Here is a 144,179-nt window from a genome sequence, read left to right as displayed (position 1 = left end):
TGACACCAAGAAAACACTGCTGCAAATTCGAATTCCACCAGCTCAAAACTCAACCGCCTCTGATCTAAAATTCGTGAGAACAAAGTATTTCTCACAAAGTATGGGATAGATTTACAGGATCATATCTTACAGGTAGGATGACAGGATGATAGGTATAGGGAGCTTAGGCATAGGTCAACAAGGTATAGGTGACCAGGATGTGGACTATCATCTCACGACAGATGGTTTGGTGAGATTCAGGGAAAAGATTTATGTGCCAGATGACAGTGTGCTCAAGAAGCTCATCTTGAGGGAGTTACATGTCGAGCCATATTCAGGTCACCCAGGATATCAGAAGACATTGAAAATAGTGAAAAAGTTATACTATTGGACTAATTTGAAGAAGGAAGTGGTAGATTTTGTGGCTAGATGTTTGGACTGTTAGCAATTGAAAGTTGAGTGTAAGCATCCAGGTGGGTTGCTTCAACCTATTCAGATTCCAAAATGGAAATGGGAGGTCATTTCCATGGATTTCATTACAGGTCTTCCGAGGACATCAAGGCAACATGATTCTATCATGGTTATGGTCGATAGGTTGAGCAAGGTAGCTCACTTCATTCCAGTGAAGACTACTTATTCAACTAGTGAGGTGGCACATGTCTTCATCAGGGAGATAGTGAGGTTGCATGGTGTTTTGAAGAAGATTGTGTCAGACATGGATGCTAAGTTCACTTCCAAGTTTTGGAAGGAGTTGTTTGCAGGTTTGGGGATGGATTTGGCCTTCAATATAGCTTATCATCCACATAGAAATGGATATATAGAGAGGGTCAACATGATTCTGGAGGATATGTTGAGGTTGTATGTCATGCACAAGCAGAGGAGATGGAAGGAGTACCTTCCATTGGTCGAGTTTTCTTGCAACAATGGTTATTGGGAGTCTCTGAGGATGAGTCCATTTGAGGCACTATATGGGCAGAGTTGTAATATGCCCATTAACTAGAGTGATCCAGTGAACAAGGTACTTATTGGACCAGATATGTTGGCAGAAATGGAACAAGAAATGTAGGTTGTAAAGAAGAATATAAAGGAAGCATAGGACATAAAAAATAGGTATGCATACTAACACAAGGAATTTAAGGAGTTTTAGGTTAGGAAGCATGTGTATTTGCTCATCAATCCCTAGAAGAGATCCTTGAGGATTGGATCATGTGCCAAATTGGCACCACGGTATTGCAAGCCTTTCGATATCCTTGAGAGGATTGGACCAGTTTCCTACAGAATTGCACTGCCTCGGGCAATGAAATTATAGTATGTTTTCCATGTTTCATTGCTTAAAAGGCTTGTAAAGGATGTTGATCATGTTATTGATTGGTCTGTATTGTAGGTGGAACCAGAAGGAGAATTCTAATTGGAACCTTAGTGCATATTGCAACAGAAACAACTCATGCTCTGGAACAAAGCAATCAAGCAGGTTAAAGTGCAGTGGAAGCAATTTGGGCCCAATGAAGCTACATGGGAGATGGCTAATCAAATGAGGGCTATGTATCCTTCATTGTTCGTTGGCGGAGGAAAATGAGTTTTTGGTATTTGTACATATTTATGGATGGTTTTTATTATAAATACCGCAATGAGTTGTATTATAAATCTCCAATAAACGATATGGTTGTTATGTTGTCATGTTTGTCATGATGGTTTTGATTTTGAGAAGGTTGTTCATTGCAAATATTGCAACGAGCTGGGTTATAAAGCTCCATGGGCGGTATGTTTTGGTTTTCAGTGGTTTTGCTAATTGTAGGTGTCATAGAACACCGAGGATGGTGTTACCCTAAGGGGGAGGGGTCTGTAACAACCTCAGGTTAAAAGTTCATGTCATCAAGTTGATAAAGGAAAAATAAGACCAAGGTCATGAGACACTTATTCCAAGATAAATCTTGGGTGAAATATCCTAGTGAGCATCACTTGTTGTGTATTATGACTAAGGGGAAATTGACAAAGGCAATGGAAAAGGCTTTGAAAAGGCAAAAAGGAATTATTGGCATCTTATTTATGAGAATAATGGAAAATAGGAGAAAAGGGAGGTGAAAGGTCATAGGTTGCATGTGAGGAGGAAATTGAAGAAAAATTAAGGAAAAATGAAGAAATTAGAGGCATCAATAATAAAAAGACATCAGAGCATCAGTTTGGGGCCTTTTGTTAGTTGGAATTAGTCTCAGAGAGGAGAAGAGAACGAAGAGGAGAAGGAAAGAAAACAAGCAAAGGAAGGACAAGGAAAGTAAAGGAAGGACAAGGAAAGCAAGGGAAGTAAGGATCAAGCAAGGAAGGGTTGGATCAAGCAACTTCAGCATGAATACTTGTAGGTAACATGTTGCATGTATAATTTCCTAGCTGGTTTTGGCATGCATGGTATATGCATGTGTGCATTTGGATTCTTTGTTGTCATTGAAATGGGTTTCGATAGTGGTTTTAGCCTTGCCTTTCCATTTTTAGATAGTCATGGTGTGATGGGATTATTTCTTGGTTGAGCTTTGGATTGTCAGAAGGTTTTGGATTCAAGTGAGGTGGTTTGAGGAAAATTCCCAAGGGCATAGAAATCCCTTGACTGGTAATGTTTGGATACACAGTAAAGCCTAAGGGTGGAGACAAGAAAATTAATCAAGGTATTAGTGAAGAAATTCAGAGGCATCCAAGCTCAGTTTGGTTTTGTGATCTCAATATTGGTTTAGGTGAGATCACAATATGGTGATGGTGGAGGTGGTTTAACCTCTGGATTTACTTGGTTGTTTATGGATTGGTTTATCCCATTAGATCCCACATTCATGCTTCGAATATGGCATGGGGGTGATTGGCTTAAAGAAAGATTTGGTTCAACCTAATCTATGGTCAGGTGGTACGTGGAAGTCCCTGACTTGGTTGGCTTTTGCATATGGATAATAAGATCTAAGTTTCTCTTGTATTGGATGAGAAATTATACTTTTTATTATGTGGCTTTAATGGTTGTTCTATCATTGTTATCTATCTGATTATATGTTGGTTATAAGCATGGTTATATGACAGATCTAAGTATGGCTCTTATCACATTTTAATTAATGAATTTCTAGTTAATGAATGCATGACCTAATTGGTGTTATGACAACTATTTTGAGAAGGCATTGGTCCTTCTTGTTAAACCTCATATAAGTTTCAGATCCCTATGTTCAAATATGCATTCATGACTTGTAGATTGCATGTTTACCATGTGTTTGATGGAATGCCTATCCTTGTTGGGAGGGATTAGGTCAAGTCGTGGTTTAGGTTTTTGGTTTATAGACTTTGATTCTATGTTATTTATCATTTCTGGAAGTTTCACTGAATTATGGGCAGAGACATGAGTCCTAGCCCTGAAAAAGTGGCCCAAAATTCAGGGTCGCTAGCATAGAACTAACTGGAAAAGTTCATAGTCGCTGGGATGTAGGCTTATGGGAGTGACTGGAGGCTTACAATCACTTGGAGGCCTTTTCAAGGGAGTGACTGAGGCTCTTGGTTAGTTAAAAAAGAGAGTTAGCTCAGGGGTTGGACACTTGAAGGGGTTGGGTTGCTCTTGGAGGTCTCGTAACACATGAGGGAAGTCAGTAAGGTCTTAAGTTGTTGACTCCATTTCCTTAAGGTCATATAGGAGGTTGAGTCTTATCATAGTGGCCATCATCTCATGTTTACCCTGCTCAAACTGGTGAAAGTGGGTAAATGTGGGAGCAGACAGTTACATGAAACCCAACAAAGCCCATGCCAATAACAACAAATGAACGAAATGCACACATGCATATACCTTGCATGCCAAAACCAACTAGTAAATCATACATGCAACCTATTACTTGCAAGTATTCCCACTGAAGCTACTTGATCCAATCTTTCCTTGCTTTCCCTTGCTTTCTTGTCCTTCATTTGCTTGCTTGCTTTCCTTCTCTTCTTGGTGCTCTTCTCATCTCTCATACTAATTCCAGAACAAAACTGACAAACGGACCCAAACTGATGCTATGACGTTTTTATTATTATTAATGCCTCTAATTTTTCATTTTCCTCAATTTTCCTTCAATTTCATCCTCACATGCAACCTGTGACCTTTCGCCTCCCTTTTCTCCTATTTTCCTTTATTTTCATAAATAAAATACCAATAATGCCTTTTTTCCTTTTCAAAGCCTTTTCCATTGTCTTTGCTAGTTCCCCCTAGCTATAATACACAAGAAGTTATGCCCACTAGGATGTTTTGCCCAACATTCAACTTGGAATAAGTGTCCCATGACCTTGGTCTTATTTTGCCTTTATTAAATTTATTACATGAAATTTTAACCCAGGGATTTCACATCTTGATAATGAACCTTAGTAGGTGGTGCGAAATGTTGATGAATTTTTTTCTCAGATGTGATGGATCTAGAAACCTCAGTACAACAACACATGGATCGCAGAAGTCTAAAAACCGAAATTACAAACAACTTAGTGAAAGTGAAAAATATTTGACCAAGAAGTAATTATACTATCTATGCCATAGGTAGGTATGATGATTTTAGAAAGAAATTTAGTAAAAAATAATTATTTTGGAAGAAATAAAATGTGTTAAGTTTTAATTAGTATCTCTCTGTTCTTTACATTGATAATATCATTCTTATGACAAGGAGTTCCTATCATCTTGAGAAGCAATTAATTTTTTTTAGTAATCTCTATTCTAATATGGGTATGATTGATTTTTAATATTAACAAAAGGAAGATTATGATAATTAAATCCAAAACAATCATTTATGATGTTTTTATGGACATTATTCGAAGGAAATGAGTCTATACAAGTATGCTTAAATTGATATTTATAGCAAACTAATATAGATTCATCTAAAGCCTAGATCTAGCATGCACCAAGAGGGATCAAATCTCTTCGGGTGCAAACCTCTTTTAAAGTGCAGAATTTGAAAAAAAATTGCATCCCTCTCATCCCTCGATAAGTCCCAATGAATCTCTCTCCCTCTCTATACACATACATATAATGTGTAATTTTTCATTGTTTAAATTGTATTTTTGAATACTATATAGAGCACATAGCTTAAACTTGTAAGTCCAAAAAATCTTTGTTGGATTTGAGGGAAAATCCACAAAAAAATATATACCTACAAAAAAACAAAATGTAAAATAATAAGACTACTTTAATTGTTTTGACCATAAAACTTATTTTTTTCAATTGCTTTATATAATATATATGTAATTTTTTTAACAATATATAATATAAATATAATTGAAATTAAAATATTGTACATAACATTTGAATTGAGACATTTTATCTATGCACTATATTGTCAACATTAAAATTGTTTTTTTTGTTATTAATATATTTTTAAATATACATCAATATTACTTAATTCTGCATATTAAAATATTTTATTAATGACTCAAATTGATTTTTTATTATTATTATGAATATTTTTAAATGTCACATATTAATTTTATATTAAGAATTGAATGAATTACACATCTCCCTCTTATTATTATGAGGAGGAAGTACTTATATATATATATATATATATATATTAATTTCAATTATTTTCTTTTGCTTTGCATATTGAATATTTTATTATATACAACATCAACATATTTTCTTTTAACTTTTCTTTCTATATATAGATATATGTCAAGTTGATATTTGCATAAATTAGTTAACATATATCTTTAAATGGTTTATTTAAATTCTATATTGAAATATTTTTGAAAAGTATAAATTTTAAACATCTTACTCACTTTTTTTTTTACATTTAATTACTTTACCTCTTTTCAACAATTGTATGAAATTATATTATGTCATGTAGACATCGAAATGAATTTTTCTTTAATCACATTGGGTTGTAATATCAACAACAAATTGAGTGACCATAGTGAGGTTGAGATAATTGATGTTTTGTTTTTTATTATAGCTTACATTTCTTTTCTATTTAGAGAACATTTTTATTTTTATATTAAGAAGGCCATGTGTCAACTCCAAGTTGAGCATGGATACATCTCCTTCATATTGGGTTGTAGAATGCACCTCTCTGTGTAACATGCTTAATTGGAGCCTGTTTGACATAGAATTGATAGTGATAGGGTGCACTATTAAGGCACTCTTTCTGAGAAGGCCATCAATTGGAAATTTTGTGGGTGGGTGCAACTCCCAAACTAGCCCACCTACAAATATTTGAAAAAAAAAAAGAAAAAGAAAAAACTGAACAAGAATTATAGCATTAAGAAAAATAAATAAAGGGTGGAAAGTTTATTATTGACTTAAAAGGAGTTGTAAATCAATGTACCTTTGGTTATGGAATAAGAAGACGATCCCTTTTGTGACCCTCATCACTCATGTTATTTTAGATGGATAAAATGTTTGACGTTAATAATCTCAAAAGCAAAGGCAATATGCATTATCTTATCCTCCTCATAAAAGTGAATATTTCCCCAACAAGAGTAAGGTTATAACTAGGTACTTAAAATACAAGAACAATACAAACAACATGGAATACAAGAGACGTTTTAAGATTACTTTAGTGAAAACCACATATGACTCGGGGGGGGGGGGTGGCATAAAGATTTGAAGTCTTGGCTCCTTCATGTAGAAATAATGGAAGAAATCACTTTGCCTAATATTTATAATACTAAAAATATTATTACATTTAAATTTAAGGAAAAAATGTGATATAATGAAATAAAAATAACCCACATAAAATCCACAATGAAATAAGGCATTAAATGATTCCTTAATTGTCACAACTCAATTTTTTTCTCCTTAAAATATCTTGTATATATCCACATTAAATCAAAACTTCAAATTAATTATTAATATCAATCTTGCTTGATTTTAGGCTTTTGTGATGCATACTGATTTTGATAAATTCTTTCGGATTAATCACATCATGAGTTTTTTGGTCGATGTTTCGAACCATCTAATGTGGTTCATCAACAGGACAATACCTTTGTTGATCCAGGTGGATATTGGTGGCCACCTGCCAAGTCCACATGGACCCCCACCATTGTCCTTCTCAGCATTTTCAGTTTCCTTAATTGTAGCACAACTTACTATTTTTAGCAGTTTTTCGGGTCCTGAACTTCCGGAGCCGTTTTGAGGCCCTAAACGACGTTTTTTTGGGGAATCCAGGGGCAACATCGGTCCAACAATGATAGTGCTCAGATAGATCTTTCTAATGAGCTATTTTACGCGTCAAACGGAGATCATATGCCAAAGTTACGACCCCGGGAAGTTGATGTACCAATTTACCCCAAAATGGGGCCCACAGTTTGGCGTTTCATCTCCTAGGGTTAGGTTTTGGAATGTTAAGGGTTTTCCATTGTTTCTCAACAATAAATAGGCCTTCGAGCCTCATTGTAACACAGTTCAGAGGCATGTAGCCATCACATCTCTTCTCAGAGATAAGCTACCATCACCCTAGCTGGTTTATTTCCATTTCTGATTGTAAGCATATTTCAGTATTTTCCATTAATGAAATGAAGTATTATTTCCGCTGCATCTTTGTGTATATGGTTATCTCTGTAATTTGTTGCGTTCCTGTTTAAATCCGGATCAGTGGTATCAGAGCGGTCTGCTTTTTCTCTGTTTTTCTTTGCATGTCCCCAACAAGGTCGGGATATAAGGAGTTAGGGCTTGAACTGGTTGAACCTTTGCAAGACCAGCCTCGCAAATCCCGACGGCCTCCCATGGCGGACGAGAAGAAAGACAAGGGGGCAGGAGATCCCATCAAAATCTTGCTCGAAGAAGCCCTCGAGCGACAACGGAACGCGATGATGGACATCTTTGCCTAGATCCTTCAGCGGCTACCCAGAAGCGACGCATCGGCTTCCAGCAGCTACTCTGGAAACGCCACACCCTTTAAGGTACAAGTTAGTTTTGAAATCCCCATATTCGAGGGTCAGATAGACGCAGATGCCGTAGATAAATGGTTAAATCTGCTAGAGGGTTATTTTTCTGTTCATGAATTTTCGAGTCGGGAAAAGATTGTTTTTGCTCTTCTCAAAGCAGCCCCCCACGTCAAGGACTGGTGGGAAACCTTCTGCGAGCAGAAGGATGAAAGTACTGGCTCACTATTTTCAGCCGCACCCACCTCGGATTCGTTCCGGGATGCCATCAAGGAGCAGTACTACCCTGTCGGAAGCTATGAGGATGAATACATAAAGTGGACCACGCTACGGCAGGGAAGGGACCAAGACGTGTCGGAGTTCACCAATCTTTTCCATACTCTTCGCACAAAGTTGGGTATCAAGGATTCAGAGCAACATTTGATACTCAAATACCGTGGCTGCCTGCACAAGTACATCCAGGAAGAAATACAATTCCTAAACATCCCCTCGCTCGGCGCAGCATACCGATATGCCGTCAAGGTCGAGCATAAGTTTAAACAAAAGAAGCGAGACTTTGGATCTGTGAATCCAAAGCAGGGGAAAGGTGCCCCTAAACCACAGAACAAAGGACAAAGCCAAGGCGGGACAACCCAAGACAACCAGTCGAAGCTACAAGCAAAGAACAGCGCCGCGAAGCTGAGAAAGGACACTGGAAAATGGTGCAAGTTCCATAAGAGCTCCACTCACAACACAAGTGAGTGTCGGGCCAAGCAGTCACTGGTGGCTGAGCTAAAGGTTTCAGAATCAGATGCATGTTCTGACTCTGAGTCAGAACCCGATAAGGGGTATGAAAAAGGGAAGCAGATCATTGATGCGGATCCCAGCACCACTGTTGCTACCACAAAGATCCAGAAAAATGAACCCGAAGATCCAGAGGAGGAGGAGCGTCTCTTCCACTCCCAGATGTGGGTAAAGGGCTCCCCGATACAGTTCATTGTTGATAGCGGGAGTCAAAAGAACCTCAATTCGGCAGAGGTCATGAAGCGGTTGGGCTTATCAACCACAACACATCCACAACCATACACCATTGGGTGGCTTCACCAAGGACGAGATCTTCGCGTGAGCCAACAGTGTCGCCTTCCATACAACATCAAGCCCTTCACGGATGAGGTATTGTGTGACATTGCTCCCCTTGAAGTTTGTGATGTATTACTAGGACAACCATACTTGTGGAAGCGACATGCTGTGTATGAATCAAGGCCCCGTGCTGTTATTATTACATTGGGAAATAAGTTGTTCAGGATACCAGAGGTAGCACCACCTGCCGCCATCTCTTTGATTACTGCAAAACAATGCAGTAAGATCATTTCCAAAACCAGGAAATTTGTTTTCCTGATGATACGCCCTCAAGGAAAGAAGAAGACAGTGGCCGCGGCCTCCAAACGGGGTCCCTCTGCACGACAACTACAGATGGACAAGATTGTGGAGGAGTACGAGGACATCTTCACCTCCCCGGCAGGGGTTCCTCTGCACTGTCAAGTCAAGCACTCCATCGATCTGACCCCAGGTGCGCCGCTACCCAATGGACCAATTTATCGGCGCTCCGTTCTGGAGAATAATGAAATCAAGAGGCAGATTCAGGAGCTCCTGCAGAAAGGTCACATCCGTCCGAGTTCATCGCCCTGTGGGAGCCCGATCGTGTTGGTACAGAAGAAGGATGGGACATGGAGACTCTGTATTGACTATCGGGCACTGAACAAGATCACTGTCCGTAATAGGTACCCGATCCCGCGGATTGATGACCTCCTAGACCAACTAAAGGGGGTGAAATATTTCAGCAAGATCGATCTGAAGTCAGGATATCACCAAGTACCAATCGAACCCTCCGATGTGTGGAAGACTGCCTTCAAATCCAAGGAGGGCCTCTTCGAATGGTTGGTCATGCCTTTCGGATTGACGAATGCTCCTGCAACCTTTATGAGGCTAATGGATGACATCTTGCGGCCATTCACCAACTCCTTTGTAGTAGTATACTTGGATGACATTCTGATCTTCAGCCAGAGTTGGGGAGAGCACCTCCACCACATCCGACAGGTTCTCCAAACACTGCGGCAACACATGCTATGTGCCAATTTGGAGAAATGCACTTTTGGCATGACCCAGGTTCAGTATCTGGGATACATCATTGATGAACAGGGGGTGCATGTCGATCCAGCCAAGGTCCAAGTCATTCGGGATTGGCCCTCTCCAACCACTCTAACAGAGCTCCGCAGCTTTCTAGGTCTGGCCAACTTCTACCGCAGGTTTGTGTTGGGGTTTTTTCATATTTCTTGGCCCTTGAGTCAAGTCACCAAGGGAGGGGCGAAAGCAAAATTCTTCTGGTCTGAATCTCAACAGAAGGCATTCAGGGAGTTGAAGGATCGCCTCTGCACGACACCAGTGCTCGCGTTACCAGATTTACAACAACCATTTGAGGTCGAGACAGATGCCTCTGACTATGCTATTGGGGCAGTCCTTACTCAACATGGACATCCAGTGGCATATCACAGTGAAACACTTTCAGACACAGTCCGGAAGTACCCCACTTATGACAAAGAGATGTATTCCATTGTACAGGCCTGCCGACAATGGAAGCATTACATTTTGGGGAAGGAAACGGTCATCCACACAGACCACCGACCCCTGCAGTTCATACAGACCCAAGGGAAATTGCAGAATGATCGCCATCAGAAGTGGTCTACATACCTGCAACAGTTTCACTTGAATATCAAGTATAAAAAGGGCAGCACCGATAATGTTGCAGATTGCCTCAGTCGACCACCGATCATGGCGCTAACCACCGTGCTCAACTCTTGTGGGCACGAGACTTCTGATTGGCCACTTCTCTACAAAAGCGACCCAGAATTCGGCCACACATACCAGACACTCTTGGAGGGTCAGCATGTTGCAGATTTTCACCTCCAGGATGCCCTATTATGCCACCTCGGTCACCTTTGTGTTCCTTCAAGCGAGCGTTCCAAGATGATTTGGGAAGCACACTACAGTCAGGCTGCTGGGCATTTCGGGGTCGAGAAAACAGTGGCAGTACTACAAAATTATTTCTATTGGCCGAATCTTCAACAAAATGTTGGGAAGTACATCCGATCATGTACTGCCTGTGCCATTGCCAAACCGACCATTAAGAAGCACGACCTCTATACCCCGTTGCCTACCCCTAGCCGACCTTGGGAATCCATCTCCATGGATTACATGTCAGGCCTTCCTTCCACTAGGCATGGAAATGACTGTGTTTTTGTGGTCGTCGACAGGTTCTCGAAGATGGCCATTATGGTGGACTGCAAGAAGAATATCACAGCAGAAGCCACTGCTAAACTCTTCTTTGAACGAGTGTGGGTGCACTTTGGGATCCCACAGTCTATCATCTCAGATCGGGACAGTCGGTTTCTCAACACATTTTGGTCCAGTCTCTGGTCAATGCTGGACACCAAACTCACGAAGTCCACAACCTTCCATCCTCAAACTGATGGCCAGACAGAGGTTGTCAATAGGATGATTGTGCACATTCTGCGCATGTATAACTCAAAGCATCCACGCACATGGGACGAGAGCCTCCCCTATGTTCAGCACAGCTACAACCGAGCTCTTCACAGCTCCACTGGCCATAGCCCTTTCCAGGTGGGTTTGGGATTCCAACCACTATGCCCCATTAATGTGGCCATGCCACTTGCAGCTACTCACATGAATTCAGCTCATGTCCAGTACGAAACAGATAAGGCCACCAACTTCATTGAGCGCATCCAACATATTCGCTAGCAGGTCCATGACATTCTTGAGAAATCAAATGCCAAGTACAAGCAGTGACATGGTCAACATCGGGTGCCACACAAGTTTCAGGTGGGCGACAAAGTCTGGTTGCATTTGCAAAAGGAACGCCTTACTGGAGCCTATCGGAAATTGGGACCACTCCGCTATGGTCCTTACACCATTACTAAGGCTATGGGAGACAATGCATTTGAGCTCAGCATTCCCCCATTCCTTGGCCTGCACCCAGTGTTCAATGTGGACCGCCTTCGGCCATATTTTCCACCATTGCTAGACACATCCGATATTGCAGAACAACTCAAACCCACAGAATTAAATCCAGATTGCATGGAACAAGCTGCAACTGATCGGATCATGGACACACAGATCAAGAACACTCACCAACAGAATATCCAACTGTATCGAGTTGTCAAAGCAGGCCAACTCCTTCAGCAGGGCAAGTGGCTCACCAGGGAACAAGTTTAGCAGAAGTTTCCTCATCTCATGGAGGAGCTCAACGCAATGGGGACCATTGCTTCCTAAGGGGGGAGGAATGATCCAGGTGGATATTGGTGGCCACCTGCCAAGTCCACCTGGACCCCCACCATTTTCCTTCTCAGCATTTTCAGTTTCCTTAATTGTAGCACAACTTACTATTTTTAGCAGTTTTTCGGGTCCTGAACTTCCGGAGCCATTTTGAGGCCCTAAACGACATTTTTTGGGGAATCCGGGGGCAACATGGGTCCATGGAATGGACCGATGTTGCCCGTTCCAAAAATGATAGTGCTTGGATAGATCTTTCTAATGAGCTATTGTACGCGTCAAACGGAGATCATATGCCAAAGTTACGACCCCGGGAAGTTGATGTACCAATTTACCCCAAAACGGGGCCCACAGTTTGGCGTTTCATCTCCTAGGGTTAGGTTTTGGAATGTTAAGGGTTTTCCATTGTTTCTCAAAAATAAATAGGCCTTCGAGCCTCATTGTAACACAGTTCAGAGGCATGTAGCCATCACATCTCTTCTCAGAGATAAGCTACCATCGCCCTAGCTGGTTTATTTCCATTTCTGATTGTAAGCATATTTCAGTATTTTCCATTAATGAAATGAAGTATTATTTCCGCTGCATCTTTGTGTATATGGTTATCTCTGTAATTTGTTGCGTTCCTGTTTAAATCCGGATCATTTTTCCAGATGATGAACCACATTAGATGATTCGAAACTGGACCAAACTCATGATGTGATTAATCCAAAAGAATTTATCAAAATTAATATCAATCTTTTTAATCTTTTAATTAATTAAAATTACGGATCAGCATCGAAAGCCTGGTGAGGGGAATTCGGAGCTCTGGAGGTGATTCTCAAAAAACTCCTCCCGCGCTTGCCTGGTTCTGCTACCCAGGCCCTGCCTGGCAGGGCTGCCGCCAGCCCGTTGCCCTTCTCTCTCCCGCGCGCTCTGCTTTCACCCTCGGGCCTCCTGCCCGGCCCTGCGCTGGGGCCCATACCTCTGCTCTCGTCCCTTTTGCGCTGGCTTCTCAGTCTTGAATGGCTGGGAACGCCCCCCCCCCCCCCCCCCCCCTCCAGATCCAGAGAACCACGAAGAACTGTTCGCTTCGTTGATCCCTGACAATGCTTCTACAAGAACTCGTCCCTCAGTATCTAAGTTTGTCAAGAAACTGGATGAAATCCCCGAGGTTTCTCTCCCTCCATCCTTGCCAAGGAAATCAGCAATCGCCCTCGCTGAAAGAGGTCTCGTAGGACAGTTCACTGGTCTTTGGCCTTCTCCAAGATCAGTTCAAAAATGGGTGGAGCGCAACTGGAACGCAATGACCCAAGGGAAAATAGCCATCAGATTTTGTGGAAGGGGCTATTACACATTTATCTTTGAAACAAAAGAGGACAGGAATCTCATATTCAGAAACGGCCCTTACTTTATGGATTCAAGAGGTCTCTATCTGAACAGATGGACACCAGACTTCGATCCGGAAATGGACATCCCAAATGCAGTTCCGGTCTGGGTCTGCCTCCCACATCTGCCGCTCCATTGTTGGGGGGATGAATCCGTAAAAGCAATAGGGAACGCAGTCGGCAAATACATCGACAGATCTGAGCCAAGGGAGAACATGCATGCATGCGCTAGGATTTGCGTAGAAGTAGATCTCGGGAAAGGCTTGCCGGAAGCCATCAAGATCAAGGTCGATCAATGGACGCACATCCAACAACTGGACTACGAGCAACTACCCTTCAAATGCAAGGTATGTCACAAATATGGACATTTCGAAAATAGATGTAGCAAGTCAAAACTAAATGAACCCATTGAAAATGAAGAATCTCTGGACGGCCACTGGGAACAAGTAAAAAAGAAAAAACCTTCCTCCTCTCAAGGGCCTAGTTCTAAGCCCGCCCCGGAAACCCTCCCCCCTCCTCCTCCTCCTCCCACTAGCTCAGCTCCCTCCTTTCCCTCCACCTCCAACCCCTTTGAATCTCTGGAAGTTGAAGACCCCTCTTCCCCTCCCCCTTCCCCCCGCGACAACTCATTAGCTGTCATCTCCTCGCCCTCGATCCCTCTGCCCTCTCCCCCACCAACAATAGAGAGAATACTCACTAGAAATAAACTGAAAGAAACCAGTCTTCCCTCAGATCCCCCAAGAAAGGCAGGTAGAAAGTCAAATAAAGAACTCAGAGATGAGGTAGCAGCGAAAGAGATGGCTATTGGAGCACAACAACCAATGGATACCTATCTAGATAGGCAAAAAGGAAGCGGGGAAAAAACAAAGGAGAGGAGCGGGACTCATACAAAATCTGGTAAATGATGAATCTGGTCTCTTAGAACTGTAGGGGGATGGGCTCCTCCTCAAAAATAAATGCAGTCCGTGACTTAATAAATCAGGAGCAGCCAGACTTCGTCCTTATCCAGGAGACCAAAATCTCAGACCAAGATTTTCAAAATCAAGTCAAAAGATTCAAAAATTTCGAAGGTTACTCAATACGTTCAGAAGGTGCCTCAGGAAGCATAGGAACACTCTGGAACAAGAATAAATGGGATCACATCAACCTCCAATCTTGCAATTGGTGGATAAGAACAGAACTAAAAAACAAAGTCTCTCAAGAAGTTTTCAACATATACAACATCTACGCTCCAAACCATTATCGGGATAAAGCAACCTGCTGGGAATCATTATCCTTAGACTTACAGTCCTCTCATGACAGTAGCATAATTTTGGGAGGAGACCTGAATCTAATAATAAATGTGGATGAAAAGCTTGGAGGAAACTTCCATGCGGATCCTTCAAGAGAGGCGCTGGAGGCTATAATCCAGACCTATAATCTCATTGACATACACCCCTTCAACGGGAAATATACATGGAGTAACAAAAGAACAGGCTGTCACAATATCAAAGAGAGCTTAGATAGATTTCTCGTGCAGGAAAGAATCACAACAAGCTTTTCTTCTATTAAGAGCAAAATCATTCAAGCTACGGCCTCTGATCACAAACCTGTGGTGATGAATTTGGAAAAAGGGAGAAACTTGGGGCCTCTCCCCTTCAAGTACAATAAAATCTGGGACTTTAAAGAAGATTTTCGTTCCCTCATACAAAAACAATGGGCCAAGGAAGTATTGGGATCACCTCATTACGTCTGGGAAACCAAATTAAAATCCCTAAGAGTAGTCATTAAATAGTGGGCTAAGGAAAACGCAGCAACGGAGAAGAGGAAAAAAGCGGATCTTTATACACAGATGGAGTAGTGGAATAAAGAAAAGGAGAACAACCAATTCACAAATGAAGATATAATCCACGAAAATGAAATGTACAGGGAGCTATATAGACAAAATAGAGCTGAGGAAGAGGAACAAAAGCAGAAATCGAGGTGCCTGTGGTTGAGGGCTGGAGACAAAAATACCTCTTTCTTCCATAACAACATAAAGCTCAGGCGCGCCGGAAATCAGATAGACAAAATAGAGGCAGAAGGGAAAGAGTTCAGTGACCAAGAAGAAATTAAAGAGGCAGCTTTTAATCATTTTAAATCTCTTCTTACAGCAGTCCCTCAGCAGTCGGACAACTCTGACTTTCTCAGCGCTGTAGAGAGTAAAATCTCAGACTCTCAAAATAGAGATCTGGATCAGGATGTCACAGAAGAGGAAATCAGATCGGCAACTTTCAGTATGCAACAGGATAAGGCCCCGGGCCCTGATGGATTCACGGTGGCCTTTTACCGAAATCATTGGGACACAATCAAAAAAGACTTTGTGCGGATGGTTAAAAATGTCTTTAAAAATCACAAGATGGGAGAAAACACCAAATCCTCACACCTTGCTCTCATCCCTAAGGACGTGAACCCTCGTTCCTTTGACCGCTTCCGGCCAATCTCCCTTTGTAACGTCTCTTACAAGATCGTCACCAAAATTCTTGCCAATAGGCTCAAAAAGCTCCTTCCTCATTTAATCTCAGAGAATCAAGGGGGATTTGTTCCCCACAGGCAAATCACAGATAATGTCATACTTATTCAAGAGGCAATCCACAGCAGCATCAGCAGGAAGGAACGAGGCATGATAATCAAACTCGACATGGCAAATGCATTTGATAGAGTCGACCACCACTTCCTAACAACAGTTCTCAAGAAATTCGGGATCTCAAAAATTTTTACAAGCATCATCTCTGGATGCATCTCCAATCCTTGGACTGCTCCTCTGATTAATGGCCGCCCAAGCAGGTACTTTAGAAGCTCCAGGGGATTGAGGCAAGGCTGCCCTCTCTCTCCCTTCTTATACATCATTATGGCGGAAACTTTGAGCATTCACTTAGAAAATCTCCGCAAGCAAAAAGAGATCACTGGAATTGGTATAGAAAGAGGGACTAAAGAAATCAACCATTCGCTCTTTGCGGATGATACCCTTCTCATTGGGGGAGCCTCAAGTCTAATGGAAAAAAGATTCAAGAAAGTCTTGGACGCCTTCCTAGCAGCCTCAGGAGGGATGCTGAATAATAAAAAATGCAAGATTTATACCTGGAATGTCTCTGACCAAATCAGGCAAAGAATCTCCTTGATACTAGACATCCCAGTGCAAAGGAATTGGAGTTACTTCTCTTATCTAGGTCTGCCTTTAGCCAAAGAAACAGTCAAGGCTGAGATTTGGGCCAAGCATATAGAAAAGATGAGAGGTCTCCTTCAAAGTTGGGGAGTTTCTTGGCTAAATCTGGCTGGTAGAATGACCCTTATAAAGGCTATCCTCTCTGCTCTCCCCATCTACCAGTATGCGGTCACTTTGGCTCCCGCTAGTATACATAAGCACATGGAACTATTAATGAGAAGCTTCCTCTGGCAGGGGGGAAAGCAAGAGTCTAAAAAATTTAGCCTTGTCAAATGGGACCAAGTCATTCTTCCCTATGATAAGGGTGGACTAGCCATTAAAATCCCGAGCCTCTCCAACCGTGCTATGGGCTTTAAACTGATTTGGAGAATCCTCACCGGCAAAGGCTCTTGGTGGGTGGAGGTTTTGAAAAGGAAATACCTTAATGGACCAAATTCTAATCTCCTTTCTGAAACAATAGCTGAAAGATCTTGCACCCCTGTTTGGAAGCTCATTAAAAAAGTCCTCCCACAATTCAGAGAGAACATTTCTAAAGTGCCTGGAAACGACAAGGAGATCAATATTTGGACTGATAGAATCATGGGCGCCAAACCAAGAAACCTCCTCCAAAATCTCAGGCCTCTGCAAATTTGGATGGAAGCTAAAAATTTAACCTCCTTGTACGATATTTCAATATGGGACCAAAACATCTGGCAGAGCTGGAAGGACCTTCAAATTCCCAATGAACTCAGAGATCTATGGCTCAATCTTAAGGTCTCTCTCACAGGCGCCGCTCCCACCAACATAGGGGCTGAAGACAGGTACATCTGGGAGCCAAGTGGAGGAAAATTCACTGTCAAAGAGGGTTACAAATTTCTCCAGGCATCCACTTCAACAGCCAAATGGAACCTCTACACAACTGTATGGAAATCAGAGTGCATACCAAAGGTCAAACACTTCAATTGGACCCTCCTCAAAGGAAAGGTGCTCACAGCTGAAAACCTAAGGAAAAGAGGGATTTTGGGGCCCTCAATATGTTGCTTCTGTCGCGCTGAGGAGGAGAGTAGTCATCATCTTTTCTTCCACTGCCCCCTCGCCCAAAGCTGCTGGACTCAGATTGTCAGACCAATGGAAATTGAAGAGACTTTTGATCAGCTATCCTCTCTCCAAAAAAACTGGGTAAAATGTTACCCTTTTCCTAAGAAAGGTAAAAACAATATCATCCGTTTGTGGAAATGCATCCCAACTACTCTTAGTTGGCAAATCTGGCTAGCTAGGAATAACTGTATTTTCAATAACAAGAAGCCCAATCCTGCCCATATTCTGGCAAAAACTACAACGCTCATATCTGAAACAATAAGTGCAAACTTGGTCGCCCCTCCAGATCAATCAAGCTGGCACAAAGAAGAGATGGAATGGTACAACAAATTCTGCATCACCTACAACAACAACCAACTAGCTCATACCAAAACATGCATGAGAAGAATCCACTGGAAGCTCAGAGGCACAAAGGAAGAAGTAAGTCAATGGATTCTAGACCAGAATCGCCCCACTTTGCATTTCGACGGTGCCTCCAAAAATAACCCAGGGGAAGCTGGAGCAGGGGGCATTATAAAGGATAGTCAAGGCAAAATTCTTGTAAGCTATGAATGGGGATTGGGCCAAATGTCCAATAATTTGGCAGAAGCTTACAACCTTTACTTAGGCACCATCATCCTGAACAGGCTGAGAATTAGGAATCCAATCATACTGGGAGACTCGGCCATCGTTATTGCAGCTATGGTGTCGGGGACAGAATTTAAAAAAGAGGCCCTTAATAATGTAAAGCTCAGGATTGCGGATAACATCAGAGAAATGGGGGACACAACCTTCAAACATGTCCTAAGAGACAACAACACAGAAGCGGATCACTATGCCACTAAGGCATCCAACAGACAGATCGGTCAAGTTAGGGAAAATGACTCCATATATGAAAAACCAATCCCGTAGTTGGCTTAGCTGCCTTTCAAACACTCTGACCAGTCATATCAGTATATTCCCGACCTCTTGTCTCATCATTCTCCACATCTCCTCTTGTGCTCTCTGGCCAAACTCAGTCAAGTCGCACGCAGTCTGTCATGTCTTGAACTCCGATCCTCCCTTCTTCATGTTTACCAATCAATCACTCTGGACCGATCACAGGATCTCGATCTCCCAGTTTTCACGTGACTCTCTCACGCAGAATTTAGGTAGGAGTCTTTTCAAAATCTCCATAGACTGCTACAAAGATTTTAAGTCTGATCCCAAGCCTGGCCAGATCACCGAGCTTACGTCGTCCTCTCTGCTAGCTCAACCTACCACTCCGCTTTATATACCCATGAACCCCTCTCTCTACAAGCACATCAGAAACTCGTTCTTACACTCGCAGGAGAGTAAAGGTTCTATATTTGGTAATCAGTTCAAGAAGTTCTGCAGCAAGCGAGGCCGCCAACAGTTCAACACAGTCGTGAGATCGCCTTCTAAAGCTTCCAGGGGTTTCTTTAGCAATCTCCAAGCTTGGACATTCGTTATCTGCTCGGTTGTTCTTCATCTGCGCGATTGTTTGGTAAATCTCAGAGCCCGGTCTTCCCTTTTATGCGTGGTTTCTTCCCTGGTCTGTTCCCTCTTCTTGGCATTCCCCTCTTTTTCTTCTGGTCTCCCTCTCCTTCTTTTCTATCCCAGTTCCTTATCCCTGTCCCTGCACTGCATCCCCTTCCCCAATAGCTCCCCTGATATGGCTGAGATTCCGGAAAACAGAGAGCAAGCTGAGAATCCGGAACACAGAGAGCAACCCGAGAATCCTCTGGACAGAGTGATTGCAAACAGCAGCTGCACGTTATGTAAAGCCCATTGCTTTATGATAGCAAGGTTCGTCAAACATTTCAATGAGCTCAAAGAGGACTTTCAGGCAGATAGCAGATCAAAGAGAAAGAAGTTGGAAAAACAAAAAGCAGAGATAGAAAGCCTGAAGGAAAAATGTAACCACATGGAGGAAGCAATCGCCCATATCAAATCCATCACTCAGAGTATGCAAGCTGAGACCTCAACCAGAGCTAGTGTTAAGAAAGAACCCCAGATTGATGACTCTGTCAATCAGCTTTAGCAATTTGCCTAATGACTAGTAAATTTTGTCTTCTCGCAGGTCTGTTTGTAAGACTATACAACCGTTTTCTTTTTTAATCTGTTCTACTCAAATTTTCCTATAAGAAGTCAGGGTCTGCGTACCCCTTTTGGACTTCTCCCTATCTATTTCTCCTTACTTATGTAACAGGACTTGGCTCCCAACAGTTTTTATAATATATAAGTACCCGATCATGTTAAAAAAAAAATTTAATTAAAATTACGATAATTTAAAAATATGTTTGTTGAAACTTTTATAAAACAAAAATAAATTTTTATAATGAAAGATATTTCTTACCCACTATCTTTTTCCACCGTCACATTTATGTATAAAACATAATCATATTTAAAAAAATTAAATTAAATTATATAACTTTAATAAATTTAACAAATTATATCACCATTATTAAAAAATAAAATAAAATAAATTAGATAATCAAAATACACAATTTTGAATAAATTTAACGAATTGTATCATCATCACGAACGATCTTCAAACTCTAACAAAAAAATATATTTAAAATTGATTTAAAAAAAATAGGTATGGAACACCCTTTTTCGAAACATCCAAATTCACCTATCTATAAACTAAGGAAAAAACCCATTTGAAAGATCAATTAATTTGAAATCTGAAGCGACTAAAGTTAATTAAGTTTGAAGTCTTTGATTATTTTTCTAATAATTTTAAGAGCAAATGGATTTTTGTTAATCTACTTGTCATATAGCTAAGGGGATGTAATATAAATGGATTGATGTGGGCCCATTTGAAAGATTAATTATTCTGATATCTAAATGGATTAAAGTTAATTAAGTTAAAAACTTTTAGTTATTTTTTAAATCACTTTAAATGTAAATGTATTATTGCTCCCGATTACGGACCACCAGCAGGGTTATGCCAGGTGGCGTGGTTTTCCTATTTAATAGTGATGAGTCAAACCCAGCATTCGCGGATAGCAGCCAGAGATGGCTGTCCTCACTGTTGGTTTGACACCTGAGTTGATAGGTTTTACCACCTTCGAAAAAAAAATATAGCTAAGGGGATGTCAATTAATGGTAAGTATAGTATGTTATTTTGATGGTTAAAATTCTTAGTTTTGGTGTTTTCTTTTTTACAAAATTAATTAATTTATTATTATTAATCATTATATATATATTTAATAAAGTTAAAATACAAAAATTTGTTATTTTAATGTAAAATAAGCAATTTCTACACGTTAAAAACAAATCTGGTAAATGTTCACAATTAATACATTCCAAAACTCCTTACATGTGTATAATTCTAGAAAAATACTTATTATTCTAATTGTTTTAACAAACATGAAGATTAATGAAAGCATGATGATCATTGACTTCTTCCAAACTAATTTTAGAAGGAAAGGAGTTATGATTTCAAAGATACATGTATTCCATCATTTGGTGAGCTATATCTTCCTCATTAAAATTTGTTTGGACTTAAATTGTCAACATCTTATGGTCGGAAGTAACATAGTGAGATTCTTTACTAAGATTGATGACTATATTTCTCAACATATTGCATTATGTCTCCAAGACATTGATTTGTTGCTTTAGTTGGATCAAAATGTTCATAATTATTACATTTTGAGAGGTGCACTACAATTCATTTTCATGAAATATGGTAGTCATAGAGAAGAGAGAGGTTTTTGTTGCATTAGATGGATTATCCATGTCTACGAAGGACCCGTCAAAACTCTTGAGCATCCCTACATTCCACGAGAGTAACATATAACACACCTAGTCCCCTCTAAGCCTCTATGAGGGTATGGGGTGTACATGCCCAACCCCCAAGGTTACTTTATGGAGGTTTGTATCCAAATTTTCTCTTCGTTTAACCATCTCAAGCCTCTCTTTAAAGGCCATAATTTCTTCTACTCATTAAAATCTTTCCAATGATATTTATTTCCTAAAAATCTAGTCTTTGGCAACAAAGTTATGGCCCTAAGAATATTTTCCCCTTAGTGTCATGTTTGCATCTTCACCATCCACATGTCATTGCCAGATTGGACCCCATACACAAGTCAAACACTTGTAGCCTACCTGTTGGTGTGGAGGCTTATTATCTTCCTAATCCATAGGTCTTATTTTAGTTGTGTTTGAATCCTAGTTCTTGACAGGGGGGCTTACCCCCCCATTAGTTTTGCAGGGGGGTCCACGAGGGGCGATAATAGCCTTTGAGCCCCCCTGGTAGGAGTTCGGGGAAGCGCCCCCAAAAGGAAATTTGTGATAAAATTGCCTTGTAAATTATTGTAATTTCATAGTCAATTTGATCGTTCATTAGGCGAAATATTTGATGGTATAAGTTGTGTTAATTTATGGTTTTTTGTTTTTGTTTTTATTTTTGTTCTTTTGTTTTTGTTTGTTTGTTTTGTTTTGTTTATTTGTTTGTTTGTTTTTGTTTTGTTTTTTTGTTTGCTTGTTTTTTTTTTTCGTAGAAGGAAACCCTCAATTTTGATGAGGGAATTGTATTGTGACTATGTATTATTTTGTGTGAGAGAAAGAGAGGAGATTTTGTGTGAGAGAAGAGGAAATGAAAATGGATGTGTTGTAGATTGTATCCCTTCAGATTGTTTGATAAATAAAAGGAAGGATTGGTTGTTTCTTCATCGACATAGCCCAAATTGGGTGAACCACGTATATCTGTGTTTCTCTTGTTTTATGCTTGTTTGTTTCTCATAATATTTTTGTTTCATTTCTCTATTATTTAATTCTTAACACTACCAAGTCATATTCAGATCGAGGATTCTTATTCACCCACACGAGCTGCTCTTCCAATTTCCTGGATTTTCGGGAACATTGGCGCTTAGTCAACTTGGTCAAACATTCGAATATTTGGATTAAGATGTTTCTAAAATTCCTTACTAAACGAATTTCCATATTTTTGAATTCTTTCTACATTCAATGAGTAAACCTTCCAAATATCTAACTATGGAATCATCTGTTATCCAAAAGAATTGAAAATGGGCATTTTAACAAAATTTTGTATTTCTAAATCTCCAAACTCCACATCACTTGAGATGAAATATGCCACATCAACTGCCACATCAACTCCTTGACACTATGTGCCATGTTAACATGCCATGTCAATATGTCACAAGATCAAAACATGTCCTTCATGCCATATCAACGATGACACATAATCTTGCCATGCCACATCATGCCGTATGCTACTTGTAAGGCTTGGGGTTGTTGTACGTGGTTCTATGTGCTCCCCTCATTTTTTATCATACTGACATCTAAATCTAGGTAGAGTTCCTTTGGTCTATGGTTCCTCCCATTTGGATCCCTCGACATCTAGATTTTTCCTTTCCATGGAATTTAAATAAATATTGAATTCCCAAATATCTCGATATTTAGATATTTGGAACATCCCAAAACTCTCGCTACTTGACTTTAACAAAAGTTTCAGAATTTGTTAGTGCACTAATGAAGAACAACAAAATTTTTGCTTATAAAGATTTTTGGATAACAGAAACATCTACTTCCACAAAACCACGACCCCTTTAGCTCCTTTCCTATTAGCCCTTAGACACAACCCCCTTCCTAGCGCACAAGACTAGGGACTAGTGCGAAAATTAATCTCGAAATTTCAAAAGTTACATGCTTCTAATAGGTATTTTTGAGCCTGCTTCTAAGGACTTAAAATCGAATTCAACAAGACCTACAGTTTCCCAAATTCATTCTTAGGGTACTAAGGTCCATTCAACATGTAAGGTTTGGAAAAATCCTCGAATTTGTTGGTCACATCTAGGTTTGTTTTTAAGAAATCTAAAGGGAATCCTAAGGTTATATTCCCAAAAATTTAACAAACTAGGTGAACACACACTCTCTCTTCTACTTATTTCTAATAACTCGAGGTTTTCAATTCCTTTCATAATATTTCTAACTATTTGCATGAGATGTTATATGAATACTCCTTCCTTTGAGTCTTCAATGTAATAATTAAGGCTTTCTTCTAGCATGAAGACTGAAATTTACACAAGATTTTAATTTGACAATTATTTTCTTAGTTGTCTTATACAATCTGTTCTTTTTCCCCTGGAAAAATCGTAATATTTCATTATGATTGAAAAATTATATGTTGTAGATGCCTCTCGGCATATGCTGTAAACAGATTTTAAAAAGGTGCACAAAAAGATGCATAGATCCTTCAACACCATGCAGGGTGTATGGATTTCAAGAAATAAACATAAATAGCAAAAATATTAATGCATAGGTGGGGAAAAGTCAGACTTTTCGCCCTTTTTTCTTCTCGACCTTTCTCCAAACCCCCTGTGACTCTGTGGGAGTTATAAGTGCTAATGCATTTTCAGCCACAGGTTGTGGATTATCCTTATCAGAGTCTGACGTGTCTGATATGTGTTGTCGTTTATTTCTGCCCATATCCATTTCTGATTTTCTTGCTAGTGCTGTGTCTATATGTTCCTGTTGATTTGTGTCTTCTGCATCTGGTTCTTTATTCATCTGATTGGTCTCATTTGGGTTTGCATAATCCATCTCTTCTTCCTCCTCATCATCCGGGGGAGGTGGAGGAAATTGCCATCCCTTTGCTTGTTTTTCCATTTTCTTCTTTCTGCGATTGTCTTTTTTGACTGCTGGGCACGTGCTTTGTAGGTGTCCTGTTTGTCGGAAAATTCGGCATCTGAAAGCAGTGTTTTCATAATCTAGAACCTGTGTCCAGCTCCTCTGTCCATGCTTCAGCTGAATTTGGTCTGGCAGGCCTTTGCTGAGGTCTACTTCCACACATATTCGTGCAAAAGTATATATTCTTTCCTCCACTCGTTGGGTGTCCATTTTAATGTAATGCCCAATAGTATTTCCAATTCCAGCTAGTACTTGATGATTCTAGAGATGTATTGGGAGGTTGTGTAGCCGCACCCAAACTGGCATCTTGGAGACAACCATTGTGTTTGCATCAAAATCTGGGAACCATGGTGTGATGAAGAGTCCAGTGGATCCCCAGAACCAAGGTCCATCCTGCATTACTATGTCTTTGTCTATTGCTGACAGAAATTTCACTATGAAAAAACCCTTGGAGCAGAGATGTATTTCGTAGTGTGTGGTCCAGTTCGTGAAGATCCAAAGAAATAGATCAGCTGGTTTGGGCCAAAAGCAGTTAAATCTACATATTATTGCTTGTCTTTCATATATAGTGCAGTGCTCATCTATTTTTGGTGTATCTATGTTGTATTCTGGGGTGTGGTCCAACTGTTCCACTATGTATGGCCTTGTGTCCATACCTGTTTGGTTCGGTGCTGCTCCTTCTGTGTTTTTCCCTTGTAGGATGTTTTTGAAGGAAATGCTGCCTGGTTTTTTCCTGATTGAACCAGTACCACTTCCTCCCGCCCTATCTGGATTTCTGTTACTGTTGGTTGCACCCCCTCTTAACCTCAGATTGAGGATAATTGTTGACAGCGGTGCAATTTTGTATTCCCAAAGGTATTTTGTGTCTTGTAACACTCTGCCCCCTTGTATCAGGTTTTGTGTTTTGATGGGGTAACCCAACTGTTGCATTATAATTTTCTGCATTTGCTCGACAATGTCTATCTCTTTGACCCAAATTATTTTCGATTTTCCTTCCGGGTTTTTTACAAATACTTGGAAACTGTGATCTCTTACCAGGGTTCCAGATCTTGTTTTTGGCAGATCTATCCCTGTGACTCTACTCTGTACCTTTTGCTCACTTTGAAACAGCTTGTTCGGTGAGCGAGCTTCCAGATCTGACCATAAATAGGGTCGTTCTGCAATAAGAAGGTCTGGATCTACGAGCCCAAGACTCGATCTGTGCTCATTGCCGCGGATCTGTGGATATGTTTCCCAATCAGGGCTCAATGGCGGTTGTTTGAACCGGTGGATGTCAAGATCGGCAACATAATAATACAGATCTGCGTTCTGATATGCAAAAAACTAGAATATTTCTTCATACCTTTGGTAGGGTTGGTGATTTTTTGTCCTGAGAGCTCCGTTGTTGCTAGAGACAGTGCCTTCACAAAGCGTGATCTCGGAGGCATTTACTGCCATAGAGCAGGCTGTCAAGTGCCCGATGCATAAGCCGCGTATCCAACCCGTTTATGCCTATCATGGGTTTACCAGCTGTCTTCTTCGCCTTAGGAAGCACCGTATTCAACAGATTTGGCCAATAACGCAGCTCCGTTCTTCTTATAAACCCGACTGCTACAGATAACATACAAGCCCTGCTCTCGGCGCATCGAAGATAACCAATGCAGGTTGTGCGTGTTTCGGCTTCTTGCTTGTGGAGTCTCCAGTGGTTTGGTTGACGCAGGTCAGACTAAGAGCCATTATGACCGCATATATCGAAACCCTCGCTCCTTCCTTCTCTCCACACACAATTATTATATGCGATACCTATACAATCTGTTCTTATTTACATATTAAAGTTCATTCCCATAGGATGGTACAAACCCAACCTTTTGGCATAAGACCCATTGATATCCCCCAACTTTTTGTCATGAATTTTTATTACATAGGTGTTGGGTATGCATTATATTCTTTGCATGACTAACTCCATGCATTGTATGTTATGTTGGGTGCAGTGGAGTTGAATTCCCCTTGTGCCAAGGTTTGGGGGCATCGCCCATGAATTTTTTTGTTAGTTTTTTGTATCTATTTTTGGTAGTTTTGAGCACATGGTGTTCATGTTTAGTAACCATGTGGCCCATGGTTTTGTAGTTTCGATTAAGGAACTACATTTGTATTCTAATCTAGGATAAAAGGATTTGCAGTTTATGGTTACTTTGGGGTATATATATATATATATGTATATATATATATATATATATATATAATGTAAAAAAGAATATACTAAAAAACCTTTATGGCTTTCCCAATTTAGGTTTCCAAAGTAAACATATATTTGTTAATGTGTGTATTTTCCATTGCATTTTTTCCCATTTTATTAAGAATATGTTTGCAACAATTAACTATATATGGTTAAAACGTAGAACAAGGCAATACACATTTATAATATAACAAGTAAGCATTACTTAAAGAACTATTTATGAATCACAAACTCATTTTTGTGAAGATTATAACTAATAATAAAGCATTATTGTAAAAGGTTTAAATCATTAATAAATTCACACTCAACAACCCATTATGAACATCACACACACACACACATGTATATAGTTCATTCAAAAAATAGAAATACATTGTTTGAATTATTTTCAAGCTTTGCATGAAAATAAAGAAGGGAGAGCCACTGCCCCCCCAACCATAGGTTCAATTGCACTATGATTTTCTTATGACTGATCATCCCTGAGCTAGATTCATTGTCACAAGAGGTCATCTCACTCAATACTCAAAAGGTTAATAATAGGGAAGAGATATGATGATCGATATCTTTCATACATAGAAATCGAGATATTGTCTATCAACCCATTGATTTAGGGCCTATTACAAGTCACAAAATTGCCAAAATGGGCTTGCATAGCACTAAAGGGGTCCCTTGTTGCCAACCAGTCCCTCAACACCTCCCTTTTCTCAGTGATTCTCATGCTTACTCAAAAAATAATTTAGAAATATCATGGTCCTCTTCTTCAATGTAGGTTGAAGACTTCAACTCTGATTTCTCAAAAACATTTTTCAGTTACTTCTTTTTTTCCTCTCACTCTCCCTCTCTTCTCTTCTCCTTTTTTCTTCCATGGGTTTTCTCCCTCTAAACAATAAATGATAATCATCTTCATGAGATTTTATGGTCCATAAGTTGGAATTCATGGTCAATTGAGAATTTTCCTAAAGGGTACTTCGCCCATACCTCTGGACAATCTTATAACTCTTCCATCTCTTCTTGTAAATGCTAAAAATTGGTAGTTCAACTACCAATCCCTTTTTCTCTAGTTTCTAGGAAAAAACAGAGGTTAGGCATTTAATTCAAGGACATTGTATTCCTGCTAATGATAAAATCCCAATTTCCTCACAACTTCCTCTCATAAATTCCTCTCACAACTTCCCCTCGTGACATCAAACCTATGTAGGATTTCTGCCTTCCTTTAGTTGTTGGAAAATATATTAATGTAAAAATATTACATGAGTTAGGAGTTTTTCAAATATCCATGCTAGACATGCCAACAATGCAAGTCATATTTACGATTTCAAATTGGGTTTTAAAGTGGGGTGTTACAATTTGCTCCCCCTCAAAGGAACACCATCCCTAACATTTTAACACATGTAGTAGAAACTATACACAAAAAATTTAAAAAGGGTATGCCACTTTAACTCCTAAGTAGCCTTGTCTACTCCAAAGTTCTCCAAACACACCTTGATCTACAAGATGGCTCATTCGAGACTCGATCTCCTTGTTGACAATGCATTACGGTTATGGTTGAAACTCCCCTTTAGGTTCCACTTGGATCATGACCCAATAAATAACATGATCAACATCATTTACATACTTTTAAGCATAGATACATGAAACACATCATGGGTGTTCACAGTATGGGTAAAGCAAGTCAATATGTCATTGGCCCCACTATTTCTAGAATTTGAAAAGGTCCTAACATGATGCCAACCTAATACATGTTCCCATTTTTAAGGGCTTATCTTGGGTCTAATCCCAATATATGTGTGTGTGCGCGTGTGTGCACATACATGCATACATACATATATGTGTTTGTGTGTGTGTGTACATACATGCAAACATACATGTGTGTGTGTGCACATACATGCATACATACATGTGTGTGCGCGTGTGTGCACATACATGTGTGTGTGTGTGTGTGTATGTTATGTTACTTGGAATTCCTTGTGAGTTCTATTTCTATCTGTATAACTATTTTTCCAGTCTTATGCCACTTTTATATTTTTCTTAATCCTCGTCACTTCCTACTCCATTTCTTTTAGTATTTCTGGTCCAAGGATGATTCAATCCATTGGGTTATCCCGACTTATTGGAATATTACAATTTTTGCCATACAATGATTTGAATGGACTCATCTTCATTGAATTTTGAAAGCTATTTTTATAAGAAAATTCTACCAGTGGTAGGTAATCTTCCCACTTCTTGGGATAATGCTTAACATACATTCTCAACATATATTCCAGAATTATGTTCACCCTCTCTATTTGTCCATCAACCTGAGGATGGTAGTTTGTACTGAATGCTAATTGTGTTATAGAACCTATAAATAAGAGTTCCAAAACCTTGAAGTGAACTTGGCATCTTGATCAAATATAATTACTCTAGGCATTGCATACAATATGAAAATTTCTTTCTTAAAGACATTTTTAATACTTATAACTTTATGGGTGGACTTAATAGGAATAAAGTGAGCCGTCTTTCTCAAAATATCCACCACTACCATAACTATGTCATTTTCCCTAGCGATCCCTGACATATCGGTGATGAAGTCCAGAAAGATGAATTATCACTGCTATCCTATAATTGGTATCATCTATAGCAATCTTGTTGGGTGCTTATGTTCCACTTTCACTCTAACATTTCAAACACATTGCAATGTATTCAATGATATTTCTCTTCATTCCAAGCCAAAAATATAATTTCTTGGTGGTTTTTATCCTCTTTTGGTAGCATGGGTGGCTTAATAAAGCATCTTATGTAGCTCATCCATTATGACCTTCCACAAATCTGTTGAATTAGACATATACAATCTACCTTTGCATAACAATAATCTATCCTTTGTTAGTTGATATCCTTCACACTTTAGTCCTTTAGAATATTTCCCTAAAAATTCTTTAATATTTTTTAAATATTCAACATCCCATCAGGCATCTTTCATCATGTTTTTCATTTCAATTTTCATATGCTAGATGCTACCATATGAATAGTTTGCATCTTCCTGCTGAGTGCATCCACCACTGAGTTCTCCTTACATTTGATATGTAAGATCCCAAAATCAAATTCATTGATAAGTTTCATCTAACTTGATTATCTTCCATTCAACTAGGGATGGTCAAATAATTACTTTAGTCCACTATGATAAATCATAAGTACTAACTTCCTCTCAAGCAAATAGTGCCTCCACATATTTAGAGCATTCACAATTGTTGCAAGCTCTAAATCATGAGTTACATAATGTTTTTCATGGCCATTCAATTTTATGGACTCATAACTAATTACATATCCTTCTTGTATGGGGACTCCACCAAGTCCTTCCTGACAAACATTTGTACACACCAAAAAGTCCTTATTTGGACCTACAATATTTAATATAGGGTCATTGGTCAAAAGATGTATTAATTATTGGAAACTTGCTTCACTTTCAGCTGACCACACAAACTTGACTCCCTTTCTTTCTAGAGGGGTGATTGGGTGGCCAATCTTTGAAAACCATTTGATAAATCTTCTATTATATCATGCTAATGCAATAAAGGATCTCACTTCTATCACATTCTAGGGCATAGGCCAATCTGTGATTTCATTTATCTTTTTGATGTCTACTACAATTCCTTCTTCCAAAATGACATGACCCAAATAATGCACTTGTCCTTGGAATAATTCATTTACTCATGTTAGCATATAGATAGTGCTTTCTTAGCACTTGAAATACTATATTGAGCTACTCTTCATGCTCCTGTTTGGTCTTTGAATATGCTAATATGTCATCAATGAAGGCCAATACAAAATTTTCCAAATATTTACTAAAAATATTGTTCATTGAGCACATAAATGTAGTTAGTACATTGGTAAGCCCATATGGCACCACCACAAACTAGTAGTGCTTATATTTGGTCTTGGATGTAGTCTTATAGATGTCCTCATCTTGTATCTAGACTTGGTGATACCTAAACCTCAAATCAATTTTGAAAAAGATCATAATGCCTCTCAATTGATTGAAAAAATCATCAATCCTTGGTAGTGGATACTTGTTTTTAATAGTCATATTGTTCAATTGTCTATAATCAATATACATTATGATATTTCCATCATTCTTCTAGCGCCAAAACTCTCCACAGGGACATACTTGTCTTAATGTACCCATTGTATAACATTTCATTTAATTACATCTTCAACTCCATTAGCATCAAGTGTTCTCATCTTGTAAAGTGCTCTAGACACTAGCACAAATCCTAGCATGAATTCTATCCAAAAATCTATATCTCTCTTGAGAGGTAGTCCTAGTATGTCCTCTAGAAACAAATATTAGTACTACTTTAGTATCAAGTGTTCTTCAACTTTTAGGTCGTTATCTTCATCCAAATTTGTCATGTCTACAACATATAATTGACATTTGTTTTTGCAACGTTTCTTTAATTGTAGGGTTGAGACTTGCCTCACAAACACAAGATTTTGTACAACCTGAAGGATCCTATGTTGTCCTTCATCATTTGTGCTTTATAAGGTTTAATTGCAATATTCTAACTTGGATATCCATGCTTCTATCCAATCCATGCTAATCAACATGTTATATAACCATAAAGGTAGGATGTTCAAAGTGGCTTGAGTACATAATCCACTCATTTCAAATTGGCATGATATAACATCTTAGATTACCTTTCCTTTCGTGTATACATATAACTAAATGAGACACAATCTTGTGTGCTTCTACTTATATTAACCACATGCTTCAACCATACCAAGAGTAATGTTGGAAATTTTACCTTCCATTTCCACCATAGAGGCTTGGTGGTATACTTGGAAATTTTCTCTACATATATATGTGGTACACTTCTAGCCACATCATTGATAGTAGTGGCCTCTTGAACATTGTAAACTCTTTTATGATCATGTTTCATGTGTGGAAAATATCTTAGCATGTTATATTCTTTACATCCCCAATGCTTTAGTGTCCCATTATTTTGTTCCTCTACCTTTTCTTGGTTGGTTTAGTTGTTTTACTCATACTTTGATTGAGGTAGTTTTGTTGATGCACACTTTTATTTGGTGCATTATACTTAACACCTCACCATTAGTGCCTATTCTGGGATGGCTTGAATCCCTTCCTTTATTTGGTTTGTCCTTCTTCTTCCAAGTCTTACGAGACTCCATTCTATTCCTTAACTACTTACAGTAACACTTAGCCTTCCAAATGGTATCCTCCAATGTCTTTGGTTCATTAAACTTGATTCTATCTTGGTATGATAATGGTAGTTTTTTGAGAAAGCAATGTATTTCACTTTCTCATCCTTAATGTAAGGAACATACCTTAGCAACTCCATAAATATAATTGCATATTCTTCCATGGTGAGTTGTCCCAACTTAACTTCATGGAATTCTTTGATTTTTCCTTCATAGTATTTTTTTGATAGTACCTGTTCTTGAAGTATTTCTCTAAGTGACTCCAAATCATCTTCCTTTCATTAATTACTTTAACAACTTTAAGGTATTATGACCAAATGGATTCCCTTCCATTTTAATTAAATATGGCTACTCTGGCTTGCATATATGTCCTATCCTAATCATGCACACCAAAATACCTTTTCAGGGCTAATAGCTACACATTATCTTCTTCACCCTTTGTGATTTCTCCATCAAAAGTGGGTGGCCCAACCTTCTTGAACTCCTCTAATAAATAACTCTTTGAATGCAGCCTCTTCTTCTTTTTGTAAGAATATGATTTGGATTAATTACCACACAACCTTTCAAAATCATCCATTTATGCACACAATGATACTATTGATGCATTATCATTAGATTTATCTCTCTTGGCATCCCTATGCCGCTTCGTTGATGAACTATTTCTTGTATTAAGAACCACTAGCCCGTGCCTTTGAAGCTTTGATGGATTCAATACCCTCTTAGAAAGAAGTTTGTTCATATAACTTAGCTCGTGCTGCAACTACTTATGTATATCACATGAGTTTTGTAAGAACAATATATTTATTTCAATTTGCCTTTCCTAGGCTCTAATAAAGCTCAAAAATTTAGCCTTTAGGCTTCTAATGGATTATGCTATATTTGAGGTACTTTTCCCAACCTCCCTCTCATTTGACTCCTCATCTCTATTGTATATGGTTCCTTCCATTTTGTTGTATCTTTACTACTTCTTATATTTTTAAGTGTTGAAAACAACATACCATTGTTAGTTCATTAAAAGAAAATATTTTACTTTCTACATAACTAATTGCCTTGGAAAAATGCCCAATGGCTTGAGATTGAAGCTATGCTTCAATTGTAAATCATGTTTAAATTTTTGTTTGTACCCTAATTAGTAAATAAAATTTTAAAACAAATTAAAAAATATTGAACATTTCATTCTTGATCCGGATTGGATCATTATATTGCTTGTTATCCATTTCAACGATTTCAGAGTAGAAAAAGTGTAGGAATCAACTCTCAGGACCATTCTTTCCAGCGAGACCCAGTTTGGAAAATTAGGGTCTGAAATCTTCCAAGAGCATTTTGGGGCATCAAATGACATTTTTGGGGGGGTAAAACATAGAAATTTTAGTGAGACACATTTTTTTTATTTCTTTCTATTCTACACATAGATACCTTTCCAACTACGCAGGAATTTTGTCAATCAGAGTCCATGTGCGAAAGTTATGCCACTCAGAAGTTGACCTTCCTGTTTTTACCACCATAATTCTAGAGGATTCCATGTCAACAACCATTATTTATGGAAAGGAGCTAGCCACATGATTATGATGAAGAAGAATCTATAAGATTCTATATTGTAACTCTGGTTAAAAGTTGAGGTAGTCAAACCTAACCACTAGTAGGATATCAAGTTGTGTTATAACCGAGCCACTAGGAAGAAAATAGGTTCCATTCTTTCCAGTGCATTTGTTCCATAGTTGAAAAAAACTAGCCAAGAGGGATCAGAGGTGGAGAACACAGAGAGGATTTTTGCGCTATAGTAGCCCACAAGCCATAGGTCATACTTATTTGTACTCACAACCATATTTCCATTCAGAGAAAGAGAGTAGAGTGACCTCACCTTCCAATTGGGTTTTTCTCCCGAAAGGGTTTCCTAGGTCATATCATATGTCAAATGCATTTTTGAGTTTTTATTTTGTTGTTCTATATTTTATGCATAATTTCTTATTCACATGCATGCACTATTAACAATAATCTACAGATCTAGAAATATAAAAAGAAATAAAACTGTAAGAGTGTAGAATTTTAGATTTTTAAATATAATTTTATCAGATTTGTTGTGATGAACTATCCAATGGAATATCCACGATAGTTTGCATGTCATATTGGTATTAGAGTAGGTTTATTTGGGTATATTGTGGAGATTTTCAAGTGATCTAGATTGGTTGGGCCAAAAGTCGTAAAACCCTAATAATGGCCAACAAATTTGTGAATAACTCTTGTGATCCTGTAAAGGAGAGGTTTTTGTAGTTGGAACAAGTATCAAATATAAATCATAATGTAAATCTCCTCATGGTGGCCTTGAGAAATAAGCTTGGGATATGCATAGATGATGGGGGTTATAATGCAGAGGAAAAATCAGAGGGGAGATCGGGGGAACATGAATAAAAGGAGAACCAATCGAAGAAAGGACTTGAAAAAGATCAACCTAGTTCGAGTGTCGCGAATCATTCATAGTCCCTGTTAAAAATGGAAGCGAAGGTAAATATCAAGTCATACCATGATGAGATAGAAACTCTAAAGATAAGTCACTGGTTACAATAATTAGAAGTGTATTTCAGTGTCCATCAAATCGAGGAAGAATAAAATATTTTGTTTATGTGACTGAAATTAGAGGGGCATGCCTTGAATTGTTGGGAAAGCCACATAAAGACCTTTAGGTTGGAGGGAGAACCTCCAGTGACTAAAGGGGAGGGCTTCAAAACCCTCATGAAGTCATAATTTTACCATATTGGGTGTGAAGAGGAAAACTGGATCTGGTGGCACTACTTCAGGCAAAAGCAAGGGAAAAGTGTGTAGGGGTACACCACAAAGTTAAAAAAGATGGCAATAATGTTGGGTATCTCCCCAAAGAACCCAAATGTACTCAAATATTTGGGCGTCTACACCGCCATCTATGGGGGCAAGTGATGTTGTTCAAGCCCATATTGGTAGACGAGACTTGTGTATAGGCATAATACCTGAAAACATTGGCCCAAAGAAAGGACAATCAAGTGGATGAAAGCAAAAGGAGAAACAAAGTGATTTTAAGGAGGGGAAGAAGAAGAAGAAAGGAGGAAAATATAAAAAGATGACAACCACGACATATCGGTGCAAATATCCCAACATCCACTTCAACCATTGCAACATTAATGACCATACATAGGAGAAGTGCTGGAAATTTCATCCAGAGCTTTACCCGAAGAACAAAAGGAAAGACACTAAGAAGAATTTCATGGCCACTAAGTTGAACAAACAAGCTGAATGTATCTTCGAGGTGGATGAGAAGATCGTTTGTACATTATTACAAAAGGAGGTGAATTTGAGTATCCTTCAGCAACATGAAGAGAAATAAATGACTAAACTCTTTCATAAATATACATGTCAAGAAGGCAAAGATTGATTCTTTGTTTGACTCAGGATTGCACATTAATCTCATTGTAGCAGAGCTAGTAAAGAAATTTTGATTGGAAGTGCATGCTCATCCAAGACCCACCCAAGCCACACCTAAGCCCATATCCACTAGGATGGGTAAATAAGGATGTAGATCTAAACGTCACAAAATAGTGCAAAATCAGATTTGCCAATGTGCTGATTTTATTGATGAAGTAGAACTAGATGTGGTTCCACTTGATGTATGTGGAGTTGTGTTTGGGAGTCCCTAAATGTACATGTAAGATCTAATATTCATGTAGAGAGCCAACCAATATTGGCTTGTCAAGGATGGAAAATCATTCACTATTAACATGTTCAAAGGCAAGTAAAAAATTTCACTGGCCAGTGCCAACCAAACCAAGAAATTGACTAGTTCCAACGAGAAGTATGTTTTATTGTTTTTAATAGAAATTTAGTCTATAGAAGAGTTAGTAAGAGGCAAGGCATTCTTAGAGGAGTGTACAAAGAAATGGAAACAACAACTAGAAGAGTTTCTATAGAAACATAGGGATGTGTTTTGACAGCCTAAAGGGTTACCACCTAAGAGGGAAGTCGAGCGTGATATTCATCTATTGCTAGAATCCCCATTGCCAAACATTTGGTTGTACACGAAATATGTTATAGAAGTAAGTGAGGTGAAGACATAATTGCAGTATCTATTGGAATAAAGTGCCATTTGGCCGAGTACATCACCATGTGGGTCACCCATCATAATTATGCCTAAGAAGGATGGGACTCGGTGGATGCGTATAGATTATAGGGCATTGAACAATATCATGCTTAAGAAAAGGTACCCCTTCCTAGGATAGATGATCTACTGGATTAATTACAACAAGCAAAATACTTCTCCAAGCTGGACTTAAAGTATGGATATCACCAGGTTTGAGTTAAAGAAGAAGATATCTGGAAGACCACCTTCAAAACTAAGCAAGTCTTATATGAGTGCTAGTCATGTCATTTGGCCTATGTAATTCACCAACTATGTTTATGAGATTAATGAATTATGTAATAAAAATTTTAATAGATTCATTTATTATTGTATATTTGGATGATATACTGTTATACAATACTACCTGGGAGGATCACATATGACATTTGACACAGGTGTTGGAGACATTAAAGAAGCACCAACTGCTAGCAAAACTCAAGAAGTATCAGTTTTCACAACATTATTTGGTGTATTTCAGGTATGTGATAAGTGGAGGAGAGGTGAAGATAGATATTTCCAAGATGGAGGCCATCATGAAATGGTTGGTGCATACTAATGTTTTTGATATCAGGAGTTTCATTAGGGAAACACAGTATCTGGGGAAATTCATAGCCTCATTTTCAATAGTAGCAATGCCACTCCATGCCATAACAATAAGTGGCAAGAGTTTCCAATGGGTAAAGGGTCAACATGGGGCCTTTGAGGAGCTAAAGAAGAAGATCATTCAAGCACCTGTTATGGCATTAGAAAACTTGTAGCAACCCTTTGAAGTGGAGATAAATGCAAGTGGGTTTCTATGGGAGCGATATTGATGTAGAGAGGAAGGCCTATATGCTACCATTTTGAAGTATTTCATGGGGCAGTTCTGAACTACCCTACTTATGACAAGGAGATCTATGCCTTGGTGCAAGATGTGAAGAAGTGGACTATCTGATGGGGAAGGAAACAATAATCTGTGTAGATCACCAACTGTTATAGTACCTATAGGCCTAGAGTAAGCTATATCATACTAGGCATTACAAGTGGATGGGGTTTCTACAACAATTTCATTTGGTGATCAAATACAAGAAGGAAAACACAAACAAGTTGGCTGACATGCTCTTAAGGCCACCCACATAAAATATTACAACTTTGGGAACTCATGCACATGGATCCATTCACCCATGATGCATACAGAGAGGCACATGCACATGGTGATGACTTCAATGAGGTGTTTCAACAGTTGCAAAGTCATGTGCTTGATGGTGACAACACTGTTGACTACCATCTCTAGGATGGGTTACTCTATAGGCTCGATAAACTATGTGTTCCTAAATGTGAGAGATTTCAATTGATTAGAGAGGCTCACACCTCCAAGGTTGCAAGGCACTTTGGTGTAGGGAAGATCATGGCCAACTTGTAGAGGTGTGTGAACTGGCCCAAGGTGTAGGAAAAGGTAGCTATGTTCATAAGATGATGCATGTTGCGTTGTATCAACAAGCATAGCAACAAGAAACGAGGTTTATATCATCCTTAACTGTACCCAATCATACTTGGGAAAGCATTTCCATGGATTTTATGGGAGGTTTACCAACAACAAAGAACTGAAATGACTACATGTTTGTGGTCATTGACGAGTTCAATAAGATGCGTGCTCTGATGCCTTGTAAAAATACCATTAGTAGGCAAGAAACATCAAACTTGTTCCTTGGACAAGTCTAGGTGTACTTTTGGATACCAAGGAGCATCATTTCATACATGGAAACAATATTTCTTAGTGCATTATGGACTACATTGTGGGAGAATATGGACATAAACTTTAAGAGACATACAACATTCCATCCACAGACATAACTAGTCAACAAGACTTTGGTGCATCTTTTGAGGGGATACAACTAGAAGCATCCGAATACTTGGGATGAAAACATGGAATATATACAACATTCTTACAATAGAGTAGTACACACTTCTACAGGAAAGTCCCCATTTGAAACTGATTTTGGATATTTTCCACCTTCACCTTTGGACATTGCATATGGGCAACAAGGAGGAGTGAAGGAAGATCTTATAGGAGAAGACTTGAGGGCTGAAAATTTGATAGAGAATATTAGGTAGATCCTTATATAGGTACAATATACATTATAGAAGTCACAAGAGAAATACAAGGGCAACCATGATCAACATATAATAGAGAAATCGTTCAAGGTGGGAGACAAAATATGACTATAATTAAACAAGGAGAGGTAATAGGGGCATCGGAAGAAAATCAAGGCTCTACAGTATGGTCCTTTTGAGATACTAGAAAAGGTGGGTAAAAATGCCTATCGACTTAGTTTATCACCATATATGTGCATTTACTCAGCTGTGAATGTAGAGAATCTGAAACTCTATGAGCCTTCAATTCTAGATCAGGAAGAGGAACAAATCCTACCTTCTGTGGAGGATTTGACACAAGATGCTTAGTAAGAGTTGACAAAAGATACAATTTTATAAAAGAGATCTAGAACTACATGAAAAGGGCATCATGACCTTTGGAAGATTGGGTTGAAAGGACAACTTCCAGGAAAAGCTAAATGGTACAACCGAGAGAAGGTGGAGGAAATTTTTCCTCACCTCATTTAGTAAAAGCTTTTGGGGACAAAACTCCTCCCAAAATGGGGAGTAGTGATCTAGATTGGATAATTATATTTTTTCCATCTATCTCAATTATTTAATAGTGGAAAAGGTGGAGGAAACAACTATTAGGACCATTTTTACTAACGGGACCCAGTTTGGAAAATTGGGGTTTGAAACCTTCCTGGAGTATTTTGAGGCATCAAATGACATTTTTTGGGGGTAAAACTTTTCCGCTTTAACACAACACCTTTATTTTCTATTATTCACATATAAAACTTTCCAATGACATAGGAATAACATCAATTAGAGTTTGTATGCGAAGGTTACTCCACTTAGAGGTTGACCTTCTTGTTTCCACCACCATAATTTGAGAGGATGCCACATTAGCCCCCATTATTTATGGAAAAGGGGCTAGCCACATGATTATGATGAAGAATAATCTAGAAGAGTCTATATTGTAACTCTGGTTAAGAGTTGAGGTATTCAAACGTAACCACTAGTAGGCTATCAGACTGTGTTGTAACCTCACCACTAGGAGGAAAATGGGTTACCTTCCTTCGAGTACATTTGCTCCATACTTGAGAAAAAATAGCCAAGAGGGATATGAGATGGAGCACTCAGAGTAGATTTGTGCACTGTAATATCCCATGGGCCACAAGACATACTTCTTTGTACTCATGGCCATATTTCCATTTAGAGAAAGAGAGCGGAGCAACCTCACTTTCCATTTGAGTTTTTATTTTGAAATGGTTTCCCAGTTCATATTGTGTGTCAAATGTGTTTGTGAGATTTTATTTCACCGTTCTCTATTTTCTACATAGTTTTTAATTCACATTCATGCACTATTAATAGTAATCTACAAATCTAGAATTCTAAACAGAAAAGAAAAGAAAAGATTGTAATAGTCTAGAATTTTAGATTTTTGAATATAATTTTATCAGATCTGTTGTGACGAACTGTCTAGTGGAATATCCATGACAGTTTACAGATCAATTATAGAGATCATCTCTTGCACAAAGGAGAAATTCTTATGGTCAATAACCAATCTCACTCTCTCTTGAGCCCATTCATTCCAAGTGTTGAAGCTTCTCTTTGATACCACTTTGTAACACACCTAGTCTCCTCTAAGCCTCTTTGAAGGTACAAGGTATACATTCCCAACCCCCAAGGTTCCTTTATAGAGGTGGGAATCAGAGTTTTCTCTTCTTTTATCATCTAAAACCTCTTTTATAAGGCCACCATCATTTTCTACTCATCAAGAGATCTAGATACAAAGTTGTGGTCCTCAAACGATTTTCCCTTTGGTTCCATGTCAACATCCATATCGTCCACATGTCACTACAATATGGGCCACATTCGTAAATCAAATAGTTTATCATACCAGGGCACATCTGAAGTCCGAACTCTTGTTTACTAGCACTAGTGTCTTTTCCTTTTTTACTAGATTTCTAGGTTTAGACACTGGTGCTCTATCAATGTGATCAAAAGTTTAGGTATTTGGATCTATATGTTTTTAAAGTTTTAAAAACAACCATTGGGTCAACCTTTTGGATATCATGATTTGGAGTCATCCACTACCTAGAAAAATTGAAAAGGGAATTTTTAAGAAAATTCCATATTTTTAAATCTCCAAAATCCATGTCATTTTTCATTAAAAGCATCACGTCAACTCCTTGGAACCTCTATACCACATCTACATGCTATGTTGGTATGTCACAACATCCAAACATGTCCTTTTTGCCACATCAATGGTGACATGTCCTCCTGCCACATTAATCACCATGTCAACATGTTACATTATACCTTGGACTACATATATGGAATGGGGTTTTCATATGTGGTTGCACATGCTCCCCACATGTCCTATGTTGTTGGAATATGGATCCGAGAATTTGGTTGTTCACCTCATTGCAAGTTTAAGAGGATTTCTAGATTTTTTGATATCTTATGTAATTATGTTGTCAGGGTTATCATATATAGGGTTCCTTCACTTCATGATTTCTCCCATATAGATCCCATGACATTTGGATTTTAACTTTGCATGACATTTAAATAAATCCTAGATTCCTGGATATATGAATTTCTAAATATCCAAAACATCTAGAAACTCCCTTTACATGACTTTAACAAATGTTCTAGATTCTGTTGGCACCTTAGCAAAGAATGCTCAAACATGTAGTTATATGGATTTCTAGATAATAGGAACATCTACTTCCATAATATTTTTCTCCCTTTAGCTCCTTTCCTTCTATCGCTCAAGAACAACCCCATTCTTAGCCCATAGGAATAGAGACTGGGGCTCGAATCAATGCCCAAATTTCAATCCATGAATTTGAGAAGTTATAAGCTTCCAGTAGGTATTTTTGATCCTGCTTCTAAGGAATTAAACTAACTCCAATAAGGCTTGTACTTTCCCAAATTACTTCTAAGGGTACTAAGGTCCAGAACAACATGTAATGTTTCAAAAATTCTCAAATCCTTTTGTAGAGTCTCCAAGTATTCAAAATATCATCCACTTTCACCTTTATCACCACCATTTCACTCACATGTCACAACTCCATGACCATATAACCTTTCATTAGCCTCCATTTTCATAATTATATGGGTTACCTTTGTGTTTTCCAAAAGTTAATGATTTCTAGTATTTTAAGTGAATTAAATGGTTAAAACTTAGAAAAATGACATATACTTGCTAATACTTAAAAGTGACTTGAGTTTAATGACATGTGTAGGTCATTTGGAAGCTTCCAAGGCACCCTTATGTGGCCTCCAATGCCCAAATTCGAATTGTCTTCAAGATATGGAAGAAGATTTGGATAAAGGTCAAAGTTGATATGTGTCTCATCATTACCTATTTGAGTTGTAACTCTATGAGATTTTCTAGGGATCTACGGAGATAATAATGGACCTCCATTAATGAGGTAGCTTTTTATGTTTTTGTATAAATAAGAGAGTCTTCTCCTTTGAAAGGCGTGTGTAAAGTTGGGGAAATGCTCATGTTTTGAATATAGAATTTGGATTTGGCACCATGCTCATGAGAGATGTTCACTTTGATTTGGTTATGCTTGCATTTGGAGCCTCTCAACTTGCCATCTCTCTTACTTTTGGATTGGCCACCTACAATGTGTGAGATTTATTGTTTTTCATAGATTAAGATTTATTTATTTCATATCTTTTTCTGTGTGAGACGTTAAGAGTGATTGTCTTTATTTGCTTTCTACTTAGAAGTTAAGAGCATTTTTTTTTATTTGCTTTCATATCTTTTCCTGTGTGAGAGGTTAAGAGTGATTATTTTTATTTGCTTTCTACCTAGAAGTTAAGAGCTTTTGTTTTTATTTTCTTTCATATCTTTTCCCGTGTGATAGGTTAAGAATGATTGTTTCTTCTTTCATTTATGAAAGAGTGGTGTGCTTTTCAATTCCTGCAAGATTTAAAGATTAAGATTTCAATTCCACGCGCTGTACTATAATTATACTATAAGTTCTTTTGAGTTGATTGTTGAATTAGAATAGGTGAATTTGGTTTGTCGTTATTTGGCTTCGTAGTTAGGTTGATCTAAATTGAAAGTTAATTTCTAGCATATAAAGTGCACACATGCTTCGCAAGTTTTACAAAACCCCCGGGTTGACAATTAAATGATAGGTAATTAATTTGCCTCAACATTTTGGTGTCATTACCAGGGAAGTGTGCATAGGAACTAGCTTTCAGTCTAGAGTTCATATTTTTCAGTCTTTTCCTAGATGCATGATTAAAGCATGTAGATGCATAAATCATTTAGCTGCATATCATTTTTATAAAAATATAAAAAAATGATATTAACCATTTATGGACAAAGGATCTAGAATGCAGATTAAACAATCTTTGGAGCACAAGGACTACATTGAGGAATGGTAACGAAACACGATTGCGCCACAACATTCGTCCGTTCTTCAAGAGATCTTTGCGGAAAATCTAAAGGTCAAAATGACTTCTCATGTTCTCATACACAATTAGGTACATTTTGCAAATTTGGATATGAACATTTTAGAAAGTTTAATCTGTAAATGGCTCCACTGGAAACATTCATATACTTAAAAATAAAAAACAAAAAGAATTCTTTCAAGTAAGATAAAATAGGGAAATAAAATCAAGCTTGATTGCATTTTTTAAAGTTTTTAGATTTTAAAATCTTTCAGAATTTTATTTATTTTCCTGCAATTTTCATTAACATCACAAATATTTTCAATAAAAAAATTCATGTTTTGATTCTAAAAAAATTAAAATAACAAATAAAAAAACATGTTAGATTTTCAATAAAAAAAAATAACACAAAAAAATTTCTTCATGTTTTATAATAAGGGAAATGCAATTTTTAAAATAAAAACGTAAATTCTTGAGAAGAAATTGACAAATTGATAACTAGCTCTCATGCGACCTGCAAAAAAGATGAATTCAATTGCATTAGCTTAAAAAACAAAATCCGAAATTCATCATTTAAAAAAAAAGAATAAAAAGAAATAAAATTAGATCTTGCTTTAAATTGCTGCACATCTATTCCATTTTGAGGAGCTACAGAAAAGACTCGTTTCTGCAGCCGAACCTAATTTAATTCTAGCGCATCCATCACAATCCAATGCCGACTTTGTTGCCATGGGATAATCCACACAAAGATTTTCTGCTATATTCAAAATGTTCTCGTCATCCTCCGACAACTCCTCCTTGATACCAATCTGCATGTCCATCTCCATTTCTTTTTCCTTTTCCGACAAAGGTTTCTTCAATGCTGGACATCTCCTTCTCGTTCTTCGGTACCCCTTGCAACAAGAAAACAATCGTTCTAGCCGGTTTCTGCTTGAGAAAACATTTTCCCCTATCATCCATTAGAGGCAAGATGGCCTTGGCAAGGAAGTTCGAAGGAACCTATGGAAATATGTTAACGACTCAGTTCCTACAGCTCCTTTTGACGGCAAAATCAGGTGTGAATTGAGAAATACATCGAAGGAAGAAATCAAGCGCTCTAAGGTAGCTTTGGAAGAGGAGCTTCTTCACTTGCAATCAGATTCCTTCATGGCACTGTAAATCATGAGCTATATTTTCACACAATCTTACAAACTTGCCACACGGATTACAATACTCTGTTCTGTTCCCACAGATGTTCAGATGTTTATCAAGATCGATAGCTGGCAGTGAAAACTTGCACTTGTCACGTTTATGGATGACTAGTAATTCACAGTCAATGGATTCTTCACACTCTGAACAAGATACAAAAAAATATCTCTGATGGTTCCATTGGCAATTGACATGATATAATTTGGGTTTGGGGTGAGGATTGATTTAATGCGCTCCTCATCCATGCTTGACCATGGACATGGAAGACCCAACAATTACTTGAGTAGAGGAAATGCGTAACAATTTTAAAATGTTAGTTTTAAAACACGTTTTCTGGCCAAACAAAAACGAATTTCAAAAAAATAAAACATGGGTTTTTCTTAGAACAGGGTCAATTATAAAACTCAGGAACTATTTTATCAAATTCGTAACCAATTGGGAGATATTCGAGGTTCTTTGGAGCCTTATTTGGTAAATTGCGTGAGAAAAACGGTTTTTAATGAATGCACAGAGAAAGTTGCAGCCATTTGGTTTTCGCCCTGCAAACAATCTGCCAAGAATCCGGTTTCCCTGATCTAAAGGAGGTAGATCCGCCACTGGGAGAGCTGAAGCTCCACGTCTTTATGCACCATTCAAAATTTGTATACATCTGCACATAAAAGAGACATTTGTTTGATGCGACCATCCCAGAAGACATTTTGAAGACAAAGAGGTTCAGAAGGATATGAAACTGATACCATACAAGATTGTGAACAAAGATGGGAAACCTTATATTCAAGTTCAGGTACGAGATGGAGACACAAAGGTATTTATCCCTGAGGAAATCAATGCTATGATTTTGACTAAGATGAGGGAGACTAAATAAGTATTCCTTGGCAAGACTATAAAGGATGTTGTGGTGACTGTCCCTGCTTATTTTAATGATGCACAACTCCAAGAAACGAAGGACATTGGTGTTATTTCTGGCTTGAATGTAACTCGTATTATCCACAACTGCAACAATAGTGTATGGCTTGGACAAGAAGGGTGGAGAGAAAAATATTTTTGTTGAATTGAGGCTTCTGTGATCCATATCAAGTTTATGAGAGAAAATATTTCGGCGTAAATCACATGATATTTCATTTGTCAATGCGTTTCAAACCAACCAGTGTGGTTTATCGTCAGGATAAGTTGAGGAATCAGATCTAGGCTGCATGTTAAATAGTAAGAGCAGAACTTCTGTGATCCATATCAAGTTTATGAGAGAAAAATATTTTTGTTTTTTATCTTGTCAGTGACACATTTGATGTGAGCATTCTGACTATTGACAACGAATTTTTTGAGGTTTTGGCTACAAATAGTGATACCCATCTTGGAGGTGAGGACTTTGACCGAAGGATAATGGATTTTGCCATTTTTTTCATCTAGGCAATCTATTTGATAAGATTTTTTATGTTTGAGGTTTAAGTTCAGTTAGATATGGTCATTAGGTAGAGACACAATTTTTGCTTTCTTTTATAGGATTATGTACTTAAAAAAATATATTGTTTTATTTGTTAATTTTTTTGGAAGAGGTATTGATCAATTTGAAGATTGAACTGGTTATTTGTTCATAATAGAAATGCATAATTGTGTGTACTTAACTATATGTTCAAGATTTTTAAGGATCTCTCGACGGAGAGATCAACTACAAGTTATTGATGAAATTGTCTCTGACATAGAACTTGTGACCTCGACACTTAATGGACTACCTTAGTTATGGGATTGTTTTGCATCAAGCATAAGCAACAAAAAGGAGACTCCAAGTTTTGAAGAATTATGAGTAGCTTGCACTCAAGAATAATCAAGACTCATGTCTATAGAAAGAATTCAAAGATATCAATAAGAATAATATTCTCAAGCATGTACAACTCATTTCAAGAAGGTTGGAGGAACGAAAAAGGTTGGCTTTTAGAAGAGAGGGGATTCGGATAGAAGACATAAAGGAAAGAAATATATGTCAAATATTCAATATTTACATTGTCACAAATTTGGCCACTATAGAGACCAATGTCGTGATAGATAAAATGATATAAATAAAAGAGGAAGACAACATGTTTCCACTACAAACATTGATGAACATCTAAATAAATTTAAATTTTAAGACTCAATTGATAAATATTTCTTCTACTAAGCCAAAATCAGCAACATACTTTATGTAATAGGTTTGAAAAATATTTTTTGTTTCCAAGTATAGAAGAGATAGAGTAGCATTCATTGATATATTTGGATCTGGTAGAGCAATTATGGTTCGTGAAGGAAGGTTTGAGGCCCTATCTGAAATTGCAGATGTCAAAGAATGTTGAAGTTTCAAAATAAATTCTTAAAGATCTAGGGTTTAAAAGACTGAAAATATCTAGGGTTTATGGACAGGACCCTAGATTGAGCCATCACTTGTGCAATGAGCATATTGATTCTAGAGTTTAGACATTTGGATCTCTAGGGTTTGTAAACCATCACAAACTAAAAGGGCTTGAATAAGAGAAAGCCTAGAGTTATGGACAAAACCCTTGGATGGGATGTTTCCACTAAAAGAAGAAACCCTAGCTCATGTAGGAAGGAATCACATCATAAGTACAAGGTTGATATGCAAGATGAATCCAAGAAGTCTAAGATCAAGAGGTAGCTTATAACCTTCCTAAACATAAATATTTTATATCTCTTTAATCATTACCGTTGTTTCTTTCACTAGAATCTAGTCTTGCGTCTTTGTATTCCTTGCTTGTTTATAACTATTCTTTCATGACCTACTAATGAGGATTGCAAGTACATGGTGAAGGTTTCCCGGGTTTTGGTAGCGGGTGATAAGAATAAAGAAACAAAGAAAAGCTTGTGACAAGAGGACTTGTATCAAGAGATATCATACTAAGAGAAATTTGGATTCATAGGGAGCAAGTTGATCATCAAGATTGAAGTATGTCTTGATCTATGCCAAACAAAAGATAGTGGTGACTTCCAAGATGAAGAAACTTAAGAAAAGTACAAAGCGAAGGATTATCTCAGCAAGAGAGAGAAAACTATGAAGGGACATCTTATCAGGTACACTTTTGTTATTTTTCTTATGATTTATGTTGAATAACATACTAGATGGATGTGGAAATAATATTTATTGATGAAAGAATAAGTGTACATCAGGTCTACCTTAGGACCTTGAGGTACATGAGAATAAAATTTATGATTGAAAAAGACTGTGTACAAGATATTGGGCTTGGTATCTTTGATCAAAGTTGGTCCTATATTATTTGTCTCTAACATCTAGTCAGAAGGATGTGTAAAAAGGAGCAACCTTGGAAGAAATATTTGACTCTAATTAGATTGAAAGTTGGTTATTGATTTTGATATGAAAGTTTTTGTGTTTGATGCACTACCTTTTGGGACTATAATCTTGGAATGATGAACTATAAGTCCATTTATACTTCCATGGTGAACAATCCAAGAGATTCTGACCCTGAGCAGTTGATTGGCTTCCTAATAGGTTGGACATTTTCTTTGTAGTATGTTTTGAGATATCTACATGATATTATGGTTTTAGATGTATCTTAAATGGTGAAATATAGTTGCAGGATTATATTGATTCTAATTGGGAAGGGAATGCTAAAACTAAGGAAGATTTCATCTAGAATATGTTTATGTTCTATTATGATTTCTTGAATATGCAAGAAGCAAAGGCTAAGTATATTACAGCCTGGTTGGTGAGTAGTGAAGCAGTGTGGTTTCGAAAACTACTCGAGGGATCGTTTGATCATGTGCTAAACTCGACCGAGATATATTGTGAAAATCAAAGTTGTGTGAATTTTTTTGATAACCCTATGTTTCATAATAGGTTGAAGCATGTCGAGATCAACTACCACTAAATTCGTGATGTAGTACAAAAGGAACTAGTGAAGCTCTGGTATATTCCTAATGATGAGCAGATAGCTAATATTCTGTCGAAGCCTCTGTACCAAGTGAAGTTTGTGTAATTTATGGACAAGTTGGGACTTGTTGATACCTCTCTTAGTGAGAGGGAGTGATGTCCATATAGAATAGGGTAGTCATTCTTCCTAGGTCAAGTGTGTTGACCCAGATTAGGAAGAATGGCCCTCAAGGCCCTGCCACTCAAAAGAGTGGGTTCCTTTTAGTGTTTTGGCCTGGTAAATCAAAAGAGTGGGTGACTTTTAGTAATTTTGGCCCAATCAATCAAAAGAGAAGGTGTCTTTCAGTGTATTTTCCCGGTCACTCGAAAGAGTGGGTGCCTTTCAATGTTTTGGCTTAGTAACTCTATAAGAGTGGGTTCCTTTTAGCATCAGTCTCGGTTACTCGTTGATTGAACCCATATAGCATCAATGTCCTGAAGTGATTCATGTGGAATTAGAATGTAGATTTCCTTTAGGATTTGACCTTGGGGATGGAAAACACTGTGGAGTGAGGATGTGGATGTCCTCTAGGGTTTGGACAACCCTGTGAAGTTGGAACATGGATGTTTCCTAAGGTTTTACTATGGTGATGGAAAACCTATACTATTTCATATACCATGAGGTTGAGGCATTGACCTGATCATGGTGACTATTTGATATTGATGTTGCACCATAGCCTAGATGTGCTAGCTCGGATGACAGCACCTAGTGGATATTGATGACATACCATAGATTAGGTGTGCTAACTTGGATAATGGAACTGATTAGATCTTATGATTGTTATAGGTCAAGGCTGTTGACCTAGATAATTATGATTTTGATGCTATAAGTTTTGAAACCTTATTCTATGAGAAAATATTTCAATAGAGAACATATGGATAGTCATTATGAATACCTCCCTAGCTAAGATGGAGTGTTGAATTTTTGTAGATATGGTTGGCCTTCATAACGTACAATTTGTACTTGGAAAGATCAAATATAAATTATATTTGTGACAAAATAAACTTTTATTTAGCATGTTCTTCATGCTTGTGAGAAAAATAAAATGTATTTATTGATTTGTCAAAAGAATAATTCATAAGGCATGTTCTTCATGGAATTTTCAAAAGTAGGAATTTGAATTTTTAAATTTGGAATTTAGACACCACAAGATGTCAAGTCAGCCTCCCTAATAATGAAGTCGGCTCTGTCCCAAGTGACATCCATTCAGACCCCTCTAGTGCATATAAATGAAAGACATGTTCTCCCTCTGTATTGTTCAAACACACAAAAATACATCATTGTTTTCTAATTTAGAGCAAAGAAACAAGAAGATAAGGTGGTTGATATTGAGGAGAGAAGCCAACCAAGATAAGGAGTAGAAGCCTGAGATTTTCTTAAGGCATACATCTGTGGTTATTCCAAGTTTATGGTGCAAGTCTAAGATTCATCTAAGTTCAGATAATATGTGACCAGTTTGAGCCTTATTTATGGAAGAAGTATGATCTTATCTATGGTTAGTTTGAACTTTATCTGTGGAATAAATTTAAGCCTATCTATGGATAGCCCTAGCCTCTCTCTCCGTTGAACAGTCTGAGACTTACTATGATAGAGTCCAAGTCTTTGTGATATGGTTCGAGTTTCTATGGCTTGATCCAAGTTCCTATGGTGTAAGACAAAGGGTCCTCTTGGTATGACAGTGGTACGATAGTGTGATATTATCTGAGATTTTTCTAAGGAGTCTATGTTATAGACCTTATAAAAATTACTCAAGGTGGACCTCTTGTGGACAAGTGAAAGAGGTTGGACATGACATCTTGATGGTGGTATTGTGAAAGAATATTTTACTGGTTAGTGTGATCATAGGCTTTCACTTTGATGTATCTCTTGTTAAACCAAATATTTCTCTAAGAATAAGGTTGTTTGGTGTTTTCCCCTAATGGGTTTTCCCAGGGTAAAAATCTTGTGTCTCTCTTATGCATTATGATCTCTACTGCTTCATTGTTCTTATGGTTTAATTTATGAATGTGCAATGGATTAATGATACATTGAAGTGATAAATAATAATATACATCATTGGAAGTAATTATCAAGTTTATGAAATAAGTGCTAGTATATTTTGCACTCGAAAAATTAGCACATAATTACCCACCAACTATTCACATAAATGAAGAACTTTCGGCTTGTCCCATTTCATTCAACAAGGGGGGTCAATTGAAGTTTGTCAAGATAGATTGTAAGAATCATATAATCATGGATATTAGCATCCATCTTATGATTATGATATAAGTAGAATTTAGGATGCTATATTGTTAGATAAAGGTAGTTTATAACATGAATAATATCAAAACATCACTTTTCACAACACCTTCCAATGAAATGCACACATAATAAAAAAAGTTCAGTCTACAAAGATTTAGTTGAGGTTATTCACAATTCATGTCAAATCACTAAAATCTATAAATCTTCAAATCATCTTGGTAAACAAGGTGAAAATTTGGTGTACATAAAAAGCAAGAGAAATGAAGCTTATTCTTAATATTGTGATACTGTGGGCATTCCATCACAAAAAATAGTTGAAGACCGAAGTGGAAATCATTCAGGAGAAATTAATGTTTCAAGAGTCAACAAGCTTCCTATTTTACATGGGATCATTGTGATGGATTTTCAGATGCATTTATCAAGTCAATGTAGAGAATGAGTGGATACTTGATAAACAATTTTAAGCAACTTGCTAATTAATTTGTAGCGGGTGAAAAGGAAAAAGTACATATTGTAGGCCCAAAATGCTTTGACCAACTTTTAGATATTTGTGTACACGATGAGCTCTCCCTTATTTTCAAAATTTGTCAGATCTGAGATCTGAGAAAGAGGATGCAGGAACTGTCAAGCTATGTTACATGGATCAAGGGATTTCTAGTGCGTAAGAAGGGGAAACTTATTATTCCCTAAAGTTTAGGAAGGATAAATGCTTATCAACCTAGAAGAGAGCCTTTGGGGGAGACAAACATATCAGCCCAAGATACATATATTTGGAGTACCGTAGGGTGAAATATAATAATATAACTAGTAATTCTCTCTATAGATATAGCCAAGAATTTCTCAGAAATGAGAGTTAGGTATACTTTCTAAATCTTTTCGATCTCAACTTAGATGGTTGTGCGCTTCCTGGGATGAACGGGATGCTGGTATATCATAGTTTTCTTGTGAGTCAACTTGTCTCGATTAGTGTATATCCTACAAATTTTATCCAATTTAAACTAAGAAGCATGCACAATTCCTATCAACTTTAATTACAGTATGGATCCAAGAAGGAGTCGAGCAAAATCAACAGCATCAATGCCCACCAGCTCCATTAATGAAAACACAAACAAATGGAAAGAACATAAGAAATTGCTTCTATGTCTTATTCATTCAAACACCCTCCCTTTAAAACATTCAAATATCCTAGAGCCTTGTTCAAATGCTTGTTTCCCTAGGATTAGATTTTTGTGGGGCTTGCAAGGGTGTAAAAACCATGAATGACTCAAATTTCTAGCTATGGTAAAATGATGCCTTTAAGGAGAAATCCTTGAATCTAAGGGGGGGATTCTATTTGAAGTGAAACTAAACCTACTCTGTTTCCTTACTTAGCTCAAGAAGGACATTTTTAAGATCTCACTACCTAAAACATCTAAGTAAAAACATCAATGAATGGGGAACCAAATCAATCTTGATTTCCAGTTCTTGTGCATCTAAACCCGCCATTACATTCACAGTGATAGTGCATTGTAAAAATAATACACCCCCATAAGAACGTTGACCTGGTGCATGTAAATATTGGCCAATCAAGAGGTCCCTACTCAACCTGGCAAGTCCAAGCGCAAGAAGGGTCTAGGAGGCACCCAAAGAAGGCCAATACACAAGGGTAGTGGAGGTCAAGGGGTTACTGAGAATTATGGAAAAATAACATGAAATATGGTGGAGGAAAGCAAAGAACATGAACTGTGGCAAAAGAAAGGGGAATTAGTGCTTACCACCATCTCTTTATTATCGAAGATATGAACACCTTACCTTTGTGCCACCACATGTGGAACACATGTCCACTCAATACCTTTTGTGCCATCACTCATGCTCTGTTGGTATGTTAGTGCTCTCATGCTCTACTAGTTTTCGACATAATGCCTTTTCAAATGCCTTCTCGAATGCTCGTCAAAATGTCAGCAGACCTATTATATATAATATATATAATATATAATATATTAAATATTAAAAATTTAAATTTAAATAAAATTTGTCATTTTAATTTAACAATAATATATATATATATATATCTATATATATATATATATATATATATATATATATATATAGATATATATATATATATATATATATATATATATAAAATGGTGATAAGGCTATGTGTTAGTTGTATTATGGTTAGGGGTGATAATGATAAAGGATTGATAGTGATTAAGGGTTATACATATTACTAGTTAAGGTTTAAGGGATAGGGATTATATGGTTTAAGGGTTATAAGATTAGGGGATACATGATAATGGTGAGGGATATGTATGAAAGGTAAAAGGTGATATGTTTATAGAATATGTGTTAGTGATCAGGATGTAAATAGATTATCGGCTATATATATTGTTAGTTAGTAGTTATAGGGGTTATAGGATAACTTTTAGAGTGGATAGAGGTTATTACAATCAACAGATTATTATGATGAGGATTAATGGAAGATATAGGGGCTAAGATTTTAGCCTAAGTGACTAGGGTTGATATGGATCATGGCTTATAAATATTAGTATAAGGGGTTACAAAAATCTAAAATAGTTAGGGTCAAGTGTTATTGGACTAAGGTTTATGTTGTTTATGTTTAAGGGGTTAGGTAATAGGAGTATGGCTACAAGTATTAAGGATTTAGGGAAATAGTCACTATGTGTTATGATATAGGAGTTATAGGGGATATGGTGGTTTGGTTTACAAGGGTTGGGTGTTATAACGGTTAATAATAACATAAATTAGAGCTTATAGCTAGTAAGGCTTACAATGGTTAAAGGTTAAAGGATTGGGATAATGGCACCATGGATTTGCAACTATAAGGGTCAATAATTATATTTTTTAGGGGTTATAATGGTTAAAGTGTTATCCAAGGAAGTGAATTTAGGTTAAAATGAACCAAATATTATAAGAGTGATGGGTTATAAGGGTTTAAATATAAGGATTATGTTGGTTATGGCTTAGGGCATAATGGTGATAAGGCTATGTGTTAGTTGTATTATGGTTAGAGGTGATAATGATAAATGATCAATACTAAAAAAAAATATTAGAGGTTCAAATGGTTAATTTTTGGGTTTTATGATTTATGGCAATAGAAGTAAGTGTTAAGGGTTAATGTTATGGGTTACTTGTATTATTATTTATAAGGTTAATTTTTATTGGTTATATATCATGAATTCATAAGGGTTGGAAGTTGTAGGGATATAGGTTTATCAAGGGCATAAGATGTTATAAAGTTTAGAGGTTATAGTGGGTAGTGGAAAAAGACACTCAAAGCATATAGGACTTGGGAGTTAAATGAGAGGGATATTAAGAGTAATAATGGTTAATTGCTATATTGGTTAATGGATATGGGGTTAGGATTTATAAGGGTTAGTGGATAGTTGATAAATGTTAAGGATTACAAGGCTCATGGTCAATGGTTATATCTTATATAAGTTATTGGTTGAGAATTAGAGCTTGTAAGTATTTGGAATTATAATGGTTATGGGTAACATAGGTGATGAGTTATATCTTCTAGTGGTTATGGTAAAATCATCAAGGATTATGTGTTAGTGGTAGGTGGTTAAGGATTAGGGGTCAACAACATCGAGAAAATTGAACTCGTGAACTCTCAATAGAAAACTAAGGTTCTTTAACGATGGGTACTTGACCAATTCAGCTAACCCTTGAGGCTAAATACATACCATGATAAGGTACTAAATAATAATAAATAATTGCATCTCCTTCACATTTATGTTATAATTTTGTCATTTTATTATAAAATTCTTTGTGTAAGTCATATTTGAGTCTCAAACCCCTCCCATATCGTCAATGCATGCATCTATTATAACTATGTCAAATTTCAGTTCATACACGCACAAACTAAAAAAAATCAACATTGGCCACACTCAAAACCACCTCTATGCGGGTTTAATTAATTAAATCATAATTTTGACTAATTGTTAAATGTTAAGTGATTGAACACTTACCCGACCCTGAGAACATCAAAATAATTGAACCCATGACCTCTCAATAACAAATTAAGGTGCTTTAATGATTGGTACTTGACCAATTGAGCTAACCCTAGGAGCTAAATACATACCATGATAAGAACATTAAATAATAATGAATAATTTCATCTCCTTCACATTTATGTTATAATATTTTTGTTTGATTGTTGAATTCTTTGTGTGAGTCATATTTGAGTCTTGAAGCCCTCACATACCATCAATGCATGTGTTTACTGTAACAATGTCAAATTTCAGTGCATACAAGCACAAACTAAAAAAAATTCAACATTGGCCCCATTCAGAACCCCCTTTATGCAGGGTCAGTTAACTAAAGCATAATTTCCACTAATTGGTAAGTTTTAAGTGAATTGAAAATTTAGCTAACCCCGAGAGCATTGAGAGAATTGAACCTGTGACCTCTCAATAGAAAATTAAGGTGCTTTAATGATGGGTGCTCGACCAATTGAGCTAACCCTCAGGGATAAATACATACCATAATAAGGACACTAAATAATAATAAATAATTTCACCTCTTCACATTTATGTTATAATCTGATCGTTTGAATGTTGAATTATTTGTGTGTGTCATATTTGAGTCTTGAAACCCTCCCATACCACCAACGCATGCATCTACTATAACCATGTAAAATTTCAGTGTATATAAACACAAACTGAAAATTTTTCAACATTAACCCCATTCACAACCCCCTTTGTGTGGGGTCAATTAATTAAAACATAATTTCCACTAACTAGTAAATGGACAACCTTGGAAATTGTTAGACGAACCAAAGTTAAAATTGGATATGATTGTATAAACCTAAATGAGCTTCTCTTGATTTCAAGAATAATATATTCTCTATTGAACAAGGCCAACCACATGAAGGTGGAAGCTCATATGCCCCCCTCCCCCTCCCACCAACATCACTCTCAATTCCCCAATACCCAATTTATCTACTATAAAATATTTGAAAGCAACATAGTAAGAATCAAGCATAGCTACAAACTAAGAAAACAAAAATTTAAGGTAAATGAAAGAGAAAAAATCAACTGAAAACATATAAACACATACCTTATACATTTCAATGTTTTGATATCATTAATCTTATTTTTCATCTGACTCAACGTCTATATCATCCAATTTGGAATTGGTGTTGAAAGGATTGGCCATATTAACATCATCATCAATGTCTTCATTTCCAATCATATCATCATGAGGAACATTGTCTCCTACAATTGGTTCGACTTCTTCATGTTCTTCATCTAACAGTACATCATCAATATCATCTTCTTTTAGAACAATGTCTTGAACATCTCCTTGAACTTCTTCAACGTATTCATCTAACACATGAAATAGTTGCTCCTCTACATCATCTTCTTCTTCTTCAATATCATCTTCTTCTGCTACATTATACTTTACCAACCTTCCTCTTGGATCATATCTAACAACATATGACCAAACCCCTCTACCTGGAACCTCTAAGTAAATGACATGTTCACGTTGGCTTGGAAGAACATAATGATATGTTCATGTCTCAAATGACCTTTTATTAACCATGTTAAATTCGTTATCATGTTGAATAATAGTTCTATCAGGATCATGTTCATTCATTTGAAGCATGTACCATTTGACATCGAACATAACCAATTTAAAGGATTTAAAGTCACTCTCAGTATGTCATGGAAATACCCATAGTATCACTTTTCAGAGACCTAGAACACTGTAGTTATCCTACAATTAGAAGTTTTCCTCTTTTCATCAGACTTTTTGATGCGAAATTTATGGCCATTGTACCACATAGCATTGTGGTGTTTCAACTGCAATATGCCAAACACATAAAAAAGGTATTTCCAATTAATAAACATATTTAAATAACTTGGAAAGTATCTAGGAAAAAAAACACGCACACACTACATTCACATTAATAATTTATAAAATAACTTAGTAAAATATTGCAGGGTCATGAAAATGCATGCTTGTATATTTATCTTTCAAATCATTTGCTAAATCAATTTCCCTCTACATAATATTGGTATCTCCTTTACGATGAGCTTCTATAACAAATTTAGACACCCCTATCCATGATAACCTACCATCACTTTGTATATGTCTCTCAATCCATACCTTCATCTAGACAAGATTGCTTGCAATGTACATATGTAGTGCATCCCACTCTCAACTAATTGTATCATAAAATCATAATTCACCAATAAATATTAGTTACCATGGTCAATATTAATAATTGATGAAAGAATATAAATCAAATAAGTATGATACACATATAAATGAAAAGTTATATGTATTATAAATATCCACAAATATTTAATTAGCTCTCACTATGTTCATTCTACCTTTCCCCAACAGGTGCTCCCTTTCAATTTTTTTGATGGACTTCACATCCCAAATATGATACACATGCATATTTGTTGCTAATCTAGGTATATATTGACTAATATACGCCATGGATTGTTATACCATATATCCGTCCACCATAGAACCCTTAGTATGTTCTCTTTTTCTAACCAAAACCTTCAATGATTTCAAGTGCCTCTCCACCATCTGCATTGACCTTGTGTGTATAGGTCCACATAATTCAATACCATCAACTTCGTGTATGAGGTAGTGTTCTTGTGCATTGAAAAATGTCGGAGGTAGATACTTTTTCATTCCACAAATTAGTCGTGGAATTTCTCTCTTCCAATAATTTATATCTTCTTTATGGATTTCTTTCAATGACAACCATTTAAAGATGACGCAAGTAAATAACATGTTTCAACATAACATAATATATTAGATCACAAGAAAATCACATGTCATTAAGTTGAACAATAAATTTAAAAACGACTTTGCTCATAAATCTCTTCTTGCCTCATTTATTTACTCAAATCATATATAACTTGTTTGACGTTGTTGTTGAAGTCGTCTGGTAGAGATAGAAGTAGAACATATTGTACGAATAAATATAAATCATTATTTGTGTAATCTAAAGTAGAAAATAAATTATGAATATGTATACTAATATAAAAATATATATACAAAAATAATTACCTTAATGAAGGTATGTAAATCATGTTTTTTTTACCCCACCAAATTCACCTTTCTTTGTTAAGATATTATTTATGTTTGAAAAAAAAACTTGTGGGAAATTTAATTTTTTGAATGACCTCTTTTACATCATTACTTTGCTTCTTCGTTAATAACCATGGAAGGTTATTTTAGTATCCATCACCATTTGATCGGATCCCATTTTGCATTGCATGATTGTCTTCCTAAATGTCTTTACAATTTTTGAAGATTTTTTATTTATCACTCCTACCATCTATGGTTCACCATAATGTTTTTGTCACATTCTTCTCAATATGGATTGTATCAAAAAAATGAGTTATTCTTAGGTCGAACTCTAGAGGATGATGACTCCTTGCGGAAGGCGGCGGCAGGAAGGAGCAACAATGGCGGAACCCTAACCCTAGTTCCTGTACAGGCTCGATTTTTCCATGGCGTTAAACTTTTCGAGCGTTGGGTTCAGGGAACACTGACAGACTGCTACACGACAACTTCTCACAGGATTCTCGGCGCATTATTATACTCTGCGGTCCCCCCCGGGACACACTGGTTCACTGGCCCCCCTACCTTTCTACTGGACGGTTCTCTGGTCGATTCTCGCTGGAATACTCTGCACCGACAGACAGCATGGGAGACGAAGAACTCGTTGACTATGAGGCGGACCCCACGCCTCACCAAGACATCTGGGCGCATTCGAAGAGGCCCCTTATGAAACCTCGGAGTGTTGAACTGGGCTATGAGACAGGTGCCTCGTCACAACAACCACATCTGCCGCTCATAGGGAAGAAGAAAATATCAGACCACAACTTGGTCGACTCTCCGGCCCTTGATTGCCCGCCCCTATCCCCTGCGACGTTACATTTGTTGGGCACTTGCTTACAAAACTCGCCTTCATTCGATACTCCGCTTCTGATTCCCAACCGCCCTACCTTACAACAGCTCCCACCGCCTCCGCCCCCATCAAACTCACAATCACCGTCCGTTTCATTTATGCCGCAGAACCAACAGCTCCCATCCCGCTCCTCCCAATCCATTCTTCCTGGCACTAGCAGTTTTGTACCTCGCTCTCCGATACGCTCGGGATGTTTTACTACCCCACCGCTTCCGGTTCGCTCTGCTGGATCCGCTCAACACAGCTCATCAGATCCGTGCCGTAAACTACTTAAGGAGCACCCATTTGGAAAGCGCACAGAAAAATTGCAAAAAGGGAGGTGCCTTCGAGCTATAGACTCAGACTTCAACATCACCTTTGGGGCTGAAGCACCGCTGCCGGATGTGATGGAAACCACTCGAAAATTCCTGGTCGGTAGGGTTAGGGGCCGAACCTACTCTGTGGAACGACTCAAGCTCTGGGTGGAGGAGATATGGGGCACCCTACTCAAAGAACTTCCAGACATCATGGTTCTCACGAGGGGTTGGTTTGCATTACAGTTCCATAGGCCCGAGTACACCCATTGGATCCTCTCCCAATATTGGCATATTGAGCTTGCGCCAGTCCTGCTCAAGCGTTGGGATCCTCTCTTTGACCCGGAACGTGAACAACTGGGGGCTGGACCCATCTGGGTGCGCCTGCCTGGTCTGCCCTAGCATTTTTGGACCCCATATGTTTTTAAGCGAATTGGGGACACTCTAGGTACCTACCTGGAGCACGACAGATCCTATGAGGAAATGGGAACCAGGACTATGGCTCGTATACTTGTTCATTTGGACACCAGGCCGAGATTAGAGGAGAAAATCACTTTACACCACAACCATGTCTCGCGCAAACAACTGCTGGACTACGAAGGTGTACCATTCCGATGTCGAAGATGCCATAAAATTGGTCACCTCTATAAGGATTGTCCACTGAATTCGGGGGTGACCTCTGAGGATAGTAAAGGCCCTCGACAGCAGATTACAAAGGATCAAAATACTGGAGCGAATAATCCTACGGAAGGGGAGCAGACTCAACAGGAGACTCCATCCAAGAAGACGGGAGATAGCGCCAAAAAGCATACTAGAAGGAAGGCTTCATCTACACCAGGGCCGCCACGTACCCGTTCCAAGACTGCGGAGGCTGCACCTACTCATCCGGGTAATGCTTCCATTCCCAATTGTTCTCACAATTTTTCTGATGCTATGCAATCTGTTGTTTACTCTTCTTTGCATACCTCCCACACGGATCATGCCCCCCTCCCCTCCATCCTTTGTACCATTGCTCCCCCTCCCCCCACCTTCTCTACCACACCTCCCTCTCACCATTTGGAACTGGGACTCCCTGAATCCTCCTCCTCTCCGGCCGGATCCGGATCACACCCCTATCACCTTAGACCCCGGGCACGATCTAGAATACTGGGACTGGGGTCATCCCCTGGACGCCTCCACAAGCCAAAGAGAGGCAGACCATCTAAAATCAACTCAGCAAAGCAAAATGCTGTTGCGGACGTCGCCAAGGGGTTACAGTATACCATTGAACGGGCACTTAGAGCTATTGAGCCCCTGACCTGCGGTTCCCCATGATCTGGCTCTCCTACAATTGCAGGGGACTAGCCAACCCCAAAAAACGACTGGCTCTGAAAAGGCTTTTGTATGAATCAAGTTGCGATATAATATTCCTACAGGAAACCCTTTGCACATCTGAGGTGGCGGTGCGGAGTCTACAAGCTCTGCTCCCTGGCTGGATCTTACATGGTTTGGATGTGTGTGGACGTTCTGGAGGTCTGCTCATTGGTATAAATCCCAGAAAAAGCAGGCTACTCTCTGTATGGGGGGGCAGTGGCTTTCTTGGTATGGATATTTTTATGGGCGATTTGGGCATCCCTATCAAGATTATCAACATCTATGGGCCCAACCAGAATAGGCTTACATTCTGGCAAAACTTTCTAAATGGCAATCATATCACTCAAAATACAGTGTTGGGGGGTGATTTCAACTTCTCCTTGGGGGTTGGAGAATCCTGGGGACATCATGCTTAGAGCGACCCTATTGCGGATCAAATGAGTATGTTAGTTGATGCACATCATCTTGTGGATATCCCCATGAACAAGAAGCTCCCTACTTGGCACAATCAGCGAACAGGTGAGGATGCTCTGGGGTGGCGCTTAGACAGATATATGATGCATGCGGAGTTGATACAATTATTCCCCTTGTACAGACAATGGGTCAGCACTGGGGGTCTATCAGATCACCATCCGACTCTACTACAGGTCAGCGATAAAAAATTGAAGTCGCGCTCCCCATTTAAATTCTTTGCTGGATTCCTCCAAGACCCGGATTTTATCAAGATGGTCTCGGAGTTCTGGGCATCTCAACCCCCCCTGAGGGAACAGAGAAAAGCGATGGATTTCTGTGATAGACTGAAGAAGCTCAAAGAAATGACTGAGACTTGGGCCAGATCAAAGCGGAACAGAGATGAACAGAGGCTGAAGGACACTGAAGAACAGATAGCTCTATTGACTGATGAGAGGGGTGTTGGCTATCTATCCGATGACTCAAAATCATTACTGAATCAGTTACTTGGGCAAAAAACAAAGATTCTACAAGAAAAGGAGGAGCTCTGGAGACTCAAAAGCAGAGCCATTTGGCTCAAAGCTGGAGACAGTAATACTAAATATTTCCATAATCTCGCAAATGGCAGAAAGGCATCAAATACCATTTGGAAGCTGCCAAGTGAACCAGATGGTTGGGCTACCACACATCAGCAACTTGCTAATTTGGGGGTAACACATTTTAAGCATCTATTCACTGCGCCGAATGTTATCAATCTACCTGACATCATCAATCTTGCAGGACATTTTCCTCGGTTTGTTGGACAGGAGGACATTGAAGATCTCAATCAGCCGGTCACTATACAAGAGCTGGAAAGCACTCTCAAATGGTTTAAAAAAGATAAAAGTCCGGGGCCAGATGGTTGGCCAGTGGAGTTCTACCTTGCCTTCTATGATCTGCTGGGTGGGGACTTATTGGAAGTCATTGAGGAGAGCCGGATCACTGGGCACATACATCCACCCATGAATCAGACCTTCATTGCCTTGATACCCAAATCTGATGACCCCACATCCTTCAATGATTTTCGTCCAATCTCTCTTTGTAATTGCCTCTACAAAATTATTGCCAAAATCATTGCCAATCGCATTAAACCTATTCTGTCCACACATATATCTGCAGAACAGTTTGCATTCCTCCAAAATCGTCACATCCAAGAGGCCATTGGCACAGCCCAGGAAGCCTTACACTCCATAAAGTTGAAGAATCTCAAAGGAATATCTCTAAAGATCGACCTTGCAAAGGCCTTTGACAAGGTTAACTGGCTCTACCTAAAGATGATTCTCACCCATTTGGGCTTCCCCCACATGCTCATAAACTGGATTATGGGATGTATAACTACTGTCTCCTTTGCTATCCTTATTAATGGTTCAGCCTCTGCTCGCTTTCACATCCACAGAGGTATCAGGCAAGGCTGCCCTCTTTCCCCACTACTCTTCCTTATTGTCATGGAGGGGCTTAGTAGGCTCATTGCTGCAGCAAAAAGGAATGGAGACTTCAGTGGACTCAAAATTACTGAACAGTACTCTCTTACTCATCTACTGTTTGTTGACGACATCTTAATCTTCCTAAATGGAAGTGTCCGGGACACCATTGCACTAAATGATATACTTCAACTCTTCTGTAAAGCCACGGGCATGGAGATCAACAGGGAGAAATCTACCAGATCCATGATGGGATGCACATATCAGGAATCTCAGCTGGCGAACCAGTACTTCCCCTTCTTGGAAAATAATATGCTGGATGGCATCAAATACCTTGGTTTCAGACTAAGGCCGGATGGGTATAAATCTGAACACTGGTCATGGCTTATAAACAAAATTGAAAAAAGGATCAACTGCTGGCATCATCGTCTACTGTCAAAAGCTGGTAGACTACTGCTGATCAAATTTGTTCTTGAGGCTACCCCAGTCTACTGGATGTCCCTCACATGGATACCAAAAAGCATCCTACAAAAAATCCAACAAATCTGCAACAGGTTCCTGTGGAATGGCAATAAAAAGGGGAAGATTTTTTCCTGGACAAGATGGTCAATGGTCTCCACGCCCAAGAGATGGGGAGGGTGGGGACTAAAAGCTCTCTCAGAGTTTGCACAAGCGTTGATAGCTAAACAGGGTTGGTCACTTCTCAAACTCGACAGCTTATGGGCGGAGGTAATACACCAAAAGTATATTTGGCCCTCCAACATCATTGACTGGATCCGCAGACCCACTTGGAATCGACAAGGCGTATCTGCGATCTGGAGGGCCACGCTAAAATCTATGCCACTCATTCAAGATAACCTGCTATGGAGAATTGGCAAAGGCACACAAGTCCGTATTGGCCTGGACCCTTGGCCTGGCTCAGGGAATGCACATCTACTACCGGAGGGATTGGTCTGTTTTCTAAGCAATAGGGGCATAAAATATCTTGCACAGATTGGCGATATTCAACGATCTACTATATTCACACAGGCATGGGTCACGGACCGTCAGTGGCAACTGACAGATGAATGGCACACATACTGGAAAGGCTACATACAAGCTCTTACCGAATCGCACATCAAGCTACATGAGGCGGAAGATGAGCTCATTTGGGCACCAGCCAAATCTGGTATTTACGCACCGAAGCTTGGCTACTACAAGCTGATCGAAGCAAAGAAACCTGACATTCATAAAAACTGGTGGTCTGATATCTGGCATCTACAAGCACAGCCAAGGGCTCGTCTTCTAATGTGGAATATTCTTGCAGACAAGTTACCTACTGGCTCCATACTCAGAAAACGGGCATTCGCTGGACCAACTTGGTGTGTCCTTTGCAGAAAAGAGGAGGAAACAACACTACACCTATTTCTTACCTGCGAGGTCACTAAGGATCTATGGTACCAGGTCACACAGATCCTCAACATAAACACAGTTTGGCAGGGTGCAGATATCCTCACAGCCTGGGATCAGTGGTGGTCTGCGGTGGCTTCAGAAAAGGCTAGGAACTTACCGCCTGTGGTATCCTGGTACATTTGGAACAGGCGTAATGCCATAATCTTTGAGGACTGCAGGGTCAATTGGCATCTCCTCCCGCCGTCCATCTGCGCGGCATACACGGAAATTCCATTTGAATATAAACTTAATACTCCCAGGAACATTATGCCTGAAAATATCAACAGAGACATGCCTTGGGCATATTTTGATGGGGATGCACCAATGCAAGGATGTGGGGGGGGTATAGTATTTCATCTATCTGACTCACACTTTTTTCACCTGAGAATGGGTCTTGGTCCGGGTACCAAAAACCATGCAGAACTTATTACACTGAGACATCTACTCTATTTTGCTATATCCAAAAACTGTCGGCAACTACAAATTTTTGGGGACTCAAAGATTGTCATTGATTGGGCAAATAACAAAACTATCTGTCATGCATATTCATTGAAACACATCTTGGAAGAAATTGTTTTTCTTAAAACACATTTTGACCAGATCATTGTTTCTCATATCTACAGGGAAAGAAATGCAACTGCTGACCGGCTCTCGAAAGAAGCGGCGGATCGACCTCTAGGAGACTGGCTGATTGAGGAATACAAACCAGAGGGGATGCACAGGTTTTTTCATCGACCATATATAGACGGCCTCCTACGGGGGGACACCCCCCCCCCCCATATAAATTTTGCTCTACATGTTTCTTATTGTATATAACAGCACAGTACAGATCGGCTATATTTACTGAATGAGGGATATACTCCTCAAAACTCTGTTTTATTTTGGTTATTTGTAAGACACTGTTATTTCTATGAGGGATACAGAACCATTGCATCCCAATGGGTCCTTCTTGATGTATTTTTGATATTTTTGAACAGTGGTGAAAACCACACTACAGCATATACCCTTGGCATCAACAGCATGTAATTTCTCTTTTAATAGAAATTATGAACTCTATTTCTTCGGAAAAAGAGTTATTCTTAGGTCCTCATAGTAGGGAAAACTCATGAATTTAATGGGATAACTTTTCATTCCTCATGGATGCCCATTATTAATACCTTCACAACCTTGATGAAGCATAGAAGAAATCACAACAATAATTATCAAATATGGTAAAATATAATTAAATAAAAATAAAATTTCAAAACATCACATATATAATACATAAATAAATTGTGTACCTCGACGATTTCAGTTATATTCCAACTTCCATAGGTGAGGTGTCATTCTTCATGGTTTTAATCCAATCTCTTCTTTCCCATTGAAAATATATTTTCCAGTAGTACAATACGTATGGTTCTTAGAGAGGAAGTTCTTATACTCCTCAAACACATCCTTTCATAAACTTTTTGAACGACGAGATTTCATCTTAGGACCACAAACTAAACATGAAAATTTACCCTTTGTTTGAAGATCTCGAAGAGATGAATTAATGTCAATTATATGAAGGGATTATGTTCAGTCAATTTATTGTCCTAAATTGCTACATAAATTATCAATCCGGGTATAGTAAACTGATGAAGTGTAGTGCACTATATGTGCTAGATGACCCTTTCTTACCTCACTATTTTTGAGTTTATGTTTGTTTTGGGGTTTTGCTCTTTTGATTCCTAATGTTCTGCAATGTAATCTACAAATTCTTAATCTACTACTACTAAGAATCTAGAGAAATGAAGTGAGAGCTAAAAGTGCTTTTAGGCCAAATTTGGAAGTAAAGTTTTTAAAACAAGAAAATGAAAACAGAGCCTCTTTTCTTGCTATTATGATTGTTTTCAAAACATGGACTTAAAGGACTTTTAAAACTACTATCTACTCAATTACAAAACCAAAGCTTAAATGAGAAAATGAGATGGTGGCTATCTATGATAAATCAAAAATGAAGTACTGGAAATAAGATTACCTCTACTGTCTAATCTATTTGCAGGATTAAAGCTTAATGAACAACTAAAGACGAAATTGCAGCTAAACTAAGTGAAAAACTATAATTGAAAATGAAGTTGCAACTATTCTATTATGAAAGCAAGGCTAAATGAAGTATTGTTGTCACTCTGCTACATAATTCAGGGAGAACTACCTCCTTATGATAGCAATTTGAGAGATTTCATTCTTCATTATTCTAAGAAAAGTAAACATGAAAATTCAAGGAAAGACTCATTCATAAATAAAACATTTCACCACTTAGTTTTAGGATTAACCTTCAACTGAAAGGAATTTTGGAAATATCCATTTATATCATGGGTTACTAAACTGATAAGAAAATGGCATTGAACAGCTTAACTCAAAAACTAATGAACAACAATTGTAATGAAAGACTCATTCATAAATGTAACATTTCACCACTTAGTTTTAGGATTAACCTTCAACTGAAAGGCTTTTGGAAACATTCATTTATATCATGAGTGACTACACTAATAAGAAAATGGCATTGAACAGCTTAATTTAAAATCTAATGAACAACAATTGTAATGAAAGACTCATTCATAAATGTAAGATTTCACCACTTAGTTTTAGGATTAACCTTCAACTGAAAGGCTTTTGGAAACATTCATTTATATCATGAGTGACTACACTAATAAGAAAATGGCATTGAATAGCTTAATTTAAAATCTAGAAACTAAGGAACAGCAGATGAAATAAATCAATTTATGCTACTTCCATCAACTTAAAGCTACAGTTAAGAAACTAAAAAGCAATGAAAACCAAAGGACTATTCTACGATGGAATACAACTACTCTGAGTTAGTGAAAAATGACATAAGCTGCATGATACATAGAGTTAGAAAACGATTATGAACATGATGAAAAAACACAGTGAATTTACAATTAAACTAAAAAAAAAAAAAAAAAAAAAACATAAATAAAAACATGTACCCTTGACCACGCAGGGGCCCTCTGCAAGGTCTCGGATTATGAACACGGAATCAACACTTCACAAGCGCTTCAGGTATCCATTGAAAACAGAGTTTTTATATTAAAAAAAAGCATTGATTTTTTCACACTACAAAGCGGAAATTTGCACTATTACATAAGAAAAAACTTGAACTTTTTCTACATTCTACACGCTGGTATTTATGGGAAAAATATACAACTGTTTGAAGAGAGAAATCAATTGTAGCAAAACACGTAGCAGGTAATGTGTGCGTAATTCTTGTCTTTGGTTGCCTTGAAACATAAATCTTCTAATAGTGGTTGTTGGATTCTGTTTGTGCAGGTGGCACATGAGGTCCTTGTCTTCGAGAGACTGCCTCAGATCCATCACTGAGAATCATGTAAGAACAAAGTCCTACTTGCCATGGGTTTCTTCAGTTAACTTCCTTTTGACCAGAGTTCTCCACATTGATCTTAGCCAAATGGATAGGATACAATCCATACTCTGACGCTTTCCAAGCTACCCATGTGGTACTTTTCTTCTCTTGACACCTGTAACCTAAAAAGCGTGGAGATGGTTGCGGAACAACCGGTTAGCTGTGGAATGTGGCTGCGTTCCGTAGCTAAAAGACAAAAACCTATTCAAATAACAAACATAACAATATAACTTGTAAATCACTGAAATATACTCCTTGAGGCAATGTGTAATGGATTTTGATGATTAAGGATGCATTTTTCATGGAAAAGCAAAGGAAGAAGGATGAGAAAGTTGCTTAAAAGAGAGGCAGTTTTGGAACTCAACATACCCCCATTGCGAGACTATTACATGTCCCCATGCAATCAAAATTGTAAACACCCTCCTTCTACTACATTTGCTCTGAGACTTCAGCCAAAACATCCAACCTCTTCTTGCTTCTCTTTGTTGCAACTGCCATCCTAGGCTTCCTCATGAGAAATCTATACTTGAGGTTAATGAGAGCCCGGTTTAGCTTCCTGTTTTTCCTCTTTAATTTTCTGTTCTTCTTATGCCACAGACCCAAATGAAGCATAGTATTATCATGAATAATCTTATCCAGCTTGTTTTGTTCTTTTAAGGCTTCATTTTCCTTCTGAATGTGCCTATTTAAAACCTCTAGCTCATAGATTTCCTGCTTAAGTGAGCTAGTCAAAGTCTCTTGTGATGTAGCTGGCTGCTCAGGGTTGGATGAAGTCCCTTGATCTACTGATGTATTCTTTTGCTCCAGTGACTCAATATAATCATAAATCTATTGTTGGATTGGGTCAATCCCTGGAGAGACTCTCTTTGGGTTGCTTTCAAAGTTTTGTTGAGGAGAGTGTTGTGGGCTCTGCTCAAATGAGATGTTATCTTGGGACTGAGTTGGAGTTTCTTCTCCCAAATCTATGAACTGAGCCTCTTTTGATTTTTCTTTCTTCATTCTGCCCTTGAGTCTAGAACTTCTCCTCAAACTTTGTGAGCCTATGTTTTCTTCCTCTATAACCTGTCTTCTTTTCCCCTTTTCCTTCTCTTCCTTGAATTGATCCTTGATGTTGACTAATCTCTTAGAAAGTAATTTTTCATCCTTTGATGAAGGTTCAAGAGTATTTTTATGGATTTCCTCAACTTTTCCTTTCATCTTTCTCCTCTATTTTGTCTGCTTTCTGATCTCTGTTAATGTTTCAGAGATGGGCTCTTCTTCACTGCTTTGTTGTGCTGAAGTTGTAGGAGTGTTTTGAATTGTAAGACTGGTTTTCCTTCTCCTACTCTTTTTCACAGAACTTCCTTCAGGTAATTCTGGTGCATCTTGGAAAAAGTTTCTGATCAAAAAGTTCTCCCATGTGTCTCCTACACTCTTTAAGTGATATTCAACTAGAATTTTTATGAGACCATGGTGATAAAGATTAGTTTCTATATCTTCCATCTTCTTCTGAACAGTAGTGGCCATTCTCCTTAAACTATTCAACAGGAAAAATGGGAGATTGATGGTTCCGTTTTCAAGAAAATTCATCAACAATCTTATGTGATATACATACATGGAACCAAATCTTCCCTCGCATGTGATAATTTTTTGCAAAATTAATAGCATGCTACTCCATTTACCCTTAAGTGCAAAGATGGGAATTCCTCTCTTAAAAACTGAAGTGTCCATACCTGGGTTTTGGAGAATGAATTTCCAAGTTTCATCATGGAATTCTTTATTCTTGAACCACCTCTCTCCAACTTTTGGTAGCTCGGTTGCTGTAGCAATAAAAGACTCGGTCACTGTAAACTTTATGTCACCAATCTCCACGTCCATCCCATCAAACGATCTAGCAAATGACTTGGTGATTTCTTTATGATGACCATCGAATTTTTCAATGAAACTCAGCCAACCAGCTTTCTTCAACATCCCTTTCAACTGAGGATAACCTTCCATATATTTCACTCCTATAGGTTTTGTTCTAACGATGAGACCCATCACTCCTGTTCTCTGCTTATCTTCAAATTTCCTTCACTGTCTATGTGTAGAAGACTGTGTATATGGCAGTGGTATATGGAAGCAAAAATAGTTATAGCTATGGGGATGAAATAACAGAGTATGTGGAAGGAGAACGATTATGAGTAGGAGATAAAACATATAGGGTATATGAAACAAGGAAACTGTATGCGTGAAATAGTGTAGAAGATGTATGGAATGGAGTGGTTGCACACGTAAACTGTGTGGAAGACAAAGTACTGCTATACATAGAGAGGATCGAAAATAGAATGAATGATTGTGTGCTCAATGTATCTGAGTGCTTGTATACATAAGAAGGTTGTGGAAGTAAAATCGAGGAACTCGGTGTAATAAAGGAACAATAAGGTTGTGAAGAGCCGTATCCAATTGGGTTATGTCATGTATTTAGCCGTTAAACAGATGTGATGGAGAAGTATAATGAAGTACGAGTTAAAACGGAGATCAAATCATGAGACCGTTAGGCATTAAAGTCAGAAGGCATGGTGAAATAATCACGGCAATCAAATCGCATGATGACAAGTCAAGGAGTAGTGTGATTATACGAGTTATACAACTTATGTTTTATATTGCTATTTGAAATAAGTTTTTGTTCTTACCTCTAGAACCATACCTTTCCGCTTGCTAACCTTTTGTTGTTTGCTTCTTTAGGTGCTTAGATGTTGATATGTCTTCAAAAGTTGTTTTCTTCTCCAATACCTGCATATGAAATTTATTATGAACTGGCCTTTTCATTTTTTTGAACTAATGATCAAACTATTACTGCAGAGTCAGATTGGCTGCAGAACAGGATTAGCTACGGAACTGGAACAGCTGCGGAATGTAAAATAGAGAATAAAATGTGACTTTATGAATGAATGAAATGGAGATGACTGTGTGGATGAAAATATGACAGAATGGAAATGAAAAATGGAGGTGGAAGAAATGCTGAAGAAGAAAAAATTATTAGTGAAATATGGTGGTGGAGTGGAGTGAAACTTGCAGAAGTAAAACAGAATGAAATGAAGTAAAACAATGAATTTTCAAAATGCACAATGAGTCACCATTTTTTGGAAAATATAGGGTGTCAAAATCTTCTGATTTTCACCCTGTATTTTCTGTATAAGCATGCCAATCAGTGATTGGTTTTCAATCTTATACAATTATTTATTTTTATTTTTTATTTTTTTTAGATATGATGAAAAGAACAAAGACTAAGTTGGTGGAGAAGAAGGATTCTTCTTCACCAACTTCATTTCAGAATTATTTTGAAAGATCTTGATGAACTCCTCCTTTGAGATTGGTTTTTGATAAATTTTCAACCTATGACCATTCACAAGGAGAGAAGTTTGATATTCTTATCTATTGTTCTGATTCTTACTGCTCCATTACTGAAAAAAATTTCAATCTCATATGGCCTAAGCCAATGAGTTTTAAACTTTCCTTGAAAATTCTTAAACTTTGAATCAAATAACAGTGCCCAATCTCCCTCTTGAAACCTTTTGTCCTTGATGTACTTGTCATGCAACTTAGCTCTCTGTTGCTAAACTAAACCAGTCCTTTGAACAACTTCTTGTCTGAATTCATCAAGTTCATTTAATTACTCCAGTCTATGCTTTTGAGCTTATGATAGATCCATCCCCAACTGGACCGCCATCTTGAAAGTTTTAACTTGGAACTCTATGGGGAACAGGACTTGCTTTCCATAAACAAGTTCATAAGTTGTATGTCCTGTTGTGTTCCTCCATGTAGTTCTATAGGCCCACAAGGATTCAGGAAGCCTTTCTGCCCAATCTCTTCTATGTAGATGCACAGTCTTGGTGAGGATTCCTTCAATCACTTTATTTGTAGACTCCACTTGACCATTTGCTTGTGGATGATAGGGAGTGGATTTCTTATGCTTGATCTTGTACTCTTCCATAAGCCTCTCCATCATTTTGGATGTGAATTTAATTCCTTGATCTATCACAATTTCTCTTGGAACACCAAAGCGAGTAAAAATATCCTCAAAAAGAAAACTAACTACAGATTTTTCGTTAGCAAAAAGTAATGCTCTGGCTTCTACCCATTTGGTGACATAATCAGTGCATACCAATATATACTTTTTCTACTTGGATGGAGGATTAATAGGTCCAATAAAGTCTAAAGCCCATTTTTCAAAGGGTTCGATAAGTACCTGAGGTTGTAATGGCATTTCATTTGAGGGAGCAGGTTTCCCTACCCTTTGGCAGTTGTCGCACCTTCTGACATATTCTTTAGCATCTCTGAAGATGGATGGCCAATAATATCCTAAAGAAAGGATTTTATAGGTTGTCCTCTTGTCAGCAAAGTGTCCACCACATGGCTCGTCATGACATGCTTTGAGAATATCAGGCATTTCATCTTCCCTGACACACCTTCTGATCATAAGATCTGGCCCTGTTTTATACAATTCGTTAGTGATCCATGAATATCTTGCACTATTTTGAATAATCTTTCTTTTCTCTCTAGGAAATAAATGTGAAGGTAACTTCCCTGTAACCAAGTAGTTAGCAACATCTGCAAACCAAGTAGTTTGAGTAGTTACTATAAATAGATATTCATTAGGAAACTTATCCTCAACCGGAGCGTCTTCTTTGATATTCTGAATCCTGGACAAGAAATCGACAACTGTGTTTTGTTTTCCAAGTCTATCTAGCACAGTAATGTTGAATTCTTGCAAAAGTAAAAGCCATATTGTAACTCTGCCATTAGTAATAGGTTTATTCATCAAATATCTAATTGCAGAGTGATCTGTATGAACAAAAGTTTCATAGCCTGTTATATAGTGTCTAAACTTGTTAATTGCATGAACAACAGCTAAGAACTCTTTTTCAGTCACAGTATAGTTCAACTCAGTGGGAGTCATATTTTTACTTGTGTAGTAAATGGCATAAGGAATCAAATCTTTTTGTCCCAACACAACTCCTAGAGCTGTATCTGAAGCATCTGTAGAAATATGGAAAGGAAGTTTCCAATTTGGTCCTCTTAAGATAGGTGCTTCAGATATTTTTGCTTCCAAGGTTTCAAATGCTAGCTGGCAATCAGGATTCCACTTGAATTCACAATCTTTTGTAAGCAATTTGAAGAGTGGAGATGCTACTTTGGTAAAGTTTTCTATAAACCTTCTATAATATCCTGTAAATCCTAAAAAACTTCTAACATCTTTTTGGCAATTTGGAATTGGTAACTTAGAGATGACTTCAACTTTTGATTTGTCTAATTTAATCCCATCTCCAGAAATGTGATGTCCTAAAACAATACCTTTTGTAAACATCATAAAGCATTTTTCATGGCATAGTGAAAGGTTTGTTTCTTTACATATTTTAAGGACTTTTTCCAAAGTTTCCAAATGTGTTACTGTAGACTGTAAAATCATCCATATAGACCTCTACACAATCATGTATTAGATCAAAAAAAATTCCTAGTACTGCTCTTTGGAATGTTGCTAGTGCATTACATAACCCAAAAGGAAGCACTCTGTAGGCAAAAGTTCCCCACGAAGAAGTAAATGTGGTTTTATCCTGATCCTAAGGTGCTACCTGAATTTGATTATAACCAATAAAACCATCCAAGAATGAGAAATACTTTTTACCTGCTAATGTATCTAATACCTGATCTATAAAGGGCAAAGGAAAGTGATCTTTCAAGGTTTCTTTATTCAATTCTCTGTAATCAATGCATACCCTCCATTTACCATTCTTTTTAGGCACAATTACCAAAGGAGAAACCCATTGGCTATCTGAGATTGGGTAAATGAAGTTTACATTGAGTAATTTTTGGAGCTCTTCTTTCACAATCTCCCTAAGATTTGGATTCATTCTTTTGTCTGATTGGTCTACTGTTTTTTGCAATATAGATATGATGGATACAAGTCTTAGGATCAATACCTTTCATGTCAGTATACTCCCATGCAAATGCAGCAGAATTTTTTTGCAATATTTTGGTTAGTTCTTCTTGTTGTAGTTTCTCCAAGTTTTTGTTTATGTTCAATGTTTTACCTGGAAAAATTTCAATTGTAGAGCTACCAAACTCTTCCATAGAATAGACAGACACCTGCCTAGATGACAAGCATTCAACATTAGATTTTTCCTAGAATTGTGCATGATCATATTCTGAAGATGTTTCAGAATTTTCCAATGTGTTCAAAATTTGACTATCTTCACTAATTTTTGATATAGTAAAGATAGGTTGAATAATATCTTCATCATCGATCCATTCTTTGTCATCTATTTCTTTGATTTCTTTTGTTGGAGGATACAAAGTAAATTTCTTTGTTGAATTACCATCAGAAATGTACATGTCACCAGATCTACAACTAATAAAAGCATAAGTTGTGGCCAACCAAGGTCTTCCTAAGATGAGTGGGTGTCCTCCTAGATTATTCTTAGGAGTTAAAATCATGAAATCAACAAGATATTCTCAAGAATCTAAGGATATTGAAATGTCTTCTAGCACACCATATAGTTTGATTAATAATCTATCCACAAGTTTCAATAAGCCAGGTGTGTAAAGAAGGTTAGGAAGTTTAAGTTGCTCCATAGTCTGTCTACTCATGTTTATTTTTGCCCCTAAGTCAATCAATGTGTTTGGAATTTCAATCCCATTTATGTGTGTCTTGACAATTGGACTTCCTGGATCCACATATTTCTGCATGGCAATCTTTCCCATCATGATATCTTCTATTTTTCCTACCAGGTGAATTCTTTTTGTTTCTCTTGGTTTTCTTCCTGGTCTTTTGATGCTCAACTCCTTTATTGTCTTGGCTAGAATTGGAATTTCTCTAATGGCTTGTAACAAAGGAATCTTGATACAAACATTCTTCAATTCATCTAGGAAGTCATAATTGGGCAACAAGATCTGTTTTTCTACTCCTCTATCAATTTGTAATCTCTCAGGAAAAGGAGGTGTAGAAGTAGATGCTGGTTGCTCAATTATAGGAGTTGTGTTTATTGACTCTTTTTGTTTTTCTTTTTGAATGTCTTGGTTTTGGAGGGATGTTCCCTCAAAACTTTTATTGACTTTCAGAGAATCCTCCTTAGAAGTGTCTTGTTCTTGAATATCTATAGAAGGTTTTTCATTTTTTAATATCCTACCATATCTCAGTTGAACATCATTAAGATCTAGAGGAGAAATCATGTAAGTAGGAAATTGTTGTCCTTCTACCATGTAAGAATTCTGAGGATTTCTATTATTGGGGTTTGGAAATGGTTGGGGTGGTAGTTGATTTGGTTTTTGTTGAAATGGAAGTAAGAGATGAGGATTTTGAATTTGTTGTGGAGGTTGTTGTGGAAATGGCAATGAAAGGTGAGGGCTTTGATTTGGAAGTTGTGGTTGCTGATTTTGCTACTGATTTTGTGGGGGGGGATAGCTCTAATAAGATGGAGGATATTGATATTATTGAGCAAATCTCCCATAAGGATTTTGTACCCCTTATGCCCATTGTTGATATTGATACTGAGATTGAGGTTGAGGCCAAGGTTGCTACCAAGAATTCCAGTTTGGTGGGGGCTGAAAATACACTGGATTGTTAAATCCTTGATTTTGTTGCCCCTGCTAAGGTATTATTGCAACAAAACAAAGATATTCGACGGGATTTGGGATTGTTTCCTCTTGAAAGACAGCCTTAAGACCTGGGATTGAAAGACAATCCTTGGTCTCATGACTTTGAACAAATCATACAAGTTTCTACAATTTTTTCATCTAAAGGAAATTCCCTTAGAGCATGTTTCTTTCTTCATTTTGGACAAAAGATGGCTAAAGCATCAACCTCTGTTTTCTACTTGTTTTGGATTTTGAGGGTGTCTAGCTGCTCACTAAGGCTCCCTAAAATATTAGTTTTAAACTCATCAAGCATATTGCCAATTTCTACCCTACTTACAGATCCAGTTGCAAATTTGTTTGCTCTGACAAGAGAAGGATCTCTTGGTCCTTTCCCAGTTTTAGATTTCCCCCTTGAGAGGTGAACACATAGTTCTGCTATGTCACTCAATGGAAGTTGAGAGATGTCTCCCTTCCCCATCATGTTAAGGATATCTATCCATTCATCTCTAATGGCCTTTAACAAAAGAGCTTTCAAAGTTTCTTCATCTAAATTGTTCATTTTTGCTCTTTTCAAATTGTAGTTGAATCTCTCAAGAAAATCCTCTAAGTTTTCATCTTCCTTTTGCATCATTTTGAACACCTCATGCTTAGGATTAGTAGGCATACAACAATCCAAGTATCTATCCAAAAATGTTTGTTTCATGTCATTCCAAGTTCTAATGGATTGAGTGACTAACCCCATAAACCATTTCAAAGCAGCCCCTTTTAGTGTTGAAGGGAAAATTTTGAGTTTTTGAGAGTCTTCTAGATAGTCATAGGTTCTGCACAAGACTTTAAACTCAAACAAAAATGTTTCAGGGTCCTCACTTCTCAACCCATAAAAGTTTGGGAGGACAGATGGTGAGATGTTTTTCATTGTGGTATGTGTTTCCTCATCTACTATAGGGAATCCAAATGAGTTATCTATTTCCCTATTTCCTCTTCCTCCTCCATTGTTTCCTCTACCTCTCCCTCTACCCCCTCCTCCAAACAGTGTGAATTCTCCATCTTGTTCTTCTTTTTCCATTATAGTTTCTTCAAAGTCAGTATAAGGCTCAACCTGCAAGGTTATTCCTTCCTCCTCCGGTTCTTCTATTAATGGACTATGGGAGAGAGTTCCTACTTTTTCTTCCTCACCGGGTAATCCTAATTCTTCAACTACAATAGGCTCCCTTGTGTAAGTGAAAAAGGTCTTCTCTCCTAGGACTATTTTGGTGGATGATGTAGGAGAATCTTCTAATTGAATTTCTGCCCCTTGAATTCCAGGAATCCTATGGCTAGGAGTATGAGTCTGGGATGGAGGTGTGTCTTTCCTAACTCTTGGTGGAGTAGGTGGAGTTGTAGGAATCGAACTTCTTCCCCTAGCTATAAATCTACCCCTAGAATCTCTTTCTCTATGCATGTCATTGTTTTGTTTTGTTGTTTTTGATTTTTTTTTATGAATGTAAGAGATAATGCTACCTAGTTACACTTCCCCAACAACGGCACAAAAATGTTCAGTCAATTTAGTGTCCTAAATTGCTACATAAATTATCAATCCGGGTATCGTAAACTGATGAAGTGTAGTGCACTATATGTGCTAGATGACCCTTTCTTACCTCACTATTTTTGAGTTTATGTTTGTTTTGGGGTTTTGCTCTTTTGATTCCTAATGTTCTGCAATGTAATCTACAGAATCTTAATCTACTACTACTAAGAATCTAGAGAAATGAAGTGAGAGCTAAAAGTGCTTTTAGGCCAAATTTGGAAGTAAAGTTTTTAAAACAAGAAAATGAAAACAGAGCCTCTCTTCTTGCTATTATGATTGTTTCCAAAACATGAACTGAAAGGACTTTTAAAACTACTATCTACTCAATTACAAAACCAAAGCTTAAATGAGAAAATGAGATGGCAGCTATCTATGATAAATCAAAAATGAAGTACTGGAAATAAGATTACCTCTACTGTCTAATCTATTTGCAGAATTAAAGCTTAATGAACTACTGAAGATGAAATTGCAGCTGAACTAAGTGAAAAACTAAAAATGAAATTGCAACTATTCTATTATGAAAGCAAGGCTAAATGAAGTATTGTTGTCACTTTGCTACATAATTCAGGGAGAACTACCTCCTTATGATAGCAATTTGAGAGATTTCATTCTTCATCATTCTAAGAAAAGTAAACATGAAAATGCAAGGAAAGACTCATTCATAAATAAAACATTTCACCACTTAGTTTTAGGATTAACCTTCAACTGAAAGGGTTTTTGGAAATATCCATTTATATCATGAGTTACTAAACTGATAAGAAAATGGCATTGAACAGCTTAACTCAAAAACTAATGAACAGCAATTGTAATGAAAGACTCATTCATAAATGTAACATTTCACCACTTAGTTTTAGGATTAACCTTCAACTGAAAGGATTTTGGAAACATTCATTTATATCATGAGTGACTACACTAATAATAAAATGGCATTGAACAGCTTAATTTAAAACCTAATGAATAGAAATTGTTATGAAAGACTCATTCATAAATGTAACATTCCATCACTTAGTTTTAGGATTAACCTTCAACTGAAAGACTTTTGGAAACATTCATTTATATCATGAGTAACTACACTAATAAGAAAATGGCATTGAACAGCTTAATTTAAAATCTAGAAACTAAGGAACATCAGATGAAATAAATCAATTTATGCTACTGCCATCAACTTAAAGCTACAATTAAGAAACTAAAAAGCAATGAAAACCAAAGGACTATTCTACACTGGAATACAACTACTCTGAGTTAGTGAAAAATGACATAAGCTGCATGATACACAGAGTTAGAAAACGATTATGAACATGATGAAAAAAACACAGTGAATTTACAATTAAACTAAAAAAAAAAACAAACAGAAATAAAAACATGTACCCTTGACCATGCAGGGGCCCTCTGCAAGGTCTTGGATTATGAACACAGAATCAACACTTCACAAGCGCTTCAGGTATCCATTGAAAACAGAGTTTTTATATTAAAACAGAGCACTGAGTTTTTCACACTACAAAGCGGAAATTTGCACTATTACATAAGCAAAAACTTGAACTTGTTCTGTGTTCTACACATTGGTATTTATAGGAAAAATATACAACTGTTTGAAGAGAGAAATCAACTGTAGCAAAACACGTAGACAGGTAATGTGTGCGGAATTCTTGTCTTCGGTTGCCTTGAAACATAAATCTTCTAATAGTGGTTGTTGGATTCTGTTTGTGCAGGTGGCAGATGAGGTCCTTGGCTTCAGGAGACTGCCTCGGATCCATCACTGAGAATCGTGTAAAAACAGAGTCCTACTTGCCATGGGTTTCTTCAGTTGACTTCCCTTTGACTAGAGTCCTCCACATCGATCTTGGCCAAATGGATAGGATACAATCCATGCTCTGACGTTTTCCAAGCTACCCATGTGGTCCTTTTCTTCTCTTGACACCTGTAACCTACAAAAGCATGGAGATGGTTGCGGAACAACCGGTTAGCTGCGGAATGTGACTTTGTTCCATTGCTGAAAGACAAAAACCTATTCAAATAACAAACAAAACAATATAACTTGTAAATCACTGAAAGATACTCCTTGAGGCAATGTGTAATGGCTTTTGATGATTAAGGATGCATTTGTCATGGAAAAGCAAAGGAAGAAGGATGAGAAAGTTGCTTAAGAGAGAGGTCGTTTTGGAACTCAACAGATTATTTAAAAAAACATGCATGACATCTTTAAATAATTATATATTATTAAAGTGAAATATTATAATGTTACATATCCCCAAGGGTTAGCTCAATTGGTCGAGATATCGTTGTTAAGTACTTCATCGATCGAGAGGTCATAGGATCAATTCTCCTCGACGCCCTTGGATTTAGGTCCTGTTATTTTGGCCGGCAGTATTTGTGATTCCCTTTGGGGTTGATTTGCCCATATTTTCCTATGGATGTAGCAGGAATCCATTATATATATATATATATATATATATATATATATATATAAGAACATCACATACCACAAAATGTGATACTCCTAGGGCATCATGAATTATCTATATAAGTATTCCATGGAATTGAAATTATCTCTACCTTATTGGTTTACAGATGTCACACATAGTGACATCGACCCATAACTTTGGTATTTCATCAATAAGAGGCTCCATATATAAATTCATACATATAACTTGTTATTTACCTAATTCTTTGAAATTACACATAATTACTACCATGATATGTATATATAAGCAAAGAAATATAAGATATTATACAACAAACAAGATAAATGAAAATGCTACATTCAAAAAATTAATGTAAACAAATACATGGAACAATAATTGTCAACATTATGTACTCCCTTTTTATTAACATCCAAGGAGGAAGGTTCTTGTTGATAAGAAAAATTGGCCACACTGAGTAAATAGACCTGAGCTCTCCAAATGGATTAACACCATAAGCTGCCAATGAAAACCTAACATTACCAGGTTCATCTTTAAAATGCGGTCATTTTTCCTCAATTTCCCTAAATTTATAACCATATGTGGGCATTCGAAGGACACCATCTCCACTTCTCTTTCATGCATGTAATCCATCAATTGTGCTATGAATTCGCACTCAAACAAGTGTTGCAAACATGGAATTATGGGAATATGATGAAGAACCTTTCGAGGCACCATTTTTGTTATTTGATCGATTCAATATCTACAACTCTGATATTGCGAACATTTTGTTTCTCATGCATGTTGTCCATAATATATAATATGATCATTAGGACATGCATTTATAACTTGATACTCCATTCCAGTTTCTTTCATAATTGCATATAAATATCGGTATGTGTAAGGTAACATATTTGACGATGCTAACAGAAATTAACTTAACAAACTACAACATAAAAAAATCAATACGGTTAGTGTAAATATTATTAATTGTAAATATTGCATTCTTATTTTACACATTAATTAAAAATGGACAAAAAAAATCAACTTTTATGTATAATATGTGATGAAACATATCACATACCTTAGGATCTGTGTCACACAAGTGTTTGACAAATCATTCAAAACCTTTAAGTTCACCAACAATAATGTAGAGGAGAGAATATTTTCTCTTTAGCCTTTATAAAGTGGTGTCATTTCCTTTTCTAGCAGAGGTACATCAAAAATATCTTCATTGTCCTCATCCTGATCATTGTCCGGTTGAGTGAACAAGTCTTGGATCAATTCATTTGCCCCATCATCTTGAACTATGTTATTATTGTCATATTCTTCCTTGAACTGGAATATCTTGTGTTGAATTGAATTCCTAGTCTCTATTACTAGAGAAGAAGGGATTGGTGGATTAACCACATATTTCCAGCAATCATAAGGAAATATGGAAGAGGTATGAGACTACCTACAGGTATGGTTGAAGTACCCTTCAATATAATTTTAATTAACCACACATTCTAGCTGATGGACCACAAAATATCATGAAGAGGATTGTTATTAATTGTTTACAAGGAGAAAACCCATGGGAAGGAAAAAGAAGAAGATAAGTGAGGGAGAGTGAGAGGAAAAAATGAATTAATTGAAATTGTTTTTCGAAAAATCAAAATTGAAGTCTTCAACCAACACTAAAAGAAAGGGCCATGATTTTTATGAATTATTTATTGAGTAAGCATGAGAAGCGCTAAGATAAGGGAGGTATCAAGGGACTATTGGGAAGAAAAGGACCCCCTTAGTTTTATGCAACCCAATTGTGGCATTTTTGTGACTCATAACAAGCCCTAACTTAGTGGGTTAATAGACAACATTTTCATTTTTATGTAAAGAGAGTGGAATTCATATCTCCACCCTATAATTAACCTTTTGAGTATTGTGTGAGACTACCTCTTGTGTCATTTAGTTTGGCTTGTGGGTGGCCAACTATAAGAAAATCATAGTGCCTTTGAGCCTATGGTGGGGTGGAAAGTGGCTCTCCCTTCTTTAGTTTTAGGAAAGGCTTAAAAATAATTAAGATAATTTTTTTCTCTTTCTTATGAATGATGTTGTTAATGGGTTGTTGGTGTGAATTTATTGATGAATCAAACTTTTGTTATAAGGTTACTAGTTATAATCTTCATAAGAAAGTTTTTGATGCAAAAATAGTTCTTTCAATAATGTTTACTTGTTATATTATGGATGTGCATTTCCCTCTCTCATAAGAATTCATGGCAGAAAGGTTGGGGGATATCTATGTGTCTCAAGCTGAAAGGTAGGGTGAATACCAACCTATGGGAATGAAATTCAATATGTAAATAGGGACAAAATGTCCATGGCAACTAATAAATTTGTTGTGAAATTAAAAGCCTATGTAAATTTCCATTCTTCATGCAAGAAGAAAAACCTGAATGAGTGAAGACTCAGAGCAAGGAGTCTTCATAAAAAAATTGACGCAAAGAGTTAGAAAACTTGCTAAAGGTATTTTGAAAACCTTGATTTATTAGAAATAAAGAGAGATAAAGAGTTTACCTTGTTCATTAAGTTTTTAGGAGTTTAGACTTAGGATCCATTTTTTATTTCTTGAAAAGAATCTTGGTTGTGACCAAAGGTGTTGAGGCAAATTAATTACCTATCATTTAATTGTTAACCCGAGGTTTCATAAAACTTGCGAAGCATGCGTTCACTATATATGTTAGAAATTAACTTTCAATTTAGATCAACCTAACTACGAAACCAAATAACGACAAACCAAATTCACCTATTCTAATTCAACAATCAACTCAAAAGAAATTATAGTACAATTATAGTACAGTGTGCGGAATTGAAATCTTAATCTTTAAATATTGCAGGAATTGAAAATCACACCACTCTTTCAGAAATGAAAGCAAAAACAATCATTCTTAACCTTTCACATGGGAAAAGATATGAAAGAAAATAAAAACAAATGCTCTTAACTTCTAGGTAGAAAGCAAATAAAAATAATCACTCTTAACCTCTCACACAGGAAAAGATATGAAAAGAAATAAAAACAAATGCTCTTAACTTATAGGTAGAAAGCAAATAAAGACAATCACTCTTAACCTCTCACACAGGAAAAGATATGAAATAAATAAATCTTAATCTATGAAAACAATAAATCTCACACATTGTAGGTGGCCAATCCAAAAGTATGAGAGATGGCAATTTGAGAGGCTCCAAATGCAAGCATAACCAAATCAAGGTGAACATCACTCATGAGCATGGTGCCAAATCCAAATTCTATATTCAAAACATGAGCATTTCCCCAACTTTACACATGCCTTTCACAGGAGAAGGTTCTCTTGCTTATACAAAAACATAAGAAGCTACCTCATTAATGGAGGTCCATTATTCTCTCCATAGATCCCTAGAAAATCTCATAGAGTTACAACTCAAATAGGTAATGATGAGACACATATCCTCTTTGACCTTTACCCAAATCTTCTTCCATATCTTGAAGATAATTTGAATTTGAGCATTGGATGCCACATAAGGGTGCCTTGGAAGCTTCCAAATGAGCTACACATGTCATGAAACTCAAGCCACTTTTAAGTATTAGCAAGTATATGTCATTTTTCTAAGTTTTAACCATGTAATTCACTTATAATACTAGAAATCATTAACTTTTGGAAAACACAAAGGCAACCCATATAATTATGAAAATGGAGGCTAATGAAAGGTTATATGGTCATGAAGTTGTGACATGTGAGTGAAATGGTAGTAATAAAGGTGAAAGTGTATGATATTTTGAATACATTTTGGAGACTCTACATTCCCCCCAACTGACGTTATTGCATGTCCTCATGCAATCTACTACATTGCTTAATCATGATTTGCTTTTGAATGAGCTTGGCTTATATCATATGTCCTTAAACTTTGCATTTGATAGTATTTTACAATTTTATTTCGTTTTGTAAAGTATTCGTTGTCATACATTGAATTGCAACATGTTTGGTTGGTTCTTGTGTGACAACCAAATCTTAATTGGTATTGGTTCTTGTGTTTCAATACCTTGTTTCTTTTTGTTGCAGCAAGATTCATTGAACATGTTTAAGAATGCATAAATCAACCATATAATATGCTCATCATTTAGACATTTATTTGCAAATCACATAACTTTTGAACCATAATGCAATCATAATTGATTAGGACGAGTATGTTAGGATGAAATGAAGTGAAATGGAATGAAGTGATATGGATGTGATAATAAATGGATGTCCCTTCCCCCCAACTAAACATGTTTACGTTTTTTTTCAAATGAGAAAGGATATATGGTGAAGTATTTTCCAAAAATTATAATTTTAGTATTCAAGGAATTCTATGATTAAAAGTTAGAAAAGAACATACCTTTACTTACCTAGGAAGGGGACAAATTGTGCATATGTAGAGAAGTTGTACCTGTTGTTGGATCAAGGAATAGAATGTAGAATTTCATTTGCTTCTTGGTTGCATAAATGGTGGATGAGGTGGTGAAATTGGATTCTTTATTTTTGTTGCTAAATCTATTGTATCTGCTACAAAATGTTGAAATGATATAGTCTTCACCTGCTACAAAACCCGATGGTACAATTCTAGTCATGCGAATAAATGTGTTGTTGTCGAGCATGAAGAGAAGTCATTGGATTACCGACCATTAATGAATGTCGTTAACCAATGCGAGGAAAACTCGTCATTAATGTCAACGAGTGCCAAGGTACCTAAGTACATCTTGCAAAGTGCGAATAGATGAGCTGATGTCGAGCCACTTGCAAGATCTAACGATCAAGGGACATTGATGTATTCCCATGATTGTCAGCGAGAAAACTTGTCATTGATTCATACAAGCCTCGAGGTACTAATAAGGACTCTAGCCCTGAACCTAGATAATGTGTTGATGTCGATAGGCCAAGACTTGTTAGAAGTGAAACCTTAATGAATCCTCCATCATCTAACACGAGTATGAAATGATGATTTTGGAAGGACTATGAATGAAAAATTTTGCAGTGGATCAAGGTTTATTTAATGGAAAGGAAAATGACAAGAGGGTAAACAAGCGAACGGAAAGCAAAAGGACAAATCAGCATGTAAGTGAGCTAAATGTCTTTATTAATGGGTTAATAAATGGAAATTATGGAAAATGTGAATGGAAAATGTAAAGGAAACATGCAACTCTTTGCAAGAAAAATGGTGATGATGATGCATAGCGAAAATGCTTGGATAGCTTGTGAGTTTGGAGAGGAAAAATGATGGCATTTATGGATGATAGAAATGGATTCAATTGGTTTAGGTTTCTTGAAATTGGTCGTAGAAAAACAATCATGCATAATTGGCTTCCTTCAATCCTTCGATTATCTTGGAACCTGAAACCAAACATGGCACTAACATTGCAACAAATGTAAGTGTGTTAAAAAAGAAGTGATCAATTTCTCTAGGTACATACGAAAAAATTGCGTAATTGACAGGTTCATGACGTGTTTTTATTTCAAATAGTTAATCCAATTTCACATTTGTGATAATAAATCCAATTTCTAAAAGAAAACAATTTCCTCAATAAAAAATTCATCAATCGATCTTACAGATAAAGCGCCTTCATAGTTCTTCTTCTTTCCTGCATCATGCTTGAAAACATCATCATTAGACAAAACCAATAAATTTTGATCATGATTTTCTGATTAGAATGCATTGTTGACAAATAGATCATTAAGTTAAATACATAGTTGCGGAAATGTGTAGTTTCTAACAAAGTATGAAGCCATTGTATCATTCTTTGTCATTCTGATATCACGAAGCTCATTTCTAAAACTCATGACTTGGCTAATATTATTGATGGTATAGAAACCAATTAGGGCATCATGCATCTTCTTTGAAGTGCCAATATTTGAGATGTATGGAATTATTTGATCCTTGATGGAATCTATAATAATACTCATAGCAATGATATCATCTTTCTTGTACTTCTTTCTTGTATCATATGTAGGTTCAGTCACTTTTCCTTGCACAATTTCCAAAAGATCTTCCTTGGCAAGTCAATTCTTGTCTTCCAAGCTCTATAGTTTGTAGACCCTTCTAGTTTGTTCTATGATTTTATAGTGGGGGCCATGAACTAGCCTTGATATTATATCTAAAGTTCCTTAAGGGTGATATTCTTCAAGTGTGATCTTAGTGATCTTTCCTTCACCAAAACTCTGATCCCATGTTGATTTTTCAAGTGAAAAAGTTACTAGCACTTATTTTTGAAACTTTATAATTACTTCCAATGATGTAGATGATTATTTAGCACTTCAATGTATCATTAAGAAATTACACATTCATAAATTCAACCATAAGAACAATGAAGTAGTAAATATCACAATGCAGAAGAGAGACAAAATATTTTTACCCTAGGAAAACCCACTTGGAGGAAAAACCCAACAACCTTCTTCTTAGAGAAGTATTCAGTTGAACAAGAGACATCAAAGTAAAATCCTATGGACAACTAACCAATACAATATGTTTCACAAGACCACTGACAAGATTTCAAGTCCAACCTCTTTCACTTTTCCACAACAGGTCCACCTTGAGCAATTCAGACAAGGTATATAATGGAAAGTTCTTCTAAAAAAAAATTCTTAGATCATATCACACTGTCATACCACTGTAATTTCACTCGTCATATCACTATCATACCAAGAGGAGGCTCAATATTACACCACAATAACTTGGGTCATGCCATAGGGACTCAGACCATATCCTAAACCCTCAAACTATATCATAGTAATTCTCAGACTTGTGAAAATTCCAATATGGAATCCTATTGCAACAACTGGTATTGTTTCTCCTAATTGTTAATTAATTTTACAATTTATCTACTACAGAAAATATTGGAACCTTCACAAATAAACATATGATGAATTTTTGTGTGTTAGAATGGTACGTTTGGAGGGAGAACGTGTCTCTTATTTATATGCACTGGAAGGGGTCTGAAAGGGTGTCACTTGGGGTAGAGCCTACTTCATCATTAGGGAGGCTGACTTGACATCTTATGGTGTCTAAATTCCAAATTCAACAATTCAAATTCCCACTTTTGAAAAGGACAGAAGAACAAGCCTTATCAATTATTTTTTTGATAAATCAATAAATGCATTTTATTGTTCTCACAAGCATGAAGAACATGCTAAATAAAATTTTCTTTAGTCACAAATATAACTATATTTCATCTTTAAAACTACAAAATGTACATTATGAAGACCGACCATAGCTACAAAAATTCAACATTATGTTGGTCGACATTCATCACAATATATTCACCACACTCTTTATCTTGCTCTTCCATCATACCCTTTTAACTGTCCTCTTTCACACTTACAAAAGAAAAGACCAACTATGAATTTGCAAATTCTATAGAATTTCCAATATAACCCTTTCCTCTGTCTGCACCAGAATTCCACTTCTTTTCCATTTCATTAATGTATTTCCTTGCTACTACAACAATGGATCAAATTTTTGTCTACGCATTGTTGCTTTCTGAGAAAAAAGTGCACAATTTTCAAGGTTGTCCATTTATCAATTATTGGAAATTATGCTTTAATTAATTGACCATGCATAGAGGGGTTTATGAATGGGGCTAACATTGACATTTTTGTAGTTTGTGCTTATATGCACTAGAATTTGACATGGTGTTGACAGTGCTAGACCTGCCAACATGTCAAGGGGATCTCCTCGATAAGAAGTCCCAATTAGACCTCAGATTGTTTGGTGTAGGAGTCCCAGCAGTGGGTCTTAAGGTAATGCCTTGATCGCGATGTCACACAGAGGCAAGGGTGTGATTGATGCAGAGAGTCAAGGAATGTGTATGAGAGGTTCCAACACTTCGAAGGGAGAGGAAGGTGAAGGTGAGTTCCAGGTTGAAAGGGATTAGTCCCAACTCGGCTAGGAACACACCACACAAAGGACATGCACAACTTTCGGTGGAGCAATCCACTCGAATGCGGCAGTCACAACATACAAGGCAAGATAACATGAACAACACTCACGGATCAGTCCGAGACGAGTGTGATGGTTGATATAACAAGGTTCATGAGAAAGGCCTGTCTGATGTCCGACAGAGCAGTCGACATGGATGATGACAACATTAACAACATATGCAACACATTAACAACAAGATTCATATAATTGCATACAAATCAGTTCATATATAGGTACGTAAGTTAAACAACATATATAATTAAGGCAAGATAAACATTCCAACTACAATAACAACATATGCATGAAAATGTGTTGGCTCTTATTATTAAAGAAGTGTAAGTCAAAATCATACAATACACCATGTAAACCTGCTAGCCCCAATAGTGGAACGTTATAGCCACAGCTACCTACTCCTCCAAAGAGATGTACTAGCTCTGTGCAGTGGAGAATCCAAGGTGCGTTACAATACTATCCAAGCCTTCTTCAAGGTAGTCTTAGTAGAAGCTTGGCTGACCAAAAACCTATACAATGAGTTATGAGGGGCTATTTATGGGAAAGGGTGGGGTGACCCTTGACATTCCCCTTTGTGACCATTCAACTACCCTCATGACTCTTCACCTACTCTATGACTGTTACATTCACTCTTGACACTTGACTTACACTTGACATGACTCAATATTACAATGCACATGTACCCATGTGAAAAATGGCTTGGGCAAGCTAGACTAGACATCATGCGGACTTAGACAACCATAGAAGTCCAATTGCTCGACATCCTCATGCTGATCAATAGTGACATATTGACGCCAAGATTGGTAGTCATTGAGAGTGTCCGTGTGTTCTACTCTGACATCCGTTTGAAACCTGAACCTTGCCTCCATAACATCTGGGTACACTTCTCGGGCTCCTCTATCCAACTCATCTGTGAGCATGCACCTCATTGCCTTTAGTGTATCCGGACTAGCAACGTACTTGCACATGATGTCTGTACTGATAGGAAAGCATGGGCTGGTGGCGGTGCACATCAGCTCGTCGAAGTACGAGTCAAGCTCCTGTTGGACCTGCTTCTTGGTCTTCACTTGAGTGAGGGTCCCAAGTGATGGGATCACATGAGTGTGCACTATAACCTCCATGATTTTGAATACTAGTGCATGGGAAGCCTGTATGATAGTGATGAGTCACGGTAGGTCTTCATAGTTCTGGATATGACTCCGGATACAAGCTTGCAACTCGACTGCATTGACCTTCATCATCTTTGGCAAATGAAGCGGGACTCCCTTGTACTTCATTGTCCATGCTCTCATGTTATCAGCAACAGTATGTATGTTCTTCAAGATGCATACTCTTCTTGCACATCGCTGTTGCCATCCATGGAGATGGTTGACTGCCTGATGCACGGTACCGAACTTGGAGTACAATGCTCGCATAACTGTGCCCAAGGAAAATACTCCATCTAGTATTGTCTTCTTCAGTTCAGCTCGGGTAGACATTGTCACCAAGTCTCCTCCCTGCTTGGCCACCTGTAGTTCCTTCACCATTCGCTCATTCTCAGTGTTGGGTCTAAAATGTGGATGCAAATTAGAGTTTTATTTACTATCAATCCGGGTAAGTAAACTTTGAGGATCATCCAATATATATGGACTTAGAGACAAACTAAACTAAGCTAGGTGAAGAAATGCCAAAGCTACCTTACAGGAGGTCTTTCATTGGGATCTCCAACACCTATTTAGTCATTTAATCAAAATGAAATCTAAAGACATTGTGACAAGTGTAAGAAATATTAAAGCTCCCTTATAGGAGATTATTCATTAATATTTATAATCATCTTAATCAACAAATTATTTGAAACTAATGATATTAAAGCACTTAAACCTAATTCTGATTGATTGCATGAAATATTAAAGCTCTCTTACAAGAGACTGTTCATTTATATCTCAAGCATATGAATCAGAAACTTAAACTAATGAAATCAAACATTAAATAACAAATCAGATTCATTAAAAGAAACATTAATACTTTCTTACGAAAGGTCATTCGTTAACATTTCAAACATATGAACCAATAATTTAATCTAATGAAATTCACAAACAAACATAAAATGAAAGTTTACCAAAACAAAATGAGCATGCAAGTGAGGCAATGGGGGCTCTCCATAGCTCCACAAGCACACCTAGAAAGAAGTCAAATGTAGAAGAAAATCCAATCCGCTTTATTTATCATCAATTGCAAATTGCAATTACAAGCTCCAAGTTCTACATTCCAAAAGGTTCTAAATCTACATTACAATGATCCTAAAATCTAAAATTACAAATGGAGGACTAATTCTAAATTATAAAAATTAAGATTACAAATTGAAGATTACAAATGAAGGAGATAACACTCCTATTTATACAAAAGCTATGATAACAAACTCATAAATGTAAATCCACTAATCCCTCCTTTGACCCACATATTTCTCAACCAATGGTGACACATAACCCTATCCTCCATGAGGTCCATGATCTCCTCAAATTCGAATTTGAACATAGAGTGCCACATAAGGGTGCCTTAGAAGCTTCCTTTGTACCTACACATGTCAACAAACTCATTCTAATTGTTAGGTATAAGTATATGGATATTATTTTCTAAAGTTTAACCACAAATTCACTTAAAAATACTAAGAATTATTAATGTTTTGGAAAACACAATGGTAACCCATTTAATGATGAAAATGACGCTAATGTGATGACATGGTGGTGGAATAGAGGTGAGAATCAGAAAATGTGTGAATGGAGAGAAAGTGGATGTTGAATGGAGTGAAAGTGGATGTATTTTAAGGATAATTCTTAGGCCCAACACTCAGCTATGTGGAAACAAACATTGGATCTAGTTGCTTCGACATATACTCTAGTTGCATCAGCCAAAGCAGCTGGGTCCTGGTGCACATCAGTCATGATCACTTGCTCTTCAAATTGCGCAGGGGATGTTTGGTCCTCTGGAGTGGACAATCTATGAGACTGCCCAACTCTATGTTGAGATTCGTCAAAGGAGATGTTGCACATCTCTTCTTCCTGTTGAACACCAAGGATATCAGTGCCTCCTTGGTCATCTGAGACTTGCTCATCATCTAGCAGGTGAGTCGAACTCTCCTTGGTGAGGCATGAGGTCAGTGTCCCGTTCCAACTCCTGTTGCTCCATGTCTACATCCAAATATTCAAGAACCTATTCTAGCTCATGAGAAAAGTCTTGCCCCTACGAGGGTTCACCCTGTTCAGTTGATGCCAGCTGTTTAGAAAAATCCACTACTTGTACGAGCGCTGCTTCGTTTGATTGCCTGTGATGCACCCCCTACTGAATCTGTTGTTGCTGTGCTTCCTTCTCCTGTTGGTGCAACTCTTGTTCATTTCTTACTTTCTCCCTCAGCTCATGCAACTCCTTCTCTGCTTATTCGATTCTCTTCTTATCCCTCTACATTCGCACGATTCGCTTGTCGCGCTGATGCCTGTTTTGTTGAATAAACATAGCTACTTGTTCTACAAGTGGATCTGCTCGAAACTTACAGCTTTGCTCCTCCTCCATGTGGTCGACAATATCCCTCTTCCCTTTGTCATGCAAAGGTATGCTTGGCTTTATTGCCTCTGTTGTTGTTGCTACTGCTGCTACTATTGGTGTTCTCTGTGGTGTTGCTTCATGCTGCTGTGCTAACCACTCTACGGCGAAACCGATCTGTTCATTGGGTTTGGAGTAATTGTAGCAATACCTCCATGAGTCCTCCTCATCCTAATGACATGCCCCATGGATCCAATTGAACTAAACTCTCATGCAATGATCCTTCACAATGCAATGTGGGTCATATGGGTTGAAGCTTCGGAGGTCGAACAGGTACTTCTTCATCTATTCAGCTTCGACATCTGCTTGCATGATGCTTCAGATCTCATATAACCCAATCTACAACGAAAGAATGGGTCAAGGTGCCTTCTTCTTCTGCTGCAACCTAGCTATCAATCCTACTGAGATATGATAAGCTACTTCCTGCATGACAAGCATGTCCAAATCAAACTTTGGCAAAACATATGGAGGCTTCTTCGCACTGAACACTCGGATGAACGTGCTGAACGGTGAGGCATACCAATATGCAATGTCTAATAATGCCTTCATCACTTCCTCTAACATGCAGGGCAGATCCTGTTCGAATATTAACCTATACACTGGGGTGAAAAGATGGTCGGACAACCGTATGATCAATACTCTGAAACTGCATTCAGAGAATAGCTTGAAATACGTGTTCGCAACAGTCTCCGCCGGTGACCACGCCCACTCTAAGCCTAGGAACTCATGTCGGGCACAAATTGCATCTAGAATGTAGGCAGGCATGTAAATTTCTACATGCATGCCTTTAGGCAACTGTCAAGCCTTCGTGACTTGCTCCTTCAGCTGATGAGCCAGTATGCCGGATCAGTTGCACGGTCTTCCTTCTCTAGCTAGTTGGTCCAACGCGACCACCCAACTTTGAGGGAAGGTCTTAGTGCTTGCTTGGCCACTCAGTCGACATGCGAATATGACCAAGAATTGGTATGGCTTCCTCAATATATTCGTCTTATATATTTTATTGGGTGTCATCCTGAAATGAGCTGGCTCGTTTACCCAATCCTTCAAAATGTCTCTGGAGTGGCCTTTGTTGTTGGGCAAGTGGAATGGAGGGGTCATGATAGTTATGGGCTCATCCATCTGATACATCTCATTGTAATCTCGTGCCCAAAAGGTTGCAAGCTTCTTCCCACTAACACTGCTCAAGGTCATCGTCTCGGGGTCATTGTGAATGACAATCCAATGAATCATGTCCGTGCATGGGAATGCGGGGTATCTGCATGCGATCCGATACAAGCCATACTTATGAATGTTCACATACACCTGACGGTCTTCAAGGTCTTCCCCAAAAGTACTTGCGAATGTTTCATTCACCTCCTTCCACTTCAATTTGATGTCCTTGTCTAGATACAACTTTGTATCTTCTTAGATCGGCAAACCAGAGGACACTTGCTCAGTTGCTGCTCCAACTACCATACCATCAGTGTCCTAAGATCCTGTTCTCTTGGAAGCCATTGAGACAGATGAACACCTGAAATATTTGGAAACAACCACCATGCATGGTAAGAACATGTTAGTGAAAACAAAGCAAATCTGGGGAAGGACACAACACATACCTAGGAAATTGATGAGCAAGATTGCGCAAATTTCACTAGGAAGCTAAGTGACTGGCTGCCAGAACTACGTAAAAGGCAGTCTAGATTGACTGGAAGGCTAGACTGGTTGCTGGATCTATGAAATTTGTAATCCAGTTGGGTAATTGACAACTGGGATTGTGCAATGCGCAATCCCAGTTGGGGAGGACTGCTGGCCTAGGGATAGATTTACACAAATTCTTGTGCCAAGCAGCCACTGCCCTCCAAAAATGTGAAAAATAGTCTAGGAGGCCAGTGCTAGGCTAGAATGCACAAATATGGAGAGGAAGGTAAGCCTTCCTCCCCCAGATTGCACAATGCAGCCTTGGTGAAGCGAGAGCCCGGGCCAAGGTTGGCCCGACTCGCCGACGGGCAATTGAAAGCAAGTTGATGAACTGCATGGCGACACTAAGTCATAGTAGAAGTGATAAACAATGCATGCAAAACACGAATGGAAGATTCGACAAACAGGTCAACATGCATGTGGGTGAGGGCGTTTGCCAATTGGGCGAATGTCAGTGCAAAACAGTTTCATGCATGCGACAACAGTGAGATGGCAACAAAAATTGAAACAGAGCTAGGAAAAGCTAGAATATATGTACACGACAATAGGTGTTCAAAGAAATCAAGCGAACAACACTCACACAAGTGGATACACAAAAAGCGACAAAAATGTTGAAAAAGACAAGTTGAGGCCACTTACTTGTGAATAATTGAGCCGGATTTGTCGAAGAGTCCTGGATGTGATGTGGGATGTCAGAGATCCGAGATTGGTGTGAATGAATGAGCTTTGATGCGTCGAATAAATAAGTTTGTTCTTATGCTGCGCATGCCGCAAATCTAGGAAAAAGCGACACTTGGAGGGAAACTTCTAAAACAACTTTGCATGTAACCCCTGGCTGCTAAAAATAGCTCCCTGAATCATGGGATGCCTTTTTCAGGTTGTCTCTTGCTATTCTAGGAAGATCAAATCATGCATGTATGCAAGTCAAGTTTTCTTGTCCTGGGTGGAACTAGTCAACCAGACTGTCAATGCATGCCAGTGCAAAACTGCTTTGGAAAAATGTACATTCCTGACTATGAGCTGGGCTAACTGCCCAAGGGGATTGCGTAGTTTTTGGGCAGAGCAGCTAACTGGTTCCTAGATTTGCACAAATCCTGGGCTGAATAGCCTGCTGCTGGGAAGAATTGCACAAATCATGTTGGGAGGGATGACTGGCAGAAAGGATTGCACAATTCCTGGAGGGAAGGCTGGTTGCCCTCTAGGAATGCGCAATTTTCAAAGGGAAGTTGCTCAGCCTGCAGCTGGACCAAGTCCAGGTAAGCAACCTGAGAGGGGAATGGATTGACTTTGATCGATAGGCTGCATTTGTGCGAGGAAATCACTGAAGCTTGACGAAGCAAGACAAAGTGCTGTGTAAGGTTGGTAGGGAGGCTCCAAAATAGGCTAAGGAAAACATTTGGAGGGTGGTTGTAGTCGCTACAACACTTGGACACACACTGGTAGAACTCCAGCTCTCTACATAGACCTTGTTTGTGAAAACGAGTCTAACACCTCCGGAAGTATTGTTTAGTTCTTAGCTCATCTTGGCTTCACACTAGCTTGGTGTAAGGTGTAGCATCTGCCAGTCTCTTGGTCTATTGGCACACATTCCAAGCTAAGGCAACACAATTGCTTCTATTGGGGTTGAGGGGTATATAGGTGCACAAGCAGCATAGTCGTCAGATTCTTAGTTTCATCTCTGGTGTTGCTCCACTGCCAGTAGGCCTGGACAGTACCCCGGTGGAGTCACATTGGAACACCAACATCGCTCCATTGCCAGCGAGCCTGGTCAATGCCCCGACGGAGTTACTTGCATCACCTCCTTGCATAGGAAGCCTTTCTCTTCTTTTGCCTTATTCATTTTGATTTTTTTGACTTTTCATCTTTTCATTTTCAATGTGCATAACACTTATCCATTTCAGAGGCAGAAGAGCGATCCTGACTTATTGAGAGCAGAAGAGGTTGTTCCAGCAGAGAAGTAGTTTATTATACCTCTGACATTCTTGTTAAGGTTTTCCCCCTCACCTTACTCTACTTGGCTGAGCTGACAAGGGTTAACCCAAAAACAATCAACTAGAGGAGGTGACACTAGTTAGCACGCAAGCGTTGTGCTTTCACCAAGGTTCACTTTGAACAATACATATTTTCCTTCAACGTATCATGAACTAAAAGTAACAAGCTCATCATACAGAGGCAAGATAACAGATAACCAAGTAGTGATAGTTGTACAACCCCTCTTGTACTTTACCCATCTCGTTTCATGAGTCACACATGGTTTCATGCGAAACTAACCTACGAACGGAATAAGTGAACGAACTAGAAATCAGCAAAGCAAAGCAAGAATAGAAGCAAAAATTAAAGTGAAGGAATTAAACAAACAAACAAATAAAAAAACATGTAAACAAAGCATGTGAGCAAACAAGCATGCAAGCAAAAAAATGAAAGAAAACACTACTCCTACTCCTACACTAACAATGCATGAGCTTGATCACGTGAAGTGATACTTCTAATGCATCCACCAATGCGTTGGTAGACCCATGTGGGTGAAGGCGTGGTCCACGAGTAACCCAGTTGTGCGGACCTTTATACAAGAAAGATATAGCAGTGAATACAACCACACTTCATGTTTCAAAGTGTCCACGAGACATAAGTGAGTGCATGTGCATGATGGACAATCCGCAAACTTATCATGGTGCTGTGTGACACTACATGCAACTTTGAAGCAAAAGCACACTCTTGACTGAGACATGCAAGCAAATGAAAGAAACAAAGATAACTTGCATTGTGAACGTGTGCTTGCAATGTAAGATTCCTCCAATGCATGAGAAATGGGATCGTTGAGTTTGAGTGGAGGAAGTGTGATCTGTGAGTGAGATGGATCTTCAATGCATATAGCTGAGTGATGAGGAGCCTTGGGTGATCGAACAATTTTGTGATCGGAAATGAGACTATCCCAAAGAGAGCGAGGGCCTGACATAACCATCAGCTCGAGTTGAAGTGCCTCGACAGTCTTGGGTTTCTCAACTTCATCATTAGGTAGATCATCATAAACTGGTGGCTTTGAAAGATCAACTACGATAGATTCATGATCGTGATAAAAAATGGAAGCAAATGGATCACGACCACCATGATCAGAAAAATCAATGAATTCTTTGGCATCCTCATGATCAGATGAATCAAATACAGGGGTAGATGAAAAACGAACGGACTCATCCTCTGTGTTTTCGAAAAAGACAGATGAAGGATCAAGTAGATTTTCAACGAGTAAATTATCATCTCTATTGTCAAATGATGGACTAAAATCGGTGAGTCCCGCAAGTGATCAACAATGGGTGCATCCGTAGATGAAGACACACATGCAAAATCATGGATGGCAGGTTCACCAAAGAGGTTATGAAATAACGGAGGGGGCTCGGATGAAAGGGAGTCATCCTTTGCCGAGTGTTGATGTTCAAGCTCCCACTCATACTCTTCATGAATGACAACACATGTTGGTTGTGCAACACCAACTTTGTCAGTGGGTTGTTTCTTGTTCATAATAAGTGAAGATTCCGAAATGGATGAACACAAGACATAATCATCCGGAGGAACACCTGAGTGTGAAGACGAAGGTCAAAGAAAAGAATGCATATGGGAACTCGAAGGACTCACAACCAACTTTGTGTGAAAATTGAGTGGAGTGATGTTGGGAGGGTGTGAAGGATGAAAAAAAGTGTGAACATGATCCTTAACATTAATGGGCGATGATGGAACTGTTGAATGAGAGGGAGACAGAAAGTTCATTGAGACAGTGCCTGCTCCCACATGTGATTGTGCGGTTCCATCAACAAAGAAGGTTGAGTGAGGCTTGACATCAAGATTTCTCTAGGGACGAGCAGATTTCTTAATACAGTACTCGAACTGGTCCCAGAGATAAGCGAACTTCATCTGGCTCCTCAGAGCTTGAAATTGCAAGTCACGAAAGCGCTGCCAAAAATCAATAAAGGATTCATCCAGAGCATTTTATTGCTGTAACAATTTCCGGTCAAGATGGTCTGGATCAAAATGATAGAATGTGTCTTTGATAAGATCACACAAGTGCTCAAATGAGTGCACGATGTCAGCCGGTAGGCTGAGCACCCAACGGAATGGAGATTCACGAAGTGTGAATGCAAGCAGTAGACTGGCCTGTTCATCAGTAAACTCATATTCCTCATGAATCATGGAAAGACAGTTATGTAAGTGTTCATGCCAGGCTACTTCGCCTTCACCATCATACGTGTGAGTGGAAAAGAGATCAAATAGCTTCCCCGAGATGGAGACATCTTCACGATTCGAAAAACACCTAAGGGGAAGAAAAATGCAAGACTCTATGAAAGATATGTAGAGGTTCGAAACTAGATGAGAGGAAACTGCTTGTCATCACACCCTCCTTCTAGCACCATAAATGTTGATAGTGCTAGACCCGCCAACATGTCAAGGGGATCTCCCAGTTAAGAAGTCCCAATTAGACCTCAGACCGTTTGGTGTAGGAGTCCCAACATTGGGTCTTAATGTAATGCCTTGATCGTGATGTCGCATAGAGGCAAGTAAGATAAGTCTGTCAGTAGCAAGGGTGTGACTGATGCAGAGATTCAAGGAATGTGTACGAGAGGTTTGAACACTTTGAAGGAAGAGGAAGGTGAAGGTGAGTTCCATGTTGAAAGGGATCAGTCCCACCTCAGCTAGGAACACACCACATAGTGGACATGCACATCTTCCAGTGGGGCAGTCCACTCGAATGCATCAGTTACAACATACAAGGTAAGATAACATGAACAACACTCATGGATCAGTCTGAGACGAGTATGACGATTGATATAGAAAGGTTCACGAGAAAGGTCTGCTTGATGTCAGGTAGAGCAGTCAACACAGACGGTGACAACATTAATAGCATATGCAACACATTAACAACAAGATTCATATAATTGCATACAAATCAGTTCATATATAAGTATGTAAGTTAAACAACATATATCATTAAGGTAACTGGAACAGTCCAACTACAATAACAACATATGCATGAAAATGTGCTGGCTCTTATTATTAAAGAAGTGTAAGTCACAATCATACAATACACCATGTAAACCTGCTAGCCCCAACAATGGAACGTTACAACCACATCTGCCTGCTCCTCCAAAGAGTTGTAGTAGCTCTGTGTAGTGGAGAAGCTAAGGCGCATTACAATACTGTCCAAGCCTTCTTCAAGATAGTCTTAGTAGAAGCTTGGCTGACCAAAAGCCTATATAATGAGTTATGAGGGACTATTTATAGCAAAGGGTGGGGCGACCCTTGACATTCCCCTTTATGACCATTCAACTACCCTCATGACTCTTCACCTACTCTATGACTGTTACATTCACTCTTGACACTTGACTTACACTTGACATGACTCAACATTACAATGCACATGTACCCATGTGAACAATGGCTTGGACAAGCCAAACTAGACATCATTCGGACTTAGACAACCATAGAAGTCCAACTGCTCAACATCCTCATGCTGATCAACAGTGACATATTGATGCCAAGATTGGTAGTCCTTGAGAGTGTCTGTGTGTTCTGCTGTGACATCCGTCTGAAACCTGAACCTTGCCTCCATAGCATCTGGGTACACTGCTCGGGCTCCTCTATCCAACTTGTTTGTGAGCATGCGCATCATTGTCTTTAGTGTGGCTAGACCAGCAACGTACTTGCACATGATATCTGCACTGATAGGAAAATATGGGCTGGTGGTGGTGCGCATCAGCTCGTCGAAATATGAGTCAAGCTCATGCTGGACCTGCTTCTTGGTCTTCACCTAAGTGAGGGTCCCTAGTGATGGGATCGCATGAGTGTGCACTATAACCTCCATGCTTTTGAATACTTGTGCATGGGAAGCTTGTATGCTAGTGATGAGTTGTGGTAGGTCTTCATGATTCTGGATCTGATTATGGATACATGCTTGTAGCTCAAACACATTGGCCTTCAACATCTCTGGCAAATGAAGCAGGTCTCCCTTGTACTTCATCGTCCATGCTCACATGTTATCAAAATCAGTATCTATGTTATTCAAGATGCTTACTCTTCTTGCACATCGTTGCTGTCATCTGTGGAGATGGACGACTGCTTGATGCACGGCACCAAACTTGGAGTACAATGCTTGCATTACTATGTCCAAGGACAATACTTCATCTAGTATTGCCTTCTTCAGTTCAACTCGGGTGGAGATTGTCACTAAGTCTCCTCCCTGCCTGGCCACCTGTATTTTCTTCACCATTTTCTCATTCTCAGCTACGAGGAAATGAACACTAGAGCTAGTGGGTTCAGCATACACTCTAGTTGCATCGGTCAAAGCAGCTAGGTCCTGGTGCACATTAGTCACGATCACTTGTTCTTCAACTTGTGCAGGGGATGTTTGTTCCTCCCGAGTCGACACTCTATGAGACTTCCCAACTCTATGTTGAGATTCTTCAAAGGAGACATTACACATATCTACTTCCAGTTGACCACCAAGGATCTTAGTGCCTCCTTGGTCATCTAAGACTTGGTCATCATCTAGGTGCATTGAAGTAGGTGAGTCGAACTCTCCTTGGTGAGGCATGAGGTCAGTGTCCTGTTCCAACTCTTGCTGCTCCATGTCTGCATCCAACTGTTTAAGAACCTATTCTAGCTCATGGGCAAAGTCTTGCCCTTGTGAGGGTTCACCCTGTTCGCTTGATGCTAGCTGTTTAGAAGAATCCACTACTTGTATGGGCACTGCTTCGTCTGATTGCACGTGATGCACCCTCTGCTTGAATCTGCTGCTGCTGCACTTCCTTCTCCTATTGGCGTAGCTCTTGTTCTTTTCGGAGTTGCTCCATCAGCTCATGCAACTCCTTCTCTGCATCTTCCATTCTCTTCTTATCCCTCTACCTTCTTGCGATTCGCTTGTCGCGTTGCTCCCCCTTCTTTTGAATAGCCATAGCTGCTTGTTCTACGAGTGGATCTACTCGAAACTTGCAACTTTTCTCCTCCTCCATGCAGTCGATAATCTCCCTCTTCCCTTTATTGCGCACATATATGCTTGGCTCTGCTGCCTTTGCTATTGCTGGTGTTCTCCATGGTGTTGCTTCATTCTGTCATGCTAACCACTCTACAGTGAAACCGACCCGTTCATTGGGTTTGGAGTAATTGTAGCAATAACTCCACGAGTCCTCCTCAGCCCAATGACATGCCCCATGGATCTAATTGAACTGAACTCTCATGCAATGATCCTTCACAAGCAATGTGGGTCATATGGGTTGAAGCTTCGAAGGTCAAATAGGTACTTATTCATCTGTTGAGCTTCGACATCCGCTTGCTTGATGCTCCAGATCTCATATAACCCAATCTGCAATAGAAGAGTGGGCCAAGGTGCCTTCTTCTTCCGCTGCAGCCTAGCTGTCAATCCTACTGAGATATGATACGCTACTTCCTGCATGACAAGCATGTCCAAAGCAAACTTTGGTAGAACATGCAGAGGCTTCTCTGCACTGAACACTCGGATGAAAGTGCCAGATGGTGAGGCATACTAATTTGCAATGCCTAATAATGCCTTCATCGCTTCCTCTGACATGTAGGGAAGATCCTGTTCAAATATTAACCTATACACTGGGGTGACAAGATGGTCAGACAACCATATGATCAGTCCTCTGAAATTGCATTCGGAGAATAGCTTGAAATACGTGTTCACAACAATCTCCGTCGGTGACCATGCTGTTGGCATTATGATGCATGTGTTGTACTTGATGGCAAACAACTCATAGAAGATCAACTCACTTATATATATCTAGATGAATCTACGAAAGAGATATCAGATGACAATTCTCAGTATGACAAGTCCAAAGGGGGAGATTGTTGGCATTATGAGACAAGTGTTGTCCTTGATGGCAAATCACACAAATGATAAATTATAGTACAGCAAATTTATTTGATAAATTATAGTGCAACAAAGTTTCCTTCATGTAGAGAAAAGTTCACGCACTTTTATGCAGAGAAAAGTTTATTCCATGTAGAGAAAAGTTCACGCACTTTTATGCAAAGAAAAGTTTATTCCATGTAGAGAAAAGTTCACGCACTTTTATGCAGAGAAAAGTTTATTCCATGTAGAGAAAAGTTCACGCACTTTTATTCAGAGAAAAGTTTATTCCATATAGAGAAAAGTTCACGCACTTTTATGCAGAGAAAAGTTTATTCCATATAGAGAAAAGTTCACGCAGTTTTATGCAGAGAAAAGTTTATTCCATGTAAAGAAAAGTTCACGCACTTTTATGCAGAGAAAAGTTTATTTCATGTAGAGAAAAGTTCACGCACTTTTATGCAGAGAAGAGTTTATTTCATGTAGAGAAATGTTCATGCACTTTTATGCAGAGAAAAGTTTATTTCATGTAGAGAAAAAGTTTACGCACTTTCATGCAGAGAAAAGTTCCCTTCATGCAAGAGAAAAGTTCACGCACTTTCATGGTTGGTTCATGGTATTAGTTCGACAGTTTTTGATCCTATGGTTTTGGCCCGTGGTATTGCATCCAAAAGTGTTGATCTCACGCACTTTCATGGTTGGTTCATGGTATTAGTCTGACAGTTTTTGATCCTATGGTTTTGGTCCATGGTATTGCATCCAAAAGTGTTGATCTCACGCACTTTCATGGTTGGTTCATGGTATTAGTCCAACAGTTTTTTGATCCTATGGTTTTGGACCGTGGTATTGAGAAAGGACTAAGGCTATAAAAGAGGAAGGAGATCATTTGGCAAAGCATCATCTAAATTATTGAATATCTGATAAAGTGCTAGATCTGGAATACTGTGATTGGGTTATGGTGCAGATCTGGATCTGAGCTAAAGAGGGATCTCACCGGTTGATGGAAAACAAGATCTAAGGATAGATCAGGATCAAATGGTTTGAAATGAACTATCTCTATATATTTGATTATGCTTATTCTAGATATGTATACTGACGCTTGTAATGATCTGAACTGGGTATAACTTGAGTTTGAAATCGCTGCAAGTCATGTTTGAATATTTATAGATCTGTTTGCGGGTTGGCTTTGGTGTAAGCGCGTATGTATGCAGGTTTGGTTCATTGTAGTAGTGTATACAATTTGAGCTATGATATTTGAAGTCACAGGTGGTTCTGGTTGTTGATGGGTTCTGATGATAGTTTAAAGGTGTCAGTATTCTGCATATCCTGTTTGGTTGATTGTGTTTAGCTTCAGTATTGATGGATGAGAACTAATATTGGATCAGGATCATAATGACTCATATTTATGTGATCTGATGGACTAGATCTGGGTGCTAACACATATATTATCCTTGTATATGTATTGATCTGGTGTTTGGGTGATTCAGAAGATTGATTGATTATGTGCTTCAATGATATTAATGGGTCCAGTATGGAAATTGGATGAAACGTGGCCTTTCAGATTATGTGTTGTGCTTCAGGAATATCCAGTCTGAAAATGTATGAAACGTGGTACCTGGAGGAGAGAAGATTGTAGGCCAGTGCCTACGTACTAGTATCTTAGCTAGTACAAGAGCTAAGGGGGTAGTAGCTCCCTTCCAGTAGCAGTTGAAAACTTTGGAGCATTGTAGTAGGTAGCAGCCTGCGTACTAGTAAATGGATCGGCTAGTACAAGAACTATGGGGGTTGTAGCTCCCTTCCAGGAGAGACTGGAGAACGAGAGAGGGTTGTAGCTCTCTGCAGGTAGAAGCCTGCATACTGGTATAATACTGCACCAGTACATAAATATTGTAAAAGGATTTTCTTATTAAGAAGAAGATTGAGATGACTTGCAATAGGTGGTTTTCTCCCACATTGGGTTTCCACCTTATATCATGATGTTCATGTGTGTGGCTTATGTGTGATGATCTGTTCTATTTTACTGCACCTATTTACTATTAATATGGTTGATAATGTTCTAATGCACTCATTAAGGATCAACTAACTGAATCATAAGAAGTTGTGGAAGTAGCATATATGAATCTGAATATGGAAATGAAAAAGTTTTATTGATGTGATAATACTGATTCACCCCCCCCTCTCAGTATTATTTCCAACAATTGGTATTAGAGCAGGTCCTTTGGTAGAAGCTTGATCGCTTGAAGGAGATCCATGGAACTATGGGAAAGAAGCTTAAGAAGAAAGCACCTAAGAAGAAGAAGACATCTCAGAAGAAGTATGACAGTGGGAGAATGGATTGGGGATTAGGTATAAGAAGTTCTTCAGATTTAGAATCAGATTCAGAATCATTTCAGAATGAAGATGAACTATCAGGTATGAATTTTCTATCCTCTGATGTTCCAGCTATCTATCCATTTGGAAAAGATGAAAGTGATAGTGAAGCAACTGAATTTGCTTTTATGGGTGAGCAAGAAAAGTATCAAATAGAGGAAGTATTTAGAAGGCTTACAGACAAAATTAAAGATCAACAAGATCTATTGAAAAAAGGGGAATGTGCTTTCAAAGAAGAAGTTGCCAAACTAAAAGCTCAATCAGAGGAAGGAAACAAGGTAAGAAAGTTACTCAAGGACAAGGAAAATCAATGTCAAAAGTTGCAGGGTGAAGTGACATCATTAAGAGATGAAGTTAATGAAAGAAGCACAACCATCAAGAAACTCAGTGATAGATGCAGTTACTATGAAAGTCTTGAAGCCACGATCCACTCGCTAAAGGAAGATCTTGAAGAATCAAAGAAGCAGAATAAAGATCTACTCCAAGCTATCGAAAAACAGGTAAACGAAGATATCAGCTTAAAATCTCAACTGGAATGTGCCTTCACAACTCGTCAAATGCAGCAGGATCTGAATGAAGAACAAGAAAAGGAGATTCTCAAACTAAGGCATCAGTTGGAAGAAGGAAGGAAATTTGAAGAAGACATGAAGAAGCAATGTCTAGAAAAGGAGGAACAACTTCAAGTTGAGGTAAATATCTTGAAATGTAAATTAGAAGAAAAGGATAAACTATTACGATTTCAAGATAGTACTAAAGCCTTGGATGATATTCTTAGTAGTCAAAGGTCTCCTGCTATCAAGACTGGTCTTGGTTTTCATGAATCTTTTGAAGGTGAATCTAGTTCACAAGGTGAGGCAAGGAACTCTAAAGAGAAATCTAAAATGATCAACAAGGAGATGAAAGGTCAACCCCATCAACAATCAAGGAAAGAGACTCCTCAAAGAAAATATCTTACTCCTAACTATGGTCGGCCATTTATGTAGATGAATAATATTGAATGTTATGAATGTCATAATCTTGGACATGTTGCAGCTAGATGCAAAAGAAGAATGGTTCAAGATCATCACACCGAAAGATCATCACATTCCAGGTACTTCAATGGATATTGTTTTTCTTGCAATTTGATTGGTCACAAAGCTGCTGATTGCTACAGGAGGAATATGAAACATGTAAGATGTTATGCATGTAACAAGCTTGGACATATAGCTAAGGAATGCAGGAACAAAGTATGGGCACCATACCAAAAGGAGAAAACATCATCATCACACTTGAATATGTGGAAGAAGAAAGAAGTACAGTCAGAAAGAGGCGGCACAGCACAACATACAAACATAACAGAATTAGAGGGAGCTGGAAGTGTAAAACTTCAGTGTCCTAAATCTCATACGCAAGTTTCTTAAAGAGAAGTCACGTATATACGCGAGTTGGTTATGGCATAGTCGCGTATATGATTGTTTGAGGAAAGGCAGTAGGGACAGGTTCAGGAAAAGGATCAGTCATGGTTCGGTTTATTATTTGCGCTGTTTGATAATGGTTACAATTTGCTGATGATGTGTGGAAATGACTTGATGGTTAGAAGTGTTTTGTTTCTAACTTGATAATGATGATGTATTGATACTTCTTGCTGATATGAATGATCAGATCTGACAGTAAACAAGATGGCACAGGTTTAGGGGGAGCATAGGCTTTTAATGCATTGTTGGCATTATGGTTAATAGTCCTTGGTGATGATGCTTATATGGATAAATGATTCATCTTGCTATGATATGGTTATGAGTTGTTCAGATGATTCTTGGGGTTACATAGTTGATATTTAGATCAGATTTGTGGTTGATCCTATAATGGTGCTTACATGGTGATCTTCATAAGGATAAGGATAAGTACTTAGCTTGAATTCACATCTTCTTTACTTGATGATGAGTCACTCATATGCTGTTGTCGTCATATGCATAAAGATCATATATTACAGTTATGATGTAGGATTCCTATTGTTCTTGGCACATATATGGATGAGGATTGTTAGCTGGATACATGGATGATTATTCAAAGTTGCATTGTTGGAGACTTGATGATGATGAGTTCTTACCTTTATGATGATAGGTTGTTTCGTACATATGTTGATTGATATTCCCAATTGATGATACTTGGTCCATGCAGATCTGGATGGCTATGGTGTTTATCACATATGATAGAATGATTCTGTATATACAAAATTCTGTTCAAAAGGATGAGTTGATACGGACATACCTTGATGATTCATGCACTAATACAAGTTGCTGGTGACAGATGCTATGGAGCAGATCATTCAGTGTCGTTGCTGATGTTTATCATGATCTTATTTAGGTGTTTGGTCTCTGTTATAAATGTCATGTATATCATTCGATGTAAAGGTCATATCAAGACTCATGATGTAATAGTGTGTCTCTATCTATTGTAGTCATTTGATGAAATATTTCAGTGATATCAAGGTCATGTAACGGCCTATGTTGGTTTCCCCACTATGCCTGGGACGAATGATGTAATGTACTTGGTTGTCATTTTCTGGTATATCCCCACTTGGTTGGAGATGGATGTATGTATGAGTATTTGGTGTTACGAAGGTCACGTATGATGTATAGAGTCATGTTCTTGTAGAACACCTTTTTGCAGACCTTGCTTACATACAGGGGGAGCATGAACAACACAATTCATCAAGAGCAGAACTTTCAACATGTAGCATGAACAGATTGGTACACCTTGGCATATACAAAGGGGGAGCTCATTCAGAGATTTCAACAGGTACTCAGGGGGAGTATGAACATCGGAATGCCTTTCTAGGAAAGAGAATATCGTGGTTCGCCCTTTGCCCTTGATGTCAAAGGGGGAGAGTGATCTAGTATTGTTGTCATCAAGTCCAAAGGGGGAGATTGTTGGCATTATGATGCATGTGTTGTACTTGATGGCAAACAACTCATAGAAGATCAACTCACTTATATATATCTAGATGAATCTACGGAAGAGATATCAGATGACAATTCTCAGTATGACAAGTCCAAAGGGGGAGATTGTTGGCATTATGAGACAAGTGTTGTCCTTGATGGCAAATCACACAAATGATAAATTATAGTGCAGCAAATTTATTTGATAAATTATTGTGCAACAAAGTTTCCTTCATGTAGAGAAAAGTTCACGCACTTTTATGCAGAGAAAAGTTTATTCCATGTAGAGAAAAGTTCACGCACTTTTATGCAGAGAAAAGTTTATTCCATGTAGAGAAAAGTTCACGCACTTTTATGCAGAGAAAAGTTTATTCCATGTAGAGAAAAGTTCACGCACTTTTATGCAGAGAAAAGTTTATTCCATATAGAGAAAAGTTCACGCACTTTTATGCAGAGAAAAGTTTATTCCATATAGAGAAAAGTTCACGCACTTTTATGCAGAGAAAAGTTTATTTCATGTAGAGAAAAGTTCACGCACTTTTATGCAGAGAAGAGTTTATTTCATGTAGAGAAATGTTCACGCACTTTTATGCAGAGAAAAGTTTATTTCATGTAGAGAAAAAGTTTACTCACTTTCATGCAGAGAAAATTTCCCTTCATGCAAGAGAAAAGTTCACGCACTTTCATGGTTGGTTCATGGTATTAGTTCGACAGTTTTTGATCCTATGGTTTTGGCCCGTGGTATTGCATCCAAAAGTGTTGATCTCATGCACTTTCATGGTTGGTTCATGGTATTAGTCCGACAGTTTTTGATCCTATGGTTTTGGTCCGTGGTATTGCATCCAAAAGTGTTGATCTCACGCACTTTCATGGTTGGTTCATGGTATTAGTCCAACAGTTTTTTGATCCTATGGTTTTGGACCGTGGTATTGAGAAAGGACTAAGGCTATAAAAGAGGAAGGAGATCATTTGGCAAAGCATCATCTGAATTATTGAATATCTGATAAAGTGCTAGATCTAGAATACTGTGATTGGGTTATGGTGCAGATCTGGATCTGAGCTAAAGAGGGATCTCACCGGTTGATGGAAAACAAGATCTAAGGATAGATCGGGATCAAATGGTTTGAAATGAACTATCTCTATATATTTGATTATGCTTATTCTAGATCTGTATACTGACGCTTGTAATGATCTGAACTGGGTATAACTTGAGTTTGAAATCGCTGCAAGTCATGTTTGAATATTTATAGATCTGTATGCGGGTTGGCTTTGGTGTAAGCGCGTATGTATGCAGGTTTGGTTCATTATAGTAGCGTATACAATTTGAGCTATGATATTTGAAGTCACAGGTGGTTCTGGTTGTTGATGGGTTCTGATGATAGTTTAAAGGTGTCAGTATTCTGCATATCCTATTTGGTTGATTGTGTTTAGCTTCAGTATTTATGGATGAGAACTAATATTGGATCAGGATCATAATGACTCATATTTATGTGATCTGATGGACTAGATCTGGGTGCTAACACATATATTATCCTTGTATATGTATTGATCTAGTGTTTGGGTGATTTAGAAGATTGATTGATTATGTGCTTCAATGATATTAATGGGTCCAGTATGAAAACTGGATGAAACGTGGCCTTTCAGATTATGTGTTGTGCTTCAGGAATATCCAGTCTGAAAATGTATGAAACGTGGTACCTGGAGGAGAGAAGATTGTAGGCCGGCGCCTATGTACTAGTATCTTAGCTAGTACAAGAGCTAAGGGGGTAGTATCTCCCTTCCAGTAGCAGTTGAAAACTTTGGAGCATTGTAGCAGGTAGCAGCCTGCATACTAGTAAATGGATCAGCTAGTACGAGAACTATGGGGGTTGTAGCTCCCTTCCAGGAGAGACTGGATAACGGGAAAGGGTTGTAGCTCTCTGTAGGTAGAAGCCTACGTACTAGTATAAGACTGCACCAGTACATAAATATTGTAAAAGGATTTTCTTATTAAGAAGAAGATTGAGATGACTTGCAGCAGGTGGTTTTCTCCCACATTGGGTTTCCACCTTATATCATGGTGTTCATGTGTGTGGCTTATGTGTGACGATCTGTTCTATTTTACTGCACTTGTTTACTATTAATATGGTTGATAATGTTCTAATGCACTCATTAAGGATCAACTAACTGAATCATAAGAAGTTGTGGAAGTAGCATATACGAATCTGAATATGGAAATGAAAATGTTTTATTGATGTGATAATACTGATTCACCCCCCCCTCTGAGTATTATTTCCAACACATGCCCACTCTAAGCCCGAGAATTCATGTCGGGCACAAACTGCATCTAGAATGTAGGCAGACATGTAAATTTCTGCATGCATGCCTTCGAGTGATTGTCGAGCCTTCGTGACTTGCTCCTTCAGCTGATGAGCCAATATGCCAGACCAATTGCATGGTCTTCCTTCTCTAGCCAGTTGGTCCAGCGCGACCACCTAACTCTGAGGGAATGTATCAGTGTTTACTTGGCCACTCAGTCGACATGCGAATATGACCAAGTATTGGTATGCCTTCCTCAATATCTTCATCTTATAGATCTGATTGGGTGTCATCCTGAAATGAGCTGGCTCCTTTACCCAATCCTTCAGAATGTCTCTGGAGTGGCCTCTGCTGTTGGGCAAGCTGAACGGAGGGATCATGACAGTCATGGGCTCATCCATCTGATACATCTCATTGTAATGTCTTTCCCAAAAGGTTGCAAGCATCTTCCCACTGACACTGCTCAAGGTCGTTGTCTCAGGGTTAGTGTGAGAGACGATCCAGTGAATCATGTCCATGCATGGGAACAAAGGGTATCTCCATGCGATCCGGTACAAGCCGGACTTATGAATGTTCACATACACCTGATGGTCTTCAAGGTCTTTGCCAAAAGTACCTGGGAATGTTTCATTCACCTCTTGCCACTTCAGTTTGGTGTCCTTTTCTAGATACATCTTCGTATCTTCATAGATGAGCAAACCAGAGGACACCTGCTCAGCTGCTGCTCCAGCTACCATACCATTAGTGTCCTGAGATCCTATTCTCTTGGAAGTCATTGGGATAGATGAACACTTGAAAGATCTGGAAACAAGCAGCATGCATGGCAAGAACATGTCAGTGAAAACAAAGAAAATCCGGGGAAGGAAACAACACATACATGGGAAACTAATGAGCAAGAATGTGAAAATTTGACTGGGAGGCTGAGTGACTGGCTGCCAAAATATGAAAAAGGAAATCTGGACTGATTGGGAGGCTAGACTTGTTGCTAGATCTATGAAATGCATAATCTAGTTGGGCAGTTGACTGCTGGGATTGTGAAATGCGCAATCCCAGCTGGGGAGGATTGCTGGCCCAGGGACATATTTACGTAAATTCTTGACCCAAGCAGCCATTGCCCTAATGTGCAAAATAGTCCAGGAGGCCAGTGCTGGGCCAGAATGTGAAAATCTAGAGAGGAAGGTAAGCCTTCCTCCCCCAGATTGTGCAATGCAGCCTTGGTGAAGGGAAAGCCCGGGCCAAGGTTGGCCCGACTTGCCGACGAGAAACTGAAAGCAAGTAAGTCAATGAAATTCATGGTGACACTAAGTGATAGCAGAAGTGATAAACAGTGCATGAAAAACATGAATGGAAGATTCAACAAACAGATCAACATGCATGTGGGTGAGGCCATTCACTGGTTGGGCAAACGTTTGTGCAAAACAGGTTCATGCATGCGACAATAGTGAGATGGAAATGAAAAATGAAATAGAGCTAAGACAAGCTAAAACATATTTAAATGATAGTAGGCATTCAAAGAAATCAAGAAAACAACACTCGCACAAGCGAATACACAAAAAGCGACATAAATGCTGAAAAAGACAAGTTGAGGCTACTTACCCATGAATAGTTGAGCCGGATGTGTCGAAGAGTCCTGGATGTACTGTGGGATGTCAGATCTTCAAGATTGGTGTGAATGAATGAGCTTTGATGCGTCAAAAAAATAAGTTTGTTCTTATGATGTGCACGCCACAAATCTAGGAAAAAGCAACACTTGGAGGGAAACTTCTAAAACAACTTTTCATGTAACCCTCGGCTGCTAAAAATAGCTCCCTGAATCATGGGATGCCTTCTGCATGTTGTCTCTTGATATTCCAGGAAGATCAAGTCATTCATGCATGCAAGTCAATTTTCCTCAGTTTCGAGTGGAACTAGTCAACCGAACTTTCCATGCATGCTAGTGCTCAACTGCTTGGGAAACATGTGCATTCCTGAATGTGAGCTGGGTTGAATGCCCAACGGGATTATGCAATTTCTAGGCAGAGCAGCTGATTGTTGCCCAGATATGCGCAAATCCTGGGCTGAATAGCTTGCTACTGGGAAAAATTAAGCAAATCCTGCTGGGAGGGATGAATGGCAGGATTGCGCAATCCTGGAGCCCAGTAGGCTGTCAAAGAGGATTGCACAATTCCTAGAGGGAAGGCTAGTTGCCCTCCAGGAATGTGTAATTTTCAAAGGGAAGCTACTCAGCCTGTAGCTGGACCAAGTCCGGGTAAGCAACCTGTGAGGGGAATGGATCGACAAGCTGCCTTTGTGCGAGGAAAGCACTAAAGCTTGAGTACTTGACGAAGCAAGACAAATTGCTATGTAAGGTTGGTAGGGAGGCTCCAAAACAAGCTAAGGCAAAATTTTTGATGGTGGTTGTAGCCGCTACAACACATGGTTATGGCAAGTGCATGCGTTGACAGTATGGGATGGTTTCAAGACTCAAATATGACTCACACAAATAATTCAACAATCAAACAAAAAAGTTATAACATAAATATGAAGGAGATGAAATTATTTATTATTATTTTGTGTCCTTATCATGGTATGTATTTAGCCCCAAGGGTTAGCTCAATTGGTCGAGTACCCGTCATTAAGACACCTTAATTTTCTATTGATAGGTCATGAGATCAATTCTCTCAACTCTCTCAAGGTCAAGTAAATGTTTAATTCACTTAACATTTGCCAATTAGTCAAAATTGTTATTTAATTAATTAACTCCACATATAGGGGGTTGTGAATGGGGCTAATGTTGATTTATTTATTTATTTTTATTTTTTAATTTTTTTAATATGTATATGTATATATATATATATATATATATATATATATATATATATATGTGCTCGAATGCACTGACATTTGACATGGTTATAGTAAATGCACGCGTTGACAGTATGGTGTTGAGAAATCCCGGGCATTAGGATTGGGAGATTTCTCTTTGATAATAACTTCTTGTGAGTGATTTTTACTACTTTAGATTAAGAACTTCTCTTTACTTAGATTATTATAGAGTTCTTCTTCATCAAATAGTTACCAAATAATAAACAAGATAGAGATAAGAGACACAAAATGTAGGCGATCAACCAGGGCCAAAACCTCTCCAACTTGAGAGGAAAACCCAAACAAATTCTTCTTCTTATAGAATCTTCAATTGACGAATACTAAGACCAAGACCAAGACCCTTGACCTATTAACCTCTCCAAGACCCAGTCACAAGGCTTCCTTGTCTAATCTCTTCATCCTTGAGTCAACGATGGTCAACATGCTTACTTCTCCCTCCTTCTCAGTTATCCTTTACATTTCAGCTTCTTCTATCAGACCTGTAGCCCTCGGCCTCTTCAGAAACCCTAGTTGCAACATGTGAGATGGATTTTGATAAAATATTTTGTAGAAATTCCTTGTAGATTCAAACTGCTAATTGTACTATGCTAAAACAATAGACTTGAATCTACTCTACTCATCAATGAAAACAATTAAACGATCACGAATTCACGAAGCATACAAGAGAAAAAATTCAATAAACTCATAACACAATTATTTCTTGGGGAAATCCACAACTAAAAACCCTTGCTATCTGTATATTGCATTAGTCAGAAAATATGAGAAGATTACAGTGCTTTGCTCAAGCCCAAGCAACCTCTGCACTATCTCTATCTGTCTCACTGCTTTTTAGATAAGCCCATGCAAATACTTAACCAAATTTTGGCTTGCCCAAGTCCCTATTTCCTTGCGTTGTTCCTCAAGAATATAGCCCCCTATTAACTAGGTAAATTCCTCAATTTGAATTGCAAAATCATCATAGGCCTTCCTCTGACTGCATGCACCACCTATACAATTCAAATGATCATATAAATAATAGTAAACTGTACTTGAACTCCAATCTCAAATGGGTCTTTCTTAGATCTAACATGCATGAGTTATTTATGAGTGAATCTTCAGTTTATTGTTTTATCACTGCAGGCAACACCACACTACTAGACCTCCCACTAGTTCCTCCAACAGTTGGAACTAGTTTAACTGACTTTAACTCAGTTAAACTAAATTAATTAATTACAACTCAAAATAAACTCAACCAAGGCTCCTATAATGTAGGAGACACTCTACATGACTCTAGTTATACCCTCAAATCGAATTAACTAAGCCAACTAAGTCAAATTAACTTAGTTAACTAATACAAGTTGTCATGAGATGCGGAATTACAATTTTATTCCCAATTTAATTCAAGGACAAAATTAAATTAGGATTTTCTTGTTACATTTTCAACACTCCCTCTCAACAAGAAAGGGATTATCTGCTACCCCTATCCTGCCTCCGTGAAAGTTTAATTTGCATCTTGACAAAGCCTTTGTCAAAATCTCTGCATCCTGTTCTTCTGTAGGAATGTACTCCAACAACATGATTCTCCTTTACACATAATCTTGTAGACTATGATACCGAATGTCGATTGCTTGGACCAATCATGAAAAACTGGATTCTTAGAGAGTTTGATACAACTTTGATTGTCACAGAAAATCACTATAGGATCCATCTGTTGACCAAATAACCCATCAAGGATCTTCCTCATCCAGATAACCTCACAAGCTGCTTGACTAGCATCCATGTACTTTGCTTCTACTGAATTGAGTGGAACTGATCTCTGCTTCCTGTTGTACCAAGAAACTTCTGCTGACCCAATACTAAATATTCCCCTTGATGTGATCTTCCTGTCAGATGAAATCCCTGCCTAATATGCATCTGTGAATCCTTGAAGCTTCACTCCCTCTGTCCATCAATACCAAAGGCCAAACTGAGTGGTGCCTCTAAGGTATCTCAACACATGTTTGGCTTCCTTCCAATAGATTTTTCTTGGCTTAACCATCACTTGACTAAGCTGGTTAACTAAAAAACATATGTCCGATCGTGTGTTCACCAAATACATAAGTGAACCCACAAGCTTCCTATAAATAGTAGCCTCCACTACTTCACTTGAAGTAGAATTTTCCTTCCTCCAGTTCCTTGCTAGAGGAGTCTCCATGGGTTTGTTTCTCTCCATGTGGAACTTCTTTAGTATCGCATTGACATACTTACCTTGAGAGACAAACAATTCCTCATCTCCTTACCATACTTCCATACCAAGGAAATAATGCGTAAGCACGAGGTCCTTCATCTCGAATTCTCTTGCAAGATTTTACCAGATTCTCATCACCTGTTAGAATTAAATCATCAACATATAATAATATAATCAACAATTTACCTTGAACCACAATATGGTAAAGGTTCACATCTCCTTCACTTTTGGTGAAGCCCAACCTGGTGAAATAACTGTCAATCATGGTGTACCAAGCACAGGGTGCTTGTTTCAATCCATAAAGTTCTCGCTTGAGTCTACACACACGTGACTCTTTGTTGAAGGTCTCAAATCCTTCTGGATGCTCAATGTACACCTCTTCCTCAATCACACCGTTGAGGAATGTTGTCTTCACATCCATTTGATGTATCTTCCATACCATCTTCGCTGACAATGCTAGAACATACCTGATTGAAGAGTACCTTACTACTATAGCAAAGGTATCCCCATAATCAATTCCCTCCACTTGAGAGAAACCTCTAGCCACAAATATAGCCTTGTGTTTCTTCACACTCCCATCTGCTGCTTTCTTTACCTTGTAAAGCAATCTGGAACTCACCACTAACTTGTTTACTAGTCTTGGGATGACTTACGAAACACTGTTTCTGATAATGGAGTCATACTCCTCAACCACGGCATCAACCCATACTGGTTTCTACATTGATTCCTCGAATGAGGATGGATTAATATCTACACTCTCGCTCATCAGAGCCATGTAGCTAGTGTACCGATTTTGTGACCTCCTTTGCCTGTGTTGTGATGTTGGTGCTCCCACATTCTCTCTAGCATTATGCATCAAAACTCTCAGCCTCTTTGGTGTGCTTCCTTCCATCTCTAGAAGTCTCTGCATGAGTGGGTGCTTCCACTCTCTTCTCCTCTACATGTGACTACTCCACATCATCCCAAGGTTATTTCCTTGGAGCTAAAAGCTCCTCTTCTAAATACAACTGAATATCCCTCTCAAGGGAACATCTCATGGCCTTCTCTTCAACGAACTTCACATCTCTGCTAACCACTGCCATGCTGTGAGATGGCAGGTACACCCGATAGTTGTGAGGTGTATCAGTGTACCCCACAAATATGCTCAACTTAGCTATTGGTTCTATCCTTTTCCTTACATCCTTGGTAACATGACAATAGATTGATGAACCAAAGATCCTGAAGTGTACCACATCTGGTTTCTTACCCGAAAAATCTTCTTCTCATCTTGAGAATCCAACAAGAAATTATGTTCTTCACATATACAACTGTGTTTCATGCTTCAGCTCATAAGTGCAACAATAGGTCCTGATCATGTAACATTTCCCGTGCAACTCCCATAAAACTTATGTTCTTCCTTTTAGCCACCCCATTATGTTGTGAGTTATGGGGTGCTATTAACTCCCATTAAATGCCTTATGATGCACAAAATTTCTTGAATTCATTCGACACATATTCTCCACCATTATCTCTCTTAAGAGATTTAACTTTCCTCCTTGTATCTTTCTCCCCAAGTGCTTTAAATTCACAAAATTTAGCGAACGTCTGATCTTTCTTCCGCATGAAGAAAATCTAGCACTTACAAGAAAAATCATCTACAAATTTTACATAATACGTGTTCTTGGTCGTGGAGGCTCTTGAGAATGGTCCACACACATCTGAGTGAACTATTTCAAGGATCACTTACGCTCGACTGCCCTTATCATGAAAGATAGATTTGGTGTACTTCCCCAATGTACACCCTTTGCATGTGTCTCTCTACTCCAGTGTACCCTTTGGAAGTCTTGTAGAAATTTGTTGCATGATCTTCAAAGATCTGTGGTGTAAGTGACCCAATATTTTATGCCACAACTCACCGATGTCTCAGATCTGCACCTTCTCTACTTTTGTGCTCAAAGCAACAAAATATTCTACATCCAATTTGTAGAGGTTCTTCACTCGAACCCCGATCTGCTTCATTTGTCCTAAGGCTATGTGACGAAGGAAAGCCTTTCCCTTGCTAAATATCACATCATAGCCATGGTCCTCCAACATGGAAATTGAAACCAAATTCTTCTTCAAACTCGGAACATACATGACATCTTTTAATGTGAGAGGAGAACTAGACTCCCTCTGAAAGGTAACAATACTGATGGCAGTCGCGCTATACCTCCCATCATCTCCAATTTTGATGTGCATATGGAGGTCCTTCTCCTCCAAGTCATTAAAAAACTCTTTTTTTTTTTTTTTTTTTTTTCGGTCATATGGAATGAGACTCCACTATCCAGATACCACACACTACCCATCACCGATGTCACCATGAAAGCGATGAGGGTGAAATCTACCTCAAAATTTGAAGCAAGAGCTTCACTTGCTGCTCCTCCTAAGGGATTCTTGCCGTCCTTCTTGTGCAGACACTTCGTGGCATAGTGTCCCAGTTCATGACAGTGAAAACATTTAATCTTTGACATGTCCTTCTTCTTGCTGCCCTGACTGGAATCTGATTTGGAATGGGATGACTTCCCTTTCCCTTTCTTCACCTTTCTAGCTAAGGCACAATTCTCCTCATCATCATGCTTGGATGAGGTTCCATCTCTAGTGTTTTGCCGAATATCTTATTGCACCAAGTCAGACCACAAACACTCCCACTCTGGTAGCTTCTCCCTCCCATTAACTGAGTCCTGGTAGTTGTGCCAACTCTTGGGAAGGCCTAGAAGTGCTAGGTTGACCAGATCATCTTCAGTAACTGTAATACAGACACTTCCAAGCTCATCTCAACATTGGGTGAACTTGGTCAAGTACTTTGGTATTGTGTCACCCTTCTCCATATTGATTTTTCTAAGCTTGTCCTTCAGTGCTAGCTTCCCGTGGAATTACAATTTTATTCCGAATTTAATTCAAGGAAAAAATTAAATTAGGATTTTCTTGTTGCATTTTGGACAATTTTCCCCTTATTTCCCTTCGCTTGGATGGAGTGACTCCCTTCTACAATTCGTCTTGTGAACTTATTTATTTTTTCTCCTTGATTCGACCTCTTGAACAACAGTGATACCTTCAACCTTTTTATGTAGCATATGGTACTCCTTTCCTTCGCACATGTGGGGATATTTAGCCCTAAATAGACCCAAAATTAACTCAACTTTATTTCCTCCTTTCTTCATTGGATGATATGGCTCTTATTGTGATCTTCACACCTTTTTCTTGCTTTAGATTTATTGACTGAAATCTATCCTAAGTGAGGCTGAGTTCACCCTCTATATAGTGATCTTGTTCCGTGAAATAGGCCTACTTGTGCCATGGGGTAGGTCGACTTATCATTCTGGAAACATCTTCATCTCTTTTGAAGGCTGACGTGAGGGAGAACTTGTGACAAGGCCTTGGAGGATTTGTGACACAAATGAATTCTCTTTTTAGAATGTGTAACATGCCCAAATGGGTCTTCAATACATAATATTGACTCAATAGACTTTATGACTTAATGACCAATCGTATTTGCTCACAATGGGAGCTTCAACTAAAATAAATTTCCTTGAGCATGAAACCCATGACTCAAGCATTACAAAATAATTTTATTTCTTTTCTTCATTACATCAATTACATAAAATCATGATTACACATGTCATTATGAAGACCTAACCTAGTTACACTTTTCAGCACTCCCTCTTAACTAGGGAGGTATTCATAATATACACAAGGTACTTGGATATTCTCAATCTGAATAATTCTCATAAGAAGATTCAGATTGGTAACCCATCTGTTTGGCATCATATCATCCAAATTTTTTATATAGCAAGGCCTTGAGTAACAAATCTATCTCTCCACAAGATCATGACACAATGTTGGCGAGATCAATGATTTATAGACACCTTCATCATTGTCTCTCTTGGAACATACCCTACCCGGGTTCTCTCAGAGTATGTTCCACCATGAATATTCTTATCTTGGACTCCTAATCCTAAAATAATATTGGTCCTCTAAGATTACTCTTATCTTGGATGCCCTAACTCATCCTCAAAGAGCATCAGATGCCAGATGGTTACCAAATCCTCCATTTTGTCTTCCCAAGTGAAGATAATAATGATGTATATATCTCTCCTTCTCAACTTAGGTAGGACATACCCATTCCACTGAAGGAATGTACCCATTCCTATAAAAGGAATGTACCCAAGCTCCCTCTTAATTAGGGACTTGACCAATCCCTCTTGACTAGGGACTTGTTTCTAGTAGCTCTTCGGGTGGAGATCATGGTATAACCAGCTGCTTATAGAACTCATTCCTTTTATGTCATGGATTTATTCTTTGTACTTAAGTCTACATCTTTTGGGACTTACTCATAGGGTGCAAACCATCCATAACTTTTATTCATGAGTTAGTCAAGTCATCATTTCTTTTATCGAAAAGTGATCCATTATTCCATATCTGGTCTTTTTTCATGCCATGCTACCCTTCTTCATGCCATGTTTCCTTAAGGATCTTTCATCCTGCTACATGGGCATGAATTGAGGAAGAAATCCACAGTTCTTCCCTTGGAAGCCTTATATAATCCCATCAAGATATCATTCAAAAATAAGCAATGGACATTAAATCAAAATTACCTTTGTGATGGTCTTTCATCATGACATCTTTTTGTTTGCATCAACATCCTAGATACACATTAACACATCCAAAAGATATACATTGTCAAGGGTATCCTTCCTTTCCAAATTTCTTCATATCATTCATGGAGATATCATAGTCAAATTTATTAGTCCTCGGATGTTGATTTCATTCTCCATAGTTGCATATTTCATGATCTCTTCCTTTCTTTCTTCACACATTTCCTTCCAAGAACTTCTGGTCATAGTTCCTCCAATTATTGTCAACCACCTCATTTTACATATGACATATTATGTTGATTTCATCTAGTCAATGTGTGACCCATTCCTTCTTGCATCTTTTCAATGGAGGAGATTCTTTTCTTTTGATCAAGCTCTCAAGATAGATCATTTATCCATGTTACCTGCAACCATAAGACATGACTCTATTGTAGGAATTTACAGGGTAAGTTCCTCAGAAAGAACACCAGAAGGACACCGCTCACAACCAGATCACAGATCAATACACCAGTATTTTTGACGTGGTTAAAACCCTCAAAGAGGTGTTACACTAAAAAATGTCACCATGCTATTTACAGTTAGTATGGCTCTATCAACAGTCATGCTATCCTCCTGAGCAAGTCTTAAGCCTCTGCTCTCCATGTCAAACTCCAAAAAGAGAGAAAGTCTTTGTAAATGTGTTTATCTCTGGGTACGCAGATTCTCTCGGCCTTACCTGTGTATACGCACCTAATGTTCACAAAAGCTGCGTACTTGTACGCTCTGTATGTAAAGGGGCAGGTGCGTACCCCTGTAAAGGTCAAAAGGCGCAAGTTTCACTCCAAAAAAGTTACTTGTGGTCATTTCTAGAGGCTTCTAGAAGTATGTTTGACGTGTATGAAGCGCCTCCAGATGGTTCATGTATTCCTACCAAAGAGGAACTTATCCCATCAATAAGGGAGCTATCCCATCCAAAGAGGGGATTATCCCATTGATGGTGGACCTGATTAACTTCCTCTTGAGCACTATAAATATAGGCATTGGGCCAAAAGGAGGGGAGGTTGAAAGCTAAACATTTCTAAGGGTAGATGCTGCTGGAATTAGGACTCCCATTTAGAAGCTTGTGAGGAGAGATTTCCATCTTTGCTTGTTCTATTTGGAAGTGGGTGAGCTTTGTCAAAGTAAAGGAGAACTCTTGATGGACCCTGGGAGGGACTTGCACAACACCAAGGCTCAGGTTGTAATTGTTCCTTTTGTTTCCTATTAATGCAAATGAGTCCATTCTTCTCAATAACTTGTTATTTATGAGTTGTTTCATGTACTCCTTGGTCTATGTGTTAAATATGTTTTATTTTATGAGATTATCAAGTGCTATTTAATCGTTTGATTGTTAGTGAATGCAGGTTTCGAAGTGAAGGAGGAGCTCATCCAGATCAGCGAGGTTGGACTGCTACAACAGCGTTGGACTACAGGTAGGATCTAAACACTTGATTTCTCGTATAGTAAATGCATGTTTAGAGAAGGATTGCTCTTGTTTGTCTTGTTTGTCACTAGAGAGTCTTAGGCTCCTAGGGAGGTTGGTTGTGTCCGCACTATCGACTCTTTCCGCCTGACAAGAGGGAAACAGTCCACGGCCTGCGCCAACGTGGCTACTACAGGCAATTTATTAATCAAAGAATGAAAATTTACATAGGATTCTCTCATGCACGGATTACCCGAACAATGACCCTCCATGCGCTTTAAATAGAACTCATGGACCAATCGGGTGTCAAGCCACGGATCAAGTGTCGGTAATACCGAGGAGAGAGTGAACCGTCGGATCACTACATATCGTGACCGTCGGATTGTAAGTTACAAAATGTACAACGGTAAAGAAACACACTGTACCTAACTCTCTACCTAACTCTATACTAGACCAAGTTGAACTTAACTATTTCCTATGTGTCGGAATATCCTAACATCCCCCCTTAAGAACAACTTGGGATAGGATTGAAGGATTTACAAATATGACACAATAGGAGAAGGAAGGAGGCACTAGAGCCTATCCCCCCTTAGTGACAACTTCCTGAACTCCAAGCATATATCGAAGTTTAATGAACTTCGACTCTGTGAGAGCCTTTGTGAAGATGTCTGCAACCTGATCATCTGTTGAACAATATTGAACTTCAAGAACATGGTCATGAATGAGCTTTCTGATGAAGTGCATGTGTAGTTCAATGTGTTTGCTACGCTGATGCTGGACTGTATCTTTGCATCGCTGAATGGCACTTTGATTATCACACCAAAGTGTGGTTGGATGCTGCTGCTCAAAGCCAAACTGTGATAGGATCTGACGAAGCCACAAGGCTTCCTTACTAGCTTCCACGACACCACGATACTCTGCTTCTGCTGACGAAAGAGAAATGGTAGCCTGTTTCTTACAAGCCCATGTAATAGGTCCTGAACCAAGAGTGAAGACATAACCGGCAGTAGACTTCCGATCATCAGGGTCACCAGCCCAATCAGAATCAGTGAAACCAACTAATAGAGGAGCTGCTTTGGCACTGTAATGAATCCCAAACTGTACTGTACCTCGAACATAACGAAGTATTCTTTTAGATGCTTTCCAATGACTTTCACGGGGGTTTTGCATAAAACGAGCAACAAGGCCAACAGCAAAGGAAAGGTCAGGACGAGAATGGGTTAAATATAAGAGTTTTCCTACAAGTTGACGGTATAAGGTAGCATCAACTTCAGGAGAAGTACAAGAGACTGAAAGTTTGACTCCAGACTGAAAGGGAGAAGGGGCTGGCTTACAGTCTTCCATGTGAAAATGACGGAGAATATCACAAGCATACTTGGACTGGGAAAGGGAAATACCCTCCTTGGATTGCAAGACTTGAAGACCGAGAAAATAGTGTAAGTGTCCTAAGTTTGTCATTTCAAATTTCTTTTTAACGCTGGACTTCACATGGTTTATAAGGGTGGGATCACTACCAGTAAGAATAAGATCATCAACATAAAGAACAAGGATGATAAGAGAGTTGCCCACTTTCTTGGTGTAGACAGTATTGTCAGAATAACACCTAGAAAAGCCAGATTCTAGAAGAAAGCTATCCATTTTGGCATACCAAGCCCGAGGAGATTGCTTGAGACCATAAAGAGATTTCTTAAGTCGACATACAAGGCTGGAGTCTGTTTGGATGAAGCCAATGGGTTGTTCCATATAGATTTCTTCATGCAAGTCCCCATGCAAGAAGGCATATTTAACATCCATCTGATGGACTTCCCATTTTAAAGAGGCAACAAGGGAAAGAACAAGGCGGATAGAGTTCATTTTGGCAACAGGGGAGAAGGTTTCAGTGTAGTCAATGCCTTCAACCTGTGAAAAGCCCTTAGCGACAAGACGAGCTTTATGTTTATCAACTTTCCCATCTGGTCCATACTTGGTTCTGTAAACCCATTTACATCTAACAAGTTTGCGTCCCTTTGGTAGAGGAACAAGATCCCATGTATCATTTGCCAACAATGAATGATATTCTTCATTCATAGATGCTTCCCAATGTGGATGGCTTGAACCTTCTGCAAAAGTGTCAGGATCATGATTTACTGGAGCTTGAGCCAGTAAAGAAGAGGCTCTTTCAAACTGAGAACGTGTACGTCGCTGATCTGTAGGATCACCGGCAAGATCACCTGCTGCATCCCGAGTAGCACGGACCCATCTTGGAAGTTGAGGATCCTGAGAAGGTGGGGGAGGATTATCATCCTCAATTTCATCATCTAAAGAAGAAATGTTTTCAAAAGTAGAAGAGATAGGAAGAGGTGGCACATCCGCCGGACTAGGCTCGCAAGCCGATTTATTTTCATCAAATTTTACATCTCTTCTAATGATAACATTTTTGGACTTAAATGGAATAAGTCTATAACCTTTTACATCTTCAGAATATCCAACAAAAGTACATTTCTCACTCTTAGGTTCTAAAGCTTTATGCTTTTCATCTGGAATATGGGCCCATGCTTCACTTCCAAAAACACGAAAGTGACTTACATCTGGTTTAATGGAACTCCAAGCTTCTTCTGGAGTGATATTCTTTAGAACCTTAGTAGGAGTGCGATTGATTATATAATTTGCACAATTAATTGCTTCGGCCCAAAAACTAAGACTGAGTCCTTTAGATTGCAGCGTACAATTAGCCATTTCCTTTAAGGTGCGATTTTTCCTTTCAGCTACACCATTTTGTTGTGGAGTGTATGGAACAGTATGTTGCATTTGAATTCCATTTTCGGTGCAAAATTTGATGAATGTGTTTTTAACATATTCTCCACCATTATCAGTTCTTAGCTTAAGAATTTGATGTCCAGATTGTTTTTCAACAAAGGCTTTGAAGGCCAAAAATGTGTTAAATACTTCGCTCTTGAGTTTTAAGAAGTATACCCAAGTGCGTCTGGAGAAATCATCAATGAAAGTTAAGAAATACTTGCAGCCAGAGAATGAAGCAACAGGAAGTGGACCACATAAATCACTGTGCACAAGCTGTAAAGGGGCTGAGGCGTGCCAAGAGGCACGTTTTTCAAAACTGTCCCGATGATGTTTTCTGAGTACACATCCGGAACAAACACCATCTCTGCAAGATACCATAGGAAGACCTGTCACCATATTTTCTTTACATAGATGCTGAAGGGAGCGATAGTTTAAGTGACCAAATCGCTCATGACAAAGTTTGCTCACTTCATCATTATGAGCAACAAATACTGAGGGAAGATTAGATGACCCAAAGTTGTGAAACTTATACAACCTTGTGGAATCCTCAGCAATACCAGTAGCCAGAATCTGTTTAGGATCTCTCAGATCCTTGATTACAACATCATGAGGTGAAAATTCAACAATTTTACCTTCACCTGAATGAGTTATCCGATATACAGATAGAAGGTTGCAGGATAAGGTTGGAACACATAATACATCATTAAACTGACCATTGTCTAGATGAACAGTTCCAGTCCCTACAACATTAAGAGATCTATCATCACCAACATATATATTTTTGGTGTTACAATCATTTAAAGAAGAAAACATGGCTTGGTTTTTGGCCATGTGATAAGAGGCTCCAGAATCAATGAGCCACTCATGAGAATGAGAAGAAGAAGATACATTTAATGCATAACCAGACTGAGATGATTGACAATGACATGCAGAAAGTGCCATTCCTGAAGATGAAGTTGAAGTATGCTCCACATGGATGTTATGTTTCTTCATTGCGGCTTCCAAGGCTTCCATCTTCTTAAAGCATTTAGATTCTAAGTGGCCATCTCGATTACAAAATTTACAATGTCTATCAGTCTTCTTCCATTTGTTTTTATTGGTCTTATCATTTTGCAGAAATGATCTTTCAGTTTGAGGCTAAGTTTGCTTAGGACCCTTGTTTGGTTTAGGACCATTCTTTTTAGGATAGGACTTCCTAGGATTCTTTGAATTTGGTTGCTGCTGGGTGGCTAACGCTTTCTTGGAAGAGTTTCCAAGATTAAGAAGACCAAGGTGTAAGAGTTTTTCTTGTTCTCTTATTAAAGAATCACAAAAAGAGTCAAAGGAAGGGGCCTTGTAGTCTTTTCCTTGACAAATGAAAGCTTCCCTTGTAGAATGGAAAGTGGAAACAAATACAGAGTAGGCTGGTCCCAACTTAGTAAGGATGGAATAAATAAGGTTACTATGTTCTTTCTTAACCTTAACACCTTCCAAGAGATATCTAAGGGTCTTGAATTTGGACAAGAAATCTTCAATGCAAGAAAAATTATTAGGATCTAATGTAAGCAACTCATTTTCAAGTTCATGGGCTCTAATTTCATTTTTAATCCCAAAAACTTTAGTGATTTGTTCCAATGCTTCATGAGGAGTATCAAGTTCTGCAATATGGAATCTAAGATCAGGAGAAATAGACATCCCTATCAAACCACGTGCTTGATCTTGTCTATTTTCCCATTTTGCAGTCTTGTCTTCATCTTTTGGTTTCTTCTCTTTGCCTGTGGCTATTCTGTAGAGACCTTTACTTCTAAGTAAATCTTCCATGTAGGATATCCATTGGAAGTAGTTAGTGCTGTCAAGAATGACTTGGCATGGACTTTCCATTTAAAAAAAAACTGGAGCTGAAGATGCTGAAAGTAAGTGTTCCAATGGATAGATCTCGAAAAATTAGGCGGTTAAAAAAAAAATGGCTCTGAAAAAGGCTTCCGGATGAAGAAGTTATGGCTTTTTGAAAAAAATTGTTGAAGTTACCGACAAAGTGCGCGAATGTGCGGAAATGAAAAAATCCGCCCCCACAAAATGGAGACTTGAACCCAAGACCTCTACTCTCTTAAAATAGCTTTGAACCAATTGATCTATACAAAAAATTTGAGAGAGAGAGAGAGAGAGAGAGAGAGAGAGAGAGAGTGGGTGGGCCTTGGTTTGCGTGCTTGCCTTGAGAAAGCTCTTTTTCCCTACAAAACACAAAACACAAAACCCAACACGGACATGCAAAGAAAACGAACCTTATGGCTCGAAGTTAGCTTTAGCCAAAAAACTAGATATTTTAAAAAATGAACCTTGTGGCTCAAAGTTAGCTTTAGCCGAAAAACTAAATATTTTTCTCAATGTTTCTGATTTTCCGAGATCACACTAAGGTGCAGGGAAAAGAGCATACGCATGAGAAAAATCCTTCCTTTCTATTTCTGATTTGCCAAGATCGCACAGAGTCGCAGGGCAAAGAGCATACGCAGAAATGAAAGGTATAGATTCGGTTAAAAAAAGCTAAATAAACCGAAACCGAAATGAACAGAGAGAAAATAACAGTAAACTGAAAATAAAGACTGTATACCTCCAGATCTTAAAAATGACGCAGCTAGGGCTACCAGAAACCTTTTCACGTGAAACAAAAGGGGTTCCTCACTGGAACAGATGCTCCGAACATAACAGAGCAGTCCTCTCGGCCCGAAAGCAGTGAGAAACAGCAGATCTAGGAAACGGCAGTCGGATGCAGTTCTACCGGCTTCAGATTTGGATCACCAACGGACGCGGCCCTCAAATAGCTCTGATACCATGTAGGAATTTACAGGGTAAGTTCCTCAGAAAGAACACCAGAAGGACACCGCTCACAACCAGATCACAAATCAATACACCAGTATTTTTGACGTGGTTAAAACCCCTCAAAGAGGGAAATAGTCCACGGCCTGCGCCAACGTGGCTACTACAGGCAATTTATTAATCAAAGAATGAAAATTTACATAGGCTTCTCTCATGCACGGATTACCCGAACAATGACCCTCCATGCGCTTTAAATAGAACTCATGGACCAATCGGGTGTCAAGCCACAAATCAAGTGTCGGTAATACCACGGAGAGAGTGAACCGTCGGATCACTACATATCATGACCGTCGGATTGTAAGTTACAAAATGTACAACGGTAAAGAAACACACTTTACCTAACTCTATACCTAACTCTATACTAGACCAAGTTGAACTTAACTATTTCCTATGTGTCAGAATATCCTAACATCTATAATATAAAATACAAGCATACATACCTCATTTTCCTTTAGGTCATCTAGAATTCCTTCAACAACTTCCTTGATTGAAAGAACTTCAATCCCTTGATCTGATTCACCTCTTTTGTCATCATACCATCATCCCATGAATTCCACAAGTTGGAATTCTTGATGAAACACTTGCTTCCTTTTAATTGGTGAACCTTCCGACGAAGATTCCAATAGAGAATCTTAAGTATCCTCATCCAACAAATTCTTCCTTTTGACTAATGTATGATGAGCTTTGTACTAGATGACTTTTTGCCTTTTCTCATAAATATGCTTTATGCTTCTAATGTTGTTACCAAGAGCTATATCTTTCCATAGGTGATTTCCACAAACTTCTATCTTTCATGCTTCTCTATGATGATTTCATGAGCTATTTCTTTCAATGCTTCTATGATGCCATGATGAATCCTATCATGCTCCTTAGTGATTTATGATTTCCATATATTACAACAAAATAACTTAGAAATTTGAAAAGAACTAGGTGAAGAAGACTATCTCAATCATAGTAGAGATCTCTTACTTCCTCTTTCTTGGATTTCTTCTTTTTAGCTTCTTCCACTGCTTCGGTGATATGGGCTTCTTCTCTTCCTCTTTTATTATTGTCCGTATTGAGATTAGGACAATATATTTTGTAATTCCCATATTCTTTACATCCATAGCATTGAATCTTAGCCAAGTTATTCTTCTTTTTATGGGGACCAAACTTTCTGGATTTTCCCTTTCTTTTTGTCGTTGTGGCATATGCTTGATTTTGTTCACTTGATCCCACATCAATTTTTTCCTTCAGCTTGGTTTCTTCAATATTGCACAGTGACCATAGATCTTGGAATGGAGTAGCTTCTTTCTTCCCATAAATGATTGAAGTAAATTTACCCCACTCATCTGGTAGTGCATTTAGTACTAAGGTGGTCATCTCCTTGTCAAACATTATTTCTCCTAGATCTTGAAGTTGATCCCTAATTTCAGATATCCTCATAAAGTATGAGGCTCTTTATTCTTCTTTTGATATCTTTATCTTGTAGAGTTCTTGATTTAGAGAGATAAATTCTCGTATAGTGCTTATAGAAAACAACTGTACCAATTTTTCATATATTTCTTTTGAGGTGTCGAGTTTAGATACATATGGAATGAGGCGATCCTTATCGATTCTATGAGAATCCTTTGAGCCCTCACTTCCCCTTTCATAAAATTTGCAAGTTCTTGAGCATATTGTTTCAATGGTTTGGTGATAGAGACTTTGAAATGATCCATAACCTCATTTCAATGAGATTCAGATCCATCCTCTTCTTCCATGCAAGATAGTTTGAAGCCCCAACCAATTTGTCGCTTTCCTTGCAAAAATAAATTTTGGCAGATTCAGACATAAATATACTTACTTGTGAAGATGCTTCTTCCACTTGCTGCCTCCTTGAATATGATGATGTTATAGTTAATAGAAAATTTCTCCTTGATGAAGATAGTTCTCTTCAAGAATGATCCTTGACCCCACAAAGAGGGAGATCACTTTATATCCTTTGATGGTGATGTACTCATTGATGATGATCAATGAATTCTTGATGATATATTGATGCTTCTTGGAAGATCTTATTCAATGTTAAGGACCTCGCTTCAATGAGAGGGATATGTCTTTGATCTTGCTTCTCTTGGATGAATAAACTTCAAGATGATTTGATTTGAAGGTATCTTCAATTTGAGTAGGGTCTTTGTGGTTTTTTGAGGATCCTAAGACTTATTCTGGTGTATATTTTTTCTTTGATCTAGGGTTTTAATATTGATTTGTAGTACTTGACTTTTGCTTTGATATCCTTCGAGATTTTTTCCTTGAGTGCTCATGTGTCCCTTGATGAGATGTCCTTTCCTTGATTTGTCACCTTTGCTCTGATACCATGTTGAGAAATCTAGGGCATTAGGATTAGGATATTTCTCTTTGATGATAACTGCTTGTGAGTGCTTTTTACTACTTTAGATTAGGTTCTTCTCTTTACTTATATTATTATAGAGTTCTTCTTCATTAAATAGTTACCAAAGAATAAACAAGATAGAGACAAGAGACACAAAATGTAAGCGATCAACCAGGGTGAAAACCTCTCCAACTTGAGAGGAAAACCTAAACGAATTCTTCTTCTTATAGAAACTTCAATTGACGAATCCTAAGACCAAGATGCAAGACCAAGTCACAAGGATTCCTTTTTTATCCTCTTATTCCTTGAGTCAACTATGGTCAACCTGCTTACTTCTTCGTCCTTCTTGGCTATCATTTAGATTTCGACTTCTTGGATCAGACTTGCAACCCTCAACCTCTTTAGAAACCATAGTTGCAGCATGTGAGATGGATCTTGATCAAATTTTGCCCTTGTTTCCCTTCGCTTGGATGGAGAGACTTCATTCTACAATTTGGCTTGTGAACTTGCTTATTTTTCTCCTTGATTCAGCCTCTTGAACAACAGTGATACCTTCGACCTTTTTCTGCAGCAAATGGTACTCCTTTCCTTCGCACGTGTGGGGATATTTAGCCCTAAACAAACCCAAAATTAACTCGTGTTTCTTTCCTTCTTTCTTTTTTGGATGAGATGGCTCTTCTTGTGATATTTTCACCTTTTTCTTGCTTCATATTACTTGACCAAAATCTATACCAAGTGAGGTCGAATTCACCCTATATATAGAGATCTTGTTCCTTGAAATAGGCCGACTTGTGCAATGGGGTAGGCCGACTTGTCATTATGGAAACATCTTCATGTCTTTTTAAGGACAACGTGAGAGAGAGTTTGTGACAAGGTCTTGGAGGGTTTGTGACACAAATGACTTCTCTTTTTACAATGTGTAACATGCCCAAATGGGTCTTCAATACATAACATTGACTCAGTAGACTTTATGACTTGATGACCAATCTTAATAGCTCACAATGGGAGATTCAACTAAAATAAAATTCCTTGAGCATGAAACCCATGACTCAACCATTACAAACTTATTTTATTTCTTTTCTTCATTACATCAGTTACATAAAATCATGATTACACTTGTCATTATGAAGATCAAACCTAGTTACACTTTTCAACATATGGGAGGTTTTCGAAACTCAAATATGAATAACACAAAGAATTCAACAATCAAACGACAAAATTATAACATAAATGTGAAGGAGATGAAATTATTTATTATTATTTAGTGTCCTAATCATGGTATGTATTTAGCCCTGAGGGCTAGCTCAATTGGTCGAGTACCCATCATTAAAGCACCTTAATTTTCTATTGAGAGGTCACGGGTTCAATTCTCTCGACGCTCTTCACCCTTAATCCTTAAACACCTACCACTAACACATAATAATTGATGCTTTTATCATAACGGCTAAAATATATAACCTATCATCTATGTTACCGATAACCATTATATTTCCAAATACTTACAAGCTCTATTTCTCAACCAATAACTTATATAATATATAACCATTGACCATGTGCCTTGTAATCCCTAACATTTATCAACTATCCATTAACCCTTATAAATCATAACTCCATATCCCTTAACCAATATGGCAATTAACCACTATTACTCATAATCTCCCTTTCATTTAACTCCCAAGTCCTATACGCTTTAAGTGTCTTTTTTCACTACCCTCTATAACCTCCAACCTTACAATATCTTATACCCTTGATAAACTTAAATCCATACAACTTCTGAACCTTATGAATTGATGAGCTATCACTGCTAAAAAGTAACCTTATAAATAATAATACAAGTAACCCTTAAACATTAACCCTTAACACTTACTTTTATTGCCATAAATCCTAAACCCCAAAACTTAACCATTTGAACCCCTAATAAAAAATGTTTAGTATATATCCTTTATCATTATCACTCCTAACTATAATAAAACTAACACATAACATTATCACCATCATGCACTAAGCCCTAATCAACATAATATTTATATTTAAACCCTTATAACCCATCACTCTTATAATATTTGGTTCATTTGAAGCTAAATTCACTTCCTTGGATAACACCTTAACCACTATAACCACCAAAACATATATTTGTTGACCCTTATAGCTCCAAATCCATGGTATCACTATCCAAATCCTTGAACCTTTAACCATGGTAAGGCTTACAAACTATAAGCTCTAATTTATGTTACTATTAACCTTTATAACCGCCCAACCCTTGTAAACCAAACCTCTATATCCCCTACAACTCCTAAATCCTAACACCCGATGACTATATCCCTAAATCCCTAATACTTGTAGCCATACTCCTATTATCTAACCCCATTAAGCTAAACAAAATAAACCTTAGTACAATAACACTTTCCCCTAACTATTTTACATTTTATAACCCCTAATCCTAATATTTATAAGCCATGACCCATATCAACCCTAATCACTTAGCTTAAAAGGTTAACCCCTATAACTTCTATTGATCCTCATCACAAAAATAGATTAACCCTATATTCTTAAAACGTCTAACCCATGTAGACCCTAAATTATATTACTCACGTTATCCTTGATTCCTAACTGCTATATGGCATAAGTAATTAACTCAAACACTCATAATGCATAACCTTTTCTAACCTTAAGCCATGTAACTCCTAACTAACTATAACCCACAAAACCTATAACACTTAACCCCTAACTTACTAAAACCAAAAATTAGTGAGACTTATAGCTTGTAACCCTTAGGAAAATTGACCCTTATAACTCCTAATCCTTAACCATTACTACTCCTAAACATTAACCCATATACCCAGACCACTATAACTACTTCAACTTATATCATTTAGTGCGTATTATTGCAACCTTCATATATATTATCCAATATGACTCTTAACCCATAAAGCCTCCAATTCTTAACTACTATAACCATCAAATCACCACTAACCCCTATAACCCATAACGTTAATCCATAACATTGAAACACTTTTATATATTAACCACTATGACCATTAACCACTAGAATTCTTAAATGATTAATTATTATTACCATGAAATGTCCCCTAACCATTATAACCCCCATCTCTTATAACTTGTAGTCCTTATCAATATACACTCTATTCTCAAAATTTCAGCTCCTAAACCATATAAACTTTATCTACTATGCCTCCTAATGATTTTTTTTTTTATAACACATAATGCTTATATCCCTTAATTATAATCTATGTTTATCCACACATTATAATCAATCATCTTTAAAACTCGTAATTTTAATGATTATAATAATCTCTATCCACTCTAGAAGCTATCCTATAACCCCTATAACTGCTAACTACCAATATATATAGCCCATAACCCATATAAATCCAAATCACTAATACATGTCGTATAACCATATCAACTTTTACCTTTCATACATGTCCCCCCCACCATTATCATGTATCCCCTAATCTTGAAACCCTTAAACCATAGAATCCATATCCCTTAAACCCTAACTAGTAATAGGTATAACCCTTAATCACTATAAATCCTTTATCATTATCACCCCTAACCATAATACAACTAACACATAGCCTTTTGGCCATTTCAAAAATAAAAATTCATGTCAAATGATAATTATAAAAATAAAAATAAAAATGATTTAAAATAAAATATATATATATATATATATATATATATATATATATATATATATATATATATATATATATATTTATTTATTTATTTAAATTTAAAATATTATATATTATATATTGTATGTTATATGTAATATATTATATATAATAGGTCCACAAACATTGTGTTGATCATTAGAGAAGGCATTTGAAAATGAATTGTGTTTAAAATTAGGTGGAGCACGAGAGCATCGACAAAAAATAAGGTGGAGCATGAGAGCACTGCACGAGAGCATTGGCAGAAAGCTAGGTGGAGCATGAGAGAAAAAATAGACTAGCAGAGCATGAGTGGTGGCACAAAAGGCATTGAGTGGGCAAGTGTTCCACAGGTGGTGGCACAAGGGTAAGGTGTTCATATCTTCGAGAATAAAGAGATGGTGGTAAGCACTAATCCCCCTTTATTTCACCACAATTCATGTTCTTTTTACATAATTTCTGATAAACCCTTGACTTCAACTACCCTTGTGTGTATTGGCCTTCCCGGGGTTCCTCTTGAACCCTTATTGCGTTTGAACTTTCCATATTTGGCGAGGACCTCTCGCTTGGCCAATATTTACATACACTAGGTCAATTTTATTATAGCGGCGTGTTAGTTTTACAATGCATTATCACTATGAATGCAATGATGGGGGTGTGTGAGTTCTTAGATGCACAAGAACTATAAATGAAGATTGATTTTATCCCCATTTGCTTATGTTTTTACTTAGATGTTTCAGCTAATAAAGTTTTAATAAAAATGTGTTATGAAACCAACTCACAAATAGATAGATCAACAACTTAAAAATTATCCTCTTTGAGGGGAAACCTCCTTTACATTACATAAATGAAAAATTCTTGGATGATTCATATGGAAAAACCTCCTTTCTATATATAGAATTCTAAGGGTCACAATATAATGAGAGCCTACATAAAAATAATAATGTAAGGGCACATCAATAACAATAGTGGGCTTCTATGGGGCACATTAATAACAATATGGGAGCTACATGGGCACAATAATAGCAATAAGGGGGCTACACTAACAATAAGGTGATACACTAGTATTATAGGGTCCTACCATGCCCCTCTCCTTCAAAAAAGTGTTGTCCTCAACGCTTGAGTAGTTCTGGATGCTTCTGTATAAAATTATCATCCTCCCATGTGGAATATTAAGCGGGTAAGTTCTTCCACTGGATGAGATACTCTTTTGCAACACCTTGTAAGGACCATAGTACTTTGGTGATAATTTATTATCCTTCTTAGCTTACTTGAGGGACATATGTTTGTATGGTTGTAGCCTTAAAAATACCCAGTCACCTACATCAAAACTTCTTTCACTGTGATGTTGATCTGCCTATTCTTTTATTCGATTCTGCGCCAAAGTGAGGCTATCCTTTAAGAGTTGGAGAACTTGTTGTTGATGCTCTATGTCATCTTCCACTATTTTAACCTTAGAATTTTCTCTTAAAGATGATGTGATGGATGGTGGATGATATCCATAAAGTGCCATAAATTGGGTCATATTTTCTGTAGTTCGGAAGGAAGTGTTATACCACCATTCAGCCAGAGGTAACCACTTGACCAATTATGTTTTCTTATCAGATACAAAGCAACAAAGATATCCTTCCAACCATTTGTTCAATATCTCAGTTTTTCCATCAGATTGAGGATGATAAGATGACCTATGAGCTAATTGAGTACCCAGGAAAGAAAATAATTCCGTCCAAAAAATTCCATTAAAAATGGGATCTCTGTTGCTTACAATAATCTTTGGGTTTCCATGTAGCTTTTGAATCATTTCCATAAATTCATTAGCAATTTTAATGGCTTTAAATGGATGAGATAATGCACAAAAGTGTGCATAATTGGTAAGTCTATCAACTACCACCATGATGACACTCTTTCCTTTGGACTTGGGTAAACCTATGATAAAATCCATTGAAACCTCCTCCCAACGTTGACTTGGAATAGATAAAGGTTGTAACAGACCCGGGGTCTTAATTGTCTCAACTTTATTTTGTTGGAAAACCAAACATTCCATTTTAAGGGAGAGGTGTGAAATTCGAAAAGAATCTTTTGTTTGAGTTGGGAATTCTTACAAAGCTATAAGTTATCTTTGTACCATAATGAATCATTTTCCCAGTTGAATGTATCAGATGTACTGGGATCTTGCTGTAACTTTTGAATGAGTGTCCACACTTCTTCGTCATTCTTCCATTCATCACTTGCTTCGGTTATCTAAGCCAGTTGGATAATAGAAATGGCATAAAGTAATGCTTCCACATACTCATCCTTTCTTGAGAGTATATCTGCAATAAAATTTTGCTTCACTTTTTTGTAGATGATTTCAAAGTCATAACCCAACATTTTTGTGACCCATTTTTGCTGCTCTTCTGAAGATAATCTTTGTTCCAAAAAGTATTTAAGACTATCATGATATGTCTTTACCTTGGAGTGTCTTCCCATTAGGTAAGTTTGCAATTGCTTTAGTGCATGTAGTATTGCCAACATTTCCTTCTCATAAATAGGTGTTTGTAAATACTTTCCTTTTATTGGATGAATTTCAAAAGAAATGGGTCTTCCTTCTTGCATTAAAACAACACCAATTCCATTTCCCGAGGCATCGCATTCAACAATACTTTTTTTTGTGAAGTCTGGTGTAGCTAAGATTGGTGCTTGGCACATTGCCTCTTTAAGATGTTCAAAGGTCTTAGTTGATTATGGAGTCCAAGAAAATGCATCTTTCTTCAATAATGTTGTTAGAGTTGCTGCTATTCTCCCATATTTCTTAACAAACTTGTGATAATACCCTGTCAACATGAAAAAACATCGTTTATGGTTGTGGGGATTTTCCATTCCTTAATGGATTTAATTTTGTTAGGGTCTACCTTAACACCCTCATGACATACAGTATGACCCAAATATTCCACCTCCTATTCTCCAAAGAGACATTTGGAGGTTTTTGCATATAATTGTTTCTCCTCCAATAGTTTGAGCACCTTGTCAACATGTTGAACATGATCCTTCCAAGACTTGTTATAGATTAGTATATCACCAAAAAATACTAACAAAAATTTTCTAAGGAAGGGTTTGAAAATGAAATTCATCAAACCTTGAAATGTAGAAGATGCATTGGTAAGGCCAAAAGGCATGACCAAAAATTCATAATGACCCTCATGAGTTTTAAATGTTGTTTTGAGAATGTCTTAAGTATTCATTCTAATTTGATGATATCTCGAACAGAGATCCAACTTGGTGAAGTAAATTGCTCCATGTAATTCATCAATGACAGGGATGAGAAATTTATCTTATAGTGAGCTTGTTGAGCTCCATATAATCCGGATACATGCACCATGATCCATACTTCTTATGCACCAATATTACTCGAGCCGAAAAAGAACTTTGACTAGGTTGAATTATACCGAACTCTAGCATTTCTACAACCATATGTTCAGTTTCACTCTTTTGGGAATAGGGATATCTGTAAGACCCAATGTTTGGAGGAACACTTCATGGAATTAAAGGAATAGCATGATCATGATCACGAATAGGTGGGAGGCCTTTGGAAGTCTCAAATACCTTGGAATGATTGTCCAAGACATTTTGGATATTTCGAGAAATAAAGATTTCGATGTTTGAACCTCTAGTGTGCATAATTGTGCAATTATGCCTCGTTGTTCTTTCTTTAGAAGCTTTGTCATGCTATTAGAGCTAATTATCTTTCTTAGTTTCCCCGCAATACCCCTTAATTCAGCTTCCTTTCCTTCCCAAAAAATTTCAAAAAAAGTTCTTGAAAATTAAAAGCTATCACACCCAAAGATTGTAACCATTGGAATCCTAGTACAACACTAGAACTGCCCATTGGAATAGAGAGCATCAAACTATTCAATTCATATTCCCCCATGGTTAGCTTGATATAATGGAACTTTCCAGAGCAATTTATAGTTCCTCTATTTGCAACCATCACTTGACTCTCTGGTGCTGGGTATAGGAAGCAATTAAATTCCTTGACTATCTTACAATGAATAAAATTATGGTTACTACCCAAATCAATCAACACTATTACCTTTTTCTTCTTGATATGTCCTTCTATATTGAGAATTTGAGGAGTGGTAATTCCTGCCAATGCATTACAAGATATGGTTGGACTCATTTCTTCTTTCTCTAGTGTTGGTTCTTGGTGTATATCATCTTCTTTTGAAGTTTATTGCTCCTTTTCCTCCCCTTCCAAATCTATGTAAAATAATTTATTCTCTGCACACTCATGCCCTTTGGTGTATTTGCTATCACAACTGTAGCAAAGTTCTTTTGCTTTTTTTCCTTCCAAATGTTGTAGTTTCAACCTTGTCTGTTATGGAAGACTAGGAGCAATAACACTTCCATCTTTATAGTTGTGAGTTGTAGACTTTGTTGTTGCTGTTATCACCCCAAGAAACTCTCCTAGGTTGTATATTGGAGATGCTCGGGAGCATTACAAACTCAACAAAAATGTTGGAAATATGGTGGATGAATGAATGAAATGCGGCATGTTCAAGCCAGATAACCACTTCTACTGTGCTTAACCCCAGAAATGGGTGAACACCCCCAGACTACAAGGCTTTAGACCACCAATTACTCACAGCTTGAGGATTAAGTGGACATGGAGAATACTGACCACACCTGCAGATGCACAAGACCATGTGATGGCCGACTGCAACCAGTAAAGAGGCCTGCAAATCTATTTCCTAATGCACAGATAGGATGACAACTCTCTGGCACTAAAACAATAGAAACCTGCATACACATTCAACAATACTAACTAGATTCTAACACAGAGGTGGGATGACAACCCCTCTACTGCTAAACATCAAAGCAGATTAAAAATGCATAACAGGCACAACCTGGACAAAGAAGAAGAAGTGGAAAGTGAGCAATTAACAAAAAAAGAAGCTTGTATTAGCTGAAAATGAAGACCAGACACTGCAGGTATCACAGTGGTTACAGTCCCCAGAAGTTGAACCTTACATAAAAATAACATTCATCCCCCTCTCCGTGATTACATCTGTTTTCTGGGTATTTATAGAGTTTCTTTACAAAAATGTTCTGCTGTTCTATGCGTGGAGGGTCATAATTGACCACCAGCCGCTTTAACTCTCCGCTGGAGTCTCTGCTACAATATGCTTGCTTTAATTTATGAATTTGATGTTATTTGGCACTCTGCTGTACTTTTAGAGCAGGTGAAGTAGGACTCCATAACTGATAAATGCACTGATCTGCTCGAGGCTGGTCCTTTCCTTCTCGGCCATGCTTTCTTGTTAAATGCAGTTGTTGAGGATTTATTACGTCGAGAGTTGGAAAACTGGCCACCTTCTTCCTTCAAAGAACAGAATTGGCTATGGTCACGGGCAATATGGCGAAGGCATGAGTATGACGGGAACAATTATCGGCTGTTGGATCGCACAGATGAACGACAGAGATTGAATTGGAGGGAGATATCAGGAGGAAATGAGAGTGAACAAACACAAGCCGTTAGATCGTGGGTGGATAGATCCGATGATGGAGGAGCGATCGCAATATCGGATTGGCGGAAGACAAAGGGCGGAGCCATAACACACATGGGTGCGATTTGCGATAGCGATAAGATCACATCGTAATGTCGTATCGCTGGAATTCAGGGGCGAAACCTTAAAACACACATGGATGCGATATGCGATAGCGATCAGATCACATCGCAATATCACATCGGCGGAAGACAAAGGGCAGAGCCATAACACACATGGGTGCGATTTGCGATAGCGATCAGATCGCATCACAATATCGCAACAGTGGAAGACAAGGGGAAAAACGAAGGCAGCAGGGTGAAAGGGAGTAAGCAAGGTGAAGGAGAAGGAGGAGGATAACCGGTGCAGATCTATTTTGAGCAGGAAACCAAGGACCGAGCTTACTTCCATTCTTTGAAAATCAGCAACATGTAGTAGAGCTAACATTGGCTCCTTCTGGGGATGAGATCCTCCCTGTGAGGTCTCAAGAACTGCAGACCACTACCTTCATACAAAATCAGTGTCAAAACCATTGTCTAGTATCCATTGGGCATGGAGTCAACTAAGCCTACAATGGAAACCTGAAAAAGAAACTGCTTACAATCGTTAAGGCCAGAGGACCTTAGGCAACATAATTATTCAAAAATTGGCCAACTGATGGGCCACCTAAATTGTTTCTCCTGCTCTCGGCCCCTTCATCATAGAGCTGCAAAACATGATTTATTTGATCCTCTACCTCAAAGAATTTAGGAGATTTGAGCTTAATGGGCAGATATGGATCAAATTTCATTTCCCCTCTATGTATTTTTCTCCTTGGATGTTTTTCATGGGAGCCTTTGTACACCTTCTAAATAACCAATGTTGCTGTGTACCTATTCTTGTCTTCCGTGGCCTGATCCTGATGCTCCTTCCTGTGATATTTTCTTCTGCTGAACGATCTTCTCAAGATCAGGCATTGGTTCAATTGATGGTTTCTGAAGATATCTCCGAACATGCCTCACCAACTGCACCAGAACTGCAAAGTGGAGTCGCCAAAGGATGGTCTTCCTCTAGTGGAGTCGCCAGATAGATGATTACAACCAAAATATGTGTTCAAACCTTGTCTATCATAAAATTTTGAAGCTGTGTCGTTCTCCCAGGAAGTTGAGCTTCAATTCACCTCTCCCCGACAACGGCACCAATTAATGTTATCACCCTAAGAAACTCTCCTAGGTTGTATATCGGAGATGCTCGGGAACATTACAAACTCAAAAAAAAAGTTGGAAATATGGTGGATGAATGAATGAAATTCTACATGTTCAAGCCAGATAACCACTTCTACTGTGCTTAACCCCAGACATGGGTGAACACCCCCAGAAAACAAGGCTTTAGACCACCAATTACTCACAGTTTTAGGATTAAGTGGACATGGAGAATACTGACCACACCTGCAGATGCACAAGACCATGTGATGGCCGGCTGCAACTAGTAAAGAGGCCTGTAAATCTATTTCCTAATGCACAGACAGGATGACAGCTCTCTGGCATTAAAACAATAGAAACCTGCATACACATTCAACAATACTAACTAGATTCTAACACAGAGGTGGGATGACAGCCCCTCTAATGCTAAACATCAAAGCAGATTAAAAATGCATAACAGGCACAGCCTGGACAAAGAAGAAGAAGTGGAAAGTGAGCAATTTAACAAAAAAAAGAAGCTTGTATTAGCTGAAAATGAAGACTAGACGCTGCAGGCATCACAGTAGTTACAGTCTCCAGAAGTTGAACCTTACATCAAAATAACATTCATCCCCCTCTCCGCGATTACATCTGTTTTCTGGGTATTTATAGAATTTCTTTACAAAAATGTTCTGCTATTCTATGCGTGGAGGGGTCATAATTGACCACCAACCACTTTAACTCTCCGATGGAGTCTCTGCTACAATCTGCTTGCTTTAATTGATGAATTTGACGTTCTTTGGTGCTCTGCTGTACTTTTCGAGCAGGTGGAGTAGAACTCCATAACTGATAAATGCGCTGATCTGCTCGAGGCTGGTCCTTTCCTTCTCGACCATGCTTTCTTGTAAATGCAGTTGTTGAGGATTTATTACGCCGAGAGCTGAAAAACTGGCCACCTTCTTCCTTCTGAAGCAAAGAACCGGCTATGGCCACGGGGAATATGGCGGAGGCATGAGTATGACGGGAACAATTATCGGCCGTTGGATCACACAGATGAACGACGAAGATTGAATTGGAGGGAGATATTAGGAGGAAACGAGAGCGAACAAACGCGAGCCGTCAGATCGTGGGCGGACAGATTCGACGGCAGAGGAGTGATCGCAATATCACATTGGCGGAAGACAAAGGGCGGAGCCATAACACACATGGGTGCGATTTGCGATAGCGATCATATCGCATCGCAATATCGCATTGGCGGAAGTCAGGGGAAAAACCTTAAAACACACATGGATGCGATATGCGATAGCGATCAGATCGCATCGGCGGAAGATAAAGGGTGGAGCCATAACACACATGGGTGCGATTTGCGATAGCGATCAGATCGCATTGCAATATTGCAACAGCGGAAGACAAGGGGAAAAACAGAGGCAGCAGGGTGAAAGGGAGTAAGCGAGGTGAAGGAGTAGGAGGAGGATAACCAGTGCAGACCTCTTCTGAGCAGGAAACCAAGGACCGAGCTTACTTCCGTTCTTTGAAAATCAGAAACATGTAGCAGAGCTAACAGTTGCCATAATTTTGCTATCAATTTTTCTTGCCAACATAAATTCCTTCTCCAATGAATTAGGTTCCCAAAGGCGAACCTCGTGTTGGGTGTTATCCTTTAAAGTCCCTATGAAGACATCAATCCTATGCTCCTTTGGAATATCATTTACCATTATATTAAATTTTTTGAAGTCCTCAATGTGCTACGCCATTGAACCCTTTTGTTTGAGATTGATCAATTGGCTAAAGAAGGTGTTGCTCTTTGTATCCTCATAATGTATTATCATTTCCTCTGTAAAATTTGACCAAGTGACAAGTGGTTTACGAGAACAAAGCCATTGATACCATACAAACTGATTGGGTTCTAAATATAAAGTTTCAATGCGTATCTTTTGTGTGTGTTTCAAATTATGGATATCAAAATATTGCTCCATCTGTAGTATCCATGTTAGCAGATCCTTTCCATCAAACTTCCTCATATCAATATTTTGAATATGGTGGATCTTCAATCCAACGTTGGATTCTATGAAATCATGATTAACATTTCTTTTGTTCTTATCATGAGTTTCATCTAATACCTTTTCACCATTAGGAAGCATTTATTGTAGCAACTTTGTCTAACATTCCTTCAAACCTTCCATGTCTTCTTTTAAACCATTCTTCAATTCTTCCATGTCACCTTTCATTTTTTCGTCTATACCAACCATATTAGCTTTCATGCCATCCTTCAAACTTTCCATGTCTAATTTTAAACTATTCTTCAAACCATCTATATTAGCTTCCATTTCATTTTTGGTTACCCTTTGTGAGAGCGAAATTTGGTTCACTTGATCTCACAATTTTGATATATCATGTTGCATTTCTTCCTCTTCTTCATGTGTCATAGAAGAGCTTTCTGGTTGCTTACTAGGTGTGTCCATTTTTTTGTTTTTTGTTTTGAGGCATTTTTAAATCAAAAAATGATATATGTGCTTCGCTATGCTCTTTGAATCACTTCAAATTTACTTTTCAAACAAAAGTCATGAAAAATTTAAAAATTACACACCTTTTTATTTCTTTTTAGGAGCTTAATCTTGAAATGATTGTAGCTCTGTAATTTCAGATCTCCAAGTTCCGAAATTTCTTCTTGTGGTAGCTCTCTAAGTCCTCTTTCCAACCCCACAATTTTGATCAAGATTAAATTCTTTAAGAAAGAGTTATTCCGAATCTCCCACGATGACCTGATTATGGACTGGTTCAGTAGAACGAAGTTGTACGAGATGCCATTTGTCACTGTTTCAACCTTTGGCCCTGAAATTGCTACACGAAAAACTAAAGTCCGTTCAATTCAACCTCTTTTTACAAAATTCAAATTTGATGCATGAAACGAAATTTATGATGATTTTACCTAGGTTAACTGTTTGAGACAAAATTATGGAGCCCACAAAAACCCTAACTTCCTCAGAACAAATCTCTGAAAATGTAGTGAACCAAGATCTGAAATTTTTACACGAAGTTCTATGTGATTTTGGCTCCACGTGGTAAATTTTTCAGCTTCTACAACCTCATAGAAAACAAGTTATAGTAAAAATTCCAATATGACTTGTTTGAAGAAGCGAAACCCTAGAATCCAAAGCTCTAATACCAAATGTTATGCAACCAACTCACAAATAGATAAATAAATGACTTAAAAATTAACCTCTTCTAGGGGGAAACCTCCTTTACATTACATAAATGAACAATTCTTAGATGATTCAAATGAAAAAACCTCATTTCTATATATATGAGTCTAAGGGGTCACAATATAATCAAAGCCTACATAATAATAATAATGTAAGGGCACAAAAATAACAATAGTGGGTTTCTGTGGGCACAATAATAACAATATGGGGGCTACATGGGCACAACAATAGAAATAAGGGTGCTATACTAACAATAACAATAAGGGGCTACATTAGTATTATAGGGACTTAACAAAATGTGCTTCCCATGCTAAGTAAGGAAATAAAGTAGTTTTAGTTCCACTTCAAAGGGCATTTCCCCTCTTATATGTGAGGATTGCTCCATAAATGCATAATTTTACCAAAGGCAAAAATTTGAACCATTCACGGATTTTACACCCTTGCAAGCCATGCAAAACTCTAATATGAGGGAAAGAAGCATTTGAGCGAGGCTCTAGGGTGTTTGAATGTTATAAAGGGACAGTGTGAGAATGAATGAGGCATAGATAAAACTTCTTGTATTCTTTCCATTTGTTTGTGTTTTCATTGATAGAACTGGTGGGCATTAATGGTCTTGATTTTTCTCAACTCCTTCTTGGAGCCCTTCTGGTGTTAAAGTCGATATGAATTGTGCATGCTTCTTAGTTTAAGTTGAAGAAAAACCCCAGGAAATGCACTGATCAAGATAATATGACTCAGAAAACACTAGGATAAATCGACATCCCATTCATCCCAAGGAGTGTGCAACCATGCAGGTTGATATTGAAAAGATTTATGAAGATACCTAATTCCTACTTTCCAGGAATTCCTCTTTATATCTATAGAGATAATTACTAGTTATATTATTATACATCACCCTATGATACTCCCTCCAAATAAATGTATCTTGGGTTGATATTCCTATCTCCCCCAAAGCCTCTTTTTAAGGTTGATAAGATTTTCCCCTTCCTACACTTTAGGGAATAATAAGTTTCCCCTTCGTATGCACTAGAAATACCTTGAACCACATGATATAGCTTGATAGTTCCCGCATCCTCTTTCTCGGATCTAAGACTTGACAAATTTTGAAAAGAAGGGAGAGCTCACCATGTACAAAAATATATGAAAGTTGGTCAAAGTGTTTTGAGCCTGCAACATGTACTTTTTCATCTTCACATGCTACAAATTCATTATCAAGTTGCTTAAACTTGCTTATCAAGTATCCACTCATTATTTACATTGAATTGATAAATGCATCTGAAAAATCCATCACAATGCTCCCATGTAAAACAAGAAGTTTTCTGACTTTTAAAATGTTAATGTCTCCTAAATGATTGACACTTCGGTCTTTAGTCATGTTTTGTGATGGACTGCCCATAGTATCATAATATTGAGTAGAAGATTCATTACTATTTCTTTTTATGTACACAAAGTTTTCACCTTGTTTACCAAGATGATTTGAATATTTACAGATTTCAGTGGTTTGACATGATTTGTGAATAACCGCAACTAAAGATTTGTAGATTGAACCCTTTTTAATCATGTGTGCATTTCATTGAAAGGTGTTGTGAACAATGATGTTTAGAGATTGTTTCATGTTCTAAAATACCTATATCTAACAATATAACATCCTAAATTCTCCTTATATCATAATCATAATATGGATGCTCAATATCCACGATTATATGATTCTTACAATCTGTTTTGACAAAATTCAATGGATCCCCCTTGTTGAATGAAATGGGAAAAGAAACAAGTGCTTCATTTTTGTGAATAGTTGGTGGGAAATTATGTTGGTCGACATTCATCATAAGATACTCACTACACTATTTATCTTTCTCTTCCATCATACTCTTCTTACTGTCCTCTTTCACACTTACAAATGAAGAGACCAACTATGGATTTGCAAATGCTCCATAATTTCCAATATAACCCTTTCCATAGTCTGCACCAAAATTTTGATTCTTGTCCATTTCATCAAAGTATTTTGTTGCTATTGCAACACTAGATCAATGTTTCTTCTCTGCATTGTTTCTTTCCCAGAAAAAAGTGCAATCTTTTGGATTGGCCTCTTAAATCAATGTCGTATAGGTTTCACTATATTTTCCTTTCACTAAGTTCTTACAACTTGAGCATTATTTATCAAACTGAAATATATATTTAAATTACCATGCTCAAAGGCTCTATCAATATTAGACCTCTCCATCAAACTCTTATTACAATCACCTTTTGTACACTTATGATGCAAGTGTTCTTGTTTACATACTTTCCTTCCATCAATTTTTTTCTTCTATAGTGACCTCTTCCTTCATGCAATTCATGCAATCAAAGTTTATGGTGCCTTCTACATGTAGTGAAACACCCTTTCCCGAGGACCTTGTCTCTTCAATGCCAACAAAGTTATAACTCTTTTGTGCTCATTTCCTTTTTGCCTGATTAATTTAATTACTTTTGGAGTTATTGACAAGATTGTAATATGTATAAATTGGACATTGTTTATAACAAAATTTTGTTGAAGCTACATATTATTGATGAACACCATATCCTGCTTATTTCAGATGATCATTGCTTGAAATTATATCAAAAGTCATAGTTTAATGATTCTCACTTATGAGATATTGTTACTCATTCACATCTAGAGGATATTAATATAAATGCTATGCCATATGTACATTCAATAGATTGATCTTTCAAAAGCACACACACAACACACACACACACATATATAAACTAAAATAAGGGGAAGATAGGGGAAATAAGAAATAATTTCCATTGGGGAAACTTGTTTGAGGAACCAAAAGAATTAATGACACTAAAAATTCAATCTCTCGTTGGTATTGTTTTGGAAAACCAAAGTATATATAGATATTTAGAAAAATGTCTTTAGGATCCATCACATGAATGTATTAGTTTCCACCACATTTCAAACCAACTAATGTGGTTCATCATTAGGATGAAAAGATGGAGAAAATCTGATCCAACAAGGATACATTTACCTATTTATTTATAATTTATATTTTATTATCATAGTTTTCTACCCTCAATTTTTATTCTAAAGTATTAATATAATACATATTTTTATTTTTATTTTTATTAAATTACCTTATCTTTATCCTAATTATCCTTAATACTATCTTTTTCCTCATTTTTATCCTATTTATTTTACTCTTAATATTTATTCTAAGGTGTTAATATAATATTTATATGTTTTTCCTTCTTTTTATCCTCATTATTGTTAAATTGTAGCAATAAAAGGATTCATTTGACTTGTGCCTTAGTCAAATGGAGAAATTTGGATTTCCACATCAACAATATGACTTGAGTTGTAGTTAGTAGGAATGACATGACCAAGTCACTTAGTTAAGTCAATCAATTCACGTTTGTGGGCAAGAAGTAGAGTTGTGCATGAGTTGATTGCTAAGATCTAGCAATCTAGTGGAATTATTGTTAGTTAAACTCAGTTATATGAGCTCTAGTAATGAATAGAGTCAATAGGAGTTCAGTTGAGTAGTTCTAACTGTTACTAACTCACTGATCTCTCAATTAACTAGTCAATTTACTAAAAATAGCCCTAGTCATGCATGTAATTCGAATTGCCTAGTTGAGTGGAAGAACAAGGCATAAATATAATCATTATTGTATACTAGCGAGTGTACAATGTTTGCATGTAGCAAGTGAGGCTTTTCTCTTGGGAATTGCGCAAGAAAATAGGATCTTTTATTATTCTTTAGGAGCTAATTTCATCAAGACTTGCGCAGGGAAATAGGAGGAGAAGGAGGCCTAGATTTGGCTAAGTATTTGCTAGAGAAAACTTAGGAGAAGGAGATAAGTATTGCAATGCAGGTTGAGCTTAAAGGATTGAAGCTATAATTTTAATAAATAAGTTTTCTCACCTGATATAATATAAAAGAAGGAGGGGTTTTTCCTAGTTGGGTTCCCTAGTAAAAACACTGTGTTCATTGTGATTGAATGATTGCACGTGTTTCTATTTTATGTTTTCCCTTTCGCAGATTGAGTAGAAGAAATTTGTGTCTATTGTTTTAAGTCTGAATTCATTAGTAGCTGCAAATTTTGAGTTATTTATACATGGTATCATAACCATTAAAAACTACATAGAAACCATGTTCCTAATCAATCTCTCAAGAAATTTTGAATAACATAGGTTTGTGGTGCAAATTTTCTTCAGTGCAAGAGCAATGTATTTCAATGGATTGAGGCTTGAGTATGCATTGGAGGGCACCTCAAATTTTTGTGCCTGGAAAGATAGGATGGAAGTTATGCTATATGACAATGGAGTATTAGGGTACACATAAAATGATATTCCAAAACCAACAACATCAGATGCACAATAATTAGCTCAGTGGAAGAAAGACACAACAAAAGGTAGGAGGATTATTTTGGAGGGAGTTAGAGATCACATGGCTTCAAATTCACATGGAAAGGGACTCCTTTTTCAATGTGGAAAAATATCGCAAATCTATTCCAAAGCAACAATGATGTCAGGAAATTGGAATTGAGAGATAAGTTTAAGAACATTCAAATGGGGAAAAAATGAAACAATTGTTCAATACCTATCCTGATTCACTCAGGTCAGAGATGAGCTTGTAGGAGTTGGATAAAATGTTCCATCATATGAACTTGTGAGCTTAGCACTCCTTGGTCCACCAAAGTCCTGACACAACTATCAGGATTCAATTAATGGAAGAGATAAGCTCCTTGATTGGGAGAGACTTTGGTCTAACTTGGTGCAAGAGGAGATCAAAAGAAACATTAGAGATGGTGTCACATCCATAACTGATGAGGAAGAAAACTTTTATTTTTCAAGAAAAGGAAATAATTCCAAGGGAAAGAAGGCCCAAGGAATGGCAAAATCCAACTAGAACCATGGAAAGAAGAAATACTTAAGTAAAATTAAATGTTTTCACTACCATGAATATGGAAACTATGCAACCAAGTGTCCACACAAGAAATCCAGTAAGAAGCCCACAGGAGAAGTAGGAGGATATGCTCTCACATCACAATTCGAGTTGGATTTCACCCTCATTACATGTATGAAAAGTAATGTATGAGGCAGTGTATGGTACATATATTTTGATG

At 37.9% G+C, this 144,179-nt stretch overlaps 2 protein-coding genes across 2 annotated transcripts; both read left to right on the top strand.

The window, feature by feature from the left end:
- Positions 1 to 15,426: 15,426 nt before the first annotated feature.
- Positions 15,427 to 18,678, top strand: LOC149221514 (uncharacterized). The gene has a single exon (XM_089387400.1). The coding sequence runs from the start codon at positions 15,427 to 15,429 to the stop codon at positions 18,676 to 18,678; it is 3,252 nt and encodes a 1,083-aa protein (XP_089243526.1).
- Positions 18,679 to 60,144: 41,466 nt separating this feature from the next.
- On the top strand, positions 60,145 to 134,815 carry LOC149221513 (uncharacterized). The gene is made up of 3 exons (XM_089387399.1): positions 60,145 to 60,380; positions 60,498 to 63,103; positions 134,487 to 134,815. Exons 1-3 carry the CDS (start codon positions 60,145 to 60,147, stop codon positions 134,813 to 134,815), a joined length of 3,171 nt encoding a protein of 1,056 aa, XP_089243525.1.
- The last annotated feature ends 9,364 nt before the right edge of the window (positions 134,816 to 144,179 follow it).

This window comes from Pinus tabuliformis, chromosome Q (assembly GCF_031772625.1).
Source record: "Pinus tabuliformis cultivar Carrire ecotype Pingquan chromosome Q, CPIR1, whole genome shotgun sequence".
In the NCBI taxonomy this organism is placed as follows: Eukaryota; Viridiplantae; Streptophyta; class Pinopsida; order Pinales; family Pinaceae; genus Pinus; species Pinus tabuliformis.
The sequence above is the reverse complement of the archived record's forward strand: the minus strand, read 5'-3'. Positions and strand labels throughout refer to the sequence as shown.

Bases quoted from the DNA above. Each gene is read 5' to 3' on its own strand.
- LOC149221514 (XM_089387400.1), top strand. From the start codon at position 15,427: ATGTACAGGGAGCTATATAGACAAAATAGAGCTGAGGAAGAGGAACAA.
- LOC149221513 (XM_089387399.1), top strand. From the start codon at position 60,145: ATGGTCTCGGAGTTCTGGGCATCTCAACCCCCCCTGAGGGAACAGAGA. The intron at 60,381-60,497 runs GCAAAAAACAAA...CGCAAATGGCAG, and splicing joins TTACTGAATCAGTTACTTGG to AAAGGCATCAAATACCATTT. The intron at 63,104-134,486 runs GTATAGTATTTC...TGTTAAATGCAG, and splicing joins AATGCAAGGATGTGGGGGGG to TTGTTGAGGATTTATTACGT.